Genomic DNA, 144179 nt, shown 5'->3' with positions numbered 1-144179 from the left:
GCTTGAAAGTGTTTTACATATCAATAGACAGTAGTGGGCACCCAAAATTGGGACAAGAATGCAAAATGCTGGGCTCAGAAGGATAGTCTGTTATATTTGTTAACATTGAATTTGCAGCAGTCAGGAGGTGAAAATTGTGTGTGATTGATGAAAACAATACTAAAACTATGTCCCTTTTTCATACACAGGAAGACCTCAGCCAGGAGGAGGCTGTGGAATGTGGCAGTCAGGAGGAGGCGGGGATTAGTGGCAGCCAGGAGGAGGCAGGGCTAAGTGTCAGCCAAGAGAAGCCAGGGACAAGTCGCAGCCTGACTGAGTCTCAGGTCCCTCCCCTCCGCCTGCCATATAAAAGGGCCAGGAAGGCCACTCCCAGTCCTGTGCAGGATTCAGCGTACAGGCTGATCCAGGAGGCTTCTGCGTCCCTCAGAGCCTTCCCCAGTCCTGAAGAGGCCTTTGCCTGCATGGCTGCCACCAAATTGCAGGGCATGCAGGAGGGCCAACACAAGATTTCTGAGGACCTGATTTATAAAGTCCTTCGTAAGGGGGAGAGTGGGGAACTGACACCCAAGACGGATGTCATTGAGATGGACCATCCTCCTCCTCCTCCTCCTCCTGCTGCCACAACTCCACCACCACAGCCAAAGGCTGGAAGGAAGCGTGGAAAGAAGACCAAAGAGTGATGACCCTGGGTTCAGTCTGGTCTGACAGAAGATGCAGTCTCTCGTATGACCACAGCCTGGGGACACAGATGTCATCTGCTGCTTTCCGGATCTCTGGGACTTCTGGACCAGACTGCCCTCCCTTAGATAAGGACTCCTCAGGCCACCAATTTTGCTTTTAAATAATTGATGTCTGCCCTGGGGGTCCAAGGCTTCGCCCACTTCTGCAGTTTCTCCAGCGTTGCCTTCCTCTTTGTTTATAGTTGTGACCCCTTAATAAAATATTTTTAGGTAAATTCTACTCTCCTGTGTGTGTTTTCATCCAAAAAGGACAGTTTGTTGGTGAGTATTCAGGTACATTTCTAAAGTACAATGTGAAATTAACAAGGGACAACAACACCAAACAATCTCCTCCTACAGATTAAATAGAACAACATATCAATGGTGTTGTGGGAACTTGTCACAAAAAACACACAAACATTTTTGGGAGTACAAATCAAAATCACCAAAAAAAAAAAAAAAAGAGAAACACAAAAAATGATTCTACATTAAAGTAAAAAAAAAAAAAAAATATGTTGTCAGATGTGAGAAATCAAAATATATTGAGGGAATCCCGATAAATAGTAACGAAAAAAGTTTGTGAGAAGTGTGTGTGAATATGAGCATCAAAACGACTTAATTCTTGTCACATTATAAAGAAGAAGAGAGTGCGCTGTATTAAACCATTTTGAACATTGCAGCGTGACGAAATCCATTACGAACGCTAAGTTTACCAGAACGAGCTGTCCCGTGTCGAAATTTCTTCTGAGCATGCATGGCACTTTGTGCGTCGGAACAGGCCACACACGGTCGGAATTGACGCGATCGGATTTTGTTGTCGGAAAATTTTATCTCCTGCTGTCCAACTTTGTGTGTCGGAAAATCCGATGGAAAATGTCCGATGGCGCCCACACACGGTCGGAATTTCCGACAACACGCTCCGATCGGACAATGTCCATCGGAAAATCTGACCGTGTGTACGGGGCATTACACTGGGATTGACTACTTCCTAGTGGATAAATGGACTTTGCCCAAAATCTCCTCCACGGAGATATCCACCATTACGTGGTCTGACCACGCTGCGGTTACAATGACCATAGAAGACTCGCCGAAGATTTCCCGTACACGGATATGGAGAGCAAATGCTGCGATTCTCCACTCACTGATCCATTCTTCTTATATTAGAGAGCGTTTAACAGAATACTTTAATACTAATGCAGGATCTGTTAGCAATGATACCGTTCTTTGGAATGCCCATAAGGCATTCATAAGGGGGATCCTTAGTCAACTTACTGCTAGAGAGAGAGAGGAGGAGGAGATCACAGCGTCTAAACACACTTACTGCCGATATTAAAATGCTAGAACACCAAAACCAAACTAATCCAGATCCATTAACCAAGACTAAATTAGACTCCCTTAGACAGGAATTAAAATCTTTCCTTCTAGAATCCTTTGAAAGAGCACATAAGCATTTTAGAGCTCAACACTACTCTACTAGTAACAAAGCCGGAAAGGCAATGGCCAATAGAAACAAAGGTTACTATTCCAAAACCAAAATTACCCATCTATTCCACCCACCTACTAAACCGAAACTGATAGATCCACAAGCTATTGCAGACGCATTTAGTTACTACTACAATACACTTTATAATTTAAAAGATGACACATCTGTCACACAGCCGTCTCTACCTGACATAGTGGCATTTCTCAATGAGATCAACCTCCCTAAACAGACCACAGAACAACTAGACTCCCTGAACACCCCATTTACAGATCTAGAAATCAAAAATATAATTTCATCACTTCCCTCTAAGAAATCTCCTGGCCCAGATGGTCTTACAGGAGAGTATTACAAACAATTTGGAACTATGCTACCATATCTGACCAAAGTGTACAATGACGCTACCTCCTCCTCCTCTTTCCCCCCCAGAAATGCTAAGAGCCTACCTCTGCACAAAACTTCTGGCCCATATCTCTTTTCAATGTGGACACAAATATCTATGCCAAACTAATAGCCCACAGATTACTCAACCTAATGCCCCTTCTAATACATAAGGACCAATCAGGCTTCACAAAAGGGAGTTAGACAACTGATGCCACTCGCAGAATTATCAACATAATTCATCACGCTGAGATATCTAGAACGCCTTCTCTGCTCCTATCCTTGCATGCAGAGAAGGCATTCGATAGGGTCCATTGGAAATATCTTGAAGCAACCCTTGGCAAATTTGGTTTTCAGGGCCCCATTCTGGCAGCCATAATGGCTCTGTATTCCTCCCCATCAACACAGGTCTATACGTCAGAGATGCTGTCTAAGCCATTCTCCATCACTAATGGCACCCGACAAGGTTGTCCGCTCTCACCAATCATTTTTAACCTAATTATGAAACCCTTAGCAGAACATGTCAGATCCCACTCTACAATATCAGGCTTCACCACTGGTACCACAGAACACAAAATAAATTTATTTGCAGACGACGTGATAATGATGATCACAAACCCTCACTCTTCCCTGGCTTCGGTCCAATCGCTACTGAAAAGGTTTAGTACTTTATCTTACTACAAAGTTAACGAACATAAATCCTACATTCTAGACCTGGGCATTAATGCAACTACTAGTAATCTACTCCAGACCCAATATCCTTACCCATGGGCTGAGGATAGTATTCCCTACCTCGGCATTAATCTCACCAAATCCACTAGAGGTCTTTTCGCACACAACTACACAGACGCCAAACAGATGATGCTTACTGAAACCACAAAACTCTCCAAACATGAATTCTCATGGTCAGGCCACCTGGCAGCCTTTAAAATGATGGTATTGCCATAGTTGCTCTACATATTTCGTACGCTTCCTATACCACTTTCATTTACCTACCAGAAATCTCTTCAACCCATCCTAAGCCAATTTGTTTGGCAAGGGAAAAAAATCTAGATGTAGTCACACAAAACTTATTAAACACAGATCCGCGGGGGGAATGGGATACATAGACATCAAAGACTACTACAATGCCACCATTCTATCACAAATGAAAGAATGGATGAATATCTCACCCAAAACTCTCTGGAGTGATATAGAAAATCACAAGACACCGGGCACAAACCTCGCCAACTGGTTATTTAGTACCTCTACACATAATGCTCACATTTTCCACTACTCACCCACTGTCCAAGCCTCAGTTAAAGTGTGGCGTACACTACACAATACCAAATGGTCACATGTACTGACGAAACACTACACATTCCTTTAAACACCTTAAAGCTTCTTACTCCTGACTTAACACTCCCATCCTGGATTACTGACCGGGTAACATACACACAAGAACTTTGCGATCTAACAACCTGCAAATCCTTCTCACAAATAGGCAAAGACCTCAATGCACCCTCCAAAGACTTCCTCAGCTACTTCAGATTACAAAACTGCTTGAAGGCACATACATCTCTAGAAGGAAAACTACCCTTGAAACTATGGAACTACTTCTTTACAGAACACTCTAACACTAAAGGGACTTCCCTCATATACTCATTCCTACAGGAAAAAAACATGTTTAGCAAAACCAAACCTCTCCTTGACTGGGAAACTGACCTACAGACACAATTCACAGATGCCCAATGGCAACAGGCAATCACATCTATTTACAAAGCAACAACTTGCACCTCCCTTTGGGAAATCACCCAAAAAATGCTAATGAGATGATACCCAACTCCGTCCAGACTGGCCAAATTCCACAAACACGCCGCACACGACTGCTGGAGAAACTGTGGCCATACGGGCACCCTCCTTCACATTCTTTGGTCTTGTCCAAATGTAACCCAGCTTTGGAAAAATGTGGAATCCATACGCCAAGACATACTCCATAGCTTGGTTACAATTACTCCACACTTAGCCATTCTTAATCTGACAATAGAAGATTTTCCCATACACCAAAGAACAGTGATTACACACGTCCTCCTAGCTAACAAACTCTTGATCACTAGAAACTGGAAATCTGACAACATTACCTCCCTTACGGAAGTTACTAACTTATTACAAACCCATTTCACTTATGAAACCCTTTTGTCACGCAGCAAACAATCCCATACAAAGACACTAACTCGCTGGAACCCGTGGGTCCTTTGATACTCAAAAAAGAATTAACGATTGAAGTAAGGTTTAACAATTGAATGCCCTGTCTCTCTACTCGCCTTCCACTTGAAGCTCTCCTTCCCCCCTTCCCTTATCCCTCCTTGCCCCTCCTTCCTCTTGCACCCCTCCCCTTCTTACCCCACCCCTCCTCCTATCATTCCAGGTCAACTGTTCTACCCTATGTTTATAATCACTTTGTTAACAATTTTTTCTCTCATCTCAGAATGTTATTCATAAAATCGCTATTCAGACTATACTTACAATATCTAGTCTGTAAACTTACATTTACATGTTCATGTTCCTGTTCCTTACCATGACTTCATAACCTGTAATATGTAAAACTCAATAAAAATGTATTGGAAAAAAAAAAGGCCCACACCAAAGAACTTTTGGAAAAGTTCAGCGCCCTGCACATGTGTAGCTCTGTGGTGTGATGCAGTCGGTTGGCTGCCCTTAAGCTGGCCCCTCGAGGGCATCATGCCTCACTGGAGATGTGCCTCCTCCTCATCCTCCTCTCCCCTATCAGGCACCCACATAGTGCCAGTGACCTCATCATCCCCTCCCTCCTTGTCACTGGAGCAAACCTGGCAGTATGCTGCAGCTGGGGGGACATGACTGCTAGTTTGTTGTCCTCCTTGGGCACTCCCTCTCTCTGGGGTCACGTTACTGCCTTCCTCAATCTGGGTACCATCATCAGAGCCTTCAAAACACTGCGCATCCTCCTGCAGCATGTAACCAACACTGTGTTCAAACAGTTTGGGGGACACCTCGGAGTCCCAGTTTGGAGGGCATGATGGTGGGGCTAGGAAAGGAGTGACTGATGACATTGAGCCAATGGAAGAAGCCACTTTGGCAGCTGCATTGGCAGCCAAAGTACTCTGAGCTTGGGTGACAGGATGAGGAGGATGAGGACGGCTTGGTCATCCACTCTACCAACTCTTTTGCATGTTGTGGCTCAACACGGCCAGCTGCCAAAAAAAGGACAAGCGTGCCCCAAGGTTACGTGCTGAGGAAGCATTGTGACTGAATATACTGCAGCTAACTGAATGAACTTCCTGCCTGTAGTATATTAGGAACAGAACAACAGGAACTGTCTGCAGCGAGATCTAGCTGCACAGGATACAGTATACTGAATATACTGCAGCCAACTGAATGAACTGTCTGCCTGTAGTATATTAGGAACAGAACAACAGGAACGGTCTGCAGTGAGATCTACCTGCACAGGATATAGTACTGAATATACTGCATCTAACTGAATGAATTGTGTGCCTGTAGTTTATTAGGAACAGAACAGGAACGGTCTGCAGTGAGATCTAGCTAAACTGGATACAGTATACTAAATGTACTGCAGCTAACTGAATGAACTGCCTGCCTGTAGTATATTAGAAACAGTCTGCAGCAAGATCTAGCTGCACAGGATACAGTACTGAATATGCTGCAGCTAACTGAATGAACTGCCTGCCTGTAGTATATTAGGAACAGAACAACAGGAACAGTCTGCAGTGAGATCTAGCTGCACAGGATACAGTACTCAATATATACTGCAGCTAACTAAATGAACTGCCTGCCTGTATTATATTAGGAACAGAACAACAGGAATGGTCTGCAGTGAGATCCAGCTAAACTGGATCAACTGCCTGAAGTAGATTACAAATAGTACAGTAGGAACAGTCTGCAGTGAGATCTAACTAAACTGGATCAAATGCCTGCCTGAAGTAGATTAGAAATAGTACAGCAGGAATGGTCTGCAGTGAGATCTACCTAACTGAATAAACTGCCTGCTCAAAGTAAATGAAATGACACATGCTCTCTCTATAACGCCAGCAACACACTACACAGGGCCGATGTGCAGGCGGCCTTATATAGTGTGGGTCGAGTACTTAACCCCTTGGGCCATAATTGGCCAAAGGCACCCTGCCTTTGGCCAATTATGGCTCTGTTTGCTTACGGCACCGTGATTGGCCAAAGCATGCAGGTCATAGTGCATGCTTGGCCAATCATTAGCCAGCAAACCACTGTGATGACGCAGTGCATTATGGGCCATGACGCGCTACTCGAATTTGGTGCGAACGGCCCATAATGTTCAATCCCTGTAGAATGATCGAACAGGCGTTGTTCGAGTCGAACTCATGTTCGACTTGAACTCGAAGCTCATCCTTACTGCTCACTTGGCTTCACATGGGGCTTGGACCCACTTTCATGGAACTGGATAGGTTCTTTCAATTATCTTCTTTTTTTTTATATTCACTTTTTCTTTATTAAGACAAACTCCAACATACAACATAGAAAAACACATTGCACAATATATCTATATAAATCTTTTCATTAACATACACCACACTGACCCCCCGCCCCGAGAAAACACACTGGATCCTTGATCGTGTCCTCTTCAAAAGAGAGAACAAAAAAAAAAAAAAGGTAAAAGCCCACCCACTTGCCCACTTGTGCAAAACATTATCCAAAGTATAATTAACACATATACGTTGGCAGAATGGCACAGCTGGGTAAAGTAATGTACCTGTATGTTACTTTGAATTTCTGGCCGTGCACGCGCCTACCACGAGCTCCGTGATCATGCCCCCGGGACCCGTGGACTCGATCGCCACTGGGATACCCGCGATCGTGTCACAGAGCTAAAGAACGGGGAGATGCCGATGTAAACAGCATCTCCCCATTCTGCCTAGTGACAGGACACCGATCGTCTGCTCCCTGTCATCGGGAGCAGCAATCGGTGTCATGTCACTGCTAGCCCACCCCCCCACAGTTACAATCACTGTCCAGGACACACTTAACCCCTCCCCGCCCCCTAGTGGTTAACCCCTTCACTGCCAGTGACATTTTTACAGTAATCAATGCAAATTTATAGTATTGATCGCTGTATTAATGTCAGTGGTCCCAAATATGTGTCAAAATTGTTCGATGTGTCCGCAATAATGTTGCAGTCATGATAAAAATTGCTGATCGCCGCCATTACTAGTAAAAAAAAAATTATTAATAAAAATGCCATAAAACTGTCCCCTATTTTGCAGACGCTATAACTTTTGCACAAACCAATCAATAAACACTTATTGTGATTTTTTTTTTTTCAAATATATGTCGAAGAATACGTATCGGCCTAAACTGAGGAAAAAAGTTGTTTAAATATTTTTAGGGGACATTTATTATAGCAAAACGTAAAAAATGTGTTTTTAAAATTGTCGCTTTTTTTTGTTTAAAATAAAAACCGCAGAGGTGAATTACCACCAAAAGAAAGCTCTATTTGTGGGAAAAAAGGACGTCAATATTGTTTGGGAGCCACGTTGCACAACCGCGCAATTGTCAGCTAAAGCGGTGCAGTGCCGAATCGCAAAAAGTGCTCTGGTCAGGAAGGGGGTAAATTCTTCCGGGGCTGAAGTGGTTAAGAAGGGGGCTTTACAACACCCTATTACTTGTATCGAACAACCAACAATACAAAAAAAAAAAAAGAAGAAAATATATAAATAAAAAAATAAAAATAAAAAGTGTATAATTTTGAATTACTATTTTCGTGTCCTATTATGTTTACTGTTAGTGTTTAGTTTATTTTTATACCTCTCCACCTTTCATTTCAGTCTACCCTTCTTTATGTGATTCCTTTACGTGTTGCCCAGCCCCTGCCTAATATTATAAAACTTGTCCTCTTCTTTTAATGACATCAATCATCTCTCCACTGTGCCTCCCAGAGGAAGAAAAAAGAAACACAAAAAACGAAAAAAAAAAAACCCACCTGTTCCCAATTTCCCTCGACCGGATGCATCCCATAGACTATCCAATCCATTACGCAGCATTTCCCCCAAAAGGGTTTAATTCACCCCTATCTCTGAGGAGCAATACAGCCATCCTGCCCACGTATCTTTAAATTTATTCTGTTGGTCTTTAACCATATGTATCCATCTCTCCGCTTCCATTATTTTTTCTACCTCCCTTTTCCAATCCATTATAGTGGGACATCTGGACTGTTTCCAAAATCTAGGTATCAATATTTTGGCTGCATTTAGCAAATGGGGAGTAACACTTCTCTTATAAAACCTAGCAGATGATGGCATCCCATGAAAAAGAGGGGCATAAGTGTCATTTCCTTAATCCAAGGGGCTATTTCCTCCCAGAAACTAATCTTTGGGCAATGCCACCATAAATGCAGAAATGAACCCCCTTGGTTACATCTCCTCCAGCAGTTAACATCTGCCGATGGATATATCTGAGCCAATCGAACCGGTGTATGATATCTTGTCAGGAACTTATAAGACATCTCCTGTATATGGGAACTTATTGAAGTATGGTGTGTCGCTCCCATTAGCCTTTTAATTTGCACTTATGTAAAATTATAGCCCAGTTATCTTTCTCATTCTCAAATGAAATAGGGAGTTGTCATATTATGGGCGCTCAGAACCAGCCTATACAATCGAGATAACATATGACCCGGCTCTGATAAGTTAACACACCATTCCTCAAAAGTAGTAAGCGGGTTCGCTGGCCTAATCTGGTGCTTCCACTTGTTGAACAAGTCTGTCAGTTGAAGTTTTTTTTCCATACAGCCATTGGTACTTTCCCCAGTATTTGAACCAAATCCACCAATGGAAGCAATTTACCCTGTGGGGCCACAACAGCGCAATTAGCTTTCCCATCCATTCCCCAGCGATTTAAACTCCTTTTCTCTTCCCCTGGGGAAAACCAGGGAAATCCTTCCAATGGTGTTATAGGGGATATTGGGGGGGCAAAACTTTCCTGTACTGTTCATTCTATCCCAAATGAATAGCGTTGTCTTCCTCAGTGGTGATGCATATTGCGACAACCCCCTATAAGAAACCGGAATACAGGCTCCGGCCAAGTTCCTACCTACTAATGTTTTCTCCAATGGCACCCAAATTTTACTAGCAGAGTCATGGCACCAGTTCATTATATGAACCAGGGCCATGGCTCTGTAATAAAATGCTATATCCGGGAGTCCCACCCCACCCTCCCATTTTGGTCTCCTCAAAATCTCGTGTGCCAACCTGGGATGTTTATCTCCCCACACAAAGGTCATAAAAGCCCTTTGTATTTGTTTAAAGAATGTCTGTGGGAGTGTTATGGGTATGGTATGTAAAACATAAATAAGTCTGGGAATTAATGTTTAGGAGATATTTACTGTACCTATAGGTAAGCCTTATTATAGGCTTACCTACAGGTACAACATCCACATTGGGGGTTTACAACCACTTTAAGAACATGCTGGGTGGATGGGGATGAGTGTGCACAGGTTCAGTTTGCAGGAGGTTTGTAGTCTGAAACTCCCACACTTAAAATTGGGCCCCATTGAAATCTATAGGGGATCTTTATAATTAATTCTGTTCATTTGTTAAAAGCAAATAGGAAGGAAATAGTTAAACAAGGACAAGATTAACTGGGCACGACCATGGGTGCTACCCTACAACTTCAAGGGCAACATGAAAAAAACCCACAATACCCCTCAATGACATGCTTAGGATATGCCTTTAATCCTTTCTCTGCCACATCTGCCCAACGTACAGATCTAAAGCACTGCTTACAGCTAGCCAGATCTGTACGCTGTATGGACCTACATTCCTCCTTCTGCTATAAGCTCATGGTCACTTCAGACTCTGCTGAACAGACAGATCACTTTTTAGGTGCATAGCTCTGATCAGTGGCTTCTTAGTAGGGATGAGCCGAACACCCCCCTGTTCGGTTCGCACCAGAACATGCGAACAGGAAAAAAGTTTGTTCGAACACGCGAACACCGTTAAAGTCTATGGGACACGAACATGAATAATCAAAAGTGCTAATTTTAAAGGCTAATATGCAAGTTATTGTCATAAAAAGTGTTTGGGGACCTGGGTCCTGCCCCAGGGGACATGGATCAATGCAAAAAAAAGTTTTAAAAACGGCCGTTTTTTCAGGAGCAGTGATTTTAATAATGCTTAAAGTCAAACAATAAAAGTGTAATATCCCTTTAAATTTCGTACCTGGGGGGTGTCTATAGTATGCCTGTAAAGGGGCGCATGTTTCCTGTGTTTAGAACAGTCTGACAGCAAAATGACATTTTGAAGAAAAAACTCATTTAAAACTACCCGCGGCTATTGCGTTGCCGACAATACACATAATACACATAGAAGTTCATTGATAAAAATGGCATGGGAATTCCCCAAAGGGGAACCCCGAACCAAAATTAAAAAAAAAAAAGACGTGGGAGTCCCCCTAAATTCCATACCAGGCCCTTCAGGTCTGGTATGGATATTAAGGGGAACCCCGGCCAAAATTTAAAAAAAAAAAATGACGTGGGGTTCCCCCTAAATTCCATACCAGACCCTTCAGGTCTGGTATGGATTTTTAGGGGAACCCCGCGCCAAAAAAAAAAAAAAAAAAACGGCGTGGGGTCCCCCCAAAAATCCATACCAGACCCTTATCCGAGCACGCAACCTGGCAGGCCGCAGGAAAAGAGGGGGGGACGAGAGTGCGGCCCCCCCTCCCTCCTGAACCGTACCAGGCCACATGCCCTCAACATTGGGAGGGTGCTTTGGGGTAGCCCCCCAAAACACCTTGTCCCCATGTTGATAAGGACAAGGGCCTCATCCCCACAACCCTGGCCGGTGGTTGTGGGGGTCTGCGGGCGGGGGGCTTATCGGAATCTGGAAGCCCCCTTTAACAAGGGGACCCCCAGATCCCGGCCCCCCCCCTGTGTGAAATGGTAAGGGGGTACAAAAGTACCCCTACCATTTCACTAAAAAACTGTCAAAAATGTTAAAAATGACAAGAGACAGTTTTTGACAATTCCTTTATTTAAATACTTCTTCTTTCTTCTATCTTCCTTCATCTTCTGGTTCTTCTGGTTCTTCCTCCGGCGTTCTCGTCCAGCATCTCCTCCACGGCGTCTTCTATCTTCTTCTCCTCGGGCCGCTCCGCACCCATGGCATGGGGGGAGGCTCCCGCTCTTCTCTTCTTCTTCTTCATCTTCTTCTCTTCTTCCTTCTTTTCTTCTTCTCTTCTTCATTTTCTTCTCTGGGCCGCTCCGCATCCATGCTGGCATGGAGGGAGGCTCCCGCTGTGTGACGGCACTCCTCGTCTGACAGTTCTTAAATAACGGGGGGCGGGGCCACCCGGTGACCCCGCCCCCCCTCTGACGCACGGTGACTTGACGGGACTTCCCTGTGGCATTCCCCGTGACGTCACAGGGAAGTCCCGTCAAGTCACCATGCGTCAGAGGGGGCGGGGTCACCGGGTGGCCCCGCCCCCCGTTATTTAAGAACTGTCAGACGAGGAGCGCCATCACACAGCGGGAGCCTCCCTCCATGCTAGCATGTGTGAGGAGCGGCCCGGAGAAGAAAATGAAGAAGAGAAGAAAAGAAGAAGAGAAGAAGAGCGGGAGCCTCCCCCCCATGCCATGGGTGCGGAGCGGCCCGAGGAGAAGAAGATAGAAGACGCCGCGGAGGAGATGCTGGACGAGAACGCCGGAAGAAGAGCAAGAAGAACCAGAAGAACCAGAAGATGAAGGAAGATAGAAGAAAGAAGAAGTATTTAAATAAAGGAATTGTCAAAAACTGTCTCTTGTCATTTTTAACATTTTTGACAGTTTTTTAGTGAAATGGTAGGGGTACTTTTGTACCCCCTTACCATTTCACACAGGGGGGGGCCGGGATCTGGGGGTCCCCTTGTTAAAGGGGGCTTCCAGATTCCGATAAGCCCCCCCGCCCGCAGACCCCCACAACCACCGGCCAGGGTTGTGGGGATGAGGCCCTTGTCCTCATCAACATGGGGACAAGGTGTTTTGGGGGGTACGGTTCAGGAGGGGGGCGCACTCTCGTCCCCCCCTCTTTTCCTGCGGCCTGCCAGGTTGCGTGCTCGGATAAGGGTCTGGTATGGATTTTTGGGGGGACCCCACGCCGTTTTTTTTTTTTTTGGCGCGGGGTTCCCCTTAAAATCCATACCAGACCTGAAGGGTCTGGTATGGAATTTAGGGGGAACCCCACGTCATTTTTTTTTTTTTAATTTTGGCCGGGGTTCCCCTTAATATCCATATCAGACCTGAAGGGCCTGGTATGGAATTTAGGGGGACTCCCACGTCTTTTTTTTAAAAAAATTTTGGTTCGGGGTTCCCCTTTGGGGAATTCCCATGCCGTTTTTATCAATGAACTTCTATTTGTATTGTCGGCAATGCAATAGCCGCGGGTAGTTTTAAATGAGTTTTTTCCTTCAAAATGTCATTTTGCTGTCAGACTGTTCTAAACACAGGAAACATGCGCCCCTTTACAGGCATACTATAGACACCCCCCAGGTACGAAATTTAAAGGGATATTACACTTTTATTGTTTGACTTTAAGCATTATTAAAATCACTGCTCCTGAAAAAACGGCCGTTTTTAAAACTTTTTTTTGCATTGATCCATGTCCCCTGGGGCAGGACCTGGGTCCCCAAACACTTTTTATGACAATAACTTGCATATTAGCCTTTAAAATGAGCACTTTTGATTTCTCCCATAGACTTTTAAAGGGTGTTCCGCGGCATTCGAATTTGCCGCGAACACCCCAAATTGTTCGCTGTTCGGCGAACTTGCGAACAGCCAATGTTCGAGTCGAACATGAGTTCGACTCGAATTCGAAGCTCATCCCTACTTCTTAGCCACTGATCAGAGCTATGCACCTAAAAATTGACCCACCGATACTGACAACTCTGCCGCATCTCCAGCCCTGTGTCCTGTGTACCCTCTCCATTCTCTCCACCCCCTGCCACTGCTACTGCTTTTTTGTACCTTTCACACATTCAACACTGCAGCACCAAATCACTCCAAGGAGATTCTCCCCAGCAAGCCACAATCTTTATCCCCTGTGGCTACTCTCCAGCCGCTGGCTTTCCTCCACTCCCACCAGCTTCCAGGGCTGCAGGGGAGCCACAAAGGCTTTGCGCCTGTTCATTCTGACCCCCGCAATCTCCTCACTAATCTCCTGATCTATCCCCCATTGTGTTGCTAACTGGGATTCCCTTCTCCCTCTCCTGCCAGCTGCAGCTGTTGCTGGGGTGCACGGGGAAGCTGTCATCAGGCTAGAGAGCAGGGGGAAGGGAGGGTTGGCAAACAAGTGTTTACCAGTCCCCCTTTTCCTTGAATGGACATAGTGAGCAATCATGTCCATTTACCACTGGAGAATAGTAAACAATATTTACTATATGGCAGTTTTGTGAGGAAGTCTTCAGTTCTTTCTCTGTCTCAAAATAGAGACATTAGGGGTCTGTTTAACCTGTTGCCACCCGCCCACCATCATATGACGGCGGAGCGGTGCAGCGCTTGTTCTGGGCCGCCGTCATATGACGGCGGCTGGTTTACACAGGGCAGGCGCGCGATCACGGGTGCGCAGCCCTGCTCTGTCGGTGTCGCCGGGACACAGCGCGTCACCGACAGGGGTGAACAGCCATTGGGCATGGCTGTTCACCATGTGATCAGCCGTGATTACATCACGGCCGATCACAAAGGGTGTTCCCCGTTTTAGACCGTGCATGCGCGCGATCGGGAGCGTGCAGCGTGGTCACGTCGGTGGTAGTGTGTTCCCAGGAACACTGCTCGTCACCGGCAAGGGTAAACAGCCAATGGCTGGTGGCTGTTTACCACGTGATCGGCTGTGATCCATTCACAGCCGATCACTAACTGTAAACATAGACCGGTTACTAGCTGTCACCAGCTCTTCTCTCCTCACACACCGTTTCCAGTGTGAGGAGAGAAGAGCCAGGAGCAGTGAGTGACCGATCTATGTGTGTTCTGTAGTGTACTGCACCAACACCACAAAGAGAACCTGTCACATCGCCCCCCCCCAATTACAGCTGTCACCCAACAGTCACCACATCAGTACTTATAAAAGTGCACCTGTCACCCGTCAGTGCCCACAAAGTGCACCTGTCACCCGTCAGTGCCCACAAAGTGCACCTGTCACCCGTCAGTGCCCACAAAGTGCACCTGTCACCCGTCAGTGCCCACAAAGTGCACCTGTCACCCGTCAGTGCCCACAAAGTGCACCTGTCACCCGTCAGTGCCCACAAAGTGCACCTGTCACCCGTCAGTGCCCACAAAGTGCACCTGTCACCCGTCAATGCCCACAAAGTGCACCTGTCACCCGTCAGTGCCCACAAAGTGCACCTGTCACCCGTCAGTGCCCACAAAGTGCACCTGTCACCCGTCAGTGCCCACAAAGTGCACCTGTCACCCGTCAGTGCCCACAAAGTGCACCTGTCACCCGTCAGTGCCCACAAAGTGCACCTGTCACCCGTCAGTGCCCACAAAGTGCACCTGTCACCCGTCAATGCCCACAAAGTGCACCTGTCACCCGTCAGTGCCCACAAAGTGCACCTGTCACCCGTCAGTGCCCACAAAGTGCACCTGTCACCCGTCAGTGCCCACAAAGTGCACCTGTCACCCGTCAGTGCCCACAAAGTGCACCTGTCACCCGTCAGTGCCCACAAAGTGCACCTGTCACCCGTCAGTGCCCACAAAGTGCACCTGTCACCCGTCAATGCCCACAAAGTGCACCTGTCACCCGTCAGTGCCCACAAAGTGCACCTGTCACCCGTCAGTGCCCACAAAGTGCACCTGTCACCCGTCAGTGCCCACAATGTGCACCTGTCACCCGTCAGTGCCCACAAAGTGCACCTGTCACCCGTCAGTGCCCACAATGTGCACCTGTCACCCGTCAGTGCCCACAAAGTGCACCTGTCACCCGTCAGTGCCCACAAAGTGCACCTGTCACCCGTCAGTGCCCACAAAGTGCACCTGTCACCCGTCAGTGCCCACAAAGTGCACCTGTCACCCGTCAGTGCCCACAAAGTGCACCTGTCACCGTCAGAGACTGCCGTCAGCGGTGTACCTGTCACCCTTCAGTGACCGTCATCAGTGACCCATCCGTGACCCTCATCTGTCACCTATCAGTCCAATAAAGTGCACCAGTCACCATCAGAGACTGCCATCAGTGACTGTCAACCGTTACCTGTCACCTGTCACCCACCAGTGACCGTCGCACGTCACCGATCACCTGTCGCCCATGAGTGACCGTCACCTGTCACCGATCACCTGTCACCCATCAGTGACCGTCACCTGTCACCCATCACCTGTCGCCCATCAGTAACCATAATTTGTCACCTGTCACACAGCCCATCAGAAAAAAATGTCCAAAAGATTTTATACAAGTGAGGAGGCGTTCCAGATCCTCTCCATGATGACTGATGAGAGCAGCGGGGAGCTCTCATCAGATTCAAATGCCAATTCCGATCGTGAATCAAATTCAGCATTTGAACCGATTGAAAGTAGTGGATCGGCAAACGATTCAGAGGAAGAATGGATCCCTCCTAAAAGAGCACGGCGTTTTGGAAACCAGGCAGCCACCAGCAATATACCCCAGGATCAAATTCCCAGTAGTAGCGCTGCTGCCAGCGATAGACCCCAAAACCAAAGGCCCAGTCCTAGAGCTGCCACCAGTGAAAGGCCACAAGAAATGCCTAGTACCAGCACTTCCGCAGCATCACGCCCAATTGCCAGCACAGGAACTCCAACTACCAGCACTGGAGTGCCACGTCCCCCAAGAGCCAGGGCCGCTTGTCAATCCAACATGGCTGCCTTCCGACTCAGGATCAGCAAGAATTCCCCCTTTCACGGCACAGCCAGGTGTGCAGGCCAATACCCAAAATTTTTCTGCAATTGATTGTTTTAATTTATTTTTGCTCAACACTTTGCTGCAACTCATCGTGGACCAGAACAATTTATATGCCCAGCAGCATATTGCCAACAACCCCCAATCTTCTTACGCCCGTCCATTTGAGTGGAAGGATTTGACTCTGGAGGAGTTCAAAATGTTTATGGGCCTCACCATAAACATGGGGCTTACAAAAAAAATGAAGGACATGCCTATTGGTCCACCCACCCCATTCCCCACATGCCCATTTACTCTTCTGTAATGCCCAGGTCCCGATACGAAATGATAATGCGCTTCCTTCATTTCAATGACAACACCCAGTGCCCTCCCCGCAATCATCCAAATTACGATAAATTATATAAACTTCGCCCACTCATTCATTTCTTTTCCCAACGATTTGCAGAACTCTATGTCCCCGATAAGCATATATGTGTAGATGAGTCCCTGGTACCCTTTTCTGGCCAGCTAGGAATAAAACAATACATTCCTAGCAAAAAGGCCAAATACGGAGTGAAATTTTATAAGCTTTGCGAGAGAGTCACGGAATATCTGTATGCGTTTCGCATATACGAAGGAAGAGATTCCCAGCTCCAGCCCCCTGAATGCCCGACCTACATGGGCACAACTGGTAAAATTGTATGGGACCTGGCCTACCCACTGCTGAAGAAAGGTTACCACATATACCTGGATAACTTTTATACCAGCCTGCCCCTTTTCAAACACCTATACCTCGAACAAACCCTGGCCTGTGGAACCTCCAGAAAGAATAGAAAGGGCTTCCCACAAGCCATAGTAAACAAGAAATTGCGAAGGGGAGAAAGAGCAAGTTTGAGATGCACGAAGTGCTGGCCTTGAGGTGGAAGGATACCAGGAATGTGTACATGATTTCCACCATCCATGACAACACTACAGTTGAAGTTCAGAGAAGACGAGGTCCCATTGTAAAGCCAAAATGTGTACAAGATTACAATCTGTACATGGGGGGGGTGGATTTCAACGACCAAATGCTTCAGCCCTATTTAGCAATAAGGAGGTCCCGTTTCTGGTACAAGAAAGTAGCACTCTAATTCATTTGTCCATTTATAATGCCTACATAATTTACACCAAATCCACCGAAAGCCCTGCCCACTTCCTAAAATTCATTGAAGAAGTTGTCACGTCCCTCATCTACCATCAAAGACCCCCCCCAGAAAACCTTTGCTCTAATGCTGTAAGCCGACTGCATGAACGCCACTTCCCAGACCACATTCCCCCATCTGTAGCAGGCCGAAGACGCCAAAAAAGATGTCGAGTATGCAGCAGTAAAGGATTTCAAAGAGATACCAGCTATCATTGTCCCCAGTGTCCCCTTGAACCCGGCCTTTGCATTGGTGAATGCTTCAGACTATATCACACATCCCTTAAATATTAGCCCATATTCTTAACCACTTCCCCATTTTCACTATCTGTGCTGACCATTTCCCATGCTTCCTCAAATAACCATTCCACTGCCTTCTATGTGAACTGACCCTGGCCTGTTTTTTGACTATGCCTCTGCCAACCGTTTGGACTGCTTACATGTGAACTGACCCTGGCCTGTTTTACCAACTATGCTTCTGCCTACTGTTTGGACTGCTTACATGTGAACTGACCATGGCCTGTTTTACCAACTACGCTTCTGCCCACCACTTGGACTGCTTGCACGTCATCTGACCCTGGCCTGTTTTATGGACTTTGCTTTTGCCTACCGCTTGGACTGATCTGTTGCCTTGCTACTGTAGGACACAGGGGTCTCACATGTGAGGGGCTCCAGAAATGTTTTTCCGGATGGAGAAAACAATTTTTTTTGTTGTCTCCGGGTTTTGTAATTTCTGGATTAGGGTCTGGAGTCTGGAGGCTTCATAGAGATTTGGGTGGGTCGAAGCCTCTACCCCTGTGCCCCTGTGCATAGGTCTTACCTGATTGCGGCCCTTAGCCTGCTGCTGACTTACTGCCTCCCTCCCCCTGCCTGCAGCATAAACTGACCACACCTCTGCCTGCTACCTGGACTATGGAAATAATTACCTGTAGCAAGAGGCAGTATGTTTATGAAGGGCTGGAGAGTGGTACAATAATGAGTGCATGGAGGTAACGGTGTACCAGGACCAATATTATGGCTGTGTTGGCTGTCTCTGCCTGGACAATTTCTATGGACAAATGCTTTGGCTGTGCTAACAATATCCTTGTGCTGACTATAGACAATATTCCTGCCTGCTGCCTGGATAATTACTATTGTTGCTAAGCACATCCCTGCCTGCTGCCTGCTGCCTGCTGCCTGCACCAATTCTCTCCTCTGGGGACAGAGGTAATACTAAAACCACAGGTAATACTTTTTTTTTACCCTTTCTTCAATAGAATTTATTTTGGAGTGTAATTTTTGGTATGTAAATGCAATGTGTTAGAAATATAAGGACCTTCAAAAATAATAGGTTGTCAGGAAATTAGATGTGTAATTTATGCTTGTAGAACGCCTGAAGGTGCTACTTCAATGGTGGGCCTCTGTATGTGGTCAGGCTGTGTAAAAGTCTGACAAATGTGGTATCGCCATACTCAGGAGGAGTAGCAGAATGTATTTTGGGGTGTCATTTTTGCTATGTACATGCTATATGTTGTAAATATCTTAAAAATGGACAACTTTGTGGGAAAAAAATGCATTTTCATTTTTTTTCCACATTTTTCAAAAACTTCTGGAAAAAAATGAACCGTTCAAAAGACTCATTATGCCTCATAGATTATACGTTGGGGTGTCTGCTTTCCAAAATGGGGTCATTTTGTGGGTATTTGTACTTTCCTGGCTTGTTAGTGTCTCATGAAATTAGATAAGTCTTCAGTACATCAGGTGTAATCAGGTGTGATCAGGTGTGATCAATTTTCAATGATTTGCACCATAGCTTGTAGACTCCATAACTTTCACAAAAACCAATAATATACACTAATTAGGGTATTTTTACCAAAGATATGTAGTCATATAAATTTTGGCCCAAATTTATGAAGAAATATTACTAATTTGCAAAATTTTATGACAGAAACAAAGAAAAAGGCATTTTTTCACCAAATTTTCAGTCTTTTTTTATTTATAGCACAAAAAATCAAAAACCCACTAGTGATTAAATACCACCAAAAGAAAGCTCTATTCATGTGAAAAAAAGGACACACATTCCATTTGGGTACAGTGTTGCATGACTGCGTAATTGTCATTCAAAGTGTGAGAGCGCTGAAAGCTGAAAATTGATCTGGGCAGGAAGGGGGTGAAAGTGCCCTGTAGGCAAGTGGTTAATGAATTAAAAAAAGAAAAAGTTCAGAGACAATAGCTACTCATATTGTACAGTGGCTGGACAATATGTAAGCCTTATGGTTAAGGGAGAGAAAGGGCAAATTCAATGAAAAAATAAAAATTAGAGTGCATTATTTCAGAAACAATAGGCACAAATATTATACATTGGCTGTATAATATGGAAAGAGGTTATTTTTACTGAAATGTAAGTGGGTGAGAAAAGAGGCATGTTGCATGCCTGTATCATTTTAGAGACATAAGCCACACATTTTATACAGTGGCTGGACAGTAGGTAAGCAGCTTCATAGCTCAAGATGCAGAAACATTATCTGAGACACTTCAACAGTGATATAGCACAGTAATGGGCCCCAAAGAATGAGGCACAATGCAGGATTCACAAATATTACAAATTTTTCAGCTCAGATCGAGCTACCCATAAATAGACATGGGTCATGCCAGTAGGGGGTTCAAGTGGAAGATGGAGTAGCAGTATTGAGGGAGGCTGTTGGTGGCCCATGAGGGACCCCTTACTGTGGGGGGGAGTTACCTCAGGCTAGAGCTCAAGAGGCTGGCCTGGAATGATCCCACCACAGGAGGCAGTGGAAAGAGCAAGGAGAGGCAGTGAGTAGATGAGTAGATGGTCTTGATGCAGGGACAGACAAGGGGAGAGACTGAAATCTGTAGCAGGTCTCTCTTGAAGACAGTGGTGTGCCAAGTCTTCATCCAATCTTGCCCTGGTGAATCTCTGTGTGTGTGCGCGCGCCAGTCCAGCGGGTCAGTCAGGAGGACTGGGAGGAAGAGCAGCCATTTGTGCTACTTTGTCAAAGGGACTGGGAGTTCCTGCCTGTAATTGGCCTTGGCAGAACTAGTGATATACTGTTAGTTCCACTGGGTGTGAGCAGCAGATGCTGTACAAAGGAACCAATTTTGTGCAGGAGGAAGGACAAAGAGTATCTTTGTAAATAGGGAGAAAGTTGTCCCTTGTTCTGTGTTTTGAACATTTTCAAATTGGGCCTCCCATAATTCCCTACCACATTCAAGTTATGATCCCATAATAAAACAACAAAAACAAGCCAAAGACTGTTTTCTTCATTGAGTGAATGAATGAAATACTGTGTGACTGGCTGTGCAGGAGTGGATAACCCTAACTTCAGAAACTCCTGTGGGGGTAGTGCTACACACCTTTCTGTAGCAAAACCCCCTTCTTCAATAAATTACCTCTCAGAACACAAGCTACAGGAAAAGCCAGAAGCTTCAGTACATGCTATGCAAGCTTAAGCCAATAGCCTAGCCTGGAAACCCACAAGGCGATGAGGGTCTTCCCTTCAAAGGGTGTTTTCATCAACCCCAGTCCCAAAGCAGTCTGCAATCATATGGCTGTGGAGCTTTCTATTAGAGCTGCCTGCAGCCAGGATCATTCACAGTGGTTGAAATAACATCTCAACAGCATCACTAAGGCTAAGTATTGGAGGCACATTCACCCTGAAAGGTGGCAGGAGCTGGTAATGGTGGTAGGTCAGCTAGGATTGGTGGTAGGAGTTGGTTATGGTGGAAGGCCAGGAAAGGTGGTATTAGCTGGTAGTGGTGGCAGGCCAGGAAATGTGTCAGGCGGTAGTAATGAACAAAATATTACAGCGCACACATGCAAAAAAGACATTTACCTCCAACAAGGCTTATTTAAAACTCCTAGACATTTTCAAAAACATTATCAAAAAATATGGGGATTTGGTCACACCATATTGCTATATGGTGCTTAAGCCCACTTACTGTACTGCGACAGTACTAGGCGGTAATGGTTGCAGGGAGCGAGAGGTTATAGGAACTGATAATGGTGAAAGACCAGGTAGGAGACGTTACAGGAGATTGTAATAGTGGCTAGACATGTGCGGTTCGTTTCGTTCTGAATTGAAATTCGGACAAATTTTTGTTTTTCGGAAACTCGGACATATCCGAATTGCAATCGTACCGAATTTAAACAAATCTGAAATAACGAAAAAAAAAAAATGTTGGACAAAATTCCAATTTTAATCATCTTTAAATCATTTTTGAATACTTTTTGAATTCAAATAGATTTCAAATTCTAATTTGAATAGTTTTTGAATTCCAATAGGTTTTGAATTCCAATAGTTTTCAAATTCCAATAGTAGTAAATTCCAATAGTAGTAAATTCCAATAGTAGTAAATTCCAATAGTAGTAAATTCCAATAGTTTTCGAATTTCCAAAGAGAATAAAATAGAATAGAAAATAAAGAAATAGAGTAGAAAAAAATAGAGTAGAAAATAATAACAGAAAGTAAAAGAATAGAATATAATAGCGTAAAACAGAACAAAATAGAATAGAAAATAAAAGCACAGAATAGACTAGAATATAATAGAAACAAATAGAATAGAATATCATAGCAAGAATATAGCCATCTTCTGAAATTCGAATTTCAAATAGCATAAATTTGAATACATAAAAAAAGAATAGAATAAACTATAATAGATTAGAATAGAAAATAAAAAAATAGAATATAACAATTTCACAAAATTCAAATAGAATCAATTCAAATGTGAATAGGAAAGAAAAGAATAGATTAGAATAGAATAGAATAGAAAATAACAGAATAGTATAGAAAAAACAACAGAACTAGTCATCTGGGACAAATTTAGGGGCACCTGCAATCTCCAAACCCCTCACAACCCCCTAATCTCTTTCCTCAGAAATCCAGCTTTTTATACAGCTTGGGAATCCCCTTCAACATTCACGGCCTAGTCTAACGCAAATCTATTCAGACTTCATATACTAGTCTCTACCAATGCTATCCATGCGTTCCCTACCTTATGCAAAACTTTTGGACTCCCTAGAACTGAACTATTTTGCTACCTGCAAGTAAAACATTTCTATATACCCTTTCTCCAGACAGGATCACCACTAACCTAGATGACACAATTTGAACGCATCTGTAAGAGCGACCCACACAGCAGAGGACTCCTATATCAACATCTTAATGCAATCCCAAACGATGCACTACCATCTTACACCACTAAATGGACACAAGATATGGAGCACACATTTGATATTACAGATTGGTCCAGCATATGGCTAGCCGCCAAATCTTCCTACCCCAATAGCTCGGCACTTGAAACCAATTATAAAGTTATAGCAATATGGTATTTAGTACCAGCGAGAATTGCAAAATATGTCCCATAATACCCAGGGACTTGCTTTTGGGGCTGCTCAGTTCCAGGCACCCACATTCACATATGGTGGCAATGCCCAGTCACCCAAGAATTCTGGAAAAAAAAAATCTTTGCTATGGCCTCCAAAGCCTTGGAAACTGTTATTCGATAAACATTAGCTACTATCTGGGAATCCAAATTGAGAGAGAAAAAGATGGAAGTCATCTTGTCAACCATCTCAGAAAATCTCATAAAACTTGGAACAATTCTAAGGAAGGCAATACAATGCAAAGGAAGTGAAAACTCCTATGGAACCAGGCTGTCAAGTACCTGATGGTAGAGCCTGATATGCAGAGGATGGCCTCTCTTACACCTCTGACTCGAGGCCCCCTGGTAGAGCAGACAGGAGGTGCAGGAGTACAGAGTCACATGAGTGCTAGGTGGATCACAAACAGTGAAGCCAGGACAGCTGCAGGAGGGATAGTAGTTCAGTAGGATTCTTCAAGCAGAAGAGAAGGCAGATACAAGCAGGCCGGGTCATACACTGGAGGGCACGTCAGGAGCAGATGCGAAGGCAGAAGCATAGTCAGGATACAGGCCGGATCAGTGATGGGCTGGCAGCAAGGTAACAGAGGGAGCAGGCAGATGCGGAGTCAAACAAGCCGGGTCAGGTACAGGCAGGAAGCAGGAATATCAGAGGCAAGCCGGGTCGGTTAACAGGAACAGGTATCAGATACAAGGCAACGGGAGCACTGTAGAGCAGACAGCACTGAGTCTGGAAACTGGCTAAGTTTAAATAGCCTGTTTGAGTGCCAAAAGCTGTCACAAGGTGTGTGTGCACCAATGGCATTCTAACAGGGGTAGAGGTAACAGGTCGTCTTCTCCGGCAACCATCTTGGGTGCTGGTATGCCCTTCCTGACAGGCAGAGGTAACAGGTCATCAGACCAGACCAAACACATCGACTTCAAGTATCACCTACTGAGGGACAATCAAGAGCAAGGTGTTATTGACATTCAATACTGCCCATCAGGGGATATGACTGCTGATGCACTCACCAAACCTTTGTTGAAGGAATGTCATTGTTATATCCAGAAGAAGCTGAATATAATTTGACAAAGCACATGCTGTTGAGAAGGGGTGTTGGAAGCAGCAACACCAAGTAGCTTTCTATATTGTGAACTAATTACAATATTTTTGTAAATATTTTATTATATCTCTTCATGTGAAAACACTCAAGAAATTATACTTTGCTACAATGTAAAGTAATGAGTGTACAGCTTGTATAACAGTGTAAATTTGCTGTCTCGTCAAAATAACTCAACACACAGCCATTAATGTCTAAACCGCTGGCAACAAAAGTGAGTAAACCTCTAAGTGAAAAATGTAAAGATTGGGCCCAAAGTGTCAATATTTTGTGTGGTCATCATGATATTCCAGCACTGCCTTAACCCTCTTGGGCATGGAGTTCACCAGAGCTTCACAGGTTGCCACTGGAGTCCTCTTCCACTCCTCCATGATGACTTCATGGAGCTGGCGGATGTTAGAGACCTTGCACTCCTCCACCTTCCATTTGAGGAAGCACCACAGATGCTCAATAGGGTTTAGGTCTGGAGACATGCTTGGCCAGTCCATCACCTTTACCCCCAGCTTCTTTAGCAAGGCAGCGGTCGTGTTGGAGGGGTGTTTGGGGTCGTTATGTTGGAATATTGCCCTGTAGCCCAGTCTCTGAAGGGAGGGGATAATGCTCTGCTTCAGTATGTCACAGTACATTCGTTGGCATTTGTGGTTCCCTCAATGAACTGTAGCTCCCCAGTGCCGGCAGCACTCATGCAGCCCCAGACCATGACACTCCCACCACCATGCTTGACTGTAGGCAAGACAAACTTGTCTTTGTACTCCTCACCTGGTTGCCGCCACACACGCTTGACACCATCTGAACCAAATAAGTTTATCTTGGTCTCATCAGACCACAGGACAGGGTTCCAGTAATCCATGTCCTTAGTCTGCTTCTGTTCAACAAACTGTTTTCAGGTTTTCTTGTGCATCATTTTTAGAAGAGGCTTCCTTCTGGGACAACAGCCATGCAGACCAATTGGCGTATGGTCTGAGCACTAACAGGCTGACCCCCCACCCTGTCAACCTCTGTTAACCTATGCAGCAATGCTGGCAGCATTCATATGTCTATTTCCCAAAAACAGCCTCTTGATATGATGCTGAGCACGTACACTCAACTTCTTTGGTCGACCATGGCGAGGCCTGTTCTGAGTGGAACCTGTCCTTGTAAACCCCTGTATGGTCTTGGCCACCATGCTGCAGCTCAGTTTCAAGATCTTCTTATAGCCTGGACCATCTTTATGTTGAACAACAATTCTTTTTTCATATCCTCAGTGGGTTCTTTGCCATGAGGTGGTATGTTAAACTTCCAGCGACCAGTATGAGAAAGTGAGAGCAATAACACCAAATTTAACACACCTGTTCCCCATTCACACCTGAGACCTTATAGCACTAACAAGTCACTTGACTCCGGGGAGGGAAAATGGCTAATTGGGCCCAATTTGGACGTTTTCACTTAGGGATGTACTCACTTTTGTTGCCAGCTGTTTAGACATTAATGGCCATGCGTTGAGTTATTTTGAGGAGACAGCAAATTTACACTGTTATAAAAGCTGTACACTCACTACTTTGCATTGTAGCAAAGTGTCATTTCTTCAGTGTTGTCACATGAAAAGATATAATAAGATATTTAGAAAAATGTGAGGGGTGTACTCACTTTTGTGAGATAATGTTTATATGAATTATACCCATCTATACCAGTAAGCGGCACTGCAGTATTATAGTGTGTATTCTCTGTGGTAATGTAGTGCCTAGGGATGGGCCAAATGGACCCATCCCTAGGGATTTGGACCAGAACTTCTGAACACCGCGAACATGTTGGCATACAATGGTTGTAGGGTCCGGGTCCTGCCCTGGGGGACATGGATCAATAAAAAAAAAAAAGTTTGTGAAAAACGTCATTTTTAAATGAGCAGTGATTTTATGATTTTTAAAGTGAAAGCCTAAAAATGAAAAAGTCCTTCCTTTATAGTGCCAGGGGGGTCCCCTTAGTCTAACTGTAAAGTGGCAGATCTGTACCATGTCTAGAATCTGCAGCAGCAATGATTGAATTTATAAACACAAAAAAAAAAACATTTTTCCTGCAAGCTGCCTTTATTTTGCTCAGCAACAGCTGGGGAGCCAGTGTGTATGATGAGGCCACAATGTAGTGCACTGGGAACAAAATTCGTTTTTTTGGATACATTCTGGTGTCATTTTGACTCTGGATAGAAGTAACGGGTGCATTAAAATTGGTCTTTGGGTGTCGGTGGTGCCTTCCCACTGTAACCCTATAGAGGTACTCTTGATTAAAGCAAGAATCTGCTTGCTGTAAAAAATTGCAATGATATGCACCTGTCAGACAGGTGCAGAAATATTGGTCTTTGGGTGTTAATTGTGCCCATGAAACCTACACAAACACTGGATGCAGGGCAGCCCAACAACTCAATAGCATACTGGGCAAGTTCTGGCCAGTGGTCTATTCTCATGACCCAGTAAGCCAGTGGATCGTCAGCTGGAAAGCTCTCCATCTCTGTTTTGGCCCCGAGGTAATAGTCCACCATGTGATGCAGATGCTGCCGATGGGATGTGGAAGCTGACAGCCCTGTGCAGGGAGAACTACAAAAACTCTGAAATGCCTCACTTAGGCGGATGCCTTCTCCAACGCTCCTTTCTTGACCAACGGAAGACTCAAAACAACGTTTTCTACCACACTGTAACCTACTAGAGTCAGGAAAAACGTTCAATAAAATCCTCTTTAATGTGTCCTCAAGAGATTTTATCCTCTGCACTCTCTGTGGAGATGGGATGAGTTCCGAGACCTTCCCCTTATAACGGAGGTCAAGGAGGGTTGCCAATCAGTAATCATCCTTCTCCTTTATGCCACGTATTCTTGGGTCCTTTCACAGGCTTTGAAGCAGGAGGTTGCCCATGCACCTTAAAATTTGCAGAGGCTTGAGAAGCAGACTCCCCGGGATCACTCAGGATGACAGCATCTGGAACTTCCTCCTTCCAGCTACGTATTACTCCCAATCCCAAGGGTCCTGGGGTTTGAAAGCCATTGCTTACAGATTGACGCATGTCTTCCTCTTCTTCAAAGCCTATGAAAGTGCCAGAATCCTCCTCCTCATCCTCCTCCCCTCTCTCCTCCTGTGTGTTCTGTAACAAAGGAATGATGGTGTCTGCATAAAGTGGGCCTTGAGAGGAAAGGAAGTTCTCCTCTTCCTCCTACTGCTCTGCCTCCAGTGCCCTGTCTATAATGCCATGGAGAGTCTGCTCCAGCAGGAACACAACAGGGATTGTGTCACTGATGCATGCACTGTCACTGCTCACCATCCTTGTGGCCTCCTCAAATGGTGACAATACAGTGCATGCATCCTTAATGATCAGCCATTGGCGTGGGGAAAAAAAAACGAAGCGGCCTGAGTACTCATTGATGGCTCTCTGCTGCATGTATAGCCACTGCAGCATTTCCAAAGTTGAGTTCCACCTGGTGGGCATGTCACAAATCAGGCGGTTTACGAGCAGGTGGAATTCCCACTGAATTTCAGCCAACCGAGCACTGGCTGTGCATATCCTCCTGAAATGGCTACAGACTCTACTGGCCTGCTTTAGTACATCTTGCAACCCTGGGTACGTACTTAGGAAACGCTGCAACACCAAATTGAGGACATGTGCCAGTCATGGCACATGTGTCAACTTTCCCTGTCTAAGGGCAGACAGGAGGTTTGAGCCATTATCGGACTGGTGGCGGAGCCCAGAATGCAGGGAGCAGCCTCTCGTGTGCCTCTGGCTCGAGAACCCCTGATAGAGAAAACAGGGACTCAAGAGCACAGGGGGCAACAATTGCTTGGCAAGTGGCAGGTGTAAAGCTGATCCGGACCTCTGGTACAGCAGAAGGAGGACTGACAGGAACACTGGAACCGCTGACTGGGCAGAGAAGTACTGTAGCTGGCAGGAACTCAGAAACAACAGACAGCAGGGAGGTGTTCTGTAGTTCAACTGAAGCACTGGAACAACTGGTAGTAGGGAGATGAACCGGAACTCCGGCAGGAACACTGGAACCACTGACTGAGCAGAGAAGTACTGTAGCTGGCAGGAACTCAGGAACATCAGGCAGCAGGGAGGTGTTCTGTAGTAGAACTTGAAGCACTAACGAGGTCAGACAGGCCGGGTCAACACTGGCGGGCAGAGCAGGTACCAAACGGAAGCAGAAGAGTAGTCAGGGCACGGACCGGGTTGGCAACAGACAGGCAGATATCAACCGTAGGATGAGGCAGGAGAATAGTCAGACAAGCCGGGGTCGGGGACTGGCAGCAAGCAGGAGAAGTCAGGAACAAGCCGGGTAACAGGAATCAGGTAGACAGGTATACTAGATAGCTTAGGGTCACAGGAAACGCTGTAGACCGGACAGCAAGAAAGCATGCTCACAGGCTCCTTTAAATAAGTCCATTGGCGCCAAACACTGTCACCTCGTACGTCCGGGCATACCCGCGCGCGCCTGAGTACCGATCGTACGTGCCCGCTCGTACCCCCACGTACCCGCGTACACTTGTTCGTGCTAGCGTGCCTCCGTATGCGTTCTTTCGCACTAACGCGCCCCCGCACACGTCCACCGGCTCTGACAGTCATGCTAACAGGACGTTTTTCATGACATTGCCCCCCCAAGGGGCAGCCTCCGGATGCCCAACTGTGCCATCTTACTTGGATGGGACCTTTTAAAGGCAAGAATCAACCTCTTAGCATGAATGTTGGACTCCCAAGAGTTCTCCTCGGGCCCATACCCCTTCCACTTAACCAGAAACTGGACTTGGTTGCGTCTTCTTCTGCAATCCAGGATGGCCTCAACCTCATATTCCGTTTCTCCATCAATGATCACAGGTTCAGGGGGATAGACCTTCCGGTTGAGAAAAGGATCAGGAACTGCGGGTTTGAGTAGAGCAACATGAAAGACCGGGTGGATCCGGAATGATTCTGGTAACTTCAGTTCGTAGGCCACATTATTGATTTTTCTTAGCACTGGAAAGGGACCCACGAACTTGGGACCCAATTTTTTGGAAGGACAAGCCAGTCTTAGATTCAATGTGGACAGCCAAACCAGATCTCCAGGTTTAAGATTAAGTTCCCCCCCTTCTCTTCTTGTCAAACACCTCTTTATTGTAGTTCTGGGTCCTTGCCATAGTCTCTTGCAGAAGCTTGTTATTTGATTCAAAAAAGTTTAGGTTTTCTTGAACAGCTGGTACTGGACACTCCGGGATGTTAGTGGACAAGAACAGAGGATGGAACCCATAATTTGCAAAAAATGGTGATTGCTTTGTGGCGGAATGAACAGAATTGTTGTATGCAAATTCGGCAAGGGGTAGAAGCGGAGCCCAATCGTCCTGGGAGAATGAGGAAAAGCAGTGCAGATACTGCTCCAGCGTCTGATTCGTTCCCTCCATCTGGCCATTTGTTTGGGGGTGATAGGCAGAAGAGAACGAGAGGTCAATTTTCAGAGATTCACAAAGAGCTCTCCAAAACCTGGAGGTGAATTGCACCCCCCGATCAGAAGTAATATTGGCAGGGATGCCATGAAGCCTCACCACCTCCTTAATAAACGTCCTAGCAGTTTCAGCAGCAGTAGGGGTGCCCTTCATTGGTAGGAAATGTGCCATTTTGGATAATCTATCCACTATTACAAAGATCGTAGTGTAACCTTCAGAAGGTGGCAGTTCAACAATAAAATCCATGGAGATCATCCTCCATGGCTTCTCCGGGACAGATAGTGGTTTCAACAGACCCCAGGCTTTAGACTTGCTGCCCTTATTTTGAATACAGGTGGCACATGCTTCCACATAGTCCTTGCAGTCCTTTCTTAATTGTGGCCACCAGAACGTGAGCTGAAGAAATTCATATGTTTTATATACTCCGAAATGGCCGGCCAACATGTGATCATGGCAGGAACTAAGAGCTGCTGCTCACATCTCCTGAGGTACGAATATTCTACCCCTAAACCACAGAAGATCATCTCTGGCCTGTAGGGCTGTATCAGGTGGAGTGGAAATGTTCCTGGAGGCTTGCTTAATCTGTGACAGTAGACCCCCTTGGAGTAACAGAAAGTTCCCTGAGGACAAGATGGTATCTGGCGGAGAAGATGCTTCAGAATCACTGTACATCCGTGACAATGCGTCAGGCTTGATGTTTTTTGACCCGGGACGATAGGTGATATGGAATGAGAATCTGGTAAAGAACAGTGCCCATCTGGCCTGTCGTGGTTTCAACCTCTTGGCAGTCTTTAAATATTCCAGATTCTTGTGATCTGTATAAACAAGAATTGGATGGGCTGCTCCCTCTAGAAGATATCGCCATTCCTTAAGCGCAGCTTTGATCGCTAACAACTCTTGGTCGTCCACATCGTAGTTCCTTTCTGCTTCCGATAATTTACGAGAAAAGAAAGCGACTGGGTGCAGAAGAGCCCTAGGCCCTTGTCTCTGGGAGAGTACTGCACTGACCGCTATCTCTGAGGCGTCCACCTCCAAAATGTAAGGCAATGTAGAATCAGGATGTTTTAAAACTGAGGCTGAGACAAAGAGAGTGTAGTAAAAGCCATCTGAGCTTCCGTAGACCAGTGGAATTTGAGGCCCTGTTGGGTTAGCCTTGTAATGGGAGAAATTATGGTGGAGAATCCCTTGATGAATTTTCTGTAAAAATTTGCAAATCCTACAAACGTTGGATCCCTTTCTTGTCAGTAGGAGCGGGCCAGTCCAGAATGGTGGAGACCTTCTGAGGGTCCATTTTGATGCCTTCCACAGAAATAATTAGACCAAGGAACTGGATACTTTCTTGTTCAAAGACACATTTCTCGGGCTTGGCGTAAAGGCTGTGCAAGCGAAGTCAGGTCAAAACGTTTCTGACATGTTCACGGTGTTCAACTAGGGAAGAAGAAAAGATTAGGATGTCATCCAGATAAATAACAACAAACAGGTCAAGATAGTCTCTGAAAATGTTATTCACAAAATGCTGAAATGTAGCAGGAGCATTACAAAGTTCGAAAGGCATGACTAAATATTCGAAGTGCTCAAACTGAGTACGGAAAGCAGTCTTCCATTCATCTCCCTTGCGAATGTGGACAAGGTTGTAGGCACCACGAAGATCTAACTTAGAAAACACTACTGCAGACCCCAGCCTCTGAAAAAGTTCTGGCACTAATGCTAAGGGATAACGGTTCTTGATCGTGATTTTATTAAGTGCCCGATAATCCACACAAGGGTGCAGGGAATGGTCTCTTTTCCACAAAAAAGATTCCTGCTCCTGCCGGGGACGTGGAAGGTTGGATGAAGCCTTTTTTCAGATTGTCATCAATGTAGGTTTTTAATACTCCTAGTTCTAACTCTGACAAGGGGAATATTCTCCCAAAGGGAATCTCTGTCCCCGGGAGGAGCTCAATTGGGCAATCATATGGCCGGTGGGGAGGAAGAGTCTCAGCCCCTTTTTGACTGAAAACGTCCAGAAAACTGTGGTAGACTTTGGGTACGAGTTGACAGGTTTCGGCATCAGTTTCCATACACAACAGGGGAGAAGGAGCTTGGGTGACTTCTGGTAGACAGTGCTGATGGCAATAAGAAGAAGGAAACTCAATCTTCCCCGAGGCCCAATATATTTGCGGATTATGGGCCTTGAGCCACGGCATGCCTAATATGATAGGGAATAGAGGAGACTCGATGACATCCAGACAAAGTAGCTTTTGATGAGTGCCAGCAATGGTGGTGAGCAGGGGTACAGTTTCCTGGGTTACTGGTCCTGATCTGAGGGTAGAACCATCGGCCAGATATACTGAAAGTCCTTTCACCCTGTGCCGAATGGGAAGGTGATGTCTAGAAGCGAAGGACAAGTCTATAAAGCCACTGCAGGCCCCAGAGTCAATGATAGCGCTGGTTGGTATATTCCCTCCTGGGAGCTGTAAGAGAATCGGAACAGCCAGGTGAGAAACATTATCCAGTACAGCAGGGGTAAGAGCAGGTGAGACAGAAAGACACTTACGAAGCTTGGCCGGGCATGTTCGTACAAAATGTCCGGGTTCCCCGCAGTATAGGCAAAGGTTACCAGCCCGACGGCATTGATGCTCTTCAGGAGTGAGGGACGGGCGTAAGAGGCCCAGCTGCATTGGTTCCGGCGTATCTGAGGCCATGGTGGTAGAAACTGGAGGAGCAGAGTGGGGAGAACTAGGCACACAGGGCAGCATCCAGACAGGTCGAGCAGGACCAGAAGATCGCTCCATACGTCCTTCTCTCAGGCGTCTGTCTATTTGAATGGAAAGGTCTATGAGGCCCTCTAAAGTCTCAGGAATACCCACTCGGGCTAGTTCATCCTTTAAGGATTCTGAAAGGCCCATACAGAACTGATACCGTAGGGCGGCATTGTTCTAATTTGTGTCAGAACTCCAGCGTCTGAATTCCGACACATAGTCCTCAACAGGTCTGCGGCCCTGCTGTAGGGTGTGCAAGGCTGCCTCTGCCGTAGCGGTCAGCTGTGGGTCTTCATATAATGATGACATGGCCTGAAAGAAAGTGTCCAGGGTATCAAGTGATATATCTTTCTTTTCTAATAAGCGATGGGCCCAGGACTGGGGCTCGCCTGTCAGCAGCGAAATCACGAACCCCACTTTGGTTACTTCCAGGGAGAAGGTCCTTGGTTGAAGGGCAAAAAAGAGTTCACACGAGTTACGGAATTTACTCCGGTTACCTGAAAATCTTTCAGGCGTGGAGACCCTGGGTTCAGGCGGCAACATCACCACTGAAGGTGCAGCAGAAGTCCCGGATGCTGGAGGTGTGGATGTTGCTAGAGCTTGGACTCAGCCTTCCAGCTGGGTGTAGCTTTCTTGTAGGCACTTTACTGCCTGGGTAAGTCCATCAAGATGGTGGCAAAGTTCATTCATGGGAGAGGCTCCCTGCGTGGGCTCAGACATGGCTGTCCGGTACTTTCACGTACCTGGTGGTGGAGCCCAGAATGCAGGGAGCAGCCTCTCGTGTGCCTCTGGCTCAGGAACCCCTGATAGAGAAAACAGGGACTCAAGAGCACAGGGGGCCACAAGTGCTTAGCAAGTGGCAGGTGTAAAGCTGATCCGGACCTCTGGTGCAGCAGGAGGAGGACTGACAGGAACACTGGAACCGCTGACTGGGCAGAGAGGTACTGTAGCTGGCAGGAACTCAGGAACAACAGGCAGCAGGGAGGTGTTCTGTAGTTCAACTGAAGCACTGGAACAACTGGTAGTAGGGAGATGAACCGGAACTCTGGCAGGAACACTGGAACCACTGACTGAGCAGAGAAGTACTGTAGCTGGCAGGAACTCAGGAACAACAGGCAGCAGGGAGGTGTTCTGTAGTAGAACTTGAAGCACTAACGAGGTCAGACAGGCTGGGTCAACACTGGCGGGCAGAGCAGGTACCAAACGGAAGCAGAAGAGTAGTCGGGGCACGGACCGGGTCGGCAACAGACAGGCAGATAACAACCATAGGATGAGGCAGGAGAATAGTCAGACAAGCCGGGGTCAGGGACCGTCAGCAAGCAGGAGAAGTCAGGAACAAGCCGGGTAACAGGAATCAGGTAGACAGGTATACTAGATAGCTTAGGGTCACAGGAAACGCTGTAGACCAGACAGCAAGAAAGCATGCTCACAGGCTTCTTTAAATAAGTCCATTGGCGCCAAACACTGTCACCTCGTACGTCCGCGCGCTCCCACGCGTACCCGCGTGCGCCTGAGTACCGATCGTACGTGCCTGTTCGTACCGCCACGTACCCGCGTACACTTGTTCGTGCTAGCGTGCCTCCGTATGCGTTCATTCACGCTAACGTGCCCCCGCACACGTCCACCGGCTCTGACAGTCGTGCTAACAGGACGTTTTTCATGACAAAGGCAGAAGTTGGAGAGCCAACAGCTTTGAAAAGCTTGAACTCAGGCACTGGGCATGTGGCTGGCAGGGACTGTATTTTTTTTCTGCTGCAGAAGATGGGGCAGAGAAATTTGCGGGCTACAGTCTACAGCTGGTGGTGTGCTGCTGGTAGATGCTGCTAGGACCTTGGACACCCTGTGCTATACCATCATTCCTGTCAGTGGAGGCTGCTGAAAGGTAATGACTCGGTATCGCAGGGGCAGACTGAAGTGGGTAAGGAGGAGGAGGAGGGACAGATTTGACCCCTTTTGTGTGCTTTTAGGTGCTCTTGCCAACGGGCTGAGTGGTTATAGGTTAAATGCCTTCTTAGGCATGTGGTACCCAAATGGTTGGTGTTTTTGCCACGTTTGATGTACCTGTGACACAGTTTACAGATAGCAACAGTGCGATCTGCTGCAGATGTGCTGGAAAAGGCCCAGACAGCTGAGCTGTGGGGAGTGGGCCGGGAGATAACAGCTGCAGAATGTGATGGAATAGGGTGGCTGCTCTCTACTTTTTCTTGATGCCTACCTTCTTGGGGTTGTGCCGCCTCACCTTCAGTTTCCTCCTCTGATCTGACACCCAAGTCGCATCAGTGACCTCGTCATCATCATCATCATCTCCATCTTTATCATTACCACTGGAGACAACTTGGCAATACGCTTCGGGTTGGGGAACATGAATGCCAATTTGTCTACCAGTGTTCCTCCCTCTCTCTAGGCTCATGTTCCTGTCATCCTCAACCTCAGAACCAGCATCTGAATCCAGTAATGGTGGGCATCATCAAGGAGCAAGTGGCTGACGCTGTGGTCAAATAACTCAGCTGACTCCTTAATGGCTGATATTAGGGCTATGGCAGGAATAGATGTGGACAAGGAGGCAGGTTTATCCACTCTGACAACTTCAGGGGACTGCACACTTGTCTCTGCTTGTGTGACAGAGGATGAGGAAGGTTTAGTAAGCCAGTCCACCACTCCACCACCTCCTCTGCATGCGGTGGCTGGATAGCATGGGCAAACTCACTAAACAGAGGAAATGATGCCCTGCCTGAGGATTGACCACCACGTCCACCTTTGCCTGTGGACATATTTATTGCTGGCCCCCTTACAGTGCCAAGGGAACATCTGCCTCTCCTTGTTGTTCTCCCAGACATTATTGGGAGGGAGGGGGCGGTGCTTATAAGCAAATGTAAAGGAGAAGTTGAAATCTGTACGTAGATGCACTTTAATCAATGTAAAGTCGTGCCCTTTAATTTGAGTACTCACACTACACAGACACTCCACTAATACAATATAATATACTGCAATATAATGCGCCAAACATACAGTGATGCACAGAACTATATGGCGTTAAACTGGCAGTAATGCACACAGAAGTAAATGGTGTAAACTGTCAGTAACGCACAAAACTATATGGCGTTAAACTTGTAGTAACGCACACAGAACTATATGGCGTTAAACTGGCAGTAACGCACGCAAAACAATATGGTGTTAAACTGGCAGTAACGCAATCAAATAGACGGTGTTTAACCATCACTACACTGAAGCTATTTGAACTGTCCCTACTCTAGCTATATACTAATGTCAAGATTACTGATACGGTCTCACTACACTACACTGAAACTATCTGAGCTGTCGCTGCACACTATGAAAAGCTGAATGATGGTCCTCCTCACTATACTCACACTATCCCTAGACTGACACTAAACTAATATTCTACAATGACAATTGAAGCAAAATAGCACAGTATAGCACACTAACTAATAGCACTGAACAGAGCCCTGTTCTATCTCTTGCCACACCAAAATCACATTGAAAATGGCTGCCATTGAAAGAATACTTTTATACTGTGGTGCGGGAATAAGCCATGATTGGATAAAGTCATGATGACAGTGTCCAATCATGACTCTGACAGTGCTCTGTGCCCTGATTGGCTGAAACTTTCACTGCTTCAGCCAACAGGGCTTGCAATGCACTGTTCAACGCCACAATGCATTGTGGTAAGTTCGGGGGGGGGGCGAACAAACGGTCGAACGACCAGTTTGTTCGGCTGTTAGCTGAACATCCGAACAATGAAAGTTTGGCCCGAACTAATGCTCATGCCGAACTGTTCGCCCATCCCTAGTAGTCACAGGATGTACCTTCTGTAATTAAGCATGCACTTGTCCTGTTCCATTCTGTAAGACATGCATTGCAATTAGGGATGAGCCGAACACCCCCCGGTTCGGTTCGCACCAGAACCTGCGAACGGACCGAAAGTTTGCACGAATGTTAGAACCCCATTGACGTCTATGGGACTCGAACGTTCGAAATCAAAAGTGCTCATTTTAAAAACTAATTTGCATGGTATTGTCCTAAAAAGGGTTTGGGGACCCGGGTCCTACCCCAGGGGACATGTATCAATGCAAAAAAAACTTTTAAAAAGTTTTTTTCGGGAGCAGTGATTTTAATGATGCTTAAAGTAAAAAAAAAAAAAAGTGAAATATTCCTTTAAATATCGTACCTGAGGGGTGTCTATAGTATGCCTGTAAAGTGACGCGTGTTTCCCGTGTATAGAACAGTCCCTGCACCAAATGTCATTTTTAAAGGAAAAAATCTCATTTAAAACTGCTTGCGGGTTTAATGTAATGTCAGGTCCTGGCAATATGGATGAAAATCAGTGAGACAAACGGCATGGGTACCCCCCAGTCCATTACCAGGCCCTTTGGGTCTTGTATGGATATTAAGGGGAACCCCACACCCAAATTAAAATAAGGAAAGGTGTGGGGCCACCAGGCCCTATATACTCTGAACAGCAGTATACAGGCGGTGCAAACAAGACAGGGACTGTAGGTTTGTTGTTAAGTAGAATCTCTTTGTAATTTTGAACGGGTACATTTTTAACGTGTTTAGCTCCAGCCAAAAAATCTTTTTTAAGCTTTTTGGAAAACATAGGGAAGGGTTATCACCCCTGTGACATTTGTTTTGCTGTCTTTCCTCCTCTTCAGAAGATTTCACCTCACTTTTTGTCCCAATGGATTGGAAAGCATCAGTGGAAAGGAGAAATGTTTTTCCCATATTAACTCTTACAGGAGAGAATTTCCCTTCCTAGGGGTAGATTTCATCTCACTTCCTGTTGTCTCCTTCCGTTTGCAAGTAGGAGTCATTTGTAAGTTAGTTGTTTGAAAGTAGGGTCCTGCCCTATATACTCAGCAGAAATTTGGGCCTTAGGTGTTGCTGTGGCCACAACACTGTAAGCCCTCACAGGGCCCTGCTGTGAAATATTAGATCAAGAATTGTAATTACATGCCCCTGTTGAACAGGAGCTGAAAAATTAGGCCTTAGGCACTGGTGCTGGTGCCACAACACTGCAACCCCTCACAGACACTCTAGTTGGAACGCAGGAACGAGCCCTGCTGCAAAGTATTGCATCAAAAATTGTAATTACATGCCCCTGTTAAACAAGGGCTGAAAAATTGGGCCTTAGGCACTGGTGCTAGTGCCACAACACTGCAACCCCTCACAGACACTCTAGTTGGAACGCAGGAACGAGCCCTGCTGCAAAGTATTGCATCAAAAATTGTAATTACACGCCCCTGTTAAACAGGGGCAGAAAAAATGGGCCTTAGGCACTGGTGCTGGTGCCACAACACTGCAACTCCTCACAGACACTCTAGTTGGAATGCAGGAACGAGCCCTGCTGCAAAGTATTACATCAAAAATTGTAATTACACGCCCCTGTTAAACAGGGGCTGAAAAATTGTGCCTTAGGCATTGGTGGTGGCGCCCAGAACCAAAAATGTTCTTATAAGCTATCAGCGTGATGATTGAGGAGGAAGAGGATAATTACTCAGGGATAGTCACTCAGCATCAGCATAGGCAGTCTTTGAAGGGATCTGAGATTTCAAAAAAAATTATTCGGTTACATCAGCATCAGGTGCTTGGTAGCTGGTGGTGATCCAAGACTGATTCATTTTTATGAAGGTCAGTCGATCGACCGAGTCAGTGGACAGACGCACCCTGTGATCGGTTACCACGCCTCCAGCAGCACTGAATGTGCGTTCCGAAAGAACGCTGGATGCAGGACAGGCCAGTAGCTCATTTGCATACTGTGCAAGCTCTGGCCAGTGATCCATCCTCAAGACCCAGTAACCCAGAGGATTTTCGGTGGGAAAGGTGTCCAAGTCTGATCTTGCCCCTAGGTATTCCTGCACCATGTAAAACAGACGCTGGCGATGGTTGCTGGAACCGATCATACCTTGGGGCTGCGGACCAAAAAATTGTCTGAACGCATCGGTCAGACGGCCACCTTCTCCACCGCTCCTTCTTTGACTGACCGAAGCCTCAGCAACACGTTGTCCAGAAACAGGAGTTTGTAACCTCCCAGTCTCTGGGAACGAGTTGCACAGACCTTTCTGCAAGGCCTCCCGAAGATGTTTCATCCTCTGCTCCCTCTGCGATGGCAAGATAAGGTCTGCAACCTTACCCTTGTAACGTGGATCAAGGAGGGTTGCCAGCCAGTATTGGTCCTTCTCCTTGATACCACGAATACGAGGATCCTTACGCAGGCTTTGCAGGATCAGGGAGGCCATGCAGCGTAGGTTTGCTGAGGCATTCGGTCCGGAGTCCTCTGGGTCACTAAGGACGACATGGTCCGCAGCCACCTCCTCCCAGCCACGTACAAGTCCATGTGTTTCTTGGGACTGATCCCTTAAAGACTGCTGCTGATGCTGAGTGCCAGGCTCCACCTCCATACTGACACAATCCTCCTCCTCGTCCTCTTCCTCCTCCTTGTCCTCTTCCTGTGTGATCAGCGGGCACGCAGGAACACTGTCTGGATAAAGGGGGCCTTGAGAGCTAAGGAAGTCCTCCTCTTCCTGCCTCTGTTCTGCCTCAAGTGCCCTGTCCATTATTCCACGCAGCGTGTGCTCCAACAGGTGGACAAGGGGGACAGTGTCACTGATGCATGCACTGTCACTGCTCACCATCCTCGTGGCCTCCTCAAATGGTGACAGGACAGTGCATGCATCCCTGATCATGGCCCACTGGCGTGGGGAAAAAAAACCAAGCTCCCCTGACCCTGTCCTGGTGCCATAGTCGCACAGGTACTCATTGATGGCCCTCTGCTGCGTGTGCAGCCGCTGCAGCATGGCCAACGTTGAGTTCCACCTGGTGGGCATGTCACAGATTAGGCGGTTCTTGGGCAGGTTAAACTCCTTTTGGAGGTCCGTCAGCCGAGCACTGGCATTATATGACCGGCGGAAATGCACACAGACTTTCCTGGCCTGCCTCAGGACATCCTGTAAGCCCGGGTACCTGCCCAAGAACCGCTGCACCACCAAGTTAAGGACGTGAGCCAAACAGGGCACATGGGTCATTTGTCCCTGTCGGAGGGCAGAGAGGAGGTTGGTGCCATTGTCGCAAACCACCATTCCTGCCTTAAGTTGGCGTGGCGTCAACCACCTCTGAACCTGCCCCTGCAGAGCTGACAGAACCTCTGCCCCAGTGTGGCTCCTGTCCCCCAAGCACACCAGCTCAAGCACCGCATGGCATCTTTTGGCCTGCGTACTTGTGTAGCCCCTTGAACGATTATGGAGCACCGCTGGTTCCGAGGAAGAGGCCATGGAGGAAGAAGAAGAGGAGGGGGTGGAGGAGAGAGGTGTGTCACAATCATTAGCATTTTGGAGGCATGGTGGCGGAACAACCTCCAACACTTCTGCACCTTGTCCTGCATCCTTCCCAGCTGCCAGCAGAGTCACCCAATGCGCCGTGAAACTTAGGTAACGTCCCTGTCCATGCCTGCTGGACCATGAGTCAGCGGTAATATGCACCTTACCGCTGACCGCCCTGTCCAGCGAGGCATGGACATTGCCTTCCACATGCTGGTAGAGAGCCGGAATCGCCTTCCGTGAGAAAAAGTGGCGTTTGGGTACCTGCCACTGAGGAACCGCACATTCCACAAACTCACGGAAGGGGGCAGAGTCTACCAACTGAAAAGGCAGCAGTTGAAGTGCTAGCAATTTTGCCAAGCTAGCATTCAACCGCTGGGCATGTGGATGGCTGGGAGCAAACTTCTTTCGGCGGTGCAGCAGCTGGGGCAGGGAAATTTGCCTGGTACAATCTGATGTCGGTGTACCAAAATCAGAATGCCCACAAGTACTTGGCTGTGACACACCTAATTCTACACCTTCATTCCTCTCAGTGCAGGTCTCAGAGAGGACTGAAGGTCTAGTGGGGTTGGAAATCTCAGCTGATGAGGAGCAAGGAGAGGTCCTCTTTGTTCTTTGGTGTGGGTCTTTTAGATACGCTTGCCAACGAACTGCATGGCAGGTCAACATATGTCTGGTCAAGCATGTGGTACCCAAGCGGGAGATGTTTTGGCCACGCGAGATACGCTTGAGACATATGTTGCAAATAGCAGCGGTGCGATCTGATGCACTCGTCTCAAAAAAGGCCCACACCAAAGAACTTTTTGAATAACGCGCAGAGACTGCAGCGCCCTGCACATGTGGAGCTTTGGGGTGTGATGCAGTCAATGTGCTGCCCTTAGGCTGGCCCCTGGAGGGCATCCTGCCTCGTTGGTGATGTGCCGCCTCCTCCTCCTCCTCTCTCCTATCAGGCACCCACGTTGAGTCAGTGACCTCATCATCCCCTCCCTCCTCATCACTGGAGCAAACTTGGCAGTATGCTGCAGCAGGGGGAGCATGACTGCCAGATTGCTGTCCTTCTTGGGCACCCCCTCTGTCCGTGCTCATGTTACTGCCTTCATCTAGCTCAGTATCATCATCAGAGCCTTCCAAACGCTGGGCATCCTCCTGGAGCATGTACCCAACACTGTGGTCAAACAGTTCGAGGGACTCCTCAGGAGGACATGGTGGGGCTAGGGAAGGAGTCATTGATGACATTGAGCCGAGGGAAGAGGCCGCTGCTTTGCCAGACAAAGTACCCTGGGCATGGGTGAGAGAGGATGAGGAGGATGAGGACGGCTTGGTCATCCACTCGACCAAGTCTTCCGCATGTTGCGGCTCAACATGGCCAGCTGCCGAAAAAAAGGCCAAGCGTGTCCCATGGCCACGCGCTGATGAGGATGCACCGTCTCCATGACCAGCACTAGACACAGAGCCTGCTTGCCCTGTCTTATTGGCTTGTGACTGTCTGCCTCTCCTTCTTGGCCTTCCAGACATACTAATGGCCTGTAGCTGCACTAAGCTGGGATATAGATATATATATATATATATATATATATATATATATATATATATATATGTGTATGTACTGATACTGCAGCTAGCAAAATCAACTGCCTGCAGTATGAGAACACCACCAACCTTCTACAGGTAGCTTTAGCTGAACACTGTGAGGTGGACGCACCCCACTAACTTGTAGGTTTAGCTGAACACTGTGAGCAGGACGCACTGCACTAACTGTAAATAGTCTAGCTGCCTGACTGTGGTACTAATAGGATCAACAGAACACCAGCAATTTTCTTCAGGTAGCTGTATTTACTGTAACAAGACAAGCCTGCCTGTCAGTAAGAAGATAACAGAAACGGATCTAGCTGAACACTGTGAGCAGGACGCACCCCACTAGCTTGTAGGTTTAGCTGAACACTGTGAGGTGGACGCACCCCACTAACTTGTAGGTTTAGCTGAACACTGTGAGCAGGACGCACCCCACTAACTTGTAGGTTTAGCAGAACACTGTGAGCAGGACGCACTGCACTAACTGTAAATAGTCTAGCTGCCTGACTGTGGTACTAATAGGATCAAAAGAACACAAGCAATTTTCTTCAGGTAGCTGTATTTACTGTAATAAGACAAGCCTGCCTGTCAGTAAGAAGATAACAGAAACGGATCTAGCTGAACACTGTGAGCAGGACGCACCCCACTAACTTCTAGGTTTAGCAGAACACTGTGAGCAGGACGCTCTGCACTAAATGTAAATAGTCTAGCTGCCTGACTGTGGTACTAATAGGATCAAAAGAACACCAGTAATTTTCTTCAGGTAGCTTTATATACTGTAACAAGACAAGCCTGCCTGTCAGTAAGAAGAGAACAGGAACGGATCTAGCTGAACACTGTGAGCAGGACGCACTGCACTAAATGTAAATAGTCTAGCTGCCTGACTGTGGTACTAATAGGATCAAAAGAACACCAGTAATTTTCTTCAAAATACTGTAACAAGACAAGCCTGCCTGTCAGTAAGAAGATAACAGGAACGGATCTAGCTGAACACTGTGAGCAGGACGCACTGCACTAAATGTAAATAGTCTAGCTGACTGACTGTGGTACTAATAGGATCAAAAGAACACCAGTAATTTTCTTCAAAATACTGTAACAAGACAAGCCTGCCTGTCAGTAAGAAGATAACAGGAACGGATCTAGCTGAACACTGTGAGCAGGACGCACTGCACTAAATGTAAATAGTCTAGAAGATAACAGGAACGGATCTAGCTAAACTGAATACAGTGTATATATATATATATATATATATATGCAACACCTGGGATGCATATATATATAGACAATACACTTTAAGTGCAGCTAACTGACTGACTGTCCTGCCTAATCTAGCTAACTCAAATGAAATGACACTGTCTCTCTCTCTCTCTCTATTTCTCAGCACACCGGAACACACTGCACAGGGCCACCGTGCAGGCGGCCTTATATAGTGTGGGGCGTGTACTAAATCCCCTGAGCCATAATTGGCCAAAGCCTCCTTGGCTTTGGCCAATTACGGCTCTCTGTTAAGGCGGCGCTGTGATTGGCCAAGCATGCGGGTCATAGTGCATGCTTGGCCAATCATCAGCAGGCAATGCACTGCGATGCCGCAGTGAATTATGGGCCGTGACGCGCCACACGAATTTGGCGCGAACGGCCCATATCGTTCGCAATTCGACGAACGATCGAACAGCCGATGTTCGAGTCGAACATGGGTTCGACTCGAACACGAAGCTCATCCCTAATTGCAATCCTCTATAAAAGCAAAGTGTACTGCTGTATGCAAGAAGCTTCCAGTATAGGATTTCAATACTCAGCTAATAATGCACGGACACTTAATATTGTTACACAGACTGAAGATTAGAAGTGCCACATTTTTTCACATTTTTTTTTTGTTTAGGTTCATTAACACAAGTGACGGTACATTATTTACAGTGAGTTTTAAGGTTACATTATTGTGCAAGATAGCACAGCTCTCACGTATATAAAATTAAGTTTTGCTGATTCCTATTCTCCAATCATGTGCAAGTAAAAATTAAATTTTTCTTCATTTTCTTTTCACATGATGGTGTATTCTTTGCAAAGTGAGATTCCATCACATTCACCAACCTAATAGTAAATTTCCTTGCAAAGTGAACAACCTATTTACCTTTAAAAAATCAACTACTTTGGGGTTTATTTACTAAAACTGGAGTGTGCAAAATCTGGTGCAGCTCTGCACAGAAACCAATCAACTTCCAGATTTTATTGCCAGAGCTTAATTGAACAACCTGAAATTAGAAGGCGATTGGCTACAATGCACAGCTGCCCCAGATTCCAAGTGCTCTAGTTTAAAGTGCATGTTGGCCCCCTTCAACCACCGGCTTGGGTGCAGATGCCATCATTACAACTAAGGGAAACCAGCAATGGAGCCTTCAGGCTTCACAGCTGGTTTCCTACTGCGAATGCGCCACACTCACAAGTCCCAGAAGGCAGTGGGGAGAAGGAGGAGATCTCGCTGCAGAAGCAACCCCTTTACGTAGTATTCCAGATCCGGTGATAGGTTACATTCGTTCTGACGATCCTGTAATAATGTCATTAACTTTATCCTCCTGCGGTTTGGGTGTCAGGCCTCACTCTGCAGAAGGAAATTTTGACAAGGAGGCAGAGGGATTTGTGAGCCCAACTTTATTCTCCAAGCCAAAGGGAACCACAGCTCCCTGAGCCAGTAAGGTAGGACTACTATTGCTGTGACCCTTTCTCGCTGAATCTTCAGCGGGATTTTGAGAGCCAATGGAAACGGCGGGAACACATACACCAAGGGGAAGTTCCAAGACCTGGACAGAGCACCCTGACCCAATGCCTGTGGATGCTAGGTCCTGGAAAAGAAGCAAGGCAGTTGACAATTCTCCAATGCCATAAGATCTATCGAAGGCGTCTGCCAGACCCTGAAGATCTTGCGTAGGTACTTGGGGTGAGAGGCCCCATTGTTGTGATCCCCAAAGCCTTGACTCAAGCGATCTGCTAAAACATTGCCAGTGTTGAGTTAAGATGCTGTAAGAGAGCCGAGATTCTTCTCTGTGCATAGGAAGATTGACATGCCACCTGAAGGAGAGGGTTACTTCTTGTGCCCCCTTGATGAGACACATAAGCCACCGTAGTTTTGTTGTCCAAAAGAATCTTGACAGCTCGACCTCGCAACATAGGTTGGAATGCTAAGAGCGCATCTAACAGCATCCAATCCCAGGAAATTTGCACTCTTTGCCCCACAAAGGTTCCATTGGCCTTGAACCTGCTGTCCCAGGCAGTGTGCCCCGCAGCCTGCCAGACTGGCATTGGTCAACACCACTATTGGTTCTGAGTTCTTCAACGGAACTCCGTGGGAAAGATTGTGAGCTACTGACCACCAACCAGGGACCAGATTATTGGAATTGGCAGACGATCCCACTGAAGAAGAAAGTTGCATTGAAACCTCCTTCTGCGCCACCTGACCCACGAGACTACTGGAACTGTGGTTGTTAAAACCCCCAGATACTGCATGCATTCCTTCAGCATCATGGAAGACCTGGCCATCACTGCTTTGTCTGAGACTGGATCTCCTGGACCTTCCTCTGAGGAAGAGAAACACGACCCCGAGCCGTGTTGAATTGTACTCCTAAATACTCCAACATTTGGGTCAGATGCATCTGGCTCTTCCGAAAGTTGATCAACCAACCGAAACAAGCTAGTGTTTTGCAGGTGAATTCACATGAACTAGAAGGAGTTCATTTGAGGGACCCAAAAGTAGCATGTCGTCTAGATAATGGAATATTTCCACTCCCTTGACCCTGAGAGTCGCAACGACAGCAGACAGTAGCTTTAAAAACGTTCTCGGAGTCGTGCAGAGACCGAATGGGAGAGATTAAAAATGAAAATGAGAGCCTTCCATGGAAGGCCTGAGAAAGCGATGGTGAGGTGCGTCTATGGAGACATGAAGATATGCATCTGTCAGATCGATGGAAACCATCCAGTCTCCTGACTCCACAACTGAAACGATTGTTTCCAATGACTCCATTTTGAATGGTGGAACCTTCATGTAAGAATTCAGGACTTTGAGGTCAAAAACTGGTCCTAAACCCCCTGAAGCCTCTGGGACCAAAACAGAGGGGAACATACTCTTTGACCCAATTTGTGCCTTAGAACCGGAAGGATGGCCCTTGCTGCCAACAGCTCCCCTATATATCCTTGCAAACATTGCCTCCTTTCCAAATCCGTAGGAAGTCCAGTTTCTATGAACAAGGTCAGAGGGGGCCTTGATCTGAACTAGAGACAATAACGTGATCGAATGATGGCTACAATCCAGGCATCATGTAATTTGTCTGCCCAAACCCCCCTGAATTTGGCTAGTCTCGCTCCTACTTGAGAGGGTTAAGCAGAGACAGCTTCAGAAGGACTTATTTGAAGCCTTAGGCTCCGTTTCCACTACTGCAAGTTGTTGTGCGACCTGACACATGCGAAGTCGCATGACAAGTCAAAACCCATGTATTTCAATGGTCCCCGTTCTAATTGGTGCAAGTTAAGTCGCAGCGACTCCAAATAAGGTTTTTGCATGACTTTGTTCCGACATCTGTGCGACTTGTTCTTACATGGTTTTCACAGGTCGAATGACATCGCATCACAAATCGCACAGCAAAGTCACAGTGTAAATCGCGCGACTCTGGGGACGCAGCAGTGGAAACACAGCCCCAGGAGCTTTGTTGGCCCTGGGCTTGGAAGGTTTCTGGAAGGTTGAACCAGCTCCCCTCCACTGTCTGAAAAACTGTCTGTAAGCCCTGGCCTCTCTGAATCCTTCTTTGGATCCCTTGTTAAACCGAAAGGGCTGCTGTGTCTTTCTCTTCTGTGGGATTAGGCCAGATCTGCCCCCGGAAACCCACTGAATTGCTGATTATAAGTCTTCCCGAAGAGTAGCTTCCTGTCAAATGGAACCGAACACAGACTGTGCTGAGAAGCCTTATCGTCCGACAAATGTTTCAATCATAAGGCTCTGTGGGCAGTGACGGTATGAGCCATTATCTTTGCTGTCATCCTGACCTGGTCGACAGCCACACCTCTACAGCAGTCTTAAAAACTGTAAAGGAGAAGAACTGCCACTTCCCAGACTTTCATCCAAACAACCATCCACCAGCTCTGCTACCCACACTCTAAGGCTGGACTCACACCCATGCACTCCCAGCACATTCCGCAGAACGTGTTCCATAGGAGACCATGATAAATGGATGGTAGTGCAAATCCGCAAAATGCAGAAAGCACCAAAAACGCACAGGTGCAAACCCAGCCCAAGTGCTGCTGCCACAGGAGTGATTCTACTGCCGGTCTGCAGGCTGCTGTGGCCAAACTATACAACATTTTTAGGTCTGCGTTTATTTTGTGATCCATAGGATCCCTAAGAGAGACCGAATCCTCCAGAGGAAGGGTAATATGGCAGGCGAATACACATAATGAAGCATCAACCTTAGGCATATTGTCCCAAGAGGTACAGCTTTGATACCCCATTATGCACATTGAGCTTCTTCACAGGACCCCCCCACTCATTGTCAATTGCTTTTTTAATTTCAGAAATGGGAAGGAAGGTAACGATTTCTTTAACCACCTCAATACCAGGCCTATTCTGGCATTTCTCTCCTTCATGTAAAAATCATCATTTTTTTGCTAGAAAATTACTCAGAACCCCCAAACATTATATATTTTTTTTAGCAGACACCCTAGGGAATAAAATGGTGCTCATTGCAACTTTTTATCTCGCACGGTATTTGCGCAATCATTTTTCAAACGTCTTTTTTTTGGAAAAAAAATCGGTTTCATGAATTAAAAAATGACAAAACAGTAAAGTTAGCCCAATTTTTTTGTATAATGTGAAAGATGATGTTACGCCGAGTAAATAGATACCTAACATGTCACGCTTTAAAATTGCGCACAATCATGGAATGGCGCCAAACTTCATAACTTAAAAATCTCCATAGGCGACGCTTTAAAATTTTTTTACAGGTTACCAGTTTAGCGTTACAGAGGAGGTCTAGTGCTAGAACTGTTGCACATGCTCTAACGCATGCGGCGATACCTCACATGTGTGGTTTGAGCGGCGTTTACATATGTGGGCGGGACTTGCGTGTGCGTTCGCTTCTGAGCGTGAGCTACCGGGGACAGGGACGTTTTTTTTTTTTTTTTTTTTTTTTTTTTTTATTTTTACACTTTTTTTTGTAATTTATTTTTTTTTTGATTACTTTTATTCCTATTACAAGGAATGTAAACATCCCTTGTAATAGGAATCTATGTGACAGGTCCTCTTTATGGAGAGATGCGGGGTCAATAAGACCCCACATCTCTCCCCCAGGCTGGAAAGCGTGAGATAGGGTAAAATTTTTTTACCGATCTCATGCTGACAGCCGCGATCGCGGCTTTGGTTATTTCCGGGTACCCGGGCGTGACGTCATAACATCGCGCCCGGGCCTCCGACGGTCATAGAGATGACTGGTGACCATCTGGTCACCAGAAGTCTCTATCGTCCTTATCCGGCGCTGGCCGATTCATTCTCCGGGCTCCCGATGGCACGGGAGGGACCGGAGAAGCAACGGATGGCGGCGGGAGGGGGGGGACATCCCTTCCCGTCGCCTATAAGAACGATCAAGTGGCGGAACTGCCGCTATGATCATTCTTATCGTGCATAGAATTTCCGGCTGAAAATAATGATATCTGGATGATGCCTGTAGCTACAGGCATTATTCAGATATCACCCCCCAAAGTCCAAGACGTTTATATACAGTGGCCAGTTTTGAAGTGGTTAAGTATGGGTAGTATCTTTGCTGTCTCTTTGGAGGCAACAATTCTTCCCCTTAACAGCCTCCACCCAGGGGGGAACCAGTGCAAGAATCAAATTGCGACCATCTCAGCCTCAGATTGATCCAAATCGCTATCAACTTCAGCGTTAAAACGCACTGAAAACACATCACGGCACATGCGCAGTAGTGCTGTGAAGCCGATGGCGGCCATCTTGGGACTCCCAGATCACTCTCTGGTATAAAAGAGAGCTTACTTTCAGTAGAAGAGCAGCTGCCTAAGGGAAGACATCTCTAAGGTGTCTTCTCCATCTCTTCTATCTTTCTCCCCTGTGCTATGGAGTCCAGCCAAGGTACCAGGGGGGAGGGGGAATATGTTTTGGTGTGTGCATGTATGTATGTATATACCTATGTGTATTTAAAAAAAAAAAAAAAATTCCCCTCTTCTTTTAATCCTTTTTACCTGTTTTTAAAGGATATATTAAACACCTATTGTTCTTTTTTCAGCTGTCCCTAGTACTATAATGCCGCATCAAAAAAATCCTCAACATACCACTAGGTAAGGGCTGCAACAATCAGGTAAGTTATTTTTCAAAAAAAGAGCACCCCGGGCTGATTGAAACATCCTTTCTTTGTTTCTATTTGTAGACAGCATCACGGATCACCATGCAGGTCATCCCACAGAGATTCTCCGGATAGGAGATCAAAAGATCATAGGAGCTTGGGTCATTCTCACTCATCCTCGGCTCATACTTCTCGTAGTGGTCACAGATCACCCCGACATACCTCTAGTAAACATGACTCCAAGCGCAGATCTGTGTATCCAGGAGATAAAGCATGCTGGGTGTGTAGCAAACAAACCCTCCCTGATAAATTGGTATGTGGTCAATGCCTCCTAGAAGCTACGGGGGACAAAGAAAGAAAAAAACTAGAATTCATGGAATCAATCAAAAACTTGATCAAAGACTCTATCCGGGAGTTGGCCTTATCCCAAGATCAAGTAACCCCACCCTCGGACGAGGCAGCAGTAAATACACCCAACCCGCAGCCGGATCCAGAGGTTATTTCTGAAGACGAGATGGAAGTAGGAGAGGAAAATGCCTCAGCCTTTGATTTCGCTCTAATAGAACCTTTTATCAATGTGGTAAAGGACGCAATCCAATGGGAGGAAGATCCAGAGCCTCCATCTAAAGCAAAGAGATATTTTCCACACCTGAAGAAAAAATTATCAGCCTTCCCCTTAATGGAAGAAATAAAGGAAGTCATGACAGATGAATGGCAGAAGGTGGACAAAAGGCCCTTAGCTTACAGTTGTTTTCTCAAATTGTATCCACTTGCTGAAGCGGATGCGCAGCTTTTCGACTCGCTTCCAATGGTAGACGCTTCAATTATGAGATTAGCCAGAAATACAACACTACCTCTAGAAGACGTGGTCTCCTTTAGGGCTGTCCTTGACCGAAGGATCGATTCAGATCTAAAAAAATCTTATCAAGCAGCAGGAGGGGCATGCAAGCCAGCGGTAGCCCTGACTTCGATCTCACGGGCTACCAGGGTATGGTCAGACAATATTGAGACAGCCCTCAGACAGGGTGGGGGCTCTAACGAAATCATCAAGGCACTAAATGAGCTGAAGTTGGCCTCAGATTTCATAGCAGAGGCTGCCATTGATGTCCTAAAGTGTTCCTCCAGGGCTATGCTGTATTCCATCACGGCCAGGAGGGCATTGTGGCTAAAGCCATGGTCGGTCGACCCAACTTCAAAGCAATCATGGTGTTGCATACCATACAATGGTAAAGCTCTGTTCGGAGACAAAATGGATGCAGCAATTACCAGAGTCACAGGGGGAAAAGCGGTCTAATTCCCCAGGACAGAAACAGGAGAAAAAGATTTGTGTCACGTCCAGCTGGTCAGCAGAGAGCAAGAGATTCCAGAACGTACCGCCCAGGTAGGGAGTACAGAAGAGGCTGGAAGACAGGGAAACCTAAAGCCTCAACATCCACGGTTGAGGGCCAGAAGTCTTTTTGACTCCCTATCCACCCAAACCACTCCAGTAGGAGCTCGGCTCAGGGCGGTCGCCCAGATTCGGGTGGAGAATTGTACAGATCAATGGGCAGTCTCCACTGTCATTCTGGGCCATTTCTGTAAATTCAGGAAACGACCCCCACCCTTTTCATTCCAGACCACAAAAATCCCAACCTCAAAAGAAAAGAGAGAGGTCCTTCTTCAGTACGTGCAAATTCTTATTCGGCAGCAAGCAGTAGTTCCGGTTCTGGACTTGGAAAAACGCTCAGGATTTTATTCCCCAGTCTTTTTGGTCCCCAAGAAATCGGGTGGCTGGAGGCCCGTGTTGGACCTGAAGAGGTTGAACAGAAACATTGGCATAAAGCATTTCAGAATGGAATCCTTAAATACAGTGATCCTATCAATACAACCAGGGGATTGGATGGTCTCTATAGACCTCCAGGATGCATATCTCCATATACCTATCCTGCAGCAGTTTCAGCCTTTTCTATGATTCAAAGTAGGCGACTTACATCTACAATTTCAATGCCTTCCGTTCGGGATCTCAACAGATCCCAGAACCTTTACCAAGCTACTAGTGGCAATCCTGGCTCCTCTCCGAGAAAAAGGGATTCGGGTGCTACACTACTTAGATGACATCCTCCTTCTATCCCAGCACAAAAAGACCCTAGAAATACATGTGCGACTGGTCCTAGACACGCTGAGCAGGTTCGGGTGGCTAATCAAATTACTCAAAAAGTCAGCTCACACCTACACAGAAGACAACATATCTAGGAGCACTCTTCAACACTCCAGGGAGAGCAGTTTCACTTCCTTCAGAAAAGATTCCTGTCCTGGTAAGGAAGGTAAAGAAAGTACTGGCAAGCCATTCCATGTCGGTATCAGACTGATTGAGTCTCCTTTCCTCATGTATACTGATGGTGAAGTGGGCCAGGTGGCATCTACAGGGATTCCAGCTGGGGTTTCTGTCACAGTGGAGGAGGAATCGCCTGGATCAGAGGATATTAGTCACATCCACAATAAAATCCAGTCTTTGGTGGTGGACGAGACCATCCAACCTGCAGGTTCACTGTTCCCTAGGGCCCATCTCATGGACCATTCTTATGTCAGACGCGAGTCAGTTGGGCTGGGGTGCACACTTCCAATGTCAACTAGTTCAAGGAAGATGGCAGTTCAATTCGGAGGCGGTAGTCTCGAACATACTGGAGCTAAGAGCAGCATGGATGGCAATCCTACATTTAGCCACCTACCTCAGAGGGAAGTCCATACTTCTACAGATGGACAACAAAGCAGCAGTGGCCTATGTCCAGAACCAGGGGGGAAAACACAGCAGGTCCCTACTCAGCGAAGTAACGCCCATTCTGACCTGGGCTGAGAGGAACCTAATCAACCTACGGGCCTCATATATCCCAGGGCCCGAGAACCAATTAGCCGACCATCTGTCAAGATCATTCATCAACAACACTGAGTGGTCCCTGAATTCCAGAGTTTTCGGTTGGATATGCCAGCAATGGGGCACCCCCCAAACAGACCTATTTGCCTCCCCACTCAATGCGAAGACGCCTCTATTCTTCTCAAGATTCCCATCCCCAAGGTCAGTGGGAGTGGATGCTCTAGTTCAGCCTTGGAAATTTCAGAAAGGATATGCATTTCCTCCAACTCCTCTGATATTGAGGTTTCTCCAGCGCCTGACAACAGAGAAAGTCACAATCTTGGCAGTAATCCCGTATTGGCCCAAAAGACCGTGGTTCACACTCCTAGTCAAGTTGGCCCTGTGCAAACCACTTCCTCTTCCACACCTGAATGACCTACTGTCTCAAGACGGTTTCTCTCACCCGCATCCGGAAATCCTAGACTTGAGGGCCTGGAAATTGAGCGGAAAAGGTTGGATGATGTAGGATGCTCACATAATGTTATTCAAACACTTCTACAGGCAAGGAAGTCTTCCACTAATTCCACCTATTACAGAATATGGAGAAAATTTACAGAACTGGCAGAGGTTAACCATTTCGATCCCCTGGATCCTGGGGTCCAGAATGTACTTCTCTTCCTTCAGAATAGCTTAGACTTAGGTTTAGGCCTAAACACACTTAAGGTCCAGGTCTCAGCCCTTTCAGCCCTAACAGATACACGATGGGCTTTGAACCCTCTGGTCGAACACATTTTGAAGGCAGTCCTGAGATTGCGACCTCCCAGGAAAGCATTATACCCCAAATGGGACTTGACGCTTGTGCTTGATGTCCTATCAAATCCTCCCTTTGCTCCCACAGAAGATTGCACCTTAGAAGATATTTCCTTGAAAGCAGTGTTCTTGATTGCCATCACCTCGGCTCGCAGAGTATCAGAGATCCAAGCTCTAGGATCACGGGAACCTTACATCACCTTCTTCCTGGACAGGGTGGTTTTGCAACCCATCCATCAATTCATTCCTAAAGTGCCTTTACTCTACCATCTTAACCAGGAATGGGTTCTCCCAGCATTTGGGGAAGACCCAGACTCCTCAAGATTACATGAGTTCGATATAGCCAGATCCCTGAAGCACTATCTACGTTTAACACAACAGTTTTGCAAAGATCAAAGGCTGTTTGTCATCCCAAAAGGCGCCAGAAAGGGAATGGCAGCATCCAAGATGACCTTGGCAAGCTGGATCGTAAAATTAATCCAGAGGGCATATCGGGTTAGTGGTCTAACAGTTCCAGATGCGGTCAACGTGCATTCCACACGGGGAATGGCCTCCTCTTGGGCAGCATTGGCGCGGGTCTCCCCTGAGACAATTTGCCGAGCAGCTAGTTGGTCGTCCTTCAACACTTTCATGTCTCACTATAGTGTAGACCCAGCGTTTCTTACTTCCCGGGAATTTGGGGAAAGAACCTTACAGATATCAAGGCTGTAGTTTTCATTAAATTTCTTATTGCAGTACCCTCCCTGTAAGCGAGTTATTTACCATTGGTATGCTGCCATGGAGGCACCAGGAAAACGGAAAATTGAATACTTACCTTTCCGTAATTTTCCTTTCCTGGTGCCTACCCATGGCAGCATACACCCTCCCTTCAATAATCCTTAGTATTCTGAGATCTAGTTACAAGAATGCCGGCGAGGAGGAACAACTCTTTTATTTATACAGTTAAAGTGGTCCTGTGGGTTGGTCAGGGCGGAGCAACCAACCATTGGTATGCTGCCATGGGTAGGCACCAGGAAAGGAAAATTATGGAAAGGTAAGTATTAAATTTTCCATTTTCTATCGCATAGCAGAATTCCTAACTGCCATGTTTAATATACAGAAGGCTACTAGAGGAAAAATATTTAAAAAAATATAAAACTCTGCATATGAAATACAGCCACGTAAGTAGCATACATTGAGATGGTAAATATAAGTATAAAAAATGATACTGCAAATTTTCTGTGATTCTATTCTTTGGAATTAACCAGTTGCCGACCGCCTCACGACGATATACGAATACCGAATACCTGTACGTGATCTGCCTCCCGTGGGTGGGGGGATCCGATCGGACCCCCCCCCGGTGCCCGAGGCGGTCGGCTTCTGTCCGGGAGAGATCAGATGTGAGGGGGAGGCCATCCATTCGTGCCCCCCCCTCGCGATCGCTCTCAGCCAATGAGAATCTTCCTCTGCCTCTGTATAGTAAACAGAGGCAGAGGAAGTGATGTCATCTCTCCTCGGCTCGGTATTTTCCATTCCGGCGTCGAGGAGAGAAGACATTGATGTGAGTGTAAAACACATACACACACAGTAGAACACGCCAGGCATACATTACACCCCCTCATCACCCCCCGATCACCCCCTGATCACCCCCCAATCAACCCCCTCCATCACACTGACACCAAGCAGTTTTTTTTTCTGATTACTGCATTGGTGTCAGTTTGTAGCAGTTAGTATGGTAGGGCAGTTAGTATTAGCCCCCTTTAGGTCTAGGGTACCCCGCTAACCCCCCCTAAAAAGTTTTAACCCCTTGATCACCCCCCGTCGCCAGTGTCACTAAGCGATCATTTTTCTGATCGCTGTATTAGTGTCACTCGTGATGCTAGTTAGGGAGGTAAATATATAGGTTCGCCGTCAGCGTTTTATAGCGTCAGGGACCCCCATATACTACCTAATAAAGGTTTTAACCCCTTGATTGCCCCCTAGTTAACCCTTTCACCAGTGATCACCGTATAACTGTTACGGGTGACGCTGGTTAGTTTGTTTATTTTTTATAGTGTCAGGGCACCCGCCGTTTATTACTGAATAAAGGTTTAGCCCCCTGATCGCCCGGCGGTGATATAACTTAGGTTTTAGGGTCAGATAGGGTCTGCGTCTCCCCAGGCAGCCTCAGTACCACTAACACCCACGCACGCAGCATACACCTCCCTTAGTGGTTTAGTATCTGAACGGATCAATATCTGATCCGATCGGATCTATACTAGCGTCCCCAGCAGTTTAGGGTTCCCAAAAATGCAGTGTTAGCAGGATCAGCCCAGCGTCAGGTTTGCCCCTCCGCCCGGCCCAGCCCAGCCCACCCAAGTGCAGTATCGATCGATCACTGTCACTTACAAAACACTAAACGCATAACTGCAGTGTTCGCAGAGTCAGGCCTGATCCCTGCGATCGCTAACAGTTTTTTTGGTGAACTGGCAAGCACCAGCCCCAGGCAGCGTCAGGTTAGCACCAGTACCGCTAACACCCAGGCACGCAGCATACACCTCCCTTAGTGATATAGTATCTGAATGGATCAATATCTGATCTGATCAGATCTATACTAGCATCCCCAGCAGTTTAGGGTTCCCAAAAAGGCAGTGTTAGCAGGATCAGCCCAGATACCTGCTAGCACCTGTGTTTTGCCCCTCCGCCCGGCCTGGCCCAGCCCACCCAAGTGCAGTATCGATCGATCATTGTCACTTACAAAACACTAAACGCATAACTGCAGCATTCACAGAGTCAGGCCTGATCCCTGCGATCACTAACAGTTTTTTTTGGTAGCGTTTTGGTGAACTGGCAAGCACCAGCGGCCTAGTACACCCTGGTCGTAGTCAAACCAGCACTGCAGTAACACTTGGTAATGTGGCGAGTCCCATAAGTGCAGTTCAAGCTGGTGAGGTGGCAAGCATAAGTAGTGTCCTGCTGCCACCAAGAAGAATACAAACACAGGTCCGTCGTGCCCATAGTGCCCTTCCTGCTGCATTCGCCAATCCTAATTGGGAACCCATCACTTCTGCAGCACCCATACTTCCCCCATTCACATCCCCATCCAAATGCATTCGGCTGCATGAGAGGCATTTTCTTTATGTCCTCCCGAGTACCCCTACCCAACGAACCCCCCTAAAAAAGATGTTGTGTCTGCAGCAAGCGCAGATATAGGCATGACACCCGCTATTATTTTCCTTCCTGTCCTGACAATCCTGGTCTTTGCATTGGTGAATGTTTTGAACGCTACCATACACTAGTTGAGTATTAGCGTAGGGTACAGCATTGCACAGACTAGGCACACTTTCACAGGGTCACCCAAGATTCCATCGCATTTTGAGAGAACCTGGAACCAGTTACAGTTACAAAAGTTACAGGTGATATATGCCGAAGCATGGGGGCAGCAGGGTTGGAGGAGCGATTTGCTCCTACCTTTTGCGGGAGGATGCTCCCCTGCTTCGGCATATATAAATGGTGCATGTATGCCCATCATTAGAAGTGGGTGGATGAAGGGAGGTATTCTAATGGTGGGCATACCCACCAATCAATCTCTTTTTTTCATGCAGCCCACAGGCTGCATGAAAAAAAAAAAGATTACAATATATGCCCAACAAGGACCAGCATACCAGCATACCACTGGTATGTTGCTGGACTTTGAGTGGTTATACCAGAATGATGCCTGCAGGTTTAGGTATCATCTTGGTATCATTCTTTTCAGCCAGTGGTCGACTTTCATGTAAAAGCAATCCTAGCGGCTAATTAGCCTCTAGACTGCTTTTACAACCAGTGGGAGGGAATCTTCCATGTTCTTCTCTGGCTCTCCTGCCCAACAGGGAACCTGAGAATGCAGCCGGTGATTCAGCCAGCTGACCATAGAGCTGATAAGAGACCAGAGTGGCTCCAAACATCTCTATGGCCTAAGAAACTGGAAGCTACGAGAATTTGTCACTAAATTATATATTGCTCAAACATACCATGGGAATATGTGAAATTACACCCCAAAATACATTCTGTTGCTTCTCCTGAGTATGGGGATACCACATGTGTGAGACTTTTTGGGAGCCTAGCCGCGTACGGGACCCCGAAAACCAAGCACCGCCTTCAGGCTTTCTAAGGGCGTAAATTTTTGATTTCACTCTTTAGCAGCTAAATGTATTTTGGGATGCAATTCCACATATACCCATGGCCTGTGTGAGCAATATATCATTAGTGCCAACTTTGTGCAAGAAAAATTAAAAAATTTGTCACTTTCCCGCAACTTGTGTCAAAATATAAAATATTCCATGGACTCAACGTGCCCCTCAGCAAATAGCTTGGGGTGTCTACTTTCCAAAATGGGGTCATTTGGGGGGGGGGGGTGCCATCTGGGCATTTTATGGCCTTCAAAACTGTGATAAGTAGTGGGGAGTGAAATCAAAAATTTACGCCGTTATAAATCCTGAAGGCAGTGATTGAATTTCGGGGCCCCGTACGCGGCTAGGCTCCCAAAAAGTCCCACACATGTGGTATCTCCGTACTCAGGAGAAGCAGCTGAATGTATTTTGGGGTGCAATTCCACATATGCCCATGGCCTGTGTGAGCAATATATCATTTTTTTTGTCATTATTCAATCACTTGGGACAAAAAAAAATTAATACCGTATATACTCGAGTATAAGTTGAGTTTTTCAGCACATTTTTTTGTGCTGAAAGTGCCCCCCTGGACTTATACTAGAGTCAAGCACTTTTCTGCAGCAAAGAAATTTCATTTTCCGAACCGACTTTGGGGCCCTGTATCTCAGGGCCACTTTGTGCTAGGAACCCCAAATTTGGTGTGCAAACCCAGTCGAACTGATACCATAACATATGCAAAGCCGGGGTTCCTAGGACCAAGTGGCCCTGAGATATGTGGCCCCAAACCTGGTTCGGAAAATGTCATTCTCTGCTGCAGAAAAGTGCTTGACATTTTCTGAACTGATATTTGGGGCCCTGTATCTCGGGGACACTTAGTGCTAGAAACCCCAGCTTTGGATATTTTATGGTGCTAGTTTCACTAAGTTTGCACACCAAATATGGGGTTCCTAGCACTAAGTGGCCCCGAGCTACAGGGCGCCAAAATCGGTCAACTGTGTCCAACTGCAGCAATGTCATTTCGGGACCATTTGGGTTCAGAGACCTCAAATTTTGACTGCAGCTAGGGGGCATCTAGGAACCCTTAACTACTGAGTTTGAAGTTCGGGGGACCTATGGCTGCAAATGGGCACAGTGAGGCAAGCAAATGGGCACAGTGAGGCTGCAAATGGGCATTGTTGACCCTCTTTTCCACTTACAGTAGCTGTGCATTTCTCACCCTTGTCTTATACTCGGGTCACTAAGTTTTTCCCATTTTTTTGTGGTAAATTAGGGCCTCGACTTATACTCGAGTATATACGGTATTCAATGGGCTCAACATGCCTCTCAGCAATTTCTTTGGGGTGTCTACTTTCCAAAATGGGGTCATTTGGGGGGAGGGGTTTGTACTGCCCTGCCATTTTAGCACCTCAAGAAATGACATGTTTGGGTACAGCATTGCATAACCGCGCAATTAGCAGTTAAAGCGACGCAGTGCCAAATTGTAAAAAGTGCTCTGGTCAGGAAGGGGGTAAATCCTTTCGGGACTGAAGTGGTTAAACTTCATCCAGCAGTAAAATGTATTTTTTTAAAATACACCAGTTAAATGATATATTGTGTGAATGAAGAGTTCACAATAAAATTGTGATTATAACTTGTATCTCTGCAATTTTAGTGCTAAAATTATAATATATCATGTCGTCAGATCTATATTCTCTCTTAAAAATGGATTAATAATGAAAAAAAGAGAACTAGATTAGACTTTTTTTTACACTGAATCAAGTTAACAGCTCAATACATAAAATAAAGAGGTGAAGCAGAGTAATAATTATTCTACTTTAGGTATGCTTTTTATACTATACCATCATCCTTTGGGAGTGCACTAGTTATTCTGACTATCAGAATGATCATGTTGCTGGCCAATGTTTTCTTTGTCTGTGTTTTTTTCTGGTGTGTTGTGTTTTAACCGCTTCAGCCCCAGAAGATTTTACCCCCTTTTTGCGATTCGGCACTGCGTCATTTTAACTGACAATTGCGCGGACGTGCGGCACCCAAACAAAATTGACGTCCTTTTTTTCCCACAAATAGAGCTTTATTTTGGTGGTATTTGATCACCTCTGGGGTTTTTATTTTTTGCGCTATTAACAAAAAAATAGTAACAATTTTGAAAAAAACACATTATTTTTTACTTTTTGCTATAACAAATAATCCCAAAAATATATAATTTTTTTTTTCCTCAGTTTAGGCCGATATGTATTCTTCTACATATTTTTGGTAAAAAAAAAATTGCAATAAGCGTACTGTATATTGATTGGTTTGCGCAAAAGTTATAGCGTCTACAAAATAGGGGATAGATTTATGGCATTTTTATTATTATTTTTTTTTTTTTACTAGTAATGGTGGCGATATGTGATTTTTTATCGGGACTGCGACATTATGGCACATTAGACAATTTTGACACATTTTTGGGACCATTAGCATTAATACAGTGATCAATGCTAGAAAAATGCATTGATTACTGTAAAAATGTCACTGGCAGTGATGGGGTTAACACTAGGGGACGATCAAGGGATTAATTTGTTCCCTAGTGTGTGTTCTAACTGAAGGGGGGAGGGGACTGTGCAGGGGAGATGACAGATTGCTGTTCATACTCTGTATGAACAGACGATCTGTCTGTTCTCCCCTCAGAGAACCGGTTTTACAGTTTACACACACGGATCCCAGTTCTCCATGTGTCAGCAGCGATGGCGGGAGCCTGGCGGTGATCGTGACCACTGGGCACTCGCATCAGCTTGGAGGCGAGCAGGGGGGCGTGCACCCCCCTAGTGGCCACAGCGTGAAACGACGTTACATAACGTCCCTTCGCCCAGCTGTACTATTCTGCCACAGTACATCTTCGGCCGCTGGTTGGCAAGTGATTAATATATGTATTGTGCTTTAATGCACTGTTTAGGAGGAGCAGCACTCTGTCTTGTGTTGTAGTTTGTAAATAAATTCACAAGCCCATTAATTAGTATGCAGACCTCTGTATCCTGAGGAGCACCCCAGGTGTGCAAATCTGCTGTATAGAATGCTGATACATTTCTGCCCAAAACCTGCACTAATAATCGTATTATTACTAGTAATGTCTGCCGCTGAGATGCTCAAAGTCTGCTTCAAAACCACGAAGGATAAAGCCGGTATCTGTGATCATGAACCTGATCCAGCAGCTGAGTGAGGCTGAATGCCCTTGCAGCTAAAGGAAACCTCCAAACCAAGATACCCCAGCTGCTGTGGAGCTTGGTGTTATTAGGTAGCCATGATGCTTTTTCAGGGGAGTATCCCACTTTTTCAAGTCAACAACGTTACGGAAGAAGCCTCCTATATATGCACCATCCACTTTTTTTTCTACTAGTAATGGCAGCAATCTGCATTTTTAATCGTGACTGCGACAATGTGAGGACACATCAGACAATTTTGACACATTTTTGGGACCATTGGCATTAATACAGCGAACAATGGTATAAAATTGTATTGATTACTGTAAAAATATCACTGGCAGTGAAGGGGTTAACACTAGGGGGCACTCGAGGGGTTAACTGTGTTCCCTGGGAGGTGATTCTAACTGAAGGGGGAGGGGACTGAGTGGAGGAGGTGACGGATTGTGGTTCCTAGCTAAAAGGAACACACGATCTGTCACTCCTGTCAGAACAGAACAAGGAAGTGTGTGTTTACATACACTCATTCCTGTTCTGTCTCTCCTGCTCACGATCGCTTGTGGCCAGAAGTAATTGCGACAGTCAGCCTCGAGCACCGGCACCCCCACTGTGCAGCGCACACGCCTGCTATCCTGACCCCGCGAGCCGACGTATAGCTATGATGGCTCGCACAGGGGTTGGTCGGGAAGCAGTTAAATAGTAATGTTCTGGCATTAAAATATCAATCAATAACCACGTTTTCTTTCCCAGATAATGAAATGGTGGAAAGATGAGGCAGAATCCCAATGGTCCAAGACAAAAGGTGAGTTTACTACACATAGCAAAAACCTACTGCTGCAACATTTATTTAATTAATGACAGTAGAAAGGTCAACTTTAAAGAGTATCTAGGACCACCACTAAATCACAGATTCTTGACTGTAGCAATACCCCTTGGAATCTTTGGTGACTTAATTGACCAAATGTGGTCAATAATGTTAATTGAATTAAAGTGGAGCTCCACCCAAAAGGGAAAGTTCTGCTTTAAGGCCTCCTTCCCCTCTCCTCTTTCAGTAGTGACACTTTTGGGATGCAGAAGTTCTACTTCCCCCAACCTTCTGGTACACTTGACAGATCCCAGATTGTGGGACCATTCTCAATGCACAGCATGGCTCACGTATGCACAGTGGGCACCTGTCTGTGAAGCTGCAAGCTGTCACAGCCAGTTGCCCACAATTAGGATGCTGGTGCAAAAGGCAGAAGAGGACAGGTGAAAACATCTGGGGTGAGCACATCACTGGATAGTTGGACAGGTGAGTGTTTTTTTATTAAAAGTCAGCATCTACAGTTTTTGTAGCTACTGACTTTTAATTTTTGCACAGGAGACTAGAGCTCCTCTTTCAGTGCACTCAAACATTATAGATGTTCAGTTCTTGCTTTTCAGAACTGAACTTGCAATCTTTGGGATGAATTTACCAATTTCTAGAACATCAAACCTTAGGCCCCATTCACACCTGAGCTATTTTCTGCTTGAAGCTCCAAAACACTCAACAAGGCAAATCCTATTTATTTCAAGGGAACGGCTGAACATGCACAACATGAACATTTTACGAGCGATGTGTTGTGCGTTTTCTGATCAAACAGCAGCTCTTAGCCCCTAATCTCTTTGACCTTTCCTCCCTCTAGTGTTTTCTACTGGCAAAACAAAAAGACTCAAAGGTGTAAAATGTAATGCACTTCTGAAATGCAAGCAATACACTTCTAAAATAATTTAAAAACTCTCAAATAAAAATGCATGAAAATTGCTCTGCTCACGTGTGAATGCAGCCTAAAGTTCACCATTAACCATATAACTAGCAGTGAGTTGAAATGCTGATATTTTAACTGTTTTATTTTCCTAAGAATTTGTAATTTCATCCAGTCAATGTGATCCATACATCTCTGCCAGAAAGCACAGCTATGTAGAGTTAAGTAATAAAGTAGTTCTAGGTAAACAGCCACTTTTGATTTAGCAAATCAGTCTCATGCCTGGATTACATTTTTTTTTTGGCTAGTAGAAGCAAAATACTTGGATATTTGGCTTGAATCTGAGTTGTACAAGAAGAATTTACTGAGATGCCGAGTAAATTTAGTTTTGTATGTGTTTTCAGTTAAAAACAGCATCATAATCAGACCCAGAGTATAGGATACAATTGAAGCATACAATATTTAGAGGTTGGAGTAATTACTGATTTTTACATTAATCTTTTAATACGTTCTACAGAATGGTGAAAAATATATGGGACCTCTCTTCAAGCCACTCATCTCTTTTCATTTGCTTAAGGATCATGGATACAATTAAAAAGAGGTGTGTATGAATAAACTACATGGATATAGTATGCTAGAAGTGTCCCACTAATGACTAAGATTCATCCCTGAGTGTCAATAATTTTATCAAATTTAAAAATAATAGTGATTCTTGACTAAACTCCATGTTGTTGTATTGACTTATAGAGACTATGCTGTGCAGCCACAGGTTACCTTGATTGAGTCACAGAGACATTGCTGGGAATAATTAACATTTGTGCAGCTTTTATGATTTGACCCTACAGTGTATGCAAGTTCGTTGCAATCCAGAATGTTTTTCATATTATTTGGCACTGTATACATGTTTTCTCCATCCTGAACCTGTTTTTCACTATTATGCCGCGTACACACGAGCGGACTTTTCGACAGACTAGGTCCGGCAGACCGGACTCCGTCGGACAATTCAACCCTGTGTGGGCTCCAGCAGCCTTTTTTTTCCCAAAAGTCCGACAGTCCTAGAAATAAAACATGTTTCAAATCTTTTCGACGGACTCGAGTCCGGATGAAAAGTCCGCTCGTCTATTTGCTAGTCCAGCGGACAAAAACCGACGCTAGGGCAGCTATTGGCTACTGGCTATGAACTTCCTTATTTTAGTCCGGTCGTACGTCATCCTGTACAAATCCGTCTGACTTTGGTTGAACGTGTGTAGGCAAGTCCGTTCATTCGAAAGTCCATCGGAAAGTCCGTCGGAAAGTCCGCCGGACCTAGTTCGTCGAAAAGTCTGCCCATGTGTACACGGCATAACTGTTGACTTTTACCTGTTTAGTAAACTGCAAGTTACAGTTACTCTCTCTCTGCTTGTTCAGCCAATTTCCTGTTCTGTTAAATCTATACAGTATATCTGCGGGGTGAGATCATCTCAAGCTCTGCTGCCCCTGACTCTTAGTTTTATAAGATTTATAATGAAAATGAGATCTGAAGATTTCACTATGGATCTACTCACTATTCTCCTGAGGGCTGGAGAGCTATGTGTACCAGAGCACCTGCAGTGCTAATATCTCTCTGCTTCATGCATTCTGTAAATATGTGCTGCTTTTTAGATATTACCATGTCATCAGATCACCAGTGATTTTTGGGAGAGCTCTGACATGAGAAAGCAAAACCCTTTGCCAAAAAGGCTACGTTCACACAGAGATATTGTAAAGGACTAGACATAGGTCAGTGATAGGGAAAATATATCAGCTTCTTGGCACCTACCTAAAATCTAGCAAGTGGTCATTTCTGTCTTATTTCATTAATGGGCACAGCTTTGAAAGTACAGGTTCCTCAGGGGTGCATGCATGAGGCGGACCCAGGTGGCTGCATCCTAGAGGACTCGACTCATCTCAGGCGCATTCTCGAGTCTCCCCACGGCTATCATCACATAACTGCTGCTTGCGCCACTGGAGGAAGCCTTCATCTTGCTGCACTCACTGAGCCATGAAACATCTGGATAAATAAAAGCCCCACGGCGCTCCAGGCCCAGAACCCCAGCAGTTGCAAGCCCACCACAGCACGCTCCAGCACAGCATTCTGCTATTTTGCGTCCACAACTTGAAGATGAAAATAGGGCGCAATGCAGTAATACACATATTTGAGGGATCCCGGAATCTGTGACAAACCTTCAAGGCTATACTTTGGCCTTGCAACCTCATACTCAACATTCCCATGGACAGATTGGAGATGGATCGAGTCCATAGGGTACTGACCCGCAAATGAACAGATGGCGCCGCATGGGATATTATCCTGAAATTTCACTATTACCGCAGCAAGGAATCGGTAATACAGGCCTCCAGAGACTCTCACTCCCTGATGTTTCAAGGTCACAATAATAAGGCTGACTCTGATGTTTTTACTCTGTATACCCCTTTTGGAATTTTACATGGATATCATTGCATCTAATAAGGTAACATACTGTATGTTTTGCACATTTAAAGCTTGATATTACATTTAAAACAATTTTGTATGGATATTATTCTCCATAGTGATCTTGACATATTGATTTTGGGGGAGATAAGGTGGAATGGGGTGGCCTCTAGTGGATGGGACTTCCCACTTTGGGGCCACCTCATGGGTCCTTTTCCTCTCCTTGGTACACTCTGGTGATCTTCTATTTGGTGTATACATATAATAGGATGACTGTTATGTTGCATTATGTTGTAATAATTGTATGATCATATGTATAATCATATGATTTTGTCTAGACTATCCAGTGTAAAACATTAATAACTCCTGAGGAAGTGGATTAAGTCCATGAAACACGTCGAACCACATGAATTACCACCTATGGATATGATGCAATACAATGTTGTAATGATTTTAGAATTCTGTGCTTGAGTATATTATATAAAATGGTGTGCCTCATTCCTCTCCCAAGATTAACTTTTACCAGAATGTACAGTCTATAGGGATGTGGCATTTTACCCCTTTTACTTAATTTTTTGTATGCTAGTTAATGTGATACCCATCGAGTGGTAATATATTCGTTTACCTTTACGACCCGGTTTGGTGCTTGTTTTCTTTGATATAAAACTACAGCTGTGCACTAAGTATTACTTTCAATATATTTCCGTGACATTCTTAACCAGGTGTGTCAGAGGGGTTGAAGTAGAGAACAAAAGGACCGGTCCTATTTAGCGGCTCCTATGAGGGCAGCCCTACATTCTGTAATAGAATTTTGTGCCTGCTGCTCTTTTATATAATTACTTCAACTAACCTAAGCAAAGATTTTAACCACTTCCGGACCGGCTCACAATGATATACATCGGCACTTTGAAGAGGAATGTCCTTGTTATGGCAGCAGCTAGCTGCCATAAACCTGGTATCCTCTTCTTCAGCGAGCGGTCGGGTTTCAAATAAAATTGGTCAATGCGGCGGATTTTCCACAAGATCACTGTTATCGGGGGCGCGAGAGGGCACACTCCGCCACTTACTGAAGCTTATGAGGTCCTCTTCCCTGCTTGGCTGGCTGCTGAGTGAGGGGAAGATAGCCCCCACTCGGCTCTATAGCATTGACTGGTGGAAGCAATGTCAAACGTCACTTCCGCCCAATTCTCTTAAAGGAGAGATTTTATTTATTTATTTTTTTTCCAAATGACTTTTTTTATTGCATTTTAATGTAAATATGAAATCTGAGGTCTTTTTGACCCCAGATCTCATATTTAACCACTTTAGCCCTGGAAAGATTTACCACCTTCCTGACCAGAGCATTTTTTGTGACTCGGCACTGTGTCAATTTAACTGACAATCGCGTGGACATGCGACGTTGTACCCAATGTCCTTTTTTTCCCACAAATGGAGCTTTCTTTTGGTGGTATTTGATCACCTCTGCGGTTTTTATTTTTTGCGCTCTAAACAAAAAAAGATCAACAATTTTGAAAAAAAACGCATTATTTTTTACTTTTTGCTATTAGTATCCCCAAAAATATATAAAAAAAATATTTTTTTCCTCAGTTTAGGCCGATATGTATTCTTCTACATATTTGTGGTAAAAAAAAAAAAAAAAAAAAAAAAAAAAAATCGCAATAAGTGTATATTGAGGGCATAGATTTATGCCATTTTTATTATTCATTTTTTTACTAGTAATGACGGCGATCTGCAATTTTTATCGGGACTGCGACATTATGGCGGACTGATTGGACACTTTTGACACTTTGGGACCATTGACATTTATACAGCGATTAGAGCTACAAATAGCCACTGATTACTGTATAAATGACACTGGCAGGGAAGGAATTAAGCACTAGGGGGCGATCAAGGGGTTAAGTGTGTTCCCTAGATGTGTTCTAAATGTAGGGGGGATGGGCTCACTACAACATGACAGAGATCACTGCTCCCGATGACAGGGAGCAATAGATCCCTGGTGAAAATCAGCTGCCCTACTGATGCCAAAACACACTGGTTAAAAGGTGCACCTTCAACCTAAATATACATATTATTCAAACATTGAGTGTAAATAGATTGATTATTGTAATAATGTGCAGTCCACCTAAAAAGTGAATGACTAATAAAAAGTCCTGAAAAATCAAAGAGTGTATTTTTCTGTGTGAGCAATCCTTTCTTCAAATGCAGAATGTCATCTCCTTTGTATTGAACAAGCCAGATAATGGTAAAAAAAAGGGGGGGGGTGCTTACCAGATATGCAGGACCCCTATTACAGGGGTCTTCAGGGATCAGGTATGCCGGATCTTGTAGGCAGGAACAGCTGATTTTGATTTCACACACAGACTTCAATCCGCCTTGGACCCTTCCCGAGCACTGTGGTAAGAGTATAATGAACTGTGCCTCTGTGGGATCACTCGTAATATGTAGGGAGAAATTACAAAAACAGAGTGTCTCCTCTCCCAGTCGATGCCTCTTACGGAGAAACGCAGCATCGGACGGAGCCACGGGACCTGACGTCACCACACATCAGCTGGCTAGCTTCACCGCGACTGAGCTGTTAGTTTCGTTTTGGATTTTCTGCTATATCTTTTGATGTCAGCTACCCATCGTCTTTTAATAAAAGAGTTTTAATCTACTACACTATGGGGGACCCTTTGTTCTTAGCCCAGACACATTAGGAGAGTTCAAAAAAGAATTTGCTACACTATTCTGGTGGTATGGTCCCATTAAAACTTCCTGAGCGTAATCCTGGAAAGTCTTGTGACAGTTTTCATACAGTGTCCTGACACGTGCATCAAGTTCAGGTAGTTCTTATCCATGCCACTTTAGGAATTTGTCGCTATGGCTGTGATGACAAACTCCATAACATTTACTGCCAGTTACCAGATAAGGAAACTGGTAGTAATAAAAGCTGACAAACGAGCTAGCATGCTGTCTGATGCCATTACCCAAATATGGCAATGACCATATTTGGTTAATAACAGAAATCACATGGGAGACTGACCCAAGTGAGAAATTGTCTCTCAGCATCCCTATCAGGCTCCACCCACCCAACAACCCAACTCAATGACTGCTGCACCTGTTGAGTGGGTAGAGCCTAATGAAGATGCTTCCCCGTCTCTCTTGTGATTGACAGTGGACAGATTTTATAGCCTGTTGGGTTGAATAGCCTTTATGGAATCCACAAATGGATTTCCACTGTCAATCACAAGGTTGGCCAACCAGATGGGACACTAGTCCCATCAGGCTCTGCCTACCCCACAACAAAACTTATTGCCCATGCAACTGTCACAAAGTAGCTGGGCAGTGAGCTCAGCATTATTAAGCTGAACTCAGGATGGAGTGTCTGGCATGGACACTCCAACCTTAATGCAATCATCCATACAACAAAGTCCTGTACCTGTTTGAAACATATGTTACCCCAACACTTTATATTCCTTATAACTGCCTTCTGTACCATGTACTTGTATGAGAAAGTATCCTGTTCTCTTTGCATTGCTTCCTTTATGTGAAATCTCTGGTGTACCTGCCAGTCCCTCTGCTTTCCTATTAAAAATGACCACACTAAGCAGGAAGGCACACCATGGTCAGTTCTCTAGCTATGCTGGGAACTCTTTGTACTCTCCTCCAATGATTAAACCTGTCCTGACATGCCCCTGCTGCACAACCATTCACTGGGAAGCTCAGTGTACTGCTGCTTCTCCTCCCCCAGGTTTATGCAGCTGAAAACACTGGGATGGTCAATAGTATTTAAAATGTTTTTTATATTTATACAAAATAAGTTTTGCTTTTCATTTCTATTTTAAACTGAATGGGTTGTTTAACAAGGTGATGATTTACAATCACTTTATTAAGGCAGGTACATTAATCTGTCACAAGCACTGACAATTGAGACCCATAGGTAATTTAATGAGTGTCGATGACACTCTTTATGAATTTTTGGGGGATTGTTCTGTTCCGAAAAGTACTGCTCCTGTCCAGTGGCGGCTGGTGCTCAATTTTTTTGTGGGGGTGCAAACATAGCCCCAACCAACAACACCCCCCCCCCTTTCGCCGCCACTTGCCCTTGATAGGGCCTACAGACAAACAGATTGTTAGGCAGATAGGTACACAGACAGACAGACAGACAGACACCTGGTGAAGGTGAGGATATGCTGTATATGATGGCTGTAGCAGGACACAGTGCTGGGACCCCTCATGGTCAACATATAAATGCTCCTGCAGATTGCTGGGTGAATGGAGGTTAACTCCGGGCACAGAAGAAGCAGGGCACCCCCTCCCCCAACTGTCCGATCACAGATCATCATCACAGGATGGGAACATTACACAAGGAATTACAAGGAACATTGCAAGGTATGTGGAGGGACAGACACTGACAGTGTCAGATCACATTACCTTGATTCTTGCTTCATGGAGCCGACTTCTCACTGGCATAGAAACCGAAAGTAAGAGTGACACAGCTGTCCGGGCTAAAGCACAGCTCAAGTCCTACAGTGGTGCTAATGGTCAGATAGGCAGACAGACAGAAGTCTGACCCAATGAGAGTGGAGAGGCGCTTAGCTTTGCGCCACAAAGCAACACAAAACCCAGCAAATGTAGCGTCTCGCCTGCAATCACAGGATTGCATTGGCATGACGCTTCTATAGTGCAATGTGGCCGGCGCAGTAAATTTAAAGAACTTTTTTTTTTTTTTTTTGTCACCAGCTTTGGGGGGGGCGGCGCCCAGGCACCCCCTATGGACAGGCCGCCACTGCTCCTGTCCATCCACAATCTCATACTCTCACTGTCACACAACAGTCAGGCTTTTTGATCTCATAAAATAGAAAAAGCCAGAACCCCATAATAAGCCTCTGTTTATTGAAGGTTTAACAAAACAGGTGACAAAGAAACAGCTGAGGTTGCTGGCTTTTTCTTTTTTTTTAACTTTACAATGATATCAGCCGTAGCCATGCACTTCCCATCAGTGGTGTTCAGAGTCAGGTGTTTTGTCAGGTGTTTTGCAGATTTGTCCTTAGTATGGATTTGTGGCCTGTCTGTTTAGGCCATTTAGGCCTGGACAAGTGATCCCAACTTGTCAAATTTTATGCTGCTATAGCAGAACATAGGAATACTGGCTGTCTGTTGTCTCTCTTTTGTGCAACTAACCTATCTGTCCTTAATTAAAAATCCTCTCCTGAGCTACCTGGTCTAAGGACTTAAGCTTCGTACACACAATCAGATCTTCTGCAGACAAAACCTCTGACTTTTGTCCGAAGACGTATGGTTGGATTTTGTCTTGCATACAAACGGCAAGGAATTGTCGGCCAACAAACATGAACGTAGTGACATACTACATGGTTTTTCAGCTCTTTAGCACCACCCTTTTGGCTCCTTCTGCTAATTTCGTGTTAGTGGAAGTTTGGTGAGTGTTGATTCGCGCTTTTCAGTTTGCGCTTTTTATTGCATTTCTGAATGGCCGTTCATCAACCAGACATGTTGCGGAATCGGAGGAGATAACGTGTTGTTTATTATTGGGCTTGGAGTTATTGCTTTGATCCAAGTCCAGTCAAGGAACAGGAGGAGGAGGAGGAGTTCTTGGATGAAAAATTGGTTGCTTTATTAATTGTGACCAATTATGTCATATGCCTTTGCTGCGGGAGCTCCAGGAGAATAACCCAGAAGTTTTTAGGAATTATCTCTGGATGACAGACCCCTGCTTTCATCAACTCTTGCCAATGTTAACCCCCAATATTAAGAAGCAGGACACATGCATGGGGATTTTATTTTATTTTTTGGCTGAATAATAATGATTTGATTTGTTATATTTTCTATATTTTTGTATGCATAGTATGCACTTTTTGGTTAAGTTCTATTGGCAGATAGCATGTCTAATTGTATTTGTTTTCTTTTTTAATGCACAATAAAAAAAACTGTGGAGAATAATACTTGACTATGTGCTTTACTTCAAATGACAGTTTGGAAGTAGGTAGTTACATTTAAAAAAATTACAAGGTAAAATTGACAATGGACACCAACATAGTTGTATCTTTGATCTTAAAAACTGCGGGATGATGGTGTTGTGGTAACTTGCTCCCCCCACCAAAAAAAAAAGCATAATAATATTATTCTTGATATCACTAAAAAAGCCTTTGAAAATGAGTTTGCAATAACTCCATCAGTATTACCAGCAAAGCAGCTTCATTATTATCCCATTAAAGAAAAAGAGAACGTGCACGCATTTCAAGATTTCATAATTTGCCACGTCACGAATGTTAATTCTCTATTACAAACGCTAGTTTACAAGACCGACCGCTTCTGGCTTGTCCTTGCTTCCGAGCATGCGTGTTTGTACTTTGGACTTTTAGACTTGTGTACACACGCTCGGAAAATCCGACAACAGACATTTGTCCATGGAAAATTTTAAAACCTGCCATCCAACATTTGTCAGCGGAAAATCCGACAACAAGTCCGATGGAGCGTACAAACGGTCGGGTTTTCTGCTAACAGCCTGTCATTACACATTTCCAGTCGGAAAATCTGATCGTGTGTATGAGGCTTTAAGCACCCTTCCACTGCTAAACCCTCTCTCAGTCTGTCACTTTCTGCATTTTTCAGTCATAGATGCTATATTTCTACATGAGGCAGTGATAAGGATGGAGTAGTCATAGCTTAAATTTTACAAAGCATCAAAGTGCAAGTTCCTTTTAGTCTGCATAAAAGTCACAACATTGTTATAGCTGCTCACAATAGAGATGCATAAAACCAAACAGTGAAATCTGAGCCTATTTTAATTTTGTAAGTAAAGTGCCCTCAATTCTATCGTAAATTACTCTATTGCAGCATCTGTTATTAGGCAAACTTTCTAGAGGGATAGATGACAAATAAAAACTTACAAAGGAATTTCTTTATGTAGACACCACCACAATTGAGCATATACTGTATGTAATAGATCAGAACAGTTATAAGGCTAACCAAAGGTGGACTTTACGGTTTTCTGGTTTTGTTCTCCTTTCTTTATAGATCTTCTAGAAAAGAAGCATGTAAATTAAAAGTTTCGTGTAGTTCATTGATGAGTGTTCAATACCTAAAACAATAATCTCTCCAGTATAAATAATACTCACATAATCAGAGAATTAGTGTTCTTTGTTAAACTGCTGTAATAAAAGACCTCAAAGCTGTATACAGTCCAAAGAAGGGCTGCTTTGTTAGCTGAGTAGACTTGTTTATTTATAGTCTTCAGTAATTAGTAACTCCTCCATGCCACTTGTGAGCCATTATCCTATTAACAACTGAGAAAGTTCAGTGTCATTGCTGCTTTACAGCACACCAGAGCCCTTGATGTGCTTTAAAGGCTAAGTCCACTTTTTGCAAACAAATAATAAATGTGCCATTATTTGCAGAAGAAAATGTGCATTTACTTTTCATATGAGCTTGCAAAGCATTGAAAACATGATCAGTGGATCTCAGGTGCAATGTATTACAGATGCTCCCTCCCTCTCTATGTCTGTATCAAGGTACAGAATTTCTTTTATAGAGCTGAAAGAAGTGTTAATGGATTACAGAACTTGATAACTACAAGTTCCTCTCCCACAATGGAAGATGAGACTTTTCATTTATTTATTCACAGATCTCTGGGTAAATGATGAAGCTGTGTGGAGCTGTGCAGTCAAAGACTGCCCCTGGAATCTTTAAAGACCGGGGAAGGGGGGAGCTTAGCACCAGATTACAAGTTACACCCTTTACATGGTTAAAAAAAAAAAAAAAAACAATTATTCTTTAAAGAAAACCTGTACAGGGAGAATATGAAGGGCTCCTTAACCTGAATCATTTGTTTATGTTTAGCTTTCAGCCAGGAAATCTCCCAGCCAAAGGCTTAATAAGGCTTGGGTAAAGTCATGGCAGTATTCTAACATAGATATGCCCAACTCTGACCACTGGTATACCTCTGTATGTCAGCTCAGAGCTGGTCTTATTTACTGCCAGTTTAATAATTTCTGAACTGGGGGTAATTCTTTCACAATCTTTCACAACAACAGGTTCTTAAAGTGAAGTGATGGTAGTGAGAATTACTTAAATTTGTCACACATCTTGGTTACGTTATTGAAACTGCTGCAAATGCTTAATTGAATTAGGGTGCAGGTAGTTTTAAAGGGAACTACTACCAGAAACATGTCATTAATGCTTTATTCATGCTTATAAGTGCCTTCTGACTTACTGACTGAATAACAGGTTATTAGTAGCTAGTAACTAACAAGGAACTTAGCATTAATTATTAAGCAGCGCTGTGAACATACAAATTTCCAGAATCCAATATGGCGATACTGAAAGTTTGTATGTTTACAGCGCTGTTTATCAGTTTGTCTACATATGAGTGTATTACCAATAAAATAATATTGGTCTTAATATTTTACACTATTGGGAGTGCTTACCTCATTTCTGCCTTGTGTTTTCATGTTGGTTAACTTGGTTAACGCAGGGAGCAGGTCTCCCAAGAATCTAGCTGGCCTCCCTTATTCAAAATGTTGTGAGGTACCTGTATGCTATCCATGCCATTTGTGGTGTTTCTGACACAACAACTTTTAATGACCACTCTTTGTATTGGGTCATAATCATACAGGTGTGGAGTAAGGCTATTCACCACCACTGGGATTGAGTACACTCTTTATTATAGCACTATTTGTGGACTTTGGCTATTTATTTGTGAATGGCACTATTTGGCATCACTGATTGTATATAGATGTTAGCACTTAATGTTGCACTTTCATTTAATATGTGTTTACTTGGATGAATTTATTTTACACTATTTATGTACATTGTAATTTTATTCCTATTGAACCTGTAAGAAAAATTTTATGTGGCTGTTACCATCCCAATTCTTATAAAATGTTATTATTTCTTTTTGTTTCTGATAATTATTCAGTGCCACACTGTTGTTTTGGCAAGCTACTTTTTTTTACATCTACATCATTTAAAAATGGGCACACAGAGCTTGTCATTGTATAAAAAGACAGAGTGCAGTTTGGAACACAGGGATTCATTCATCAGAGATGAGAATGAATTACAAGGTCACAAAAGGTACTAGTGTCACTTAGGGTTCTCACTCATACAGGTTGAGGGGCTCTGGGATATGTGTCTCATATATATATATTTACAGTCATGCTCAAAAGTTTGCACACCCTTGCAGAAAGTGTGAAATGTTGGCATTGATATTGAAAATATGACTGATCATGCCAAAACTGTCTTTTATTTGGGGATAGCAATCACATGAAGCCATTTATTATCACATAGTTTTTTGGATCCTTTTTAAATCATAATGATAACAGAAATCACAAAAAATGGCACTGATAAAAAGTTTACATCCCCTGGAATGTTTGCCCTTGGCACAGACACAAAATGTGGCACACGCAGGTTAAATGGTGGCAATTAAAGGTCAATTGCCCACATTTGTGGCTTTTTAAATCACAATTAGTGTCTGTGTATAAATAATCAATGAGTTTGTTAGTTCTCACATGGATGCACTAAGCAGGCTAGACACTGAGCCATGAGGAGGTAGAAAATAACAGTCAAAAGTCCTGCGTAACAAGGTAATGAAACTTTACAAAGATGGAAAAGGATATAAAAAAGATATCAAAAGCCTTGAATATGTGAGTACTGTTTAATTACTTATTAAGAAGTAGAAAATTGGGGGCTCCTTTGATACCAAGCCAAGGTCAGGTAGACCAAGAAAGATTGCAGCCACAACTGTCGGAAGAATTGATCAGGATACAAAGAAAAACCCACAGTTAACCGCAGGAGAAAAAAAAGGGGGTATTCAATTTAGGTGGAGTTGAACTTATAAGGTGGAAATGGCAGTTCTGGATAAAGGATTAAAATTTGCACCTAAATGTAATTTAAACAAATTCGGTACATATATCGATATCCAGAAATATAATAAATAATGCTAGTTTGGCGCTGGAAGAGAATGGCTGCCTGAACTCCCAGCTCCTGCTAACGGAGGACATAGCACACCCGATAATCTGAGACAGAGCCGGCTGAGATGGGTAAGGGAGACAGACACAACTCCGCAGCTAGGTCCCGCTCACCACGGGATAACGAGACCCAGCTGAGCCACAACATACCTGCGATCTTTAGATCACAACAGCGGGACACACAGTTCTCCACACAGGCCTCTTCCCGCACCACGCGTTCGGCCAGATACAGGCCCGACCCTGACAGGGACAGGCACAACATTCCTGCACAAGATCCAACAACCAGCCAGGCACAACCTCTGTGCCTAGGAGATATGCAATCCATAGCATCAGACATTAAAAACACTTTGTCAGCCGCTTTAGCTGACCTCCGCTTCGACATTCAATCAGTTGCTGCACGGCTGCTTGACAGACCCCATGACTCCCTATAGACATAGAACGTATACACAGAGCTTTACGCCCCAGGGGCAGAGATTCTGATCCCCCACGCAACGTCATCTGCTGCCTAGTAAACTTTCCACTGAAAGAAGATATTCTCAAGCATGCCAGAGAGAGACATCAGGTTCTTCACGAGGGAACAGAAATCAAACTCTTCCAAGATTTGTCCCCCATCACACTACAACACAGGATCTTCACCCTCTTCTGGATCTCCTTTGCTCACGCACTATCTCCTACAGATGGAAATTTCCATTCACCCTTTCAGCATCAGCAATGGGGAGCTCCGCTATACTACGAGTCCCAGAAGACCTGCCACAGTTCTGTGCCACCATGGATATTCCACAACCTCCATTGCCTGACTGGTACAGCGATCAACGTATCCTGACATCACGACACCCAGACCACCGAGAAGATCCCATGGAATGGAACGCGCAAAGACCCAGATGACAAAGATCTCCCCCAGCAACTCCTCCGCATCAAGCGCATCGCCAACCACCAGGTGGGAACCCCTTAGCCTCACCAACCCACAGAAGACCTCGACAGGATTCCTAAGCCGCCTTCTGCACTCCAGACCAGCATCCTACAAAAGACCTTTTCCTATTGTTCCATCCATGGTTATGTGAGTTCTTTACAAGTTATACACAGATTTCAAACTCTTTGTTTTTATAAGATACTGCTAAGCTACCATGTCTGACTAACCTGTTCTGCTAGCTGGACGCCCATATCCAGCAAGTTTTGATGGAGAATCTAAGTGGAGCCCCAAAAATCCACCCCTCCCTATTTTATGCCCTGACATTACTTACAGCTACCCATCTGGCAACATACCAACCCCTCACTGACTTGTTTAAAATCACACCACCTACCTCTCCGGAATGGATACCAGAAAAATACAAGTCAGGGGTATCTCTTACCCTATATCTTCTAACCCTCCACAGATTGCCCACAGCCACTCCCACCCTCCCAACTTACAACTGGGATGTTCTCAAAGAGCACAAGGAAATATTCAGAGGTAGCAAGGATGCAAAATCAGCCCCAACAGTCCTCTACCGGATTGTCATCCCACATCATTCTGTCAGAATTTATCCTCATCCCCAACCATGCCACGAACCACCTGACACAGACGCTACACAGATACCCTCTCTTCCCTTATATCAAATGCCAGGGCAATGACTCGGCCCCATACAGGGCCTTACGAACTAGGGTCCAAAACCCGCCCCTACCTAAACTCACCCTCGGCATGATCCAGTTGGGTTTCCATTCAATTGTCACACTGAGCTTAAACATCTGCAACCCCTATAGGTTTTTCAACCTGCCTACTACAATTCCTATGGATCAATATCGCCCTCAACCATATGAAGGACACTTCCACCTCTCGGCGCACCACAACCGCTCACCTGGATCAATCACCCGTGCTTCCCTAGAACCTCCCACAACTGTGGGCCACCCTACACTTCCATCCTATTCCCTGCCAGAGGGCATACCTCGCCATATACAGCAATAAGGCGCCCCTCTTTTACCTAAACATCTAACACCACTGATGCCAACAGGAGCAAACCTAATTCTTGAAGGATCTAGTTGACAACAGTACTAATAACATGCTAGTTCCCAGGGTTGAACAGACGCACACACATATATATATATTTTATATCTTGCATATGATGAAAAAATGTTATTATTGATTTGCTCAAACAAGATGCGAGGGAGAATTCTCAGTCCAGCGCCTGAATGAGCAAAAGAACCCAACAAATTTTGCCTAGTACCCATGTCCCAGGAAATACTCCTACATACTTCCATACAAGAATCTGATAGGGGGAGTGCTTTCATTTCTATCAATACGTTTGGTCCACTAATCAATGCCTAGGGTTGTAAATTAATATTAATACAACATTTCTAGAACTACAGGCCCGGACATGACTCCCTCACATCCTGTTCATCCTGCTTATCCTGTTTAACCTGTTTATTATGCTTTTCCTGCTCATTGTATATCATGTCAGGTTGTCTGGTGCTATTCTACTTTACTTTATTTTATTCAGCACATCCCTCCTAATACGTCCAGCCATATCAAACCTCCTTTTAATAAATATACTACAGCACTCCACCAGCAATTAGACTCAACATCCCTTTGATACACAACCATACATTCTCCCAAGCAAATGATACACCCATACACTCAAGGGCCCAACCAACTTATGAAATCACGCAACACTTAACTTGCCTATATCTTACACCTCACTGTTCTTTACATAGGGACTCCACCTCCTAATGCTCCACACCCTCACAGGCTCAGAACAGTAATTTGCAGACATGATGACCATACACCTGTTGAAAGTTCTCTCTAGAGTTTTTTTTTTTTTTTTGTTTTTGTGTTTTGAAGAGGTACATTGGTTGCTCTAAAACTATTAGCTCTAAACTACATTCCTGTTTCAAGTATACTGAATAGAAACCATTCTGTCTCCCCCTGTCTGCCCTTCCCACAGAGACTTGCTATTTCCCTCTTGACACAAAATATCAGTCCTCCACAGCGGGTCCATGCTAACCTCAACCGGTCCTCCTATCCCCCCAACCAGCAGATTACTCCTTTTACTCCTAAAGGATTACTCCTTTAGGTAAGGTAGCTGGTCTATCCTCACCTCCGGTTTCACCCCCACAACCCCAACTAACATACTCTTATCCTCATCACTGCACAATCCGCTTCCCCTTCACCTGCCCCCCCTTTTTTTTATTTCTCTCTTTGCCCATACCCCCACTTAAGACCAACGTTGCACCAAATACCCCTCCTCTATCGGCCAGATAAAACTGCCCCAATTTACACCAAAAATGCCTCTAAAGACCCTGACAACCCCTCTTATTCTAAAACTTCTGTCCTTAAATACCAAGGGACTAAACGTTCCTGAAAAACACTCACAGGTACTTGCCTCAATGAAAAGCCATAAAGCAGACATTGTCTATCTACAGGAAATGCATTTCAAAACAAAATGCCAACCTAAATTAGACAATGCATATTATACGACTGCTTTCCACGCTTTAAACCCCAACTCAAAATCAAAAGGAGTCTCAGTCCTAATAGCAAAACATTGCCCCATAGAAATAACCGACTCAATAGCAGACACTGATGGTCATTATTTAATTCTTAAAGGCCACCTATGGAACAGACCAATCACACTGGCCAACATTTATTCCCTGAATGTGAAACAAGTCCCTTTCTTCCGTAAAATCGCCTCTCTCCTCTTTTCCTTCCAATCAGGTATACTGATCCTAGGAGGTGACTTTAATGTCCCCCTCAACCCCATTCTAGATTCTTCCACAAGTACTTCTTCTCTCATGTTCCGAGCTTTACGCCAGATGCATCGCCAATTACACAATCTCCTACTCCATGACACGTGGCACACCCTTCATCCAGGAGACAAAGATTACACGTATTTCTCAACCCCACACAATCGTTATTCTAGAATTGACTATTTCTTCCTTACCCAACAGGACTTATCTCTTCTAACCAAAGCCATGATTGAACCCATGTTTTTATCTGACCATCATCCCATCTCCATTTCACTGACCTTCCAAGAGACAGTTGAAAGATCGAAAGTGTGGCACCTAGACGCCTCCCTACTGACAGACAAAGCCAACCTAGACCACATACACTCCTGCATCGAATTGTTCTTCCAAACAAATAACACACCTGATGTACATCCCTTAACCCAATGGAAAGCACACAAATGCACTATAAGAGGGGAACTCTTAACTCTCTCCTCCAAAAGAAAACGACAGAAGCAAGCACACATCAATGATCTGACCAATCAAATTAAAAAGCTGGAAGCAGCTCACAAAAGGATCCAAGCCACCCAAAATTTACAAGAACTCACTCGGGTAAGATCCCTACTATTAGATGAGCTACATGAAATAACACGCCGCAAACCTACCCTGACACGTAAACTGTTTTACGAACATGGCAACAAAAGCAGCGCACTCCTGGCTAGAGCCTTACAGGCCAAGAGAGCACTCAATGTGGTATGACAAATCCAAAAACCCGACGGCACTCTCACCACAAATAACGAAGAAATAACTACATGTTTTGAACGATATTACACCGACCTATACAACTTGTCCCATACAAACCCACTCCAGGAACCCACCACGCCCAGACAGACACTCATGCACGACTTTCTGAAATGACACGCACCCAAACCAATACCCCAGGATATAGCTCAATACCTAGAAAACCCTATCTCTAAGGAGGAATTAGCCCTAGCTATCAAACAAATGAAAGCAGGGAAGAGTCCTGGCCCAGACGGCTATACGGCCGCTTATTACAAAACGTTTAAGGATATACTCACCACTCCCTTTCTTTCTACATTCAACTCTCTAACATCACCAACACGTCCACCATACCGCCTTCTAGAAGCTCACATAACTGTGTTACCTAAAGAAGGGAAAGATCACACCAAAGTCTCCAAATACCGTCCCATTTCCCTCCTCAATGTGGATACCAAGCTCTTTGCCAAAATTCTGTCTAATCGCCTTCTCCCACTCATCCCCTCATTGGTGTCCACAGACCAAGTGGGTTTTGTGAGGCCAGGGACAACACCATCAAAGCTATTGACCTTCATTCCTGGCTGACTTCCTCCAAACAAAATGGCTTCTTCCTCTCATTAGATGCGGAGAAGGCCTTTGACAGGGTGGCCTGGGACTACATGGCTACAACCCTACAATCCCTTGGACTTGGTGATAATATGCTTAATATGATCCTAGCCCTCTACTCAAGTCCTACAGTGCAAGTGAAAGTCAATGGCCGACTGTTAAACGCCTTCGCTATCCGAAACCCGCCAGGGCTGCCTCCTATCCCCCCTCCTCTATATACTTACATTAGAACCATTTCTTAACCACATCAGAAACAACCCAAATATCCAGGGAATTTCAGTTTCTGTACATGAATTTAAAATTACAGCCTTTGCAGACGACATTTTACTGACCTTCGCCAAACCACACTTCACCATTCCAAACTTATTAAAAGATTTTGCCCACTTCCAACATATTTCCAACTTCAAAATAATTTTGATAAGTCGTACGCCCTAAACATCTCGCTGCCAGAAGATACAGTATCGCTATGCCAAAACAATTTTCCCTTCACTTGGAAAACCAAAGTGATCACGTACCTAGGCATACAACTCCCAGCCCGCTTGGATGAGCTATATTCCTTGAACTTCACCCCTCTATTATCCTCGATTAAAAATGACCTACAAAAATGGGATACGCCCTCCTTCTCATGGTTCGGAAGAGCTGCAATTCTAAAAAAGAACATTCTACCTAGACTTTTATATGTAATGCAAGCCATCCCCATTCACCTACCTCCTACCTTTTCTCCACCTACAAAGCCATCTGTACTAAATTTCTATGGCACAATATACGTCCACGCATTAAATACGAATACCTTGTGCTCCCCAGATCCAAAGGAGGCATAGGTCTCCCAGATATTCGTAACTACCATAAAGCATGCCTCCTCACCAGAATAGTGGACTGGAATATTCATGCATCCACAAGGCAATGGGTTATGCTAGAAGAATCCATATACTTGCAACCCCTAGCCACCACACCATGGCTTCTGTCTAGACATATTCCACCCACTTCATCCAATCACTTACTAATAGGTCCTACACTATGCTGCTTTCCAAACACTCCCTTTCGTCCAGTCCAGGCCCCATGACACCACTCCGTCTTAATCCCAAGTTTCCCCCGGGAATGTCTAAACAATTCCTATCAACTTCATGGCCACATAAACACATTTTGGCCAAACAATTCTTCAATAAGGCCACACTGCTAAGACACAAGTATTTAGCCTCCCATATGAAAGATCTCAAGCTCCCACTATGGACATACCTTCAAATACAACACTTTCTCTTAGACCCGAACCACAAACCGCTCTGGACCCGCCAACTTACCCCCTAGAATCCCTATGCTCAGAAAACACACCACCGAGACATGTGGTCTCAACCATCTATTCATTACTTTTCACCAAATATCCCACGAAAATAAACATGTCAATCCTGGGAGAAAGGATTATCCTTAAACCTCACAGACACATAATGGGAACAAATATTTGAAACATACTCAAGGGTAGGGATGAGCTTCGAGTTCGAGTCGAACTCATGTTCGACTCGAACATTGGCTGTTCGCAAGTTCGCCGAACAGCGAACAATTTGGGGTGTTCGCGGCAAATTCGAATGCCGCGGAACACCCTTTAAAAGTCTATGGGAGAAATCAAAAGTGCTAATTTTAAAGGCTAATATGCAAGTTATTGTCATAAAAAGTGTTTGGGGACCCAGGTCCTGCCCCAGGGGACATGGATCAATGCAAAAAAAAGTTTTAAAAACGGCCGTTTTTTCAGGAGCAGTGATTTTAATAATGCTTAAAGTCAAACAATAAAAGTGTAATATCCATTTAAATTTCGTACCTGGGGGGTGTCTATAGTATGCCTGTAAAGGGGCGCATGTTTCCTGTGTTTAGAACAGTCTGACAGCAAAATGACATTTTGAAGGAAAAAACTCATTTAAAACTACCCGCGGCTATTGCATTGCCGACAATACACATAGAAGTTCATTGATAAAAACGGCATGGGAATTCCCCAAAGGGGAACCCCGAACCAAAATTAAAAAAAAAAAAATGACGTGGGAGTCCCCCTAAATTCCATACCAGGCCCTTCAGGTCTGGTATGGATATTAAGGGGAACCCCGGCCAAAATTAAAAAAAAAAAATGACGTGGAGTTCCCCCTACATTCCATACCAGACCCTTCAGGTCTGGTATGGATTTTAAGGGGAACCCCGCGCCAAAAAAAAAAAAAAAAAACGGCATGGGGTCCCCCCAAAAATCCATTCCAGACCCTTATCCGAGCACGCAACCTGGCAGGCCGCAGGAAAAGAGGGGGGGACGAGAGTGCGGCCCCCCCCCTCCTGAACCGTACCAGGCCACATGCCCTCAACATTGGGAGGGTGCTTTGGGGTAGCCCCCCAAAACACCTTGTCCCCATGTTGATGAGGACAAGGGCCTCATCCCCACAACCCTGGCCGGTGGTTGTGGGGGTCTGCGGGCGGGGGGCTTATCGGAATCTGGAAGCCCCCTTTAACAAGGGGACCCCCAGATCCCGGCCCCCCCCCTGTGTGAAATGGTAAGGGGGTACAAAAGTACCCCTACCATTTCACTAAAAAACTGTGAAAAATGTTAAAAATGACAAGAGACAGTTTTTGACAATTCCTTTATTTAAATACTTCTTCTTTCTTCTATCTTCCTTCATCTTCTGGTTCTTCTGGCTCTTCTGGTTCTTCCTCCAGCGTTCTCGTCCAGCATCTCCTCCGCGGCGTCTTCTATCTTCTTCTCCTCGGGCCGCTCCGCACCCATGGCATGGGGGGAGGCTCCCGCTCTTCTCTTCTTCTTCATCTTCTTCATCTTCTTCTCTTCTTCTTTTCTTCTCTTCTTCATTTTCTTCTCCGGGCCGCTCCTCACACATGCTAGCATGGCGGGAGGCTCCCGCTGTGTGACGGCGCTCCTCGTCTGACAGTTCTTAAATAACGGGGGGCGGGGCCACCCGGTGACCCCGCCCCCTCTGACGCACGGTGACTTGACGGGACTTCCCTGTGACGTCACGGGGAATGCCACAGGGAAGTCCCGTCATGTCCCGTGCGTCAGAGGGGGGCGGGGTCACCGGGTGGCCCCGCCCCCCGTTATTTAAGAACTGTCAGACGAGAAGCACCGTCACACAGCGGGAGCCTCCCTTCATGCCAGCATGGATGCGGAGCGGCCCGGAGAAGAAAATGAAGAAGAGAAGAAGAGAAGAAGAGAAGAAGATGAAGAAGAAGAGAAGAGCGGGAGCCTCCCCCCCACTCCATGGGTGCGGAGCGGCCCGAGAAGAAGATAGAAGACGCCGCAGAGGAGATGCTGGACGAGAACGCCGGAGGAAGAACCAGAAGAACCAGAAGATGAAGGAAGATAGAAGAAAGAAGAAGTATTTAAATAAAGGAATTGTCAAAAACTGTCTCTTGTCATTTTTAACATTTTTGACAGTTTTTTAGTGAAATGGTAGGGGTACATACCCCCTTACCATTTCACACAGTGGGGAGGGCCGGGATCTGGGGATCCCCTTGTTAAAGGGGGCTTCCAGATTCCGATAAGCCCCCCGCCCGCAGACCCCCACAACCACCGACCAGGGTTGTGGGGATGAGGCCCTTGTCCTCATCAACATGGGGACAAGGTGTTTTGGGGGGCTACCCCAAAGCACCCTCCCAATGTTGAGGGCATGTGGCCTGGTACGGTTCAGGAGGGGGGGGCCGCACTCTCGTCCCCCCCTCTTTTCCTGCGGCCTGCCAGGTTGCGTGCTCGGATAAGGGTCTGGTATGGATTTTTGGGGGGACCCCACGCCGTTTTTTTTTTTTTTTTTTGGCGCGGGGTTCCCCTTAAAATCCATACCAGACCTGAAGGGTCTGGTATGGAATTTAGGGGGAACCCCACGTCATTTTTTTTTTTTAATTTTGGCTGGGGTTCCCCTTAATATCCATACCAGACCTGAAGGGCCTGGTATGGAATTTAGGGGGACTCCCACGTCATTTTTTTTTTTAATTTTGGTTCGGGGTTCCCCTTCTATGTGTATTGTCGGCAATGCAATAGCCGCGGGTAGTTTTAAATGAGTTTTTTCCTTCAAAATGTCATTTTGCTGTCAGACTGTTCTAAACACAGGAAACATGCGCCCCTTTACAGGCATACTATAGACACCCCCCAGGTACGAAATTTAAAGGGATATTACACTTTTATTGTTTGACTTTAAGCATTATTAAAATCACTGCTCCTGAAAAAACGGCCGTTTTTAAAACTTTTTTTTGCATTGATCCATGTCCCCTGGGGCAGGACCCAGGTCCCCAAACACTTTTTATGACAATAACTTGCATATTAGCCTTTAAAATTAGCACTTTTGATTATTCATGTTCGTGTCCCATAGACTTTAACGGTGTTCGCATGTTCAAACGAACTTTTTTCCTGTTCGCATGTTCTGGTGCGAACCGAACAGGGGGGTGTTCGGCTCATCCCTACTCAAGGGTTCAATAAATGTATCAACACAGGAAAATGGCTATAAAGTACTCATGAAGTGGTACAGAGTGCCGACCATTATACACAAGTTTGCTCCATCCATTTCCAACAAATGCTGGAGATGCAATTCTGAACCAGGATCTCTCCTCCACATTTGGTGGACATTTTGCCCCATCACACAAAAATTTTGGCGCAAAGTTCACAACTTAATTTCCAGGATATCTACTTTCACATTAGAATTCTCACCTTCACAATTTCTATTGCACCATACCTCTATACCCAGACACTCTTACTTCAAATCTCTCGCTATGCACATGCTGAACGCTGTTAAGCAATGTGTTCCAATCTTATGGGGCAAAACCCATGCCCCATCCATCAAAGATTGGTTTCGGAAAATTGATACAATTGCCAAAATGGAAGAACTTATAGCCATCTCTTATGACAACATCTCCAAGCACACCACCACCTGGTCTTTCTGGTCACAGTTCAGAACTACTCCTGAATATATCCAAACCATGAACTCCAAACGTTAATGGAGAGGGAAACCTCTCGGAGCGCTTCTCCCTCAGTTTCTGGGAAAATTAAGGCAGGGTAGATGGCAAACCAGGGTTAGACAGGAGGCCTTGGCCCCCCTGCGCCGGTCTATCCCGCCAATATCCTTTGACACCCTCACACACATCTTTCTTCTCACCCCTCCCACACACCTTTCTCCACCTATCCAACCCTCCCTTCTTCCCCAACAGTCCACCCCCCCCCTTACCACGCTCCATCCCAAACACATATAGCTAATACACCTAAATCTGGTTGTCAGCTAGCCTGTCAACCATGAAAACCACACCAAACGACCACTATACTCTCCCAGAATAATCTATCACATCACAAACTATGTTCACCCATCCTTATACAAAGACTCCCCCACACAACTGCTATTACCTCAAGAAATCAGCCTGACTCATGGAACTGTCCTCCCAAAAATTAAGCTCCTCCAGGCCTATGAACTACATAGCTTTCTTGTTTTCACTATACAATATATGCCACCTTGCTGACTCTCCTTAAAAACACCATAAATCTTCTACTTAACCTCTTGTCGTTATAGCGAGATTGAATGTTAACACAATGTTTTGGTTTTGGTTTACCTGTACTTCCCCAGGCCAATGAGCCCATGTAAAATATGTTTTTGTACATACATCTATATGTATGCTTTAAGCATCCTCAATAAAATATTATGGAAAAAAAAAAGTATATGCTAGATCGACCACCAGTAACTAATAGAGTAGTCACAGAGGAAAATATGACACAGAGCCAATTCAGAAATAAATCTTTATTTAACCCAGCAATACATAACCATGAACATGTTGAATTTTTTAATCGTGTGGTGTTAAAAGAATTGGAAGTTTTAAAAATGAAGAAAAAGAAGGATCCGCAGGATATAAAAATAGGAATAAAAGCCCTGGAAAAAAGAAAGAATGTAGTCATTAGACCAGTGGACAAGGGAGGGGCCATTGTGGTTCTCTAAAGATTATTATATCACAGAGTTGACAGAAAAACTTAATGATCCTGTCACGTATTTGAAACTCATGGGTAATCCAACAAATAAATTTAAAAAGGAATTAGAGGCACTTATTGAGAAAGGACTGCAAAGAAAGGTTTTGACTGAAGAGGAAGCAAGATATTTAGTACCTGACCATTGCAGAGTACCGATTATATATACTATTCCGAAAATTCACAAAGATCAGTTTAACCCACCGGCAAGGCCAATTGTCAATGGGATTCAATCTATCAATGCAAGATTGGGTGAATACATTGACCACGCTTTACAACCACTTATCAAGAACACTGTAGTATATTTAAAGGATACAAAACATCTTACTCAAGTTCTAGATACAATTGAATTGGATAATAGTGAATACTTAATAGCAACAGCAGATGTATCATCACTCTACATGATAATTAATCATGAAGAGGCGATTCAGGCATCTAGATGGACATTAGATCAGTTTGGAAATCTCCCAAGAAAACAAAAGAAGAATGTTTTGAAATGTTTGGAATTTGGTTAACTACATAATTTTTTTTGGTTCCAGTCTGATTATTTTAGACCATTACAAGACATTGTGACGGGAGCAAAGTTTGCACCCAGCATACCAAACCTATTTATGTCAAAATAGGAAGAAGAAATGTTATTCCAAAATTGACCAACTGAATTGGTTCTATATAGAAGATTTATAGACAATCTTATCAGAATATGGAAGGGAGATAAAGAGAGCTGAAAACATTTCTTTGAAAAACTAAATGACGGGGGCGCATGCGCGGAGTCTAGCGAGGCGGACATGCATTGCTAGAGCTCCGCACCGCTGAGGAGGGAAGAAACAGATAAAGCGGAGACTGCAGGCTCAAAAGGTACCCAGTTGAACCTCTTTGCCCCTGGAAACAATCTGTGAAAGTTTGGGAAGAAAAAATGGTACTGGGGGGAAGCCATGGCAAAACTAAAAATCACCTCACAAAGAACTCACAGGCACACACCGTGACTAAAGCAGCGCCAGTCACCTCACCATATACAGCTTCAGTGCGCTCTCACAGACAGAAAATGTCACAGCAAGACTCTCCATTTGTCAGAAAATGAACAATGAGCTGCAAGAAATAAAAAAATGAGCTGCAAGAATAAAAGAGGAACTGAATTTTCAAGGTCACAAATATTAAATTTTTGCTGATTTATCCCAACTTACTATCACCAAATGATGCTCCATGAAACCCAAATTAATGGAACTGCAATGTCAAAATATTATGTATCAATGGGGATTCCCCTTTTCTGTCAGATTTACTTACCAAGGTACAACCTACAGGAGTAGATCTGCAGATGAACTACAACAGACCCTTTTAAAATTGAATCTGACAGAACCCACAAACAGCAATTCCTCTTCACGCAGAAGAATGGCGTCAACCTCATCTTCAAGCAACACTCAGAAAATCTCAGAACAAAATGGAATTCATCATTCTCACAAAAGAGGCCGTTATGTAACCGCTTCCATGGACCAAGAAGATTCCATGGACTGACAACTTAAATCCTAGTATATCTTCAACATTCTCACTTAGAGACTGTTCTCTACGAGATTTGAAAATATAACCTTATCTTGATATTCACATACTATGTGAGATCAAGTTACATTCAAGTTATATTTCTTATTATTACTAGTTTCAATAGCTTCAAAATCTAAAAATGTAATAAGAAACTCTTTATTCAGTTGTCCAATTTAAACAATAATAACAGATAAATTACTTTTAGTTGCAAATGTGCAAAAACTGATCCTGAAGTAATAAGAGCTTTTTCTTTTCTTTTCACAATATAAGTATATTATTACCTAAATACTTCCTCTACTTTTGGTTTCTGCTGATCTAATCAGTATCAATACAATTTTAAACTTATGAATTATCATATTTATGCAAATACATATGATTGAAATATGTAATAGTTTATTCTAATAGGTTTAAATTCCCGAAAATTATACAATTTATCATTATCCATACTAAAGTTATGAATGGTACTTTTTTGACTGAATTATTTAACATAAGATGATATTAACTATATACAATTACCTTAGAACAACTAATTCTACAAATATTAAATATCCTGCACTCTAATTATTGAGGCATCCTTATGATGCCTTCTATTATAGCACTTCTCTCCTGTAAGCGGAAGATCCGTGTACCCCCATTAGCTTTCCTCATTCTCCAACCCATAATATGTGGGAGCCTGATGAAGACACCTTTTCCCCTGATAGAGATATTTATTCTCTCTCATGGGCAACTTGCGATTACTTACACATAATACTTCATACAATGTACAGACTAATCTTTTTTTTTTTTTTTTTTTTTTTCATTTAAAAGAAAGTTTATTAAAGCTAACACATATTACAAATAATCACTGTTAAACACGTACACAGGAGGAAATTATCTACTTCAGATTCATATAGTGCTAGCTAAAGTCATATTTAGAGAATATAATTAAGAGTTTCAAAACCAAACATTGTGCATGTATTCAATTAGGGGTACGATTACTTTGTCATGTTTTGATACTTTATGGTCACCTTAGAGTCGCTTCTCGAACAAAATATTAGTATATAAAGGTATTGATAGGAGGTAGCAGTTAAGGTAAGAAAAGATCTAGATTTAAGAAAAAAAAGGATGTAGTAGTGGTCGATTCAGCGTAAGAAAAAATAATATAGACGTGTAGAGTCATTAGCCATAAAGAGTGGTCGGCATATTTCATCTATAACATATCAAATCATCAGTTCCACATTATCGCCTGGTACTCTACTGTCTGTATTCAGCAAATAGATGTAGAATTTATTTGCAACTTGAAAAGGAGTTCTGCAATCACAAACGTTCCCATTTTAATACATTAATTCACCAGACAAATAATCCAAAGTCGGGTTGAGTATAATACTTAATACAGGTTGAAACCAGAAAACCCCTAAAAAAAAGTGTATTAAATGACCTCAGTCAGGTTCTATTGATCTCAGCTTCTCATATTCTTGTGAATATCTAAACGCAAACCAAGGAGACCGTGTTTTGTGGTATCTCTCAATCGCATCGTTGGACTGAGTGATTGTTTCCTCCATGTCTCGAATATTAGTAACCTTATCTAGCCATTCTTTAATGGAAGGCACACGTGTAGATTTCCAATAGAGAGGTATAAGGGTTTTGGCTGCATTCAATAAGTGCTTAGATAGAGACCTCTTATATTTTGGAAGTGAAAAATTGTTGACATGAAGCAAACAACACACCGCATCCAACTTCAACGAGGTCTCCGTGATTTGGCGTATAATTTTAACCACCTCTGACCAATATGGTGCTAACTCTGGGCATTGCCACCAAATGTGAAAAAGAGTGCCTTTATCTTTCTTGCAACACCAGCAAAGTTCAGAGGATTGAGGATACCATTTATGCAGTTTAGTGGGGGTAGCATACCATTGTGTAAGCAATTTATATCCAGTTTCCTGCATTCTGGTGCTCAATGAGCATTTATGTGCTAATATACATGCCTTTTGCCATTGTCGATCAGACAACTCTACCTTGAGTTCCTTATTCCAGTGTTCTCTGAATCTGTCCACGGCCGGTTGTTTTGTGTCTTGTAGCCAGGTATAGGCCAGTGAAGTTGCCTTCCGAATTTTCGCTCCCTCCAGGCACACTGACTCCACCTCTGTCAATTGTCTTACGAAATGTTTCTTTCTGTGAGTGTTATTGACATAGCTTCGTAATTGAAAATAAGTCCAGAGTGGTAAACCCTGGGTGTGTCCTTCGATTTTCAGTATAGCATAATTTAAGATCAGATCATTTTTGAAGCAATGTTTAGCGAGTAGGGGTGATTCAGCGTCTAGTGCTTGTAGCGAACGATTTTGCAATCCCGGTGGGAAGTCAGGGTTGTTTCGGAGTGGGGTGAGGGGACTTAAGGGTGTGGAAAGGTCTGTTTTTTTTGTCAAGTAGTGAAAGATCGACAAAGGTAGCATTCAGCAGAGGGTGTTGTTTCAGAGCCGGTGGGTATCTAGTCCATGGTATCCAAGGAGAAAATTTTAAAGGGATTGGGCTCAGGGCATTTTCTAGGAGTACCCAGTCTTTGAGGTTCTGGTGACAGTGCCAGTCAATGATCCTCATAATATGGATGCCTGATAATATTTCCTATAGTCAGGTAGGCCCATTCCCCCTTTGTCTTTAGGTCTAGTTATAAGATAAAACTTGATCCATGGGCGTTTATGTGCCCACACAAAACCAAGCTGGATCGATTGTAGTTTCCGAAAAAAACTTTGTGGTATTTTAATGGGTAGGGTTCTAAAAAGATAAAGGATTCTAGGTAATATTGACATTTTACAAATAGCAGCTCTACCGAACCATGAGAAGTTTTTGGTGTGCCAGGATAGTAATTCTTTTCCTATGGTTTTCAAAAGGGGTGGGAAGTTCCTTTCAAAAATCTGGGAGAGTTGGGGGGTTAGCCAAACACCCAAATACTTGAGTGCCGAGGCCACCCATTTGAAGGGACTGTGTAGATGAGCGGCTTCAATTATTTCCTCGGGTAAAGTGATATTCATTGCCTCTGATTTTGTATAATTAATTTTTAGATATGAAATATATCCATAAATTGAGAATTCCTTCATTAATGTGGGGATTGAAATGAGAGGTTCCGTCAGAAAAAATAATAAATCATCAGCGTAGGCTGCTATTTTAAATTCTGTATTATTGATCCTAAATCCCTGGATATCTTGTGTGGCCACCACTTTCCTGATAAAGGGTTCAAGTGATAAAATAAAAAGGAGTGGGGAAAGTGGGCAGCCTTGTCTAGTGCCGTTGGTAATGGTTACCTTATTAGACAGAGAACCGTTTATTCTTGGATTCTGATATAATGCGGACGTCCAAGTCATCATGTGTTTACCAAAGCCAACATACCGGCATGTTGCCAGCATGAAGTCCCAAGCTACTCGATCGAAGGCCTTCTCCATGTCCGTAGACAAGAGAAAGCCCTCGATCTTTCGCGTTCTGGCTGCGTGAATTAAATTTAATGATTTTGTGACGTTATCCTTTGCTTCCCTACCGGGCATGAAACCTGCCTGTTCTGGACCAATAAGAGTATGAAGTAGGGGCTTAAGTCTGTTGGCTAGTATTTTGGTTAAAAGTTTAACATCCAGATTTAGCAATGAGATTGGTCTGTAGCTGGGGCATTGTGTAGGATCTTTATTTGGCTTAGGTATGACTGTTAAGTGTGCTAAAAGAAATGTTGGAGGTATGTCTCTAGGTGTGGAGAAAGAATTTAATGCTTTTGTCAGGGGTTTGTCAGGATTGCCATAAAGGTTTTGTAATAGATAGATGTAAATCCATCTGGGCCCGGGCTTTTTCCCGTCTTTAAATCTTTCATTGCTATTGTCAATGGGTTGTTCCAGGGTCTCTATGTCTGTTTCAGATAGTTTAGGGAGTTTAGAGGAGGTTAAATAATCATGGATGATTTGCGACCTGTTCCCTTTCAGCTCTGCCGGTTTATGTGGAGCGGGTAAATTATATAGGTTTGAATAGTAGTCATGGAAATGTTGGGTGATCAGCTCATCAGATAGATCTAAAGTCCCTTTTTTGTTTTGTATTCCCAGGATTTTATTATGGTGTCGAGGTCCTCTCAGGGCTCTAGCTAAAAATTTGCCAGTTTTGTCCCCATATTCATAGTATACCTTTTTCCTAAAGAATAGGAAGCGTTTAACTGTAGCGTCTACTAGTTGCTGTAGGGTTTTCCTGGTTTCTAGCAGTTGAGCTGCTGATCATGTTGTTAGTGACTGTTTGTGTTGGGATTCTAAGTTTGAAATTTTATCTGTCAATTTTGTGATCTCTTTTTCCTTATCTCTCTTTCGCTGAGCCCCCATCCTCATTAACTCTCCCCTGACAGAACATTTATGGGCCTCCCATATCATCAAGGGATCCATTCCTGGAGTTTCATTATGGGTGAAAAACTCTTTCAAATGTGATGTCATTTTTGGTAACAACACAGGATCTGTCAGAAGTGAGGAATTCAACCTCCAATTTGGGGCCTTCGTAGAGGGGAAACATGGGTCCAGCAAAAGAGAGACAGGAGCGTGATCAGATATAGATTGGATACCTATGTTTGTTTCTGAGACAGTGTGTAGGTCTTTGCATGATATGAATATATAGTCTATTCGTGAATATCTTGCTTGTGGGGCAGAATAGAAGGCATAATCTCTCCCTTCTGGGTGCATATAGCGCCAAGTGTCAATTAGATGTAAGGAATTCAGCAGCGTTTTTAGGCTTTTCAAAATTCGGTAGCTTATGTATGATTTGCCGGAGGATGTGTCCATCAAAGGATTCAAGGGGAGATTAAAATCTCCTCCTAAGATTATACGACCCGAACAAAAACCCTCAAGCTCCTTCATCATTTTCCTACAGAAGGTTAGGTGTGATGTATTTGGGAAGTATACATTAGCGAAAGTTGTTGGGATATCATTGTGTTTCCCTTTGATTAGGAGATATCTCCCTTCTGGGTCTGCTAGTTTGTCAGTCAGTTCAAAGTTGGTGTCCTTGCTAATCAATATGGAGACCCCTTTAGATTTAGTCAGGGTATTTGTAGCGTGGTGAGCCTCAAATAAAATAGGAGTCAGTGAGCCTGGGTGTGTTGTTTGTTTTAAAGTGTGTTTCCTGTATGAATGCAAAATGAGGCCTACCTTTCTTTAGCTCCCTCAAAAGGGTTGAACGCTTCTCAAGTATATTCAGACCTCTGATGTTATGAGAGACCACTGTGAGGTTGCGACCCAATGATGAGTAAGCCATTATCCAACCGTGGACAGATCCAGAGAACGGAACCCTGTAGACAGCACTGGTCAGAGAAAACATGAGTACTCGTGAATATATTTCTGAGGAATAATTATATGAAAATAAACAGCCACTACTAAAAGAGAAAAGAATAGAAAAGAAGAGAATAGCAGCAAGAATATTGTAAGTCATTTATTTTCACCTTTGAAATAGATAAACTATCGTGAAGGTCTTATGTAGTACCCTCTCCAGTGGCCAAAGACCTACTGGAAGGTACTTTGCGGGGGAAGTGGGAGGTATCGACCGATACGGATATTATGGTCCGAAAAGCTCACTACTCTGCAATGGGAGTAGACTCACTTAATGGGAATAGGAGGAATAGGAGGCCTGCAGCCTCATCATGTAGCTTATCAATGGGGTATAATTAATTAAGCCACTCTGCATCTCGACTTGGAGAAACAGAAGATGCATAAACAGAAACAAAAAACAACCACACTATTAAATAATGATGAGGTGACATTGTAGACAGGGGGTACTATTGACGTCCAAGGGTTTATTACCGTCTCCCCACCTAATCGGTGTCCAGCGTTTGGGACATAGCCAGGGCACTGGGGAGTCCCGTTTTCCTAACTACTCATCTTCCCTGTGGGAACATTACCAATTACTTGGCATTCCAAACCAGTATTCATAATAAAGGCATATATAACAAAAACTGTATGTTAAAATTCTGAACTCGTGAACCTGTTTAAAGAAAAAAGAAATATTACGTTTCACCCTAAAATCAGCAGGAACAAACCAGCCACTACAGACAAGCATATAACCAGCCATGGAAGTCAGCTTTTGATGCTCAGGTTCAGCTAGTTTTCTTCCCCTGGATCCATTGTGTAGTGAAAAGGTACAAAAATCAACTCCATCTTGTATCTCCGTCTATGTGGAGGGGGTCCTCAAGGCATAACCCACAGAGTCCCAGGCTGAAGTTTGTACCAGCAGAAATTTTAAGTCAGTTGCTCTGTAAGCTGAGTATGGAGTGAATGACAAAAGTTTAGTTTCCACACTGATTTGTAATGTATCCTGGTATTCGATCCAAAGTCAAATAAAACAACTTGTAGGAGAAAAAAACAAGAAACCAAAAGAAAAATGATCATGTGATCAGAAAACAGGATGCTGCAGAAATATTATGTTAAGAGTCCGCGCTTAGGAGAAAAAACAGAAGGACTGCAGCCTCCCCCTAATTAATTCCCACTGGGAGTTAATTGAATTTATATAGAAATGAGGTTGGGGAAATTGGAGCTGCCCTATAAAGCAGTATTTAATGCTTACACATTAAAAGTGATAATAAAAATTAAATAAACACACTGAAAGTGATCGTGGAATATCTTATACAAATATCAGACAACTATGCGATCAAGTGACAGGAGCATAAGTGAAGGGGAATGTGCTTACAATTTTTCCTTTGGGTGAACAAACCCTTACGTAGTGCAAAGGTAGATTGAATTAAAAATAAAAGTAAAATAAAATAAAAATATGAATATATACATATAAACCCTCTGAGAATAAACGTGTACATCCTCTGTGTTAAATAAGTGTGTGATAAGGCTCATGTGTTCCAACAGGTGAAATAAATTAACACTTGCCCATCTTGCAGATTATACATTTAAAACCCCCAACTTTAAACGTAAAATTTTAGTGTAACACCCCCTATTTTGGGGCTAACAATATCCGTGAAAAAATAAATGTTAGTTGCATATCACCAGCATGTGTGATAACTAATGTGCACTGTGTCTACTGGGTAAACAATAAATTCCTAAGATTCTATGTTATTTTATGCTAAACCCCCTTAGGACTCATATGAGGTTTAAATAAAATCCATACAGGTGATTATATGTACAGTTAGATGATTAATGAAAAAGTTCATTTAAACTCCTTGGAAGATATATATATATATATATATATATATATATATATATATATAAAGTCTCTATAAAGAAACTAGGAAGAAATAGAATGTCTATATGGAGGAACAAGAAAAAGCCAGGGATCGGTCTGCATGCAGTTATGAATGCCAGGGGGTAAAGAATGGTGACTTCCGTGCTCGTACAGGCTGGTGACTCCAAGTGCTCCCCCCCATGCTCCCCCACTCACCAGAGTCAGTCACCCCCACAGGGGTGGGTATCTTGGGATGGCTGCCTCTTGTAGATGTCCCGCTTAAGCTCCGCTGCTCCGTGGGATCGCTCCGGTGATCCAATTCAATTTGTTTTAAAGAACCTTTTTATTTGTCAATAAACTGGACATACTTCACTGCGGAAGCCCCCTGTTTATTTCTTTATATGAGGAGGATAAAGCAGAGTGGAGGTGGGGAGTTGTGAAGGAACCCAAGCCTGGATTATTAGGTGGGGACCCCTGAATTGGATCACCGTAGCGATCCCACGGAGCAGTGGAGCTTAAGCGGGACATCTACAAGAGGCAGCCATCCCAAGATACCCACTCCTCTGCACAGTACCCCTGTGGGGGTGACTGACTCTGGTGAGTGGGGGAGCACGGGGGGGAGCACTTGGAGTCACCAGCCTGTACGAGCACGGAAGTCGCCATTCTTTACCCCCTGGCATTCATAACTGCATGCAGACCGATCCCTGGCTTTTTCTTGTTCCTCCATATAGACATTCTATTTCTGTCTGGTTTCTTTATAGAGACTTTATATATATATATATATATATCTTCCAAGGAGTTTAAATGAACTTTTTCATTAATCATCTAACTGTACATATAATCACCTGTATGGATTTTATTTAAACCTCATATGAGTCCTAAGGGGGTTTAGCATAAAATAACATAGAATCTTAGGAATTTATTGTTTACCCAGTAGACACAGTGCACATTAGTTATCACACATGCTGTTGATATGCAACTAACATTTATTTTTTTCACGGATATTGTTAGCCCCAAAATAGGGGGTGTTACACTAACATTTTATATGTATATATTCATATTTTTATTTTATTTTTACTTTTATTTTTAATTCAATCTACCTTTGCACTACGTAAGGGTTTGTTCACCCAAAGGAAAAATTGTAAGCACATTCCCCTTCACTTATGCTCCTGTCACTTGATCGCATAGTTGTCTGATATTTGTATAAGATATTCCACGATCACTTTCAGTGTGTTTATTTATTTTTATTATCACTTTTAATGTGTAAGCATTAAATACTGCTTATAGGGCAGTGCCAATTTCCCCAACCTCATTTCTATAGGATGCTGCAGAAGACATCAGTTGCTTCCCAAAGTAACATGGCAGTTATGTCTTTGAATAAAGGGTGGAGAGACTGTCACAACAACCTCTATGCATCATCCAGGATTCCGGATCTATGAGCCTTTGGAGTCCCGGAAAGTGAGCTTCCCTGTCTGCCCTGCTTCATCTTCTTAGATTGACGCTTGTCAGGGGAGGCAAATGGTGAGCAGGGAGGACTCCTGATCACAGGAGGAGGGAGAAGAAATTCTCGGTACCAGTCCGGGAGTTCAACCTCACCTAATTGTAAGGAGTCACAAAACTCTGGGAGGTCTTCTGGAGAGCATAAAGAATGCTGTTTGCCATTGTGCGTCACAAGTAGGGCGAACGGAAAGTGCCATGTATATCATAAATCTTTCTCATGAAGCTTATCCAGGAGGGGTCTCAGAGCCCTGCAATTTTTCAAAGTTATTTGAGACAAGTCCTGGAATAGCTTTATTACTTCGCCATTGAACACAATTTGATCATTACGGCATGCCTCTTGCATAATCACTTCCTTCAGTGCAAAGCTCTGTAAGCAACATATAATGTCACAAGGAGGCATGTTACCTCGGCCTCTTGCTCTCAGAGCCCTGTGTGCTCTCACAAATTCTATGTCAGTGTCCTCAGGCCATTCCAGTAAGCTATTAAATACTCTTTGAAGGGCAGGTGTGATTTGATCATTATCTACCGTCTCAGGGATCCCTCAAACTCGTATATTGCTCCTTCTTCCCCTATTATCAAGGTCCTCCAGGTGTCTATTCATTTCTTTAAAATGACTGGAGTGTGAAGAAGTAACCTTTTCAAGCCTGCAAATCTCTTTCTCCCTCTGCTTTCCAGCAGCCTCGGCCGAGGCCATTTTCTCAGTAAGCACCAGCAGATTGGATTTGAGATCAGTGATTACTGCTAAAAATGTGGATTTAATGTCTGCTGCGAACAGGGACATGTCAGCATATGTGAGGGGGTGATTGGAGTGTGAAGGTCCCCTACTGTTGTCCTCCGCAGCAGACTGGGAGTCTTCGCTGTAATCCTCCTCTGTGTGAGTCGGCGCCATCTTAGCTCTGGCCACGTTGCTCCTGGACAGTGATTGATTCCGGAATATGTCTGATATATTCCTGCCCTGAGATGCCGTCGCCGAACGGCGGGTTCGGGTGTGTGGTGTCCTGTTGTTCTGCCTGCTCATTGTCGAGAGCCGAGGCGCAGAGTGGCAGGCTTAAGGCTGCGGGTCCGCCGGAGCTCCTCTAACAAGCGGCCATAATCGTCAAACGCCAAGCCACGCCTCGTACCGACTAACCTTATATGTTTTCTGTTTATTCTTCACTCCAGACTCCACTGGATTCTTTCCTACCTTTTCATTTCTTCAGTCCACACAGGTTGATCCGCGCAGTCAGCATGGCTTAATAAAAAGTAAGTCAAAACTATTTGATCTGTTACCATGGCACCATTAAATATCCTATCCCTGAATGTTCAGGGCATAAATGTTCCTCAGAAAAGGACCAAAGCATTCCGTACTTTCCATAACAAGAAGGCCCACGTTGTGTGCCTATAAGAAACACATTTCACCAATAATTCCACACCTAAATATATGTCCCCTTTTTTACCCACAATTTTTCACAGCTTCAGCCAGTACCAAACAAAAGGGAACCCTAATTGCATTTCACCGGTCCACACCATTCACATTATCATCAGAAATTAAAGACCCAGAAGATCGATACCTAATACTCATGGGTTGTATAATGGATACAGCAGTCACGGTGATTTCCTACTACATTCCTAATAAACAACCTACACCTTTCCTCTCGCACATATTACAAGTGATTAATACGCACAAAATGAGAACGGTGATTATGTGCGGTGATTCAAACCAGGTCCTCCTCCCATTTCTCGATAAATCACCTTTTACCCCATCCAGAACGACCTATAAATGACCTTTTTCCCAAATTCTTTCCAAATACAATCTGGTCGATTCTTGGAGAGAAAGTAATCCAATAAAAAAGAAATTAATTTATTTTTCACATCCTCATCAATCCTTTACTAAAATAGATCATATTTTCCTAACAATAGGAATGATACCAGAGATTATTGCGTCAGATATAATTCCGATTCCTTAGTCAGACCATAACGCGGTATACACAACCATAGCCTTAATAATACCAAAAGCACATGACCCAACTTAGTACCTACCGGACATAATGCTCAAACAGAGTACAAAATCTAATTTGGAAAAAACTAGATTGGAATACGATCTATTCCTCACAGAATCAGTAGATAAATCCCTCAAACGCTCTAGGCACAATTTCTACATTAATACAAACAAACCAGGCACATATTTGGCACGGGCATTAAAAAACTCTACCAATACACCTTTCAAACCTATATGTTTATACCAGTAATCCAGTAATCCAGTTAAAATAGTTCACAAATTTCATTCACATCTTGCCGACTTATATAAGTCAAATAAAGAATGTAACCCTACAGAAGCTGAATCTTTCTTCTCAAAAATTACCTTATCTGAGTTGTCCCAGAACCAAAAAAACAGTCTAGAAGAACCTATAACTATAGAGGAAGTTGCTAATGCCATTAAAGATCTAAAACTTAACAAAAGACCTGGCCCAGACAGATATTCGGCCCTATATTACAAAACATTTTCAGAGATTCTTTCCCCTATTCTAGTTGAAACTTTCAACAAACTTTTAGAAGGACATTCCTTTCGGCAGGAAACACTAATGGCAATTGTATGTATCAAAACCCCTTTCTGACGATACTTCCTGCGTAAATTATTGGCCTATTTCTCTATTAAATCTTGATATCAAATTATTAGCAAAAATATTAGCAAAACGCCTTAATAGTATCATAGGTAAACTAATACATAGAGATCAAGTAGGCTTTATGTCAAATAGACAGGCAGGCGATAATATACGCAGGGCAGTGCTATTGGCACATATTGCTCAAAAACGAAAAATCCCTTCATGTTTTTTATCTCTCGATATTAAGAGGGCATTCGATACAGTATCCTGGCAATATATACACTATTCCTTACAAAAATGGGGTTTTGGCCCCCACTTTCTAAAATGGATCACAGCATTGTATAATAAACCCAAAGCCTACATAAAATATGCTGGATACAAATCTGATGCTTTTAATATCGAAAGAGGTACCCGGCAAGGTTGTCCATTATCTCCCCTCTTATTTGCCCTTTTACTCAAACCCATCGCCCAATACATTATAATAAACCATACTATAACGGGTATTGAAGTAGGAGGCATTACACACAAAATATGTATATTTGCAGATGATATACTGCTTTTCTTATCATCACCACAGGTATCAGGTCCCAACCTAATGCCTGTCCTTGATGGATTTGCAGCATTCTCCGGCCTTATGATAAACCCTAAGAAATGCCAAGTGCTCAACATTTCACTATCAAACCTGGAACTAATTCCGGCGAAGGTTGCACTCCCATTTACCTGGGCAGAGAAATCAATCCCATACCTTGGAATTCAATTAACAGCATCTCATTCAGACTTATTTGCAACCAATTATCCTCCTTTACTAAGGCAGATCACAAACTTATTAAAGCAATGGTCGCAACTTCCTCTGTCCTGGATAGGAAAGATTAATGCAAGTAAAATGACTATTCTACCTAAACTACTATACCTATTCAGAGTTCTTCCTATTCCAGCTCCTTCCTATTTTTTGAGACTAGTGCAAAAAAGAACAACGTCATTTATATGGGGCTCTTCCAAACCACGTATACCAATACACATATTACATCTTTCCAAAACTAAAGGAGGCCTGGGATATCCTAACTTTACTAACTATTACAGAGCAGCTCACTTGGCCAGTCTTTCCAAATATCACACAAAACAGGAAATCCTATTATGGGTATTTATAGAGGCATCAGAATGTGATCCTCTATCTATATCAAACTTGTTATGGCTTGAACCCAAAGACCTTCTAAAATACATAATCCCATAACAAAACACTTTTTATCTCTCTGGGATAAACTAAAAATTAAATATCAATTACAATCTCCACACAACCCCCTCCTATCTTTTATCAGAAATCCGGCCTTCTATCCGGCATGGATCTATCCAAAATCATTTAAAGCTTGGACAACGTCAGGTATTCTGAAACTACACAATTTTGTTACATCCACATCATTACTTCCATTTCCAACGCTTAGAGAAAACTATGATCTACCAAACTCTGAAATATTTAGATACCTCCAAATTAAAAACTTCTTCACACCATTCCTAAATGTGGATATACCCTTGTCCCAATTATCCATTTTTGAATCAACCTGTGAAAAAGACCCATTTGCTAAAGGAATAATTTCATCTATTTATAATCAATTCTTTGGAGTCACAAATTTCAACAAACCTACTTACATTCAGAAATGGGAGGAGGATCTGGGGCGAACTTTAGAGGACACGGAATGGTCAAGTATATGGCTCACATCTAAATCTTCCTCGCCCAATGTTTTGGCATTGGAAGCAAATTATAAAGTTCTTACCCAATGGTATCTTGTACCTGCCAGAGTGGCTAAATATTCACCCAATACCTCAGCTCTTTGTTTTTGAGGGTGTCCAGACATAGGCACACATTTACATATATGGTGGACGTGCCCATTAATCCAAATTTTCTGGAAGGAAGTTTTCGTGATTGCTTCTAAAGCTTTGCTTAACTTGAATCCGGAATGGTTAACATTTTCTCAATACAAACTTATGATCCAATTATTAATGGCAGCAAAGCAAACAGTTGCCAAGGCATGGAGATCCCCTACATTGGTTCTGGCAGAAACAATTCAAAGAATGAATAACACAATGTCTCATGCCAAGATGGCAGCAATCGATCATAACCAAATCCCAAAATTTGAAAAATTATGGCATCCTTGGATAAAACAACAATTTCTGTCAAATTTCAATGACTCTGTCCTTTTGCCATAGTAGCAGATTAAGTAACTTATAGAAACATCCATTTCAATGCTTCAGGAAGAAGCCAATGGATGATAAAATGATGGGCGGGTTGACCTTGTGGATTATATCTTTATCTTTCTATCCTTTTTCTTCCTTTTCTTTCCTTTCCTCCACCTCATGATCAAAGCTCTTTATCAGAATACATCTGATCTGTACACATATTACCAACAGTTAATATCTATAGGTGATATAGATTTCTTAAATAACTCTAAAAGAAATTGATGTATTACTTTCCACCTTTATTTTAGGATTTGTGTACCTAATTTTTATTATCTGATAATTTCAAGTTAAATACTTATACAAATTCTAATGTATAACAATGAGCTTACTTTATAGATCCTTGTAAACGAACTTCATGTATCTTTATATTATTGTATGTTCAATAAACTTTTTTTGACAAGGAAAAACTAAATGACAAAAAAAAAAAATATACATCAGTCTGTAAAATATGACAAAAAAAACTATCTGTTTTTTGGATCTCATCATACAGTTGGAAGATTGTAAAATTAGAAATAAAACCTACTTTAAACCTGTGTAAAGGAAAAGTTATAGCTCGGTGACAGTTGTCATCATGACCCATGGATCATTAATATCCCAAAAGGACAGCTTATCAGACCACAGCAAACTTTCAGCAAGATGGAAGACTTCACGGAGCAGGCATCAATGATTGGAAAAAGATTTGTCCAAAGAGGATATAGTGAGGGTTTCATTAAAAAAAAGAAGAAGTGTCAACTTTAGAGCGAGAAGAACTGATTAAAGATAAATCAAGATAATTAGCGAAACTATATGATGTACCAAATATTTTTGACTATTGTCATGAAGCTTGGAATACTGAAGTATTTTTCCTTTGATTCTATTTATACAGTGGGGGGGTCTTCTTCCCTGTTTTAAAGCTAACCCCCTCCAGACGGCTCCATGGTCTGGAAGAAAGACATGGTTCTGAGTTTGACTGTTTATGTACTTTACCCCCTGGGGCTTCTCTGTGTCATTACACATATCAGTCCTCCTATTCAAGCTATCGGACCAATCCCTGCTGTCCCTGTTTCAAGTCCTCATTTGCATGGCCAAGAGGACCTAATTGAGGACTAAAGTGTACTTTACAATTGACCAATAGGAAAGTGATTGTTGGGGGAGGGGTGTTCAAACTGCTGTGTATAAAAGTGTGTTGTGTGCATCCAATAAAAGTGAGATTCCTGTTTGAACTTACATACAGCCTGCCTGGTGTTTATTCTGAGCTATCACAACTGGATTTGATCGATTCCCGGAGCATCAGATGACCGAACCATCAGACGTTGTGATCTGCAATCTGATTCAATAGCCACAGAGGAGTGTCGAGAGAGTGGAACCGAGTGAGCAGGGGCTCGTTACAACTATAATATCCAGTTCAGGCAAATTAAATAAAAAAAAAATAAATACTGGTCAATTCTCCGAGCGGAAGCACAACTTCATAAAATCCTACCGGAACAACCAAGATTTATTTACAGAAAAGCACCTACTCTACGACATTTAATTTAATTTAATTTTAAAAAAGTTCCAGATTTTCCTAGATTAGATCAGACCCTGAACTTTTTTCAAGGGAAGGGATTTTGCAGGAGGTGCTATGCCTGTAGACACACAAAAATGAATGGGCAAAAGTACAATAAATTGATCTCCACTACTATCCAGTAGGGATGAGCTTTCTGTTTGAGTCGAACATGAGTCGAACATGAGTTTGACTCGAACATCAGCTGTGCAATCGTTCGACGATGAATGACATTATGGGGCGTTCACGCCAAATTCGTAATCGCAGTGCATTGCTTGGTGATGATTGACCAAGCATGCACTTGCGGGGTGCCTTTGGCCAATTATGGCTCAGGGGGTTAAGTCCACACCCAACACTATATAAGGCCACCTGCACATCGGCCCTGTGTAGTGTGTTGCTGACATTAGATTGAGCAGGCAGTCCGTTCCTGGTGTACTGTTTCTAATCTACTTCAGGCAGGCAGGTGATTCAGTTAGCTGCAGTGTATTTAATATATATATATATATATATATATAGTGGGGATGGAAAGTATTCAGACCCCCTTACATTTTTCACTCTTTGTTATATTGCAGCCATTTGCTAAAACCATTTAAGTTAATTTTTTTTCCTCATTAATGTACACACAGCACCCCATATTGACAGAAAAACACAGAGTTGTTGACATTTTTGCAGATTTTTTAAAAAAGGAAAACTGAAATATCACATGGTCCTAAGTATTCAGACCCTTTGCTCAGTATTTAGTAGAAGCACCCTTTTGATCTAATACAGCCATGAGTCTTTTTGGAAAAGATGCAACAAGTTTTTCACACCTGGATTTGGGGATCCTCTGCCATTCCTCCTTGCAGATCCTCTCCAGTTCTGTCAGGTTGGTGGACAGCCATTTTTAGGTCTCTCCAGAGATGCTGAATTGGGTTTAAGTCAGGGCTCTGGCTAGGCCATTTAAGAACAGTCATAGGGTTGTTGTGAAGCCACTCCTTCGTTATTTTAGCTGTGTGCTTAGGGTCATTGTCTTGTTGCAAGGTAAACCTTCGGCCCAGTCTGAGGTCCTGAGCACTCTGGAGAAGGTTTTCGTCCAGGATATCCCTGTACTTGGTGGCATTCATCTTTCCCTCGATTGCAACAGTTGTCCTGTCCCTGCAGTTGAAAAACACCCCCACAGCATGATGCTGCCACCACCATGCTTCACTTTTGGGACTGTATTGGACAGGTGATGAGCAGTGCCTGGTTTTCTTCACACATACCGCTTAGAATTAAGGCCAAAAAGTTCTATCCTGGTCTCATCAAACCAAAGAATCTTATTTCTCACCATCTTGGAGTCCTTCAGGTGTTTTTTTAGCAAACACCATGCAGGCTTTCATGTGTCTTGCACTGAAGTGAGGAGTCCGTCGGGCCAATCTGCCATAAGGCCCTGACTGGTGGAGGCCAGATCTGTGCCTTGCCACAATTCTGTCTCTGAGCTCTTCAGGCAGTTCCTTTGACCTCATGATTCTCATTTGCTCTGACATGCACTGTGAGCTGTAAGGTCTTATATAGACAGGTATGTGGCTTAACTCAAGTCCAATCAGTATAATCAAACACAGCTGGACTCAAATGAAGGTGTAGAACCATCTCAAGGATGATCAGAAGAAATGGACAGCACCTGAGTTAAATATATGAGTGTCACAGCAAAGGGTCTGAATACTTAGGACCATGTGATATTTCAGTTTTTTTTTTTAATAAGTCTGCAAAAATGTCAACAATTCTGTGTTTTTCCTGTCAATATGGGGTACTGTGTGTACATTAATGAGGAACAAAAATTAACTAAATGATTTTAGCAAAAGGCTGCAATATAACAAAGAGTGAAAAATTTAAGGGGGTCTGAATACTTTCCGTCCCCACTATATATATATATATATATATATATATATATATATATATATATATATATATATATATAGATATATATATATCTATCTATAGATAGATATATCTATAGATATATCTATCTATAGATAGATATATCTATCTATAGATATATATATATATATATATATATATATATGTATATATCTATAGATAGATATATATATATATATATGCTGTATCCAGTTTAGCTAGATCTCACTGCAGACCGTTCCTGGTGTACTGTTTCTAATATACTTCAGGCAGGTAGTTGATTCAATTAGCTGCAGTGTATTTAGTATATGTGGCACTAACTCACGGTGGAGCTGCTGATTTAAAGCTGGCTGTTACCGTCACCTTGTTACCTGTAATTTCATCAACATCGGATCTAGGGGTCTCCGTTGAGCTTACTGCGAGGCAATGTAGGCACCAGTCACTTAAGTACTTTTTCAATGCTTTAATGGGGATAACTGGAAGAAGTAGCAGGAAAGAGGTAGAAGGAGAGTTGCAAGGGTGCTCAAATACCTTTTCTTGGCATAGCGTCAAGGAATTTAAATCTTTAGGATGAATGTATCCTCAGCTTAGGACTAAATCTTTGCCCACCCGGATAGGTTTCTCTCACTGACCTAGCAGCCGGAACGCAGCACGAACAAAAAGTCTCTGCCACAGACTTTGGTGGGACAAACTCATACGACCCTCTGCCACAGGATGTAGTAGTTTTCGATGAACAGCAAACACAGTACCGGAAGCTTTAAGATGACCCGGCAGTACTTGTGTGGTAGGGTAATTTAGGATGCGTCATCCAATTGAGTCACCAGGCCCCTCTCCAGACCAGCGCTCCGCATGGTCCCTTCCAAGACGGGTCCTCCCCTGGATTCTTCTCAATTGTCCAGCTTCTTCCTGCAGGACAGACAGCACAGGACCATCCTAGCAGTAGCAGGCCCCAGATAGACTTCTGGTCCTACCCACCCCGGTTGCAGCGGCGTAACCCTCCAAGCCGGAGGGCCACGAGATAGCACTCACTGACACATACCTCTAGGCCAGGAGGGCCACGAGGCAAAAAGCTCCCCGAAACATGGCGTCTGCCCCATAAATACCCTCTCCCAGAATGCAACTCGGAGGACCACCTCCGCCGAGTTATCTCCGGGACAGAAGAGCACTCATACACTTCAGCTTGTTGCTTTCCAACATTGACCCATGATGACAACGACACCCACAGGCGCAATGTGGAACTGCATGCAACACAGCCAAGCTGGAACAGAGGCTAAACTAACCTTAGATTAAACCTGAACAATGTATAGCACAGATGATCCATTAAATTTACCTATAAGCGGTAGATTAGAAATCTACCAGCGATACATACTCCCCCCACAATAATAGACATTGTCCCCAACGTCTGCCAAAATATAACTCCCAAGTAGGGATGAGCTTCGTGTTCGAGTCGAACCCATGTTCGACTCGAACATCGTCTGTTTGACCGTTCGTCGAATTGCGAACGATATGGGCCGTTCGTGCCAAATTCGTGTGGAGCGTCACGGCTCATAATTCACTGCGGCATCGCAGTGCATTGCTGGCTGATGATTGGCCAAGCATGCACTATGACCCGCATGCGTGGCCAATCACAGCGCCATCTGAACAGAGAACCGTAATCGGCCAAAGCCAAGGAGGCTTTGGCCAATTATGGCTCAGGGGATTTAGTACACGCCCCACACTATATAAGGCCACCTACACGGCGGCCCTGTGTAGTGTGTGTTCCGGCGATGAAAGAGATAGACAGAGAGACAGTGTCATTTGATTTAAGTTAGATAGAGTAGGCAGGACAGTCAGTGAGTTAGCTGCACTTACAGTGTATTGTGTATATATATATATGCATCCTAGGTGTTGTATATATATATATATATATATATATATATATATATATATATATATACACTGTATTCAGTTTAGCTAGATCCGTTCCTGTTATCTTCCTACTGACAGGCAGGCTTGTCTTGTTACAGTATTTACAGCTACCTGAAGAAAATTGCTGGTGCTCTTTTGATCCTATTAGTACCACAGTCAGGCAGACAGACTATTTACAGTTAGTGTAGTGCGTCCTCCTCACAGTGTTCAGTTAAAGCTACAGGTTAGTTTAGTGTGACCTCTGCACAGTGTTCAGCTAAAACTACAAATTAGTGTAGTGCGTCGTCCTCACAGTGTTCAGCTAAAGCTACAAGTTAGTTTAGTGTGACCTCTGCACAGTGTTCAGCTAAAGCTACAAGTTAGGGTAGTGCGTCCTCCTCACAGTGTTCAGCTAAAACTACAAGTTAGTGTAGTGTGACCTCTGCATAGTGTTCAGCTAAAACTACAAGTTAGTGTAGTGCATCCTCCTCACAGTGTTCAGCTAAGCTACAAGTTAGTTTAGTGTGACCTCTCCACAGTGTTCAGCTAAAGCTACAAGTTAGGGTAGTGCGTCCTCCTCACAGTGTTCAGCTAAAACTACAAGTTAGTGTAGTGGTGTGAGCTCTGCACAGTGTTCAGCTAAAGCTACAAGTTAGTGTAGTGCGTCCTCTGAACAGTGTTCAGCTAAAGCTACAAGTTAGTGTAGTGCGTCCTCCTCACAGTGTTCAGCTAAAACTACAAGTTAGTGTAGTTCGAGCTCTGCACAGTGTTCAGCTAAAGCTACCAGTAGAAGGTTGGTGGTGTTTTCCTGATCTTATCTCTACCGCAGTCAGCTAAATAAGCTACAAGTTAGTTTTTTGCAAGCTCTGCACAGTGTTCACCTAAAGCTACCTGAAGAAGGTTGGTGGTGTTTTCCTGATCCTATCACTACCGCAGGCAGCTAAATAAGCTACAAGTTATTTTTTGCGAGCTCTGCACAGTGTTCACCTAAAGCTACCTGTAGAAGGTTGGTGGTGTTTTCCTGATCCTATCACTACCGCAGGCAGCTAAATAAGCTACAAGTTAGTTTTTTGCGAGCTCTGCACAGTGTTTAGCTAAAACTACAAGTTAGTGTAGTGCAAGCTCTGCACAGTGTTCAGCTAAAGCTACCTGTAGAAGGTTGGAGGTGTTTTCCTGATCCTATCACTACCGCAGGCAGCTAAATAAGCTACAAGTTATTTTTTTGCAAGCTCTGCACAGTGTTCACCTAAAGCTACCTGTAGAAGGTTGGTGGTGTTTTCCTGATCCTATCACTACCGCAGGCAGCTAAAAAAGCTACAAGTTATTTTTTTGCGAGCTCTGCAGAGTGTTCACCTAAAGCTACCTGTAGAAGGTTGGTGGTGTTTTCCTGATCCTATCACTACCGCAGGCAGCTAAATAAGCAACAAGTTAGTTTTTTGCGAGCTCTGCACAGTGTTCAGCTAAAGCTACCTGTAGAAGGTTGGTGGTGTTTTCCTGATCCTATCACTACCGCAGGTAGCTAAATAAGCTACAAGTTATTTTTTTGCGAGCTCTGCACAGTTTTCACCTAGAGCTACCTGTAGAAGGTTGGTGGTGTTTTCCTGATCCTATCACTACCGCAGGCAGCTAAATAAGCTACAAGTTATTTTTTTGTGAGCTCTGCACAGTGTTCACCTAAAGCTACCTGTAGAAGGTTGGTGGTGTTTTCCTGACCCTATCACTACCGTAGGCAGCTAAATAAGCTACAAGTTAGTTTTTTTCAAGCTCTGCACAGTGTTCAGCTAAAACTACAAGTTAGTGTAGTGCGAGCTTTGCACAGTGTTCATCTAAAGCTACCTGTAGAAGGTTGGTGGTGTTTTCCTGATCCTATTACTACCGCAGGCAGCTAAATAAGCTACAATTTAGTTTTTTGCGAGCTCTGCACAGTGTTCACCTAAAGCTACCTGTAGAAGGTTGGTGGTGTTTTCCTGATCCTATCACTACTGCAGGCAGCTAAATAAGCTACAAGTTATTTTTTTGCGAGCTCTGCACAGTGTTCAGCTAAAGCTACCTGTAGAAGGTTGGTGGTGTTGTCATACTACAGGCAGGCAGTCGATTTTGCTAGCTGCAGTATCAATATATATATATATATAATATATATATATATATATATATATATATATATATTGATACTGCAGCTAGCAAAATCGACTGCCTGCCTGTAGTATGACAACACCACCAACCTTCTACAGGTAGCTTTAGCTGAACACTGTGCATATATATATATATATATATATATATATATATATATATATATATATATATATATATCCCAGCTTAGTGCTTATCCCAGCTTAGTGCAGCTACAGGCCATTAGTATGTCTGGAAGGCTAACAAGGAGAGGCAGACAGTCACAAGCCAATAAAAGAGGGCAAGCATGCTCTGTGTCTAGAGGCAACAGTGCTGGTCGTGGCGACGGTGCATCCTCATCAGCACATGGCCGTGGGACATGCTTGGCCTTTTTTTCGGCAGCTGACCGCGTTGAGCCGCAACATGCAGAAGACTTGGTCGAGTGGATGAACAAGCTGTCCTCATCCTCCTCATTCTCTCTCACCCATGCTCAAGATACTTTGTCTGGCAAAGGAGCTGCCAAAGACGCGGCCTCTTCCCTCGGCTCAATGGCATCAGTGACTCCTTCCCTAGCCCCACCATGTCCTCCTTAGGGGTCCCTCGAACTGTTTGACCACAGTGTTGGGTACATGCTCCAGGAGGATGCCCAACGTTTAGAAGGCTCTGATGATGATACTGAGCTAGATGAAGGCAGTAACATGAGAACGGACAGAGGGGGTGCCCAAGAAGGACAGAAATCTGGCAGTCATGCTCCCCCTGCTGCAGCATACTGCCAGGTTTGCTCCAGTGATGTGGAGGGAAGGGATGATGAGGTCACTGACTCAACGTGGGTGCCTGATGGGAGAGAGGAGGAGGAGGCACATCACCAAGGAGGCAGGATGCCCTCCAGGGGCCAGCCTAAGGGCAGCACACTGACTGCATCACACCCCAAAGCTCCACATGTGCAGGGCGCTGCTGTCTCTGCACGTTATTCCAAAAGTTCTTTGGTGTGGGCCTTTTTTGAGACAAGTGCATCAGATCGCACCGCTGCTATTTGCAACATATGTCTCAAGCATATCTCGCAGGGCCAAAACATCTCCCGCTTGGGCACCACATGCTTGACCAGACATATGTTGACCTGCCATGCAGTTCGTTGGCAAGCATATCTAAAAGACCCACACCAAAGAACAAAGAGGACCTCTCCTTGCTCCTCATCAGCTGAGATCTCCAACCCCACTATACCTTTAGTCCTCTCTGAGACCTGCACTGAGAGGAATGAACATGTAGAATTAGGTGTGTCACAGCCAAGTACTTGTGGGCAATCTGCTTTCAGTACACTGACGTCAGATTGTACCAGGCAAATTTCCCTGCCCCCGCTGCTGCACCGCCGAAAGAAGTTCGCTCCCAGCCATCCACATGCCCAGCGGTTGAATGCTGGCTTGGCAAAATTGCTAGCACTTCAACTGCTGCCTTGGTAGACTCTGCCCCCTTCCGTGAGTTTGTGGATTGTGCGGTTCCTCAGTGGCAGGTACCCAAACGCCACTTTTTCTCACGGAAGGCGATTACGGCTCTCTACCGGCATGTGGAAGGCAATGTCCGTGCCTCGCTGGACAGGGCGGTCAGCGGTAAGGTGCATATTACTGCTGACTCATGGTCCAGCAGGCATGGACAGGGACGTTACCTAAGTTTCACTGCACATTGGGTGACTCTGCTGGCAGCTGGGAAGAATGCAGGACAAAGTGCAGTAGTGTTGGAGGTTGTTCTGCCACCACGCCTCCAAAATGCCACTACTAATGATTGTGACACACCTCTCTCCTCCACCCCCTCCTCTTCTTCTTTCTCCATGGCCTCTTCCTGTGCTTGGTCCTCGGAACCAGCGGTGCTCCGTAGCCGTTCAAGGGGCTACGCAAGTATGCTAGCCAAAAGATGCCATGCAGTGCTTGAGCTGATGTGCTTAGGGGACAGGAGCCACACTGGGGCAGAGGTTCTGTCAGCTCTGCAGGGGCAGGTTCAGAGGTGGTTGACGCCACGCCAACTTAAGGCAGGAATGGTGGTTTGCGACAATGGCACCAACCTCCTCTCTGCCCTCCGACAGGGACAAATGACCCACGTGCCCTGTTTGGCTCACGTCCCTAACTTGGTGGTGCAGCAGTTTTTGGGCAATTACCCGGGCTTACAGGATGTCCTGAGGCAGGTCAGGAAAGTCTGTGTGCATTTCCGCCGATCATATAATGCCAGTGCTCGGCTGGCAGACCTCCAAAAGGAGTTTAACCTGCCCAAGAACTGCCTAATCTGTGACATGCCCACCAGGTGGAACTCAACGTTGGCCATGCCGCAGCGGCTGCACATGCAGCAAAGGGCCATCAATGAGTACCTGTGTGACTATGGCACCAGGACAGGGTCAGGGGAGCTTGTTTTTTTTCCCCACGCCAGTGGGCCATGATCAGGGATGCATGCACTGTCCTGTCACCATTTGAGGAGGCCACGAGGATGGTGAGTATTGACAGTGCATACATCAGTGACACTGTCCCCCTTGTCCACCTGTTGGAGCACACACTGCGTGGAATAATGGACAGGGCACTTGAGGCAGAACAGAGGCAGGAAGAGGAGGACTTCCTTAGCTCTCAAGGCCCCCTTTATCCAGACAGTTTTCCTGCGTGCCCGCCAATCACACAGGAAGAGGAGGAGGAGGAGGAGGAGGAGGATTGTGTCAGTATGGAGGTAGAGCCTGGCACTCAGCATCAGCAGCAGTCTTTAAGGGATCAGTCCCAAGAAACACATGGACTTGTACGTGGCTGGGAGAAGGTGGCTGCGGACCATGTCGTCCTTAGTGACCCAGAGGACTCCAGATCAAATGCCTCAGCAAACCTACGCTGCATGGCCTCCCTGTTCCTGCAAAGCCTGCGTAAGGATCCTCGTATTCGTGGTATCAAGGAGAAGGACCAATACTGGCTGACAACCCTCCTTGATCCACGTTACAAGGGTAAGGTTGCGGACCTTATCTTGCCATCGCAGAGGTACCAATGGAAAAGAAGACATGGCTGCACTCCAATCCTCTCAGCACGATCACAAGGCCTCTCTTCTTCCTTGGCACCAACACACACGCATCCCACGCGGTAACAAGTAGATTAGGCTCCTCCCACTTGTTCCTCTGATCACCTAGCTCCCGGGCTTTTACTTCTCACCCACAGCCTACGCATGTCAGAAATAAAGTCCTGCAATTTAACCCCTTGTCTTCCTGGAAAAAGTGACAAAGTCCAGAAACCTCTTTTAACATAAACTCCTGGTGAAATACGTCTCAGGGTTGCGGGAGGTTGACGGCTAACAATCCCGGACGACGCACCCACATTTAGCACTAACTCACGGTGGAGCTGCTGATTTAAAGCGGGCTGTTACCGTCACCTTGTTACCTGTAATTTCACCAACATCGGATCTAGGGATCCCCGTTGAGCTTACTGCGAGGCAATGTAGGCACCAGTCACTTAAGTACTTTTATAATGCTTTAATGGGGATAACTGGAAGAAGTAGCATGAAAGAGGTAGAAGGAGAGTTGCAGGGGTGTTCAAATACCTTTTCTTGGTGTAGTGTCCTCCAATTGAGTCACCAGGCCCCTCTCCAGACCAGCGCTCCGCATGGTCCCTTCCAAGACGGGTTCTCCTCTGGATTCTTCTCAATTGTCCAGCTTCTTCAGGACAGACAGCACAGGACCATCCTAGCAGTAGCAGGCCCCAGGCAGACTTCTGGGCCTACCCGCCCCGGTTGCAGTGGTGTAACCCTCCAAGCTGGAGGGCCACGAGATAGCACTCACTGACACATACCTCTAGGCCAGGAGAGCCACAAGGCAAAAAGCTCCCCGAAACATGGCATCTGCCCCATAAATACCCTCTCCAGAATGCAACTCAGAGGACCACCTCCACTGAGTTATCTCTGGCACAGAAGAGCACTCATACACTTCAGCTTGTTGCTTCCCAACATTGACCCCCGATGACAACGACACCCACAGGCGCAATGTGGAACTGCATGCAACACAGCCAAGCTGGAACAGTGGCTAAACTAAACCTTAGATTAAACCTGAACAATGCATAGCACAGATGATCCATTAAATTTACCTATAAGCGGTAGATTAGAAATCTACCAGCGCTACATATATATATATATATACATACATAACCTGCAGTCCAGGAAGGTTATTCAGTGATTTGCAGTGCACAAAATATATATATACTGTCTCCTACATATATATCCACTGCATTCTAGTCTAGCCAAGTCTATATGACTGCAGGCCATTTCTGGTGTACGTTTTCAAATACACTTTCAGGCAGGCAGGCAAGTGATTCAGTGATCTGCATTATTACTATTATTATACAGGATTTATATAGTGCCAACAGTTTATACAGCGCTTTACAATATAAAGGGGATACAATATACTATAAAATACAGGAGGATTAAGAGGGCCCTGTTCAGAAGAGCTTACAATCTAATAGGGTGGGGCAGGTGGTACAAAAGGTTTAACTGTGGGGAATGAGCTGATGGAAGTGGTAAAGATTAGTTAGAGATGTGATAGGCTTTCCTGAAGAGATGAGTTTTCAGGGATCGCCTGAAGGTAGCAAGGGATATCCGGACAGGTGGAGGTAGCGAGTTCCAGAGGATGGGAGAGGCTCTGGAGAAATCCTAGAGGCGAGCATGAGAGGAGGAGATGAGAGAGCTTGAGAGTAGGAGGTCTTGAGAAGAGCGGAGAGGACGATTTGGGAGATATTTGAAGACAAGATTGGTGATGTAGCTCGGGGCAGAGTTGTGAATGGCTTTTTATGTTGTGGTTAGCATTTTTAATTTAATTCGCTGGGTGATCAGGAGCCAGTGTAGGGATTGGAGGAGAGGGTTGGCAGACACTGAGCAGTTGGTAAGGTGGATAAGTCTGGCAGCAGCATGCATTCATGATAGACTGAAGAGAGGATAGCCTATGGAGAGGCAGGCCAATGAGAAGGGAGTTGCAATAGTCAAGGCAAGAGATAACAAGGGAGTGAATGAGGAGCTTGGTGGTTTCATTTATTAAAAAGGGGTGAATATTAGAGATGTTACGGAGGTGAATTCTACAAACTTTTGACAACGATTGGATTTGAGGCTGAAATGACAAATCAGAGTCTAGGATTACACCTAGTACCCTAGTGTGAGGGGAGGGACTGATGGTTGCATTGTTGATTTTGTTGGAAAAGTCATGGAGGGGGGCACGGGTGGGGGGGAATATTAATAGCTCAGTTTTAGAGAGATTTAGTTTAAGGAAGTGGTGCAACATCCATGCTGATATGTCAGTTAGTAAGTTAGTAATGCGAGAGGAGACTGAAGGAGTGAGGTGAGGAGTAGACAGATAGATTTGGGTATCATCAGCATATAAGTGGTATTGGAAGCCGTGGGTGGTTATCAAGTGACCAAGGGAGGAGGTGTAGATAGAGAAGAGAAGGGGTCCAAGAACAGAGCCTTGGGGGACCCCCACAGAAAGGGGCAATGGAGAGGAGGAGACAGAGTTGTAGGTGACACTGAAGGAGCGCTGTGATAAATAGGCAGAGAACCAGGATAGAGCAGAATCACGGAGGCCAAGAGAATGTAGTTTATTGAGAAAGAGCGGGTGGTCAACATTATCAAAGGCTGCAGAGAGGTCAAGTGAGAGGTCAAGTAGTATGAGTATGGAGTACTGGCTGTTGGTTTTAGCAGTTAGTAAATCGTTAGTGAGTTTTAGTAAGGCAGTTTCTGCGGAGTGCTGTGAGCGAAAGCCAGACTGTAAAGGGTCAAGAAGGTTATTTTCACTGAGGTAGGAGCTAAGACAGTTGTAGAAGTTCTAGAAGTTTAGAGGTGAATGGGAGCAAAATGACAAAAAGAATGGGGAATCCACGCAATGGAATTAAATGGAAAACTGGGTGGGAAATATAATTAATTAATTGATAGACTGCTGCCCTCACACACGCTAACTCCACCAAGGTGAAATAAGCGGAAAATTTGTGAAAGAAAAAATGTTTGATGATGATTGTGCAGAGACTCACAAGCTATTTATCCCCTTCAGGGGTAACGTGTAGTCACAGTATGTGCCACTGTGCAGCAGTACTTGGCAAGACCAGGATCAAGGTGGTATCATTAGGACATGAAGGAGAAAAGAAAGGGTTCCATAAAACCGTCTTAACACTTTTTATTTGGTCAGATGCAAATGGTACTCACATTGTAGTAGATCAAAATGAGCGATACACAATAAGCATTAAGATGTTCCTATGCATCAGCTACAGGGAGATGTCTGCAAGGCGTCCAACCCAAGCCACGCCCTACGTACGTTTCGTCACACTGACGTCTACGGGAGCGTGGTCCCTGCGTCATCTCTCCTTCCTTATATACTGTGCGGTCCGTAATAAGCTTGCGTTCCAGCGGCCATGTTATGTGTGCTTGAGTTCCAGCGGCCATGTTTGCGTTCCGGCGGCCATTTTTCCTGAGATATTGCAGACCGGCAATATTATGTTAAAAATGTTATTAAGTCTTCTTGCATAGCAAGACCACTTACTGTTATCTCACATATATATTATTCTTATTATTATAGCCAAATTTACCACTCTAACTCCTCCCACAGTTTTTACACTACATAGACAAGTAATATACCGAAACGTGCGGATTGTTCCCGAATGGTGTGCTATTACTTTGTGGAACGTTTCGCCGAATGGTTCACGAAATATCGTCGTTTTTGCGGCAAAATTGGTCCCATAGGAATGAATGGGGAAACTAGAGTGGGAGATGACAAAAGCTGGAAAATCAGAACATGATTTCTAAACTGCCGCCACTCCCTCATTTTCAAGCCCACCTACACAAATCTTATATCAAAACGTTCAGCTATCCCTGCTGCCACTAAACATGTCCACGGCTAAGCCATAGTCCTGATAGTTTTCACAATATGACCATTTGTTTGCAACTCACGCCGTCCATTGACATTCATTGAAACTACACTCTAGCCCCCTCCAAATTTGAAGGGCAATTTCTAAACTGCGACTGTGCTTCATTTTTAATATTTCAGAGACATACTATGTATCAAAATCTAGGTCTGGGTCTTGTGATTCTCACAATATAAAGATCTTCACTGTAGGATGTATAGTTTTTAAAATACGGCCATTTGTTTAGAGGTCATTTCAGGAAATTTTAGCCATTAATCAGAGTGTACTGTTAGTGTTTGTTTTGTTGCCATGGTTACCAAAGCTTCTGTTATACACAGGGGGGAAGGTGGCTGGAGCATCTCAGCTGATTACAGAGCCCGGGGGAGGGGACAGACACACCATGTACTGATTTATAATAGAGGAATATGATGGGGCAGTTTTGATGGGGTAATTCTGATGGGGCAGTTTTGATGGGGTAATTCTGATGGGGCAGTTTTGATGAAGCAGTATTTGGGAAGCATAAACAGGGCATGAGCGTTGCTAGGAAACAGTGGTTGTAAACACAAGATGCTGAGACACTCCAAATGCATGTGACTTCATCTGCTAGACTTGATAATGCTTGTAGACTCCTCCCACAGTTTTCACACTACAGAGACAAATAATATACCGAAACGAGCGGATTGTTCCCGATTGGTGTGTTATTACTTTGTGGAATGTTTTGCCGAATGGTCCACGAAATGACGTTTTTGCGGCGAAATTGGTCCCATAGGAATGAATGGCGAAATGTTCAAAACTAGAGTGGGAAGTGACAAAAGCCGACAACCCCATGATCAGCCAAAACATTATGACCACCCCATGATCAGCCAAAACATTATGACCGCCCCATGTAAAAAAAAAAATATTTTTGAAAAAAGTAAAAAAATCATTTTTGAAAAAAAAAATATATATATTTTTGAAAAAAAAAATATTTTTGAAAAAAAAAAAATTATTTTTGAAAAAAAAAAATATTTTTGAAAAAAAAATTACTTTTAAAAAAAAAATTATTTTTGAAAAAAAAAAATATTTGAAAAAAAAAATATTTTTGAAAAAAAAATTACTTTAACCACTTGCCGACCGCCGCACGACTATATACGTCGACAGAGCGGCACGGGCAGGCAAAAGGACGTATATGTACGTCCTTGCCTGCCCGCGGGTGGGGGGTCCGATCGGACCCCCCCCCCGGTGCCTGCGGCGGTCGGCAAATCTCCCCCGGCGATCGGAGGTGAGGGGGAGGCCATCCATTCGTGGCCCCCCCCTTGAGATCGCTCTCAGCCAATGGGATCATTTCCCTGCCTCTCTATTGTACACAGAGGCAGAGGAAATGATGTCATCTCTCCTCGGCTCGGTATTTTCTGTTCCGGGCCGAGGAGAGAAGACTGCAATGTAAGTGCACCAACACACTACACACACAGTAGAACATGCCAGGCACACTAAACACCCCGATCCCCCCCCGATCGCCCCCCGATCCCCCCCCAATCACCCCCCCCTGTCACAAACTGACACCAAGCAGGTTTTTTTTTTTTTTTTTTTTTTTTTTCTGATTACTGTATTGGTGTCAGTTTGTGACAGTTACAGTGTCAGGGCAGTGAGTGTTAGGCCCCCTGTAGGTCTAGGGTACCCCCCTAACCCCCCCTAATAAAGTTTTAACCCCTTGATCACCCCCCGTCACCAGTGTCGCTAAGCGATCATTTTTCTGATCGCTGTATTAGTGTCGCTGGTGATGCTAGTTAGGGACGTAAATATTTAGGTTCGCCGTCAGAGTTTTATAGCGACAGGGACCCCCATATACTATCTAATAAATGTTTTAACCCCTTGATTGCCCCCTAGTTAACCCTTTCACCACTGATCACTGTATAACCGTTACGGGTGACGCTGGTCAGTTTGTTTATTTTTTATAGTGTCAGGGCACCCGCCGTTTATTACTGAATAAAGATTTAGCCCCCTGATCGCCCGGCGGTGATATGCGTCGCCCCAGGCAGCGTCAGATTAGCGCCAGTACCGCTAACACCCACGCACGCAGCATACGCCTCCCTTAGTGGTATAGTATCTGTACAGATCAATATCTGATCCGATCAGATCTATACTAGCGTCCCCAGCAGTTTAGGGTTCCCAAAAACACAGTGTTAGCGGGATCAGCCCAGATACCTGCTAGCACCTGCGTTTTGCCCCTCCGCCCGGCTCGGCCCAGCCCACCCAAGTGCAGTATCGATCGATCACTGTCACCTACAAAACACTAAACGCATAACTGCAGCGTTCGCAGAGTCAGGCCTGATCCCTGCGATCGCTAACAGTTTTTTTGGTAGCATTTTGGTGAAATGGCAAGCACCAGCCCCAGGCAGCGTCAGGTTAGTGCCAGTACCGCTAACACCCACGCACCGTACACCTCCCTTAGTGGTATAGTATCTGAACGGATCAATATCTGATCCGATCAGATCTATACTAGCATCCCCAGCAGTTTAGGGTTCCCAAAAACGCAGTGTTAGCGGGATCAACCCAGATACCTGCTAGCAACTGCGTTTTACCCCTCCGCCCGGCCCAGCCCAGCCCACCCAAGTGCAGTATCGATCGATCACTGTCACTTACAAAACACTAAACGCATAACTGCAGCGTTCGCAGAGTCAGGCCTGATCCCTGCGATCGCTAACAGTTTTTTTTGTAGCATTTTGGTGAACTGGCAAGCACCAGCCCCAGGCAGCGTCAGGTTAGTGCCAGTAGCGCTAACACCCACGCACGCACTGTACACCTCCCTTAGTGGTATAGTATCTGAACTGATCAATATCTGATCCGATCAGATCTATACTGGCGTCCCCAGCAGTTTAGGGTTCCCAAAAACGCAGTGTTAGCGGGATCAGCCCAGATACCTGCTAGCACCTGCGTTTTGCCCCTCCGCCCGGCCCAGCCCAGCCCACCCAAGTGCAGTATCGATCGATCACTGTCACTTACAAAACACTAAATGCATAACTGCAGCGTTCGCAGAGTCAGGCCTGATCCCTGCGATCGTTAACAGTTTTTTTGGTAGCGTTTTGGTGAACTGGCAAGCGCCAGCGGCCTAGTACACCCCGGTCGTAGTCAAACCAGCACTGCAGTAACACTTGGTGACGTGGCGAGTCCCATAAGTGCAGTTCAAGCTGGTGAGGTGGCAAGCACAAATAGTGTCCCGCTGCCACCAAGAAGACAAACACAGGCCCGTCGTGCCCATAGTGCCCTTCCTGCTGCATTCGCCAATCCTAATTGGGAACCCACCACTTCTGCAGCGCCCGTACTTCCCCCATTCACATCCCCAACCAAATGCAGTCGGCTGCATGAGAGGCATTTTTATGTCCTGCCGAGTACCCCTACCCAACGAACCCCCCCAAAAAAGATGTTGTGTCTGCAGCAAGCGCGGATATAGGCGTGACACCCTATTATTGTCCCTCCTGTCCTGACAATCCTGGTCTTTGCATTGGTGAATGTTTTGAACGCTACCATTCACTAGCTGAGTATTAGCGTAGGGTACAGCATTGCACAGACTAGGACACACTTTCACAGGGTCTCCCAAGATGCCATCGCATTTTGAGAGACCCGAACCTGGAACCGGTTACAGTTATAAAAGTTACAGTTACAAAAAAAGTGTAAAAAAAAAAAAAAAAAAACACAAACAAAAATATAAAATAAAAAATAATAGTTGTCGTTTTATTGTTCTCTCTCTATTCTCTCTTTCTCTATTCTCTCTATTGTTCTGCTCTTTTTTACTGTATTCTATTCTGCAATGTTTTATTGTTATTATGTTTTATCATGTTTGCTTTTCAGGTCTGCAATTTTTTATACTTTACCGTTTACTGTGCTTTATTGTTAACCATATTTTTGTCTTCAGGTACAGCATTCACGACATTGAGTGGTTATACCAGAATGATGCTTGCAGGTTTAGGTATCATCTTGGTATCATTCTTTTCAGCCAGCGGTCGGCTTTCATGTAGAAGCAATCCTAGCGGCTAATTAGCCTCTAGACTGCTTTTACAAGCAGTGGGAGAGAATGCCCCCCCCCCACCGTCTTCCGTGTTTTTCTCTGGCTCTCCTGTCTCAACAGGGAACCTGAGAATGCAGCCGGTGATTCAGCCAGCTGACCATAGAGCTGATCAGAGACCAGAGTGGCTCCAAACATCTCTATGGCCTAAGAAACCGGAAGCTACGAGCATTTTATGACTTAGATTTCGCCGGATGTAAATAGCGCCATTGGGAAATTGGGAAAGCATTTTATCATACCGATCTTGGTGTGGTCAGATGCTTTGAGGGCAGAGGAGAAATCTAGGGTCTAATAGACCCCAATTTTTTCAAAAAAGAGTACCTGTCACTACCTATTGCTATCATAGGGGATATTTACATTCCCTGAGATAACAATAAAAATGATTAAAAAAAAAAAAAATGAAAGGAACAGTTTTAAAATAAGATAAAAAAGCAAAAAAATAATAAAGAAAAAAAAAAAAAAAAAAAGCACCCCTGTCCCCCCTGCTCCCGCGCTAAGGCGAACGCAAGCGTCGGTCTGGCGTCAAATGTAAACAGCAATTGCACCATGCATGTGAGGTATCACCACGACGGTCAGATCGAGGGCAGTAATTTTAGCAGTAGACCTCCTCTGTAAATCTAAAGTGGTAACCTGTAAAGGCTTTTAAAGGCTTTTAAAAATGTATTTATTTTGTTGTCACTGCACGTTTGTGCGCAATTGTAAAGCATGTCATGTTTGGTATCCATGTACTCGGCCTAAGATCATCTTTTTTATTTCATCAAACATTTGGGCAATATAGTGTGTTTTAGTGCATTAAAATGTAAAAAAGTGTGTTTTTTCCCCAAAAAATGCGTTTGAAAAATCGCTGCGCAAATACTGTGTGAAAAAAAAATTAAACACCCACCATTTTAATCTGTAGGGCATTTGCTTTAAAAAAATATATAATGTGTGGGGGTTCAAAGTAATTTTCTTGCAAAAAAAAATAATTTTTTCATGTAATCAAAAAGTGTCAGAAAGGGCTTTGTCTTCAAGTGGTTAGAAGAGTGGGTGATGTGTGACATAAGCTTCTAAATGTTGTGCATAAAATGCCAGGACAGTTCAAACCCCCCCAAATGACCCCATTTTGGAAAGTAGACACTCCAAGCTATTTGCTGAGAGGCATGTCGAGTCCATGGAATATTTTATATTGTGACACAAGTTGCGGGAAAGAGACAAATTATTATTTTTTTTTTTTTTTTTTGCACAAAGTTGTCACTAAATGATATATTGCTCAAACATGCCATGGGAATATGTGAAATTACACCCCAAAATACATTCTGTTGCTTCTCCTGAGTACGGGGATACCACATGTGTGAGACTTTTTGGGAGCCTAGCCACGTATGGGACCCCGAAAACCAAGCACCGCCTTCAGGCTTTCTAAGGGCGTAAATTTTCACTCTTCACTGCCTATCACAGTCTCGGAGGCCATGGAATGCCCAGGTGGCACAAACCCCCCCCAAATGACCCCATTTTGGAAAGTAGACACCCCAAGCTATTTGCTGAGAGGTATAGTGAGTATTTTGCAGACCTCACTTTTTGTCACAAAGTTTTGAAAATTAAAAAAAGAAAAAAAAAATTTTTTTTTTTGTCTTTCTTCATTTTCAAAAACAAATGAGAGCTGCAAAATACTCACCATGCCTCTCAGCAAATAGCTTGGGGTGTCTACTTTCCAAAATGGGGTCATTTGGGGGGGGTTTGTGCCACCTGGGCATTCCATGGCCTCCGAAACTGTGATAGGCAGTGAAGAGTGAAATCAAAAATGTACACCCTTAGAAATCCTGAAGGCGGTGATTGGTTTTCGGGGTCCCGTACGCGGCTAGGCTCCTAAAAAGTCCCACACATGTGGTATCCCCGTACTCAAGAGAAGCAGCAGAATGTATTTTGGGGTGCAATTCCACATATGCCCATGACCTGTGTGAGCAATATATCATTTAGTGACAACTTTGTGCAAAAAAAAATAAATAAATAAATAAATTGTCACTTTCCCGCAACTTGTGTCAAAATATAAAATATTCCATGGACTCAACATGCCTCTCAGCAAATAGCTTGGGGTGTCTACTTTCCAAAATGGGGTCATTTGGGGGGGGTTTGTGCCATCTGGGCATTTTATGGCCTTCAAAACTGTGATAGGTAGTGAGGAGTAAAATCAAAAATGTACGCCCTTAGAAATCCTGAAGGCAGTGATTGGTTTTCTGGGCCCCGTATGCGGCTAGGCTCCCAAAAAGTCCCACACATGTGGTATCCCCATACTCAGGAGAAGCAGCTAAATGTATTTTGGGGTGCAATTCCACATATGCCCATGGCCTGTGTGAGCAATATATCATTTAGTGACAACTTTTTGTAATTTTTTTTTTTTTTTTTTTTCATTATTCAATCACTTGGGACAAAAAAAATGAATATTCAATGGGCTCAACATGCCTCTCAGCAATTTCCTTGGGGTGTCTACTTTCCAAAATGGGGTCATTTGTGGGGGTTTTGTACTGCCCTGTCATTTTAGCACCTCAAGAAATGACATAGGCAGTCATAAATTAAAGACTGTAAATTCCAGAAAATGTACCCTAGTTTGTAGGCGCTATAACTTTTGCGCAAACCAATAAATATACACTTATTGACATTTTTTTTACCAAAGACATGTGGCCAAATACATTTTGGCCTAAATGTATGACTAAAATTGAGTTTATTGGATTTTTTTTAGAACAAAAAGTAGAAAATATCATTTTTTTTCAAAATTTTCGGTCTTTTTCCGTGTATAGCGCAAAAAATAAAAACGGCAGAGGTGATCAAATACCATCAAAAGAAAGCTCTATTTGTGGGAAGAAAAGGACGCAAATTTCGTTTGGTTACAGCATTGCATGACCGCGCAATTAGCAGTTAAAGCGACGCAGTGCCAAATTGTAAAAAGTGCTCTGGTCAGGAAGGGGGTAAATCCTTCCGGGGCTGAAGTGGTTAAAAAAAATAATAATTTCGAAAAAAAAATTATTTTTGAAAAAAAAAATCATTTTTGAAGAAAAAAAAATCATTTTTGATTAAAAAAAAATCATTTTTGATTAAAAAAAATTCATTTTTGAAAAAAAAAATTACTTTTTGAAAAAAAAAATTACTTTTGAAAAAAATGTTCAGCTCTTTCAGCGAATGATGGAACTTTTTTACTACTATTTATACTTTTTTAAAATATTAAGCTTTTTAACACTTTTCACAGTTACTCAAGCCACTCCACCCCACCCAGTTACTCCGCCCACTCCAGTTGTAGAGGCAAGAACACTTTCACAATTTCCCCAGAAATTGTACCTTTTCTAGTTTAAAGTGTTATTTTTATTTTAAAATTTATTTGTATTATTTATGTTAAAATATTCCTATAAACCTACAAAAACTAGATGGATTTTTCAGCTGGACACACTCCAACCATCAGGAATGAACATAGATGTGGACCTAAATTGTTTTCTTACTAATTATTAAATGCCCATTAGTATATTTACAACAATTCTATATTTTCTCCCGGTCTCTCTCTGTCTAACATAAAGTTATATAGGCCCTCCCCTTGCCCCATCTCCTAAATACAGATAACATCTACCCTCACATTAGGAGCCATTACCCTCCATATCCATATTTTTTAATAAAATATTTTATTTTTATTTTTATTTCCATCCCTATTTACCTTATTTTATTTTATCTTGGTTTTTTATACCTTTTGTTTCTATACCGTTAGGTTTATAGGAATATTTTAACATAAATAATACAAATAAATTTTAAAATAAAAATAACACTTTAAATAACATTTTTAACACAATTTAATGCTGATTAAACACTTTAAAGATATATTAGATAAGAATGCATTATTGTACTTTAGGGAAGGTCAGGTTATTAATTGTAAACCATGTATACTGTGCGGTAGAAATAGGCAAAAATACAGGATCACATTTTGACCCATGTAACAGTGACACATATACAAAGGGCCCATATACCAGTAAGGTGTCACTAAGGAAACTCTGGTGTAATCAGTTATTATCCGGCCGTTTCATGGTGTTATAATCACAAGTCATGGGCCGCGGTCTCCGGTCTGCAATATCATGGCCGCTGGAACGCAAGCTTATTACGGACCGCACAGTATATAAGGAAGGGGAGATGATGCAGGGACACACTCCCGTAGACGTCCGTGTGACGAAACGTACGTAGAACGTGGCTTAGGTTGGACGCTTTGCAGACATCTCCCTGTAGCTGACGCATAGGAACATCTTAATGCTTATTGTGTATCGCTCATTTTGATCTACTACAATGTGAGTACCATTTGCATCTGACCAAATAAAAAGTGTTAAAACGGTTTTACACTATGGAACCCTTTCTTTTCTCCTTCATGTCCTAATGATACCACCTTGATCCTGGTCTTGCCAATTACTGCTACACAGTGGCACATACTGTGACTACACGTTACCCCTGAAGGGGATAAATAGCTGGTGAGTCTCTGCACAATCACAACGCGAGACACCAGCACTGGAAAAATACACCTGCTGTTTAAAGAGAAACTCCACAGCGAACGTTGCTTTTCACCTTTGTAGTGCACTGGGCACATATCACAGCTATTTATATGGACTGTTTATTAATATTCTAATGGTCACACAAATTATGGTTTATGATAATTTTGCATGTCATGTGTGATATACTTTATTGTATTCATTGATTTTTTCAAAGATTAGGGCACATGTCACTTTGATATTTATAGTATCGGAAGAGTTGATTTATTTTGGTGAAGTTGATTTATTTATTTATTTATTTATTAATATATTGCTTTAGATGAAATATAGCACAAGACACTTTGGATAATTTTGCATGTCACGTGTGATATACTCTATTGTATTTATTGATTTTCTCAATGATTAGGGCACAAGTCACTTTAATATTTATAGCATTGGAAGAGCTGATTTATTCATTTATTTAATTTTTGGAGGAGTTGATTGATTGATTTATTTATTTATCAACATATTTCTTTTGATAAAATATAGCACAAGACACTTTGGATTTAAAATATAATTTTCTACACTTACAATTCATTTGGGAAACCGCTTTTATAAATAGGATTTGGGACGGCGCCACACTCACACATTTTTTCTTTCATGAATGGGAGCAATGAGATGGGTCTTAAGTTGTTCAGGTTGGTAGGGTTCATTGAGGGCTTTTTAAGTATGGGAGTGATCTGCTCATGTTTTAGAGGGGAGGGAAAGGTGCCACTAGAGAGGGAGAGATTGAAGATGTGAGTGAGGGAGCATAGGGTAAAAGAAGAGGGTGACCGTAGTAGTTGTGAGGGAATAGGATCCAGGGGACAATTGGTTAGGTGGGCATCTGAGAAAAGTTTTGTAACCTCTTCAGTAGGAGCCAATTCAAAAGAGGAGAGTGTTGAATGTGCTGTTAGGCAAGGTATGTTGGGTGGGGACGATGTACGCACAGTGAAGGTGTCCTCACCAATTGCATCAATCTTGTCTTTGAAGTGATTGGCAATCTCTTTGGCAGTGAGTGAGTTAGTGGGTAGGGGGGGTGAGGGATGAAGCAGAGAGTTAAAGGTTGAGAAGAGCTGACAGGGACTGGATGACAAGGAATTAATAAGAGAGACAAAGTAGGCTTGTTTGGCAGCATGGAGGCATGAATTGTATTTTAGAATGGCAGATTTATATAGGGTGAAGTCTTGCAGGCATTTGGTTTTACGCCACAGTCGTTCAAGAGCACAGCAAAGTCTCTTGAGATTTCTAGTGTTGTCAGTTTGCCAGGGTTGTAACGGTCGGGGCCTGATTCTGCGTGTAGTTAGAGGAGCAAGTGCATCTAGTGATGATGAGAGTGGACTGTTGTAGACAGAGATGGCCAGGTCAGGACAGGACAGGAGAGATATTATGTCATATAGGTGGTCAGTAGCAGAATAGAAAAGAGAAGGTTTAAAGTGGTGAAGGTTTCTCCAAATAATTGTTTGCTGCTTGGAGGGATGGGTGGTTGGAGGCAAGGATACAGTGAAAGTAATGAGGTTGTGATCAGAGAGAGGAAAGGGGGTGTTGGTGAGTAGGGATGAGCCGAACACCCCCCTGTTCGGTTCGCACCAGAACATGCGAACAGGAAAAAAGTTTGTTCGAACACGCGAACACCGTTAAAGTCTATGGGACACGAACATGAATAATCAAAAGTGCTAATTTTAAAGGCTAATATGCAGGTTATTGTCATAAAAAGTGTTTGGGGACCTGGGTCCTGCCCCAGGGGACATGGATCAATGCAAAAAAAAGTTTTAAAAATGGCCGTTTTTTCAGGAGCAGTGATTTTAATAATGCTTAAAGTCAAACAATAAAAGTGTAATATCCCTTTAAATTTCGTACCTGGGGGGTGTCTATAGTATACCTGTAAAGGGGCGCATGTTTCCTGTGTTTAGAACAGTCTGACAGCAAAATGACATTTTGAAGGAAAAAACTCATTTAAAACTACCCGCGGCTATTGCATTGCCGACAATACACATAGAAGTTCATTGATAAAAACGGCATGGGAATTCCCCAAAGGGGAACCCCGAACCAAAATTTAAAAAAAAAATGACGTGGGAGTCCCCCTAAATTCCATACCAGGCCCTTCAGGTCTGGTATGGATATTAAGGGGAACCCCGGCCAAAATTTAAAAAAAAAAAATGACGTGGGGTTCCCCCTAAATTCCATACCAGACCCTTCGGTCTGGTATGGATTTTAAGGGGAACCCCGCGCCAAAAAAAAAAAAAAAAAAAAACGGCGTGGGGTCCCCCCAAAAATCCATACCAGACCCTTATCCGAGCACGCAACCTGGCAGGCCGCAGGAAAAGAGGGGGGGACGAGAGTGCGGGCCCTCCCCCTCCTGAACCGTACCAGGCCACATGCCCTCAACATTGGGAGGGTGCTTTGGGGTAGCCCCCCAAAACACCTTGTCCCCATGTTGATGAGGACAAGGGCCTCATCCCCACAACCCTGGCCGGTGGTTGTGGGGGTCTGCGGGCGGGGGGCTTATCAGAATCTGGAAGCCCCCTTTAACAAGGGGACCCCCAGATCCCGGCCCCCCCCCTGTGTGAAATGGTTTTGTACCCCTACCATTTCACTAAAAAACTGTCAAAAATGTTAAAAATGACAAGAGACAGTTTTTGACAATTCCTTTATTTAAATACTTCTTCTTTCTTCTATCTTCCTTCATCTTCTGGTTCTTCTGGCTCTTCTGGTTCTTCCTCCGGCGTTCTCGTCCAGCATCTCCTCCGCGGCGTCTTCTATCTTCTTCTCCTCGGGCCGCTCCGCACCCATGGCATGGGGGAGGCTCCCGCTCTTCTCTTCATCTTCTTCATCTTCTTCTCTTCTTCTCTTCTTCATTTTCTTCTCCGGGCCGCTCCACACCCATGCTGGCATGGAGGGAGGCTCCCACTGTGTGACGGCGCTCCTTGTCTGACAGTTCTTAAATAACGGGGGGCGGGGCCACCCGGTGACCCCGCCCCCCTCTGACACACGGGACATGACGGGACTTCCCTGTGGCATTCCCTGTGACGTCACAGGGAAGTCCCGTCAAGTCACCGTGCGTCAGAGGGGGGCGGGGTCACCGGGTGGCCCCGCCCCCTGTTATTTAAGAACTGTCAGACAAGGAGCGCCGTCACACAGCGGGAGCCTCCCTCCATGCCAGCATGGGTGTGGAGCGGCCCAGAGAAGAAAATGAAGAAGAGAAGAAAAGAAGAAGATGAAGAGAAGAGCGGGAGCCTCCCCCCATGCCATGGGTGCGGAGCGGCCTGAGGAGAAGAAGATAGAAGACGCCGCGGAGGAGATGCTGGACAAGAACACCGGAGGAAGAACCAGAAGAGCCAGAAGAAGCAGAAGAAGAAGGAAGATAGAAGAAAGAAGAAGTATTTAAATAAAGGAATTGTCAAAAACTGTCTCTTGTCATTTTTAACATTTTTGACAGTTTTTTAGTGAAATGGTAGGGGTACTTTTGTACCCCCTTACCATTTCACACAGGGGGGGGCCGGGATCTGGGGGTCCCCTTGTTAAAGGGGGCTTCCAGATTCTGATAAGCCCCCCGCCCGCAGACCCCCACAACCACCGGCCAGGGTTGTGGGGATGAGGCCCTTGTCCTCATTAACATGGGGACAACGTGTTTTGGGGGGCTACCCCAAAGCACCCTCCCAATGTTGAGGGCATGTGGCCTGGTACGGTTCAGGAGGGGGAGGGCCCGCACTCTCGTCCTCCCCTCTTTTCCTGTGGCCTGCCAGGTTGCGTGCTCGGATAAGGGTCTGGTATGGATTTTTGGGGGGACCCCACGCCGTTTTTTTTTTTTTTTTGGCGCGGGGTTCCCCTTAAAATCCATACCAGACCTGAAGGGTCTGGTATGGAATTTAGGGGGAACCCCACGTCATTTTTTTTTTTTTTAATTTTGGCCGGGGTTCCCCTTAATATCCATATCAGACCTGAAGGGCCTGGTATGGAATTTAGGGGGACTCCCACGTCATTTTTTTTTTTTAATTTTGGTTCGGGGTTCCCCTTTGGGGAATTCCCATGCCGTTTTTATCAATGAACTTCTATGTGTATTGTCGGCAATGCAATAGCCGCGGGTAGTTTTAAATTAGTTTTTTCCTTCAAAATGTCATTTTGCTGTCAGACTGTTCTAAACACGGGAAACATGCGCCCCTTTACAGGCATACTATAGACACCCCCCAGGTACGAAATTTAAAGGGATATTACACTTTTATTGTTTGACTTTAAGCATTATTAAAATCACTGCTCCTGAAAAAACGGCCGTTTTTAAAACTTTTTTTTGCATTGATCCATGTCCCCTGGGGCAGGACCTGAGTCCCCAAACACTTTTTATGACAATAACTTGCATATTAGCCTTTAAAATTAACACTTTTGATTTCTCCCATAGACGTTTAAAGGGTGTTCCGCGGCATTCAAATTTGCCTCGAACACCCCAAATTGTTCGCTGTTCGGTGAACTTGCGAACAGCCAATGTTCGAGTCGAACATGAGTTCGACTCAAACTCAAAGCTCATCCCTATTGGTGAGGTTGCCAGGGTTGCAGAGATGGGAGAATACAAGGTCAAGGGTATTACCATTGGAGTGAGTGGAAGTATGTGTCCATTGGGTTAGGTCAAAAGATGAGGTTAAGTCGAGAAGTTTAGCTGTAGTTGGGCTGTTAACATTGACAGGAATGTTGAAGTCACCAAGAATGATTGTGGGTATTTCAGAGGAGAGAAAGTAGGGTATCCAGGCAGCAAAGTCATCAAGAAAGCACGATACCGGTCCAGGAGGCCTATAAATTGCTGCAATCCTCAGCAAAATGGGAGAAAACAGACGAATACAGTGCATTTCGAAAGAAGAGAGGGATAGAGAGGGAGGGACAGGAAGGATTTGGAAGGTAATTTGTGGGGATAGAAGGAAGCCACCTCCACCTCTGTCTGTTGGGTCTGGGGGAGTGAGTCCAATGGAGACCACCATGGGAGAGGGCAGCAGGAGAAGCTGAGTCAAAATTTTGAAGCCAGGTTTCTGTTATGGCGAGTATGTTAGAGCCATGAGAGATGAAGAGGTCATGTACAGATGTTCGCTTGTTACAGATGGAGTGGGAGTTCCAAAGGGCACACCAGATTGATGGGCTGCTTTGAGGAAGCAGGGGGATAGAAATTAAACTGAGTGGATTGCGGTGGTTGCCAGAGGGGGAGGGGTATTGGATATGTGGCTTGCAGTTGGAAAATGGCGGACCAGGATTAGGAGAAATGTCACCTGAGACTAGGAGAAGGAGGAGGGTGAGAAAGGCAAGATGGGAGTGGGATGTGCATGAGCACACGTGTCTAGTGGCCCTGGTGTTTATGTCAGCATGTGGGTACAGCAAATGCAGGAGATGATGGGTGCCATAGTGCATAGTAGGGAGAGGGCATTAAATATATATACAGTCTCCACTCTCCAAAATGTGTATATATATATATATATACTTAACCTGCAGTCCAGGCAGGTTATTCAGTGATTTGCAGTGCATAAAATATATATATATATATATATATATATATATATATATATATATATATATATATATATATATATATATATATATACTGTCTCCTACATATATATCCACTGCATTCTAGTCTAGCCAAGTCTATATATGACTGCAGGCCATTGCTGGTGTACGTTTTCAAATACACTTTCAGGCAGGCAGGCAGGCAAGTGAATCAGTGATCTGCAGTGCATTAAATATATATACAGTCTCCAACATATATATATCCACTGCATTCCAGTCTAGCCAAGCCTATATCTGATTGCAGGCCATTGCTGGTGTACGTTTTCAAATACACTTTCAGGCAGGCAGTCAAGTGATTCAGTGATCTGCAGTGCATTAAATATATATACAGTCTCCAACATATATATATCCACTGCATTTCAGTCTAGCCAAGCTTATATCTGACTGCAGGCCATTGCTGGTGTACGTTTTCAAATACACTTTCTGGCAGGCAGGCAAGTGATTCAGTGATCTGCAGTGCATTAAATATATATACAGTCTCCAACTCTCCAACATATATATATCCACTGCATTCCAGTCTAGCCAAGCCTATATCTGACTGCAGGCCATTGCTGGTGTACGTTTTCAAATACACTTTCAGGCAGGCAGGCAAGTGATTCAGTGATCTGCAGTGCATTAAATATATATACAGTCTCTAACATATATATATTCACTGCATTCCAGTCTACCCAAGCCTATATCTGACTGCAGGCCATTCCTGGTGTACGTATTCAAAGACACTTTCAGGCAGGCAGGCAAGTGATTCAGTGATCTGCAGTGCATAAAGATATATATACAGTTTCCTACATATAAATCCACTGCATTCTAGTCTAGCCAAGCCTATACCTGTCTACAGGCCATTCCTGGTGTACGTATTCAAAGACACTTTCAGGCAGGCAGGCCAGGCAGGTGATTCAGTGATCTGCAGTGCATAAAGATATATATATATGTACAGTCTCCTACATATATATCCACTGCATTCTAGTCTAGCCAAGCCTATACCTGACTAGAGGCCATTCCTGGTGTACATTTTCAACGACACTTTCAGGCAGGCAGGCAGGTGATTCAGTGATCTGCAGTGCATAAAGATATATATATATATACAGTCTCCTACATATATATCCACTGCATTCTAGTCTAGCCAAGCCTATACCTGACTACAGGCCATTCCTGGTGTATGTTTTCAATGAGACTTTCAGGCAGGCAGGCAGGTGATTCAGTGATCTGAATAAACTTCCTTCAGTATAAAGAAATATATAAAGTCTCCTACATATATATCCACTGCATTCTAGTCTAGCCAAGCCTATACCTGACTGCAGGCCATTCCTGGTGTAATTTTTCTAGTAAACTTCAGGCGGTGTTTTGCTAATCCAATTTTACAGCATGTCTGGAAGGCCACCAAGGAAAGGCAGATGCTCACAGACCACTAAAAGAGGGCAAGCAGGCTCTGTGTCTACAGCCAACAGTGCTGGTCATGGACATGGTGCATCCTCAGCACGTGGCCGTGGGGCACGCTTGTCCTTTTTTTCGGCAGCTGGCCACGTTGAGCCACAACATGCAGAAGAGTTGGTAGAGTGGATCACAAAGCCGTCCTCATCCTCCTCATCCTCTGTCACCCAGGCTAAAAGAAGTTTGGCTGCCAATGCAGCTGCCAAAGTGGCCTATTCCATCGGCTCAATGGCATCAGTCACTCCTTCCCTAACCCCACCATATTGTCCTGAGGAGTCCCCCGAACTGTTCGACCAGTGTCGGGTACATGCTGCAGGAGGATGCGCAGCATTTTGAAGGCTCCGATGATGGTACCCAGGTTGAGAATGAAGGCAGTAATGTGAGCCCAGAAAGAGGGGGTGCCCAAGAAGGACAAGAAACTGGCAGAGAGGGGGTGCCCAAGAAGGACAAGAAACCGGTAGTTATGTTCCCCCAGCTGCAGCATACTACCAGTGCTCCAGTGGCGAGGAGGGAGGGGATGATGAGGTCACTGACTCTATGTGGGTGCCTGATAGAAGAGAGAAGGAGGAGGAAAAGGAGGAGGAGGCACATCTCCAACAAGGCAGGATGCCCTCCAGGAGCCAGCTTAAGGACAGCCAACCGACTGCATCACACCGCAGAGCTCCGCATGTGCAGGGCACTGCTGACTCCACGCATTTTTTCAAAAGTTCCTTGGTGTGGGCCTTTTTTAAGACATGTGCAGCAGATCGCATCGTTGCTGTTTGCAACATATGTCTGAAGCGTATCAAGCCTGGCCAAAACAGCAGCTGCTTGGGCACCACATGCTTGACCACACATATGTCGAGCTCACATGCAGTCTGTTGGCAACAGTACTTAAAAGACCCACACCAAAGAACAAGGCGAACCTCTCCTTGCTCCTCATCAGCTGGGATCTCCAACCCCACTATACCTTCAGTCCCGAACACTTGTGGGCAATCTGCTAGCGGTACACCTAAATCCGATTGTAGCAGGCAAATTTCCCTACCCCAGTTGCTAAACCATCGAAAGAAATTTGGTCCCAAACATCCACATGCTCAGCGTCTGAATGCTAGCTTGGCCAAATTTCTAGCACTCCAACTGCTGACTTTTCAGCTGGTAGACTCTGCCCCCTTTGGAAAATTTGTGGAATGTGCGGTAGCTCAGTGGCAGGTTTCTCGGAAGGCCTTTCCGGCTCTCTACCAGCATGTGTAAGGCATGTCTTGGCCTCGTTGGACAGGGCGGTCAGCGGTAAGGTGCATATTACCGCTGACTCATGGTCCAGTAGGCATGGACAGGGACATTACCTTTCTTTTATGGCGCACTGGGTAACCCTGCTGGCAGCTGGGAAGGATGCAGGACAAGGTGCAGTAATGTTGGAAAATAAAAAGAAAAACTGCGCTGCAGAGCAAAAAAGGTCAAAGGTAAAAGCTGCACACAAAATACACCAATATCTGTGTATACCATGAAAAATAAAAAATAAATAAAGTGCGCTAATTATATGAAAATACACACATAGATGTGAATACATGTGGGTGGTAGTAAAAACCCCAATCTACTGAGAGCAAGTAAATGACTCCATGAGTGGTAGAAATATATAAGTGCAAAACATAAAAACTCAAAGAAGAAACAAAAAATGTGTACATGTGAAGTACAATGATATTAATAGCGTGAAAATCTGAAAATCAAACAAACTCAGTCCATGGGTTCAAACATAAAAAGTTCATCAGTGAAAAAAAGCTTCCATCCACTATACAGCTCAGCAGCAACTAATCCCCCTATGAGTGGATTGACAAAGGAGAGAGATGTGCAGGATGGTGCAAATCCACTGACGGTGACTCCAATAAGTGAGAAAGTGATAAAGGTGGACTCTTACCCTCCGTGTTGGACCCCCTCCTTGGCAGGGTCTATCAGGCATGCAGATTTTTGCCCTCTGCAGGGACCGTGTAATGAGAAGATCTCCCCAGCAGCTGTCAGGAATGTTGTCTCCGATCCGGGCTGGTCCAAGTGAAACGCCCTCCGTGTTGGACCCCCTCCTTGGCAGGGTCTATCAGGCATGCAGATTTTTGCCCTCTGCAGGGACCGTGTAATGCTCGTGTAATGCTCATTACACGGTCCCTGCAGAGGGCAAAAATCTGCATGCCTGATAGACCCTGCCAAGGAGGGGGTCCAACACGGAGGGCGTTTCACTTGGACCAGCCCGGATCGGAGACAACATTCCTGACAGCTGCTGGGGAGATCTTCTCATCACACGGTCCCTGCAGAGGGCAAAAATCTGCATGCCTGATAGACCCTACCAAGGAGGGGGTCCAACACGGAGGGTAAGAGTCCACCTTTATCACTTTCTCACTTATTGGAGTCACCGTCAGTGGATTTGCACCATCCTGCACATCTCTCTCCTTTGTCAATCCACTCATAGGGGGATTAGTTGCTGCTGAGCTGTATAGTAGATGGAAGCTTTTTTTCACTGATGAACTTTTTATGTTTGAACCCATGGACTGAGTTTGTTTAATTTTCAGATTTTCACGCTATTAATATCATTGTACTTCACATGTACACATTTTTTGTTTCTTCTTTGAGTTTTTATGTTTTGCACTTATATATTTCTACCACTCATGGAGTCATTTACTTGCTCTCAGTAGATTGGGGTTTTTACTACCACCCACATGTATTCACATCTATGTGTGTATTTTCATATAATTAGCGCACTTTATTTATTCAGTAATGTTGGAGCTTGTTCCGCCACCATGTCTCCAAAATGCTGGTAATGGTGATTCTGCTACACCTCTCTCTTCCACCCCCTCCTCTTCTTCTTCCTTTATGGCCTCTTCCTGTGCAGAATTGTCCTCAGAATCAGCGGTGCTCTGTAGGCGTTCTAAGGGCTACGCAAGCACTCAGGCAAAAAGATGCCATGCGGTGCTTGAGTTGGTCTGCTTAGGGGACTGGAGCCACACTGGGGCAGAGATTCTGCCAGCTCTGCAGGGGCAGGTTCAGAGGTGGTTGATGCCACACCAGCTTCAGCCAGGAATGGTGGTTTGTGACAATGGCACCAACCTCCTCTCTGCCCTTCCGACAGGGACACTTAACCCATGTTCCCTGTTTGGCTCACATCCTTAATTTGGTGGTGCAGCGATTCTTGTGCAGGTACCCGGGCTTACAGGTTCTCCTGAGGCAGGTCAGGAAAGTCCGTGGGCATTTCTGCTGGTCATATAATGCCAGTGCTCAGCTGGCTGACCTTCAAAAGGAATGCAACCTGCCCAAGAACTGCCTCATCTGTGACATGCCCACCAGGTGGAACTCAACACTGGCAATGCTGCAGCAGCTGCACACGCAGCAGAGGACCATCAATGAGTACCTGTGCGACTATGGCACCAGGACAGGGTCAGGGGAGCTTGGCTTTTGATTCACCACGCCAGTGGCTAATGATCAAGGATGAATGCACTGTCCTGTCACCATTTGAGGAGGCCATGAGGATGGTGAGCAGTGACAGTGCATGCATCAGTGATACTTCCTGTTGGAGCACATGCTGCGTGGAATAATGGACAGGGCACTTGAGGCAGAACAGAGGGAGGAAGAGGAGGACTTCCTTACCTCTCAAGGCCCCCTTTATCCAGACAGTATTCCTGCAGGCTCACCTATCACACAGGAAGAGGAGGAGGATTGTGTCAGCATGGAGGTGGAGCCTGGCACTCAGCATCAGCAGCAGTTTTCAAGGGATCGTTTTCAGTCCCCAGAAACCCATGGACTTGTACGTGGCTGGGAGGAGGTGGCTGCGGATCATGTCAACCTTAGTGACCCAGAGGATTCTGGACCAAATGCCTCAGCAAACCTACGATGCATTGCCTCCCTGATCCTGCAAAGCCTGCGAAAGGATACTCGGATTTGTGGTATTAAGGAGAGGGATCAGTACTGGCTGGCAACCCTTCTTGATCCACGTTACAAGGGTAAGGTTGAGGAACTTCTCCAGCCTTCGCAGAGGGAGCAGAGGATGAAACATCTTTGGGAGGCCTTGCAGAAAGGTTTGTGCAATGCGTTTCCAGAGCCTGGGAGGTTGCAATTTCCTTTTGCACAGTATGCAATTGAGCTACTGGCCTGTCCTGCATCCAGCGTTCTATCTGAACGCACATTCAGTGCTGCTGGAGGCTTTGTAACCGATCACAGAGTGTGCCTGTCCACAGACTCAGTTGATCGGCTCAGCTTCATGAAAATGAATCAGTCTTGGATCGCCAGATACCAAGCACCTGATGCTGATGTAACCAATACATTTTTTTTATGAATGTGAGATCCCTTGAAGACTGCCTATACTGAGTGACTATCCTATTCCTCCTCAATGTTCATGTTGATAGCTTCTAAGAACATTTTTGGTTCTGGGCACCACCACCAGTGCCTAAAGCCCAATGTTTCTGCCCCTGCTTAACAGGGGTGTGTAATTACAATTTTTGCTGTAATATTTTGCAGCAAGGCTCGTTCTTGTGCTCAGCTAGAGTATCTGTGAGAGGTTGCAGTGTTGTGGCACCACCACCGCCACCTAAGGCCCAATTTTTCTGCCCCTGTTTAACAGGGGTGTGTAATTACAATTTTTGATCTAATATTTCACAGCAGGGTCCATTCCTGCACCCACCAAGAGTAACTGTGAGGGCTTACAGTATTGTGGCAACACCACCACACCACCACCAAAGGCCCAATTTTTCTGATCCTGTTCAACAGGGGCATGTAATTACAATTCTTGATATAATATTTCACAGCAAGGCCGTTCCAGTGCCCACCAAGAGTAACTGTGAGGGCTTACAGTGTTGTGGCACCACCACCACCACCAAAGGCCCAATTTTTCAGCCCCTGTTTAACATTTTTACATTACATTACATTACATTACATTTTACATTACATTACATTTACATTACATTTTTTGATGTAATATTTTGCAGCAGGGAACGTTTCTGTGCTCAACTAGAGTATCTGTGAGGGGTTGCAGTGTTGTGGCGCCAGCACCAGTGCCTAAGGCCCAATTTTTCTGTCCCTGTTTAACAGGGGCGTGTAATTACAATTCTTGATATAATATTTCACAGCAGGGCCCGTTCCAGCGCCCACCAAGAGTAACTGTGAGGGCTTACAGTGTTCTGGTACCACCAACACCTAAGGCCCAGATTTCTGCTGAGTATATAGGGCAGGCCGTATAGTATATACAGGTGGTCCCCTACTTTCAAACATCCGACTTACAAACGACTCCTACTTACAAATGGAGGGAGACAACAGCAAATGAGGGGAAATCTACCCCTAGGAAGGGAAATTCTCTCCTGTAAGAGTTAATATGGGAAAAAGGTGCCTCCACTGATGCTTTATTATCACCAATCCTTGTTTTCCTAAAACCCCCAAATTTTCAAAATCCAATTGTCATTGGGACAGAATGTGAGGTGAAATCTTCTGAACAGGGGCACAGACAGCAAAACAAATGTTACAGGGGTGATGATAACCCTTCCCTATGTTATCCAAAAAGCTTAAAAATAGATTTTTTGGCTGGAGCGAAAAAAATTTACCTTTTCCAAATTACAGATTAAATTTAAGAACAAACCTACAGTCCCTGTCTTGTTTGGACCGCCTGTATACTGCTGTTCAGAGTATATAGGGCCTGGGGGCCCCACACCTTTTCTTTTTTTAATTTTGGTGCGGGTTTCCCCTTAATATCCATACAAGACCCAAAGGGCCTGGTAATGGGCTGGGGGGCTACCCATGCCATTTTTCTCAATAATTTTCATCCATATTGCCAGGACCCGACATTACATTACAGCCGCAAACAGTATTAAATGACTTTTATTCCTTTAGAAATGTCATTTTGTACAGGGACTGTTCTAAACACTGGAAACACATGCCACTTTACAGGCATACTATAGACACCCCCTAGGTACAATATTTAAAGGAATATTTCACTTTTATTTTTTCACTTTAAGCATCATTAAAATCACTGCTCCTGAAAAAAAAGTCAGTGTTTAAAACTTTGTTTTGCATTGATACATGTCCCCTGGGGCAGGAACCAGGTCCCCAAACCCTTTTTAGGACAATAACTTGCATATTAGCCTTTAAAATTCACACTTTTGATTTCTCACGTTTGAGACCCATAGACTTTAATGGTGTTCGAATGTTCGCGCAAACTTTCGGTCCGTTCGCATGTTCTGGATGCGAACCCAACTGGGGGGTGTTTGGCTTATCCCTACTACCCAGAAAGAATACCCAATAAAAGAGTTAATCTCTTATAGAACAGAGGGTGTAATTTATATTTTGGAATGCTCATGTTCCATTCAGTATGTTGGCAGAACGAAATGACCCATGTGGAAACGGATAAGAGAGCATGTACAAAATATCCGTAATGGTTTCCCCAAACATAGTGTTTCAAAACACTTTGCTCAGTTTCATGGAAAAGACCCTTCGTGTTTGAAATGTTGGGCTATAGAAGAATATAAACCACACTGGACATAAACCAACATAAACCAAAATGGATTTTTGAACTCTACTCTTTTCACCCGTATGCAGGGCCGTCTTTAAGGCAGGGCAAATGGGGCAGCTGCCCTGGGCCCTGTCATTGTTGTGGAGCCCAAAGCAGCTGCTCCATACTTTCCAACTATCCCAATTTAAAGTCCCTCATCCTTTGAGGTTTTAGTCCCATGCTATGTCCTGATATCTTGGTGTGAAGTTCTGCTACTAATGCTGCCCAGCTCTGCCCTATTGTTGTGTATAGATGACTCACCTGTAGACCATGTATTTATATGTAAATACCAGCAATGATATGTAAATAGCGGCACCATTGATATGTAAACAGCGTCAGTATTCTTATGTATATCATGCCCCCCTGAGGTCATATCCATTAACACCTATACTGAATGCTGCCCACTGGGGAGATAAAGGGGCATGCTTGAAAGTCCTGCCTACAACTGTAGTCATTAAGCCTACCATCAGCCTGTTCCGCAAAGGTAAGCAAATTAGTGTGGGGGGGGGTAGTGTGGGGTGTGCAGAGGTAGGCAGAGAAGAAATTACAATTTGTCGTGCACAGGTGAGCAAGGAGGGGGTGTATGGAGGTAAGGAAGGTGGGTATAAAGATGAGCAGAGGAGGCAGGTAGAGTTAAAGGGGAGGGGGATTGGAGTGGATAGGGGAGTTTTGGGGTGCAGAGGTTAGCATGGGTTTTAGGATGCAAAGGTGTACTGACAGGGTTGATAAAGGTCACGTGTAGGGCAGCCCATTAATTTCAATTGGCTGCTCTATGCGCTACAAATGTGGAAGAAAGTCCCAAACCCTTTTTCAAAATCACATGGTGCCAAGGCACATTTCAGCAGATGCGTGAGGATGTCATTAACAATTAATGGCACTGATGTATATCTGCTAAAGGGCAGCATGTTTCTGTGGTGTCAGGAAAGCGATTTTGCATGCGTTCCAAACACACACAAATGTGAATGCAGGCTAAATGTCTCAGTTACATTTGTGGTCAGTGTAAATCTTCATTGGTGCTTGGTGTAGAATCCTTTCATTCACACTAGTGGCCAGTATGAATGTCCCCCTTACATTGGTGGTCAGTGTAAATCCTTCCTTACATTGGTGGTTACTGTGAATGCTTCTATTACATTAGTGGTCAGTGTAAACTCCTATTACATTAGTGGTCAATGTAAACCCCTATTACATTGGTGGCCAGTGTTGAAACTCCTCTTTATATTGCCACTGATCAGACCCCCCCCCCCCCAGAACTGCCACTGATCCCAGGAGTCCTAGGATCCCTAGGAGTTTTCTGTCTATTAATGGGTCAACCTCACCTCCCCAGTCCATGGCGTGCAGGCATTGAGGAGATAATGTGCTGTAACCTCTAGCAACCAATCAGTAAGACGTAATGATGTGCAGTAACTTCTAGCAACTAATCAGTGAGCTCTATTGATGTGCAGTAATCTCTAGCAACCAATCAACAAGCATAAATCATGTGCTGTAACCTCTAGCAACTAATGAGTGAGCCGTAATGTGTGCTATAACCTCTAGCAACCAGTCAGTGATCGGTAATGATACACTGTAACCTCTGGCAACCAATTGCAATTGCAGCCTGATCTGATTCAGTGAACAGATTTTAAGTCTAGCTGCTATTTATTGTATGACTCAGAGCAGGTGGAGAGCGAAACTGCATGTGGGGGGCAAGAAAATTTTTGCCCAGGGTCCAATCAACATTAAAGACGGCCCTGCCCGTATGGAATGAATGTCAAATTTGATCTAAACTGTTTCATATCAGACTATTAATTTATATAATTAGTTTCCATTACATTTGTGATGATGAAGCTGACCCTGTGTATCACATTCCTTTCTTTTATCATTTAGATGCCTTTAGTCCCTGTGATGGAGGCGTAGGTGGAACAGACAAATGCGGAGAGTAGGAGCACCCACAAAGCTTTTATTGAATAGTAGAGAGGTTGGCACGCAGCCAGGTAGCAGGAATTACAGACAGGCAAAAGCAAGAGTCAGTAGCACAGGGGTGGATGCACGGCGGGGGTAGCAGAGTTCTGACTGGTAAAGGGGTAATCTGCAACAGGCTGGATTCACAGTAGGGATAACAGAGTTCTGGCAGGTAGGGGTAGTCCGTACACAGTTCAGGGCACACAGCAGGGATTGTAGAGTTCTGGCGGATAAAGGGGAAATCCGTACACAGTTCTGGGCACACAATGTTAGAGTTCTGATAAGCAAAGAGTAACTCTACTCACAACACTGGCAGGCACAGGGTTAATCCGCTCACAGGATGGCACACAGCAGGGTTGGCAGGCACAGGGTTAATCCGCTCACAGGATGGAGTATGCAGGGCTGACAGGCTTGGTAGCTTGGACAGGGAGGACGATGTGGATGGTCTGGAGTTTCTGGCCGTAGCTCTGGACTGCACAGGCTGGCAGTGAAGGGAGAGAGCAAGCAGGAGCCGGGATGGGGTCTTTGTCTCCGGAGCCCTGTTCCGGTATTTATCTCCAGAGCTGGGGCACGTGCTGGTGTCTAGACAACCCCCGGTCTTGCATCAGGTTGCCACGTGACAAGCCCCACCCCTTCACTCCGGGCCCACACAGGGAGTGTGGCCTTTGTCCCCCCAAGGGGCATCGAGCTTGGGAAGAGTGGGACTGTGCTGTGCCCGCGGAGACAGGAGGGGGGTGTGCTTAGAGACAGGCAGATAGCCTGCATGTGGCAAATCCACATGCAGGCACAGTGGGGAGGCAGACTTCCCAGCACCTAGCAGTGAAGAATAGGATGCTGACACAGCAGGGGGCAGCTTCCTGGTGCTCAGCACTGAGTTCTACATGTGGGCACCGGAGAAGGCAATGGGGTGAGTGGCCAGTGGGGAATCCCATGCCTAGGGGTGTATATATATATATATATATATATATATATATATATATATATATATATATATCAAAAATTCGGGTGGTTTACTTCTGTTATTTCTCTAGTTCCTTTTGTAGAGATCAGTGTCAGGGTGGACTCCCAATATTCCACCAATATTCAATAGAAAAAACGACGGGACACTTTCTCCAATGCAAAAATGTATTCATATCAGATGCTCTTCAAGGCATAAAATAGTTACATGCTACTGTACAATTACGAGCATACCATGCTCTTCATCAGGCTTTGTGCAATGATTTGTTTCCAGACACATACTTTTAGGCCTCATGCACACAAGCTGTTAAAATAACGTTATGAAAACGCCAGTATCTTTGCAGTGATTTTTTTTTTAACTTTTTTTAGCTTTTTTCAACGTTTTTGCAATAGCGTTTTTGAGCGTTTTTGAGCGTTTTGTTTTTTTTTTCAAAAATTTTTTTTTTTTTTCAATGGATCAAAAACGTTAAAAACGTTGGTGAATGACATTTCTGAGCGTTTTTGAGCGTTTATCAGCGTTAGAGCGTTTTTACAGCTGAAAAACGTCTCTTAGAACCCACTGGTCCTGGGGTTTTTTTACAGCTTAAAAACGCCTATGCCATTTGCAGCTCAAAAACGCCTAGGTGGGCATGAAGCCATAGACTAACATAGACAGGCCTTTTTAAGCTGAAAAAAAAGCTCAAAAAAGCAGCTGTAAAAAAGTCCGTGTGCATGAGGCCTTATACTAAAACTACAGGGTGTAACCTCACAGGTGTACCACATCAATTCAATTACCACTATTTCTCAAGACACAATTTAACCTGTTATCATACCTCAGACCTCCTCCACATGCAAAACCAAACATCATAATACATAATCCTCACTCATCTAATTATTAAACTTGTTCAAGTAGAGGGAGAAATTTGGTTCTTATATCAATCAAATGGTAATAGGTTAATCACCAATGAAGGATCAAAAAGGAACACTAAAATAAGAAAAATCAAACAAAATGCATACAGATTACATATAATTGCAAAACACAGCCCTATGTTTCATTAAGACTGTCTGTTAGCACAAATCCATCTCCAGACATATTCCATGAATCCTGTCCTGTATAGTTCCATTCAGCCTGTAAGGAAGAATGAAATATATCTCACACAAGCTTATAAAAATAGGTATAAATCACAATCCCTATTCATGCCCTCTGGGTGCAGGGACCTCAATGTATTTATCCACCATACTTCTCTTTGTTTCAATCTAAGTATCCTGTCATCCCCTCTCTGGTCTCAAAGTACCTCCTCTAGATTCATAAATCTCCAATCTGAATCGCTATGGCCCTGTTCAAGAAAATGCCTAGAAACTGGCAAACCTGGCTGCCTATGTCAAATAGTACTGCGATGCTGGGCAATCCTGTCTTTGATTTTTTGTGTGGTCTCACCAACATATATTAAGTTGCAGGGACATGTCAAAATGTAAATTACGTAAGAGGACTAACAAGTGTGATAGCCCTTTACCGTAATGTTTTCCCCACTACCTGGATGGATGTAATTGTCACCTTTCATTAATAAATTACATTGTATACAATTCAGGCAAGGAAAACAACCATTCCTCTTTTTACCTAAAAATGTATTTTTTTAACTGCATGCCACCAGCCACCGCAGTTATACTGTGCAACATGGCTTGGCTGCGCAAATCGCCGTCATTGCTTTTTCACTCCACCTTTCTTAGCTGGCTTCCTCTGGCTATTTTCCCTGGCATGTCCCCACTAATGTTCTTCAATATATTTCCCATTTTCTCTAGATTTTATAGCATAGTCTTATATAGACCTTTATCATTTATTTTTTAGTCTGCCCTTTGCAATCCAGCCTTCTTAGTCTCGTTGTAGACCCAGCCATGCGTGTCTCCTTCATGCACCACTAGACATACATTCCTTGTGAGTATATATTCTCAGAGACGATTGTCCCTTTTGAAATTATTCAACTACCTTTTTCTCTCTTCATTTATTTCATCATTTCCCAGTTTAACTTCATGGCCTCTCATTGTTCCTCAGTGCCTCCCTGCCTGCCCTCTATGGTCCTACTTGTCTTGCATCATGTTATAATATCTTTTTATTCTATTTGTTTAGTGGTTCCAATTAAGCCTTGCACATCCCCTGAGGAAGCTAACAGCGAAACATGTCGGGCTAGTGTGCAATATTGCTACTTGTGATATGTGATTCATTTCTGCATTTATGACCACCAAACACCTGTTATTTTATATTGCTCCAAAGTTGCTTGTTTTTTACCAATATGTTACGTAATAAAATTCTATTTTAACCAATGTAAACTAATCCCTTCTCTTTATATTTGGCACCGCAAAAATCCCCTTACTTTTCCTTGTTGTTTTCATTCACATAGGGATGAGGTGCCTAGCCTAAGGGTGTTATACCATCAACCAGACCAAATGTTTGTTTTTGCTTCCCAGTGTTTCAATACACACTTTTTTTCTGGTCTGATTGACAGTAACACAACATTTATTTCTTGAAATACTATACAGCTTGACTCACTTGTTATGTCACAAACTGTAACCTAATTACATACTGTGCTATTCAATTCATTCATTTTTGTGAATTTGTTTCAACCCTGCTTTTTAACTGGCCCTTGGGCCCTTCATTTTGTGTCCCCTCCTAGCCCTCCACCTTTCCTTCCCCCTATTTGTGTTCTCTCCCTATCCAAGCATGGCCTCCTTTAGTGGAGAGGCCTGGGAAGGCCTCATGGACAAGATCCAGCAATCCCAGCATTCTGCAGAGATTCCTGATCAGGACTGGGACCAGGCCTTTCTTAGATTACAACGTCTCCTAGAACGTAAAGTAAGAACGTTTTGGCATAGGAAGTATTTCCAAAAATACATGGATAACAATATAGTCCCTTGGGGACTCAGAGTACAAATCTTTCCCAACTTGAAAAAAATTGATGAACCTTTAAAAACCAGCTGGGAGAATAACTTACAATCCTGCTCATTTGGCATGATGTCTTTGTTATGTACACAGTATGAAGCTGAACTAAAATCTCTTGATGACTCTGTTTCTCAGTGGTATGAGGATTATACACTCATAACCACAAGCACTTGATTTCAGAAAAAGGAACAAGATCTTAAATCACACATAGAAAGATATACTTTGAACAGTATTCGTACTAAAGAAAATAAGTTCATAAGGGACTTGAGTGCACATACCAATGGCTTTGCCTATAAATGGACTCAAAACAGCAATATAAGAAACAAAACCTCTAATTACACTTATGAATCTAACACCAATAAAAATAAAAATGACAATGAGACTAACTTATCCTCTTCTTCCTCATCTCTTTCATCTAGTCAATCCACCATTTATCACGATCCATCAGGAGATAGATTACCCAAAAGGCGTAAAGGCAACTCGGATGTAGCCTCCACGGAATCACTGACACATCACCTTGGTAATTCGTCAGCACGCCGGTCACAATCGGTTCACACCAAACAGGCACCTCCACGATCAACTTCTTTATCTCACCCGTCACTTTTGGTCACTCGTGGTCCACAAACCTTGGCTTCACTTTCTATGGTTCCCATAGCACTTACCACTTCGAATATTGCCTCTCCTTTGCATTCTAACATCACAAATAAGGTAAGCACCACTGAAGCCATTATTTCTCCTTCTGGTACCCCAGCACCAACAGACATCAAACTAGCTCCCCTTTTTTTAAGGAAGGACTAAACTTTGGACCTTTGTCAAATTCTTTTTCCACTCCCACCCACAGCAAAGAAAGCAATCAACAGCTTTCGGTAATTAACTTGTCTTCCTATAACCTAACGGACACAGAGACACAAGTTTTAGGCCTCACGTTTTGCCCCGACTCTCAATATGATAAATTTTCACTCATTAAAGACTTACATCTATTTGCACGCAGACTCATCTATAGAACCATTTTTGACAAACCCCCTCTAGAGATACATTCCACAAACTCCAAATCTCATATTCAGGAAAGCATTGAGGAACTTTGGGAGGTGGGACACACCACCGACGACGACACGGATGTTTTTCCATCACTGGCGCTGTCGATCGATGGTGTGTCCTTCCCCCCTCCCCAATCCTTCAAACCCAAATCGCAACTTTTTCCGCTCTTAAATACCAACCCTAACATATGGGCATTCATTCAACAAACAACTAAAGCAGTTGAGAATCTCAAAACCTCCACTACAGGGATCTCTAATTTAACTTCAGAACAGAGCAATGCTGTCAAGTCCCTGCAAGCGAACCCTGACATAATAATCAAACCCTCTGACAAGGGCGGAAATCTGGCCGTTATGAACATCTCCCAATATGTAACCATGTGCCAAAAAATTCTCAAAAACCGCAGTTGGTACCGCCCCATCTCTAAAACAGTGATTAATAACTTTGATGCACAGTACCGTACCATCATCTTTCGAGCCTACCGTCAAGGTGTCATTGACCAGAACACTCTAAACTTTCTTAATTTTAGGGATCCAAGGATCCCTACTTTCTACGCACTACCTAAAGTGCACAAATCACTAACCAAACCTCCAGGTCGTCCCATAATTTCTGGATGTTCCTGTCTTACTGAAAATGCTAGTTCCCTGGTAGACAGTTATTTACAACCCCATGTTATGGCACTTTCATCATACATTAAGGACACCATTGATCTTTTGAGAACAATCGAAGGCATTTCCCTTCCCCCGGATACCTGGCTAGTAGCCCTCGATGTATAGAGCCTTTACATTGCCATCCCACATGACTTAGGAATCAAAGTGATACAACAACATTTGAATGAAAGGGTCCCTCCTTTGCCAAATATAATACTTTTGTATTGGATCTACTTGACTACATCTTGAAACATAATGTTTTTGTTTTTAACTCCTCCCGCTACCTCCAGGTGCAGGGTGTCGCAATGGGGACCAAATGTGCCCCTTCCTATGCGAACCTGTACCTGGGGGGTGGGAGAAGGAGGTCCTCAGCAGAGAGGATCTGAGCCACCTCCATGATAGAATTTTGGCTTGCTATCGTTTCATAGATGATGTCCTTATTTTCTGGTCCTGAACCCAAACTGAACTGAATGAATTTTTACAAATAATCTCAATTAACAATTTTAATTTAAAATTGACTATGCATTGTAGCTAGAACAGCATCAGTTTCCTGGACTTGGTCATTTCGATCAATGCAGAAGGTAAACTCGACTCGTCTCTTTATAGAAAGCCCTCAGCAGGAAACACCATCCTCCATGCCCAAAGCTCGCACCCAACCTCTCTAATCAGAAGTATTCCCTTCAGTCAGTACCTAAGGCTTAAATGTAATTGCAGCAGGGACTCCGACTTTAGAAGTGCAGCTAGGGACCTTTACAGCAGATTAAAAGTCAGGGGCTACAGCCACGCCTG

The sequence above is a fragment of the Aquarana catesbeiana genome, linkage group LG05 (genome assembly GCF_042186555.1).
Source record: "Aquarana catesbeiana isolate 2022-GZ linkage group LG05, ASM4218655v1, whole genome shotgun sequence".
NCBI lineage: Eukaryota > Metazoa > Chordata > Amphibia > Anura > Ranidae > Aquarana > Aquarana catesbeiana.
This window is presented reverse-complemented; position numbering follows the sequence as displayed.